The 144,179-nt window shown below is 40.9% G+C and overlaps 5 protein-coding genes, 1 long non-coding RNA gene and 1 other non-coding gene across 12 annotated transcripts; 4 read left to right on the top strand and 3 right to left on the bottom strand.

The window, feature by feature from the left end:
* Positions 1 to 7,376: 7,376 nt before the first annotated feature.
* LOC130201784 (uncharacterized) lies at positions 7,377 to 8,844 on the top strand. The gene is made up of 2 exons (XR_008833254.1): positions 7,377 to 7,905; positions 8,812 to 8,844. It is a non-coding gene; the product is annotated as an uncharacterized LOC130201784 (long non-coding RNA).
* A 13,608-nt stretch (positions 8,845 to 22,452) lies between these two features.
* On the top strand, positions 22,453 to 22,571 carry LOC130202059 (5S ribosomal RNA). The gene has a single exon (XR_008833285.1). It is a non-coding gene; the product is annotated as a 5S ribosomal RNA (ribosomal RNA).
* Positions 22,572 to 50,985: 28,414 nt separating this feature from the next.
* slirp (SRA stem-loop interacting RNA binding protein) lies at positions 50,986 to 52,994 on the bottom strand. The gene is made up of 4 exons (XM_056426920.1): positions 52,859 to 52,994; positions 52,356 to 52,414; positions 52,157 to 52,264; positions 50,986 to 51,389 (listed from the first exon to the last, which is right to left on the bottom strand). Exons 1-4 carry the CDS (start codon positions 52,923 to 52,925, stop codon positions 51,312 to 51,314), a joined length of 312 nt encoding a protein of 103 aa, XP_056282895.1. The 5' UTR covers positions 52,926 to 52,994; the 3' UTR covers positions 50,986 to 51,311.
* A 100-nt stretch (positions 52,995 to 53,094) lies between these two features.
* alkbh1 (alkB homolog 1, histone H2A dioxygenase) lies at positions 53,095 to 61,561 on the top strand. Its single transcript, XM_056426918.1, has 6 exons — positions 53,095 to 54,190; positions 55,082 to 55,190; positions 58,428 to 58,590; positions 59,437 to 59,527; positions 60,305 to 60,498; positions 60,643 to 61,561. The coding sequence occupies exons 1-6, from the start codon at positions 54,053 to 54,055 to the stop codon at positions 61,079 to 61,081; spliced, it is 1,134 nt and encodes a 377-aa protein (XP_056282893.1). The 5' UTR covers positions 53,095 to 54,052; the 3' UTR covers positions 61,082 to 61,561.
* Positions 61,562 to 62,800: 1,239 nt separating this feature from the next.
* Positions 62,801 to 67,142, bottom strand: ldah (lipid droplet associated hydrolase). The gene is given in 8 exon segments (XM_056426919.1): positions 62,801 to 64,299; positions 64,617 to 64,699; positions 65,409 to 65,649; positions 65,759 to 65,928; positions 66,156 to 66,244; positions 66,246 to 66,288; positions 66,427 to 66,573; positions 67,077 to 67,142. Coding segments are annotated over 7 exon segments (954 nt in total). The 5' UTR covers positions 66,566 to 66,573; positions 67,077 to 67,142; the 3' UTR covers positions 62,801 to 64,110.
* An 8,610-nt stretch (positions 67,143 to 75,752) lies between these two features.
* apoba (apolipoprotein Ba) lies at positions 75,753 to 118,099 on the bottom strand. Of its 4 annotated transcripts, XM_056426292.1 has the most exons (28): positions 118,022 to 118,099; positions 117,112 to 117,153; positions 116,390 to 116,502; positions 116,144 to 116,289; positions 111,542 to 111,689; positions 111,200 to 111,352; positions 109,540 to 109,664; positions 109,389 to 109,465; positions 108,834 to 109,290; positions 108,400 to 108,544; positions 108,148 to 108,294; positions 107,814 to 108,025; positions 106,778 to 106,985; positions 106,526 to 106,696; positions 106,167 to 106,370; positions 101,028 to 101,201; positions 100,709 to 100,914; positions 100,430 to 100,612; positions 89,815 to 89,945; positions 89,196 to 89,406; positions 88,866 to 89,038; positions 88,604 to 88,779; positions 87,856 to 87,977; positions 87,308 to 87,681; positions 79,439 to 87,007; positions 79,246 to 79,357; positions 77,087 to 77,273; positions 75,753 to 76,997 (listed from the first exon to the last, which is right to left on the bottom strand). In XM_056426292.1, exons 1-28 carry the CDS (start codon positions 118,077 to 118,079, stop codon positions 75,882 to 75,884), a joined length of 13,140 nt encoding a protein of 4,379 aa, XP_056282267.1. In that variant the 5' UTR covers positions 118,080 to 118,099; the 3' UTR covers positions 75,753 to 75,881. The 4 variants fall into 4 exon arrangements, with proteins under 4 accessions (XP_056282267.1, XP_056282268.1, XP_056282269.1 ...); XM_056426294.1 differs by lacking the exons at positions 75,753 to 76,997; positions 77,087 to 77,273 and having other exon boundaries at positions 79,268 to 79,357; positions 79,439 to 79,517; positions 86,525 to 87,007; XM_056426295.1 differs by lacking the exons at positions 75,753 to 76,997; positions 77,087 to 77,273 and having other exon boundaries at positions 79,268 to 79,357; positions 79,439 to 79,517.
* A 6,967-nt stretch (positions 118,100 to 125,066) lies between these two features.
* On the top strand, positions 125,067 to 138,899 carry adck1 (aarF domain containing kinase 1). 3 transcript variants are annotated; one of them, XR_008833196.1, is made up of 4 exons: positions 125,067 to 125,318; positions 129,063 to 129,202; positions 130,507 to 133,457; positions 138,215 to 138,899. XR_008833196.1 is itself a non-coding variant. In XM_056426566.1 (4 exons), exons 2-4 carry the CDS (start codon positions 129,071 to 129,073, stop codon positions 138,308 to 138,310), a joined length of 312 nt encoding a protein of 103 aa, XP_056282541.1. In that variant the 5' UTR covers positions 125,067 to 125,318; positions 129,063 to 129,070; the 3' UTR covers positions 138,311 to 138,899. The 3 variants fall into 3 exon arrangements, 2 of the variants coding, with proteins under 2 accessions (XP_056282541.1, XP_056282540.1); XM_056426566.1 differs by having other exon boundaries at positions 130,507 to 130,590; XM_056426565.1 differs by lacking the exon at positions 138,215 to 138,899 and adding an exon at positions 134,896 to 135,222 and having other exon boundaries at positions 130,507 to 130,590.
* Positions 138,900 to 144,179: the final 5,280 nt, after the last annotated feature.

The raw sequence follows: 144,179 nt of genomic DNA, 5'->3' as shown, positions 1-144,179 counted from the left end.
ACCTTGAGATTGAGGATGATACACTGAACCATATTTATGGGAAATCCCAAGTGAGGTCTCAACTTCTGCCAGCAGTTTGCTGTTGAAATGTGCTCCATTGTCTGATCTGATTACTCTGGGCACTCCGTACCTGGGTATGAGTTCATTTCTCAACCACTTTACCACGGAAAGCGAGTCTTCTTTTCTGGTCGGGATTGCCTCCACCCACTTGGAGAACCTGTCTACCATTACCAACAGATATCTCTTTCCTGCGACTACATTATCTGGTCCCATGTCTGTGTAGTCTATCATGATTTCTTGGAAGCCTGCTGAGGGAACAGGGTAGGATCCCATGGGGGACTGGAACGGCTTCTTTGCATTGTGGTTTCCACACACTGTACATTCATCACAATACAAATTTACCATACTCTCCATATGTGGATGCCACCATAGGTGATTGATATTCATCAATGTTCTCTTTTTTCCTTCATTTGTGAGGCCATGTGCATCTTTTAACAGAAGGGGCACGAGTTGGGCAGGAGCCACTATTCGGCCATCATGGCTTCTCCATAGTCCCTCTTTAGAGGTGGAGTCTCTAGTTGCCCCTTTTCTTTCCCATGACGACCACTCATAAGGTCCTGCTTTAACTTGTATTTCCACTAACTCGTTCTCGGTTAGTTCAGTCTGTTGTGGTAGTTCTGGTCTGCATATCATCTGTCTTGGCACATAGCCTCCTGCGGCTTTGGCTGCAGCGTCTGCTGCGTCATTTCCTTTGCTGACATTGTCGTTGGTATTTTTGTCATGTCCTTTACATTTCATCACGGCTACTTTTCTGGGCAGCTGTACTGCGTCTAGTAGCTGTTCCATCTGAGCTCTGTGTTTGATTGGTTGGTCACTCGAGGTGATGAAATGTCGTCTGACCCATGCAGGGCCGTCAATATGTACAGCTCCATGCGCATACGCAGAGTCTGTGTAAATATTGGCTGTCTTTCCTGTGGCCAGAGTCAGTGCTTGAGTCAGGGCGATTACTTCTGCAACCTGTGCTGATGCTGGTTGTGGTATTACGCCTTCTTTCCTGATCTCATATTCACCTTCTTCAGTCTGCTCTACCACTGCATATGATGCTTTATTCTTATTGGTTCAGCTGGCGTGCTTTCAGGTACACAAGGGGAAATGCGTACTCCTTCGGTAGTCAAATATATGCATACTTGCAACTTTTGTAACAAGTCTCGGCCCAGTAGGTTGGCAGGGCAGCTTGGGGCCAGCAGAAAGGAATGTTGCAGGCTCTTATCTCTCCAGGTTACTGATAAAGGGACAGAGAATCGTTGCATCTGTGTCTGGCCTGATACCCCTACAACCGCTATGGCCTTGTTTGAGGGAGGAAATGGTTGTTGTACACTAGAAAACGTGGCTCCTGAGTCAGCTAACATAACTATGTTTTGTCCATTTATGGTTAAGGTGACCAGTGGTTCCTTAGTGAACATCTCTTCCTCGTGGGCGTCTTCAGTACTGTCCCTGCCATCCCTGTAATGGGTTTGGCGGGTTGGCTTGTGAGGGAGGATATTGGTCATGCGGATATGGGAGCGGGTGCAGCTGCTGCTGTGGCTGCTGCAGGGAGGGGGGCTGTTGTGGGGAAGTTTGCTGCTGAGCTGGCTGCAAGAAGGGGGGCTGTTGTTGTTGTACAGGGGCTTCCTGGGGTCCATTGTAACCTCCAGGTCCTCCATAACTTCTTCCTCTGTATCTTCCTCTTCCTCCTCTTCCTCTGCCACCTTTTCCATAATAGTTACCTCTTGGCCTCTTACAGTCTCTGGCAAAGTGCCCTGGCTCCTCACATATGTAACAATTGTATGGGCCTGTTGTCCTGCCTCCTCTACCAGGTACATAGTTGGAGTCGTTATGGTGCCGTGTGTCGTCAGTCTGTCCGTACCATCCGTTATTCAACGGCTGGGGATTCGTCTGTGGGGACCATGTGGGTTGGGGAGGGTAGGAAGGAGGAAGGGGGGCTAATTGTTGTTGTACTGCTATTCTTGGATCCTCCTGCATGGATCCCAGCACACTCGCTAACTGTTCTTGTGTGGCTACCAGCTGCTTCTGTGCTTTGTCATCTTTGGCTATTTTAGTATTATCTGCTGCGATTTTCTTTTCATTCTGAATCTGTAGTCTCAGTAGCTCTAACTTTAGAGCTTCTGCATTAGTAGGCTCTGGGACCTCTGGAGCTACGCTTTCTAGGAAGTGCATTACATTCTCAGTCCACACTTCATGGGATGAATTTTTCAGTCCCACTACATTCTTTAGCTGAGCCTGCACGGTGTCTGGCAGTCCCTTAATGACCATGGCTCGATACATCTTTCTGGTTGGGGGTGTTTGTGTATGTTCCTCTCCAAATGCCTTTCTCCATATAGCTTCACTCCTTGCCATAAACGCAACTGGGGACTCTTTTGTGTTCCAGGAAAAATCCTCGACTGCGGTAGCTGTGTGTTTACTGGGGTATTTTCCTCGTAATGCTCTGTAGAGTGCTTCTTGGAATCTATTCTGACTTATGTTATGCGGGTGTTTCTCTGTAACCCCTATCTTCTCCCAAATTGTTTGTGCGGCTGCTGCACCCACACATCCTGCCAGAAAGCGGCGAAAGTCGCCTAGAGCCAAGTCTGTTCCAGTAGTGGCCACCTTAAGTGCTGCGATCCACTCATCAGCCCCGTTCATCAGGGTGGGTAATGTCGCCAGTACCGCTGTTGTGTCTACGGGTGAGTATGGAACATAATCCATGACCCCAGCGGCATGCCTGGGGGCTTGCACCAAAGGGAGTTGTGTGACAGGTGAAAGGTCAGAAAAAATGGGGTCCCTCCAGACAGGTGCGCCCTGTGAGCGTCTTCTTCCATACTGATGACCTGACCTGGTTCTGAGGGGGGAGGTGTCAGTGGGAGGGGAGAGTTCAAGTCTGCCGCACACATTGTAGCTGACAGCATTACCTAGTGGTGCGTCACCTGCTCTAGACCGGTCATCATGCTCTTCTGGCTCACTGTCTCCCTCTGCTGACCTAGTTTCGTCACTTTTGTTTATGTTACTATCTGATTTCTGCTGACTGTCTCTTTTTCCTCTGATTTCTCTCTCTCTTTCCTGTCTATCAAGTTCTTCTATCATTCCAGTCAGCATCTCTTCTGTGAGGCCTTGGCTTGGTTCAGGCTCCTCCCCTGAGCTGTGTCTCCTCTGGATGCGTTCTCTATTGTTCTTGGCCAGCTGTTCTCTCTCAACCTCGACTGCTGTTGGCGTGCTGGTGGGCTGTAAGACTGGGTGGCCTGTACCTGTTTGAAGGGGGGTTCTCTGTTCACGCTCACCTCGTGCTTGTTGGTTACTTAGTGTTTTTGCTGTATGTCCAGTCATGTCTTCCAGTCCTTCTGTTGTCCCTGACAAGTTGCTTAGTCTGTCTGTGTCACCTGTGGTTCTGGGTTTCAAGTCTGCATTCACCTGTCCCTGCACTGCATTAAGTGTTACTATTCCTGAGATGGAGGCCTTTAGTCCTCCGTCTGCCACTCTTATTACAGGCATCTGCATGAATGGGTTGCTTGAATGATATGAGGGAGGCGCTGTTGGGCCTGCTCTGCTGTCTATTTTTAGATCAGTGTTTTTTAGGTTTGGGTATAAACTGCTGTCCTGCTGCTGAGCTTTCTCTACCCTGCCGTCTCTTATTGATTTTGTTTTACGTTCCAGTTCCTCGAGGGCCCATTGTTTGACCTGCTCCTCTTCCTCAGCCTCTGTTATTTCTACTTTAGCCTTTCTACGGGTTGAAATTGTACTCACACCCTTTTTTATCTTGTTATATCTGTCTTTTGCATCTTCTACATCCTTGTCTATGCTTTTCCTCATGCTTTCTCTTTCTTCCTCATTGGGGAGAGAATTGTTTGGTCTTAACCATCCCCTTTGTATCCAACTTCCTTCTATTCGTTTGAATACTTTGCTTACTTCCGCCCAATTCAGGCCTGCTCTGTCCTTCACTCGTTCTTTCAACCAATCTCGCACTGTTATCTCCACTTTGGGTGGGCTCGTCATTATGTGTTGTTGTGTTCTTTTATCTTTATCTGGGTATCTGCAAATGTCCGTTTTCTGTTAATATTATTAAAATACGTACTTATTAAAAACTATGTTTCAGAAAGAAAGATGATGGTCCCACACTCTATCAATTAATAGTTATCTTCAAAAGGAATTCTTCCGTCACTGTCCTGCTCTGTTCTGCTCTCAACTTGGCTCGCTCTGGGTGCGCGCAGCTAAGTGGGTAGGGGAGGGGCTGCTCTGTTGTGTGAAAAGCGCGTGCTTTTCTCCACGGGGCCGTGCAGCCGCGCTCTGCTTGTCCCCCCTCCTTTCTGCTCTTGTATTTTTGCGTGTTAAGCGGAGTTACCTCTTTGTTTCTCAGTATCCTCCTCAATCTCAAACTCGTACCTGCTCTTAAACGTAGTACATAATCGCCATACAATGTGTTCTTTACTCGGCAGCGTGCCTTTCAGAACAATAAATCCTCATTTATCACTCGTGCAATTCAACAGACCAGAGCTTGCGTTGACACCGTGAGGTTTCGACTCTGCTCTGTTGATTCCACTTTGACAACTTTTATTCACCACCGGTATTCAACATTCATTCACAGTTTATGCATACACGTGTTCTGATGCGGGTCCGACCCGGCTTCGGTTCCTAACCGGCTCTCTGTAGAGACTTCTACGTGCGAGATCCGACTCGTCTTCGGTTCCGAACCGGCTCCCTCTGGAGTCTTATACGTGCGAGATCCGACTCGTCTTCGGTTCCGAACCGGCTCCCTCTGGAGTCTTATACGTGCGAGATCCGACTCGTCTTCGGTTCCGAACCAGCTCCCTCTGGAGTCTTATACGTGCGAGATCCGACTCGTCTTCGGTTCCGAACCGGCTCCCTCTGGAGTCTTATACGTGCGAGATCCGACTCGTCTTCGGTTCCGAACCGGCCTCCTGCGAGGTCTTTTAATGCGAGTCCGACTCGTCTTTCTGTCAAACTGTATCGTGATTTCCCTTTTTACGCTTTATTTTATTATTTAAATCAAGTCAAAAAATGTTTGCAGTTTCAATACTCACTTCCAATACTCCTGATCAAATTTAGAGTATTCAATTTGACTGATTTGAAAATAAACAGGTTCAGTCTTACCTTATCTTTTACACCGGTGTTTGATCAGTTTTTTGGAGTGGGCCTTGAAAGCAGTGGTCCGTCCGGGGGTCTCTCGTGCTCGTCCTCCTCAGGTCTCTGGACCGTCTTTCACAACCATCGCTCTGCTACCATTTGTTGGAGTTTGGACAGCGACACACACCACCTGGACAGGACTCACTGGAAGAAATAGCAACAGACTTTTACTTTAAATCTATAAAGCGTTTATTCAAAATCAAGATACAGATAAACAATCATGCGCATGGACCCAAATCCAAACCTGTTACCAATGGCTTCAGGGCTGGAGAAAGGATGCCGGTTCGGAGTGTTCGGCCATTTTAAATAACCGAACGGACCAGATCTGATTGGCCAGGAGATAAGGGGTGGGGTTTTCTCATTGGCCCTTGTTTCTCTGCTTCCGCCGTTGTTGCTCCTTCATTGGTTCTTGTGGTCTGCCAATGAGTGCACATGTTTATGAAAAGAAGTGAGAGAAGGGGAGATAGTTGATTTAATAGTCCCTCTCTTGTAAGAAGACTCCCTTCGGGGCCTTATCTCTTCAGGGATGAGGCCTGGATCTTCTCCGAAGGTCGTCCACACACCGGGGGGGCTTCTTCCCACGTGTGAGTGTGTGAGCGTGTGAGGGGGATCGGTGAAGGGGGGGTCAGTGAGGAGGGACAGTGAAGGGCCTAAAGTGTCTAAAAGGAGAATAATGGCCCCATCTGGACCCTTCGTTATCTATCTTCCTGGTGAGGTAAGGACTGTGATTGCTCTTTCTAAACAATGAATACAATGAGCTCTTTCTCTAGTCATCTTCTTGGATGAGTGCAGTGCAGAAGGGGGGTTACATCAAAATTCCTTAGGTGTCACTGTTATCTTTCTTTAGATCAGCTCAGATGCCAGAGTGCCCTGCCGAAGTATTCAACTCTCATTCAGTGTTTTTCCACCTTACACATAATCTATTTTCACACAACAAAGTTAAGGGACAAGCCAAGCAAAGTACATATCCTTTACAATCATACTGTAGTTGTTAATGTGCAGTATGTGTTAGGCTGTGGGTGTATAAATGAGACAATTCCTTAAGACTGAACCCTGCATTTGGTTTGCAACGTGCTGATTAAAGTGAGGGGGCCGGCCCCAAAGTTATTGCGACAACTTTGGGCCCAGTTTGCTTCAGATGATGCATTGTTTACATCCATGTTTACTAGCTAACAGTCGTCTGCATACTCCTCGACCAGTACTGTCTCAATTCAGTTTATTTGTATAGCCCATTTTCACAAATTTGTCTCAAAGTGCTTTAATCTGTACATATAGACATCCCTGTCCCAGAACCTCACATCGGATCAGGAAAAATCATGAGCGATGCCAGTCAAGGCCTGAACACATTCACATGAAGAAACAAGCACATTTCTTCCAGGAACACCTATTGATCACCTATTGAAAAGTAAAATAACCATAATTTATTCACTTTCACGATAGGCTTGCTTCTCTTAGTCGGTCAATCAGATCGGCTTCAAATTTGTAACACACAATCCAAACATTGTCATGATATCAGCCCACAAAGCATTTTACGTTCGGTGTTACACTATTGCCGTGCCAACCCATTCTTCGCATCAAACAATGAAGGGGCTTTGGAGGGACTAAACATGCTCCCTGTGAAAATACCCTTGGCAAACATATTAAGAATCAAAGATGTAGTTACCAGATAGGATTTTTATTCTTCAAAAATGGTAATTTGCTCCATAGCGCCACCTACAATATTCAATTAGGCAGCCCCGATGCTACGTTTGACCTACATGTATAACGCTGAGTAGCTATATGTAACACATGTAGACGGAAAGAAAAGTCTCTTGGCACCATGCTCTAAACTGTACCGGATGTCGCCAATATTGATTTATGTGTCACTGTGTCACATTTAGTCACTTCCACCTCCAGGCATCCACCTGCGTTTCATACTCCAGGCCAACAGGTGGCGGTAATGCACCAAATATATGGATGCAAACCGCTGTGAGTGCATCAAGAAGAAGAAGGAGACCCAGGCTGCAGGCCTCTTCTCTCTCTTCTCTCTTCTCTCTCCTCTCTCTCCCTCTCTCTACTCTAACATAACGAACGTCAGTAAACAGCTGGACGAGGCTTTTAAATCACGGATTTCGTGAGTTTTTGTTTATTTATTGGGATAGGAGGAGGGGGGGGCTCGTGAGCGCCGCGGAGCAGAGGGGACTTGATGACAGAAAGAGTAACTGGTGTTGTATATGTACATATATATTTTGTTGTTTTGTATTTTACTTTTATTTTACTTTGTATACTTCTATATCTTTCATGCCTGTTTCTTATATTTTGTGTTTTGTTTTTTATTCTTGTGTGTTTGGTTTATTGGTGCTGCTACTGTCACGACAAATTTCCCCTTGGGGATTAATAAAGTATATATCTATCTATCTATCTATCTATCCTGTGACCCAGAGACCTGTGTTCCATTCCACATTCACATGAATAAATGAATCTGCACACTCCGGGACAGTAGGTGGCGGTATGCACCTAGGCAAGTTGGTTGCGATCCGCCATTCAAATTTAAAGAAGAAGAAGAAGAGACTGCACGGCACTTTCTTAAGATCGTGGAACTGTGATGGTCGCGTTTTACACACACACACACACACACACACACACACACACACACACACACACACACACACACACACACACACACACACACACACACACTTGCGTGCAGAGAAAGAGAAACACTTGTGCCTGGACGACTTCTGCATTAAGGTAAGTGTTGAAACTTGTCCCACTGATTCCTAAAGCTAATGCTAGCGGGCCTCAGCAGGCCTCGTCGGCTCACGGTACAGACGCCCGTATGTATGGTGTTAGACACGCTGTACACGGGCTCACTGAGACACGGGCCCGCTGAGACACGGGCCCGCTGTATACGGCGCTGGTACACGGCGCGGCGACTGGTTTCAGTTCCAAGCTAAAAGTGAGGCGAAGCTAATAACAAACAGGCTAGGCTAACGCCTTTGACGCTAAGCTACAGGCTGAGCTTAGTTAGTAAAGCTACATAATTCGGTATACTCGGAAGAGATGTGTTTGGTGTTTGCGGTGGGAGATGTTTAGAATGCCGTCGTGTCATGTGGGAGCTTGTTCTACGAGGAGACACGTTCATGTGTTAAGCGTGCTGCCAAGTAGCTACACGATCATGGCTTAATGCGGTCAATGTTTTGGCTTGGTGGTCTTCACGTGTTAGAAGGGAAATGTTTCAGAAACATTTTCACTAATGCTTTTGAGTGTCTGTCGTCATGAAGACAACACATCACCAGAGACAAAACAAAATACTCTATTTAATTGAGCCCAATTTAACATTTAACAAAAATCCATCCTCCTGGGCTGAGATTGAATTAAAGCATGCTTGTGCTCAGTATTAATTATTAATATTATGACAATATTTGAATTTTATTTTAAGCAAATCTGTAACTTTCTTTTAAAAAATTACACTGCAGTCTTGTTATTGGTGACCTCAGCTAGGCCCAGAATTATTTTCATGAGATATCACCATGCGGATTTCGAATGAATTCAATTTAAAGTTAGCGAAAAATAAATATTATTAATATTATGACAATATTTGAATTTTATTTAAAGCAAATCCGTTACTTTCTTGTTTATTCTGTTTCTTTATAGGACGTGGCACTAAGGAGGATTGTCCAGCCGCAGGTTTGTTATGTTATTGTGCTTTGAAGTTTGTTAATCATACCAATGTTTGCTTTTAGACGAGATAAATTGACACCATTATTGTTCCTGCAAATTTGTTTTCCAGATGACTCTTAAGAACTGTTACATCCCGCTAACACCTGTGGAGAAACTTGTTTCGTTCCATCATCCAAGCCCTAAGGACTCCAAAACAGTTGTTCCACAAGTCACAAAGGTATGCATTGACATTTGATGGGTGGAGGCCTTATCTTAAAGTGGGTTCTTTCTCACATTAAAATGACGTACGCCTCCAAATAGTTACTTTATTGTTCTTCCTATAGAAACCGACTGTGGAACGTGGCCAGACGCCTGCTCCCTCCATGAAAAACCTGCCTAAACACCAGGTGAGTGTTTTGAGATCATTCAATATGACTTGTTTTAAATTTTTGTTGTACAGTTTGAGTGAACAGCAATGACCTGTTTGCAGTAATACTTAATTGTGACACTAGAAAGGATCATTGTTATTGTTTGTGTAGTGAATGCTTTTGCTCCTTTCTTCTTTTTTTCAATTTGGAGGTAGCAACACCACGTGCGGAGGGCTCTTCGGGATCGTCTTCCGTTGGTGTTGACAACGTGTCTGCGCGGCAAGAGGTTGGATGATGCACTGTGTGATCAATGCCCAACTAATCATACACGTGATGCCTTGAGAGGTCGGGGTCAGATTGTGAGTACTCCTCTGTTTTCCTGATCCGATGTGAGGTCAAAGGTCAGGGATGTCTATGTGTCCAGATTGTAAAGCACTCCGAGACAAATTTGTAAATTGTGAAAATGGGCTATACAAATAAACTGAATTGAATTGAGACGTCAGTGCACAACTCAAGACGACAAGCATTTATGCATTTTACATCGAATTTACATGACGTGGTCTATACTTCACGTAGGGACACACGACGCATGAATATGTTCACGTAGTTAAAGCGCCACCTAGTGGCTGAACTGGACTTTGTCGAATCCGCCCCAAACTTGTCGCGCTCGTTACAAGTCACGGCCCGAGTCGCTCCCCCGACCGGCGCGGGTGAGCGAGGACCCGTTCGACGCTGCTTGCAGCTTTAATTAGTTTTGTTTTTTTAACGCATTTAACGCATGCGCAGAATGAGCTTCCAATCCGTCTGTTGTTGGTCGTCTCGAACCAGCAGCATGTCATTCTGTCTCTACGTGTCGCGTAAACACGACTCTGATCTCCGTGCCGCAAAGCTCGGATGCCGGCGTGTGCGCGCACATCGGGACGAAAAAAAGTCACTTGCCCCCCCCCCGTCAACAACTCTTCTCTCGGCTCGCGCGGCAGAGCTCCGATGCTGGCGCGCGCACTGGTGAGCAAGTTATGTGCCCCCCTGTGTATAAATGCAGGGTTCTCAAGTGTCACGCATTGAGCGTGAGACTCACGCATTTCGGTCTTAGAAAGAAAAGTCACTAGCATCCCCCCCGTCAACAACTCTTCTCGGAGCTCTTGCCTGTCTTGAGAGCCCTGTAAGTGTATATATGTGATTAATCATGATTAATCCACAGAAACCTGTGATTAACCTGATTACAAATTGTAATCGTTTCACAGCCCTAATATATATACATATATATATATAAAAATATAAACCATTCACTTTCAATGTTGCATTAATCAAGGTACTGTCACAATTCATTGTGATTTGATAATTTTATTCAGCCTCACATTGTGTTAAATCTCGGCTGTACTGTTTTGGCGTCAGAGAGCGTTGTTACCGTAGTTAGCCGTTGGATCCCGATCTTTGTTCCAGTGACCATCCCAGTCTGCCCCCACTCCAGTGAGAATGGGGTCCTCTGGGTCGTCATTGTAGTCCTCAGATTGTTCCTTCAAACTGGCTCTATCCAGCTCATTCTCCAACTGCTCTGGATATTCCCAGAACAGTGGCCAGAATAGCTTCTTGTGGCTATTAGCCCATTCTGAGGATGACATGGACCAGTCATTACGCTGACCCTCCTTGACCAGGTCCATCTCCACCTCCATCTCAGTTTGTGTGTCGTTTACCACCTCGATGGACACCTGAAAGAAACACCAAATACTTAGAACAGTTAATACATGCAGTCATCGACAGTGTGTCAAAATGACATCATTAGAACTTGATGAAAGTTATTATTTTTCAGTACAATGTATTATAGACCTGGAATAGTAGCTCATCAACTTGCTTAACTCAAAGTTGACTTCTGTGACAAGCTGTCAAATAACATATGGTGATCGAGCAACATCGCTCACACATTGAAATACTGCTCTGTAGATCAGTGATAGTCAATTCCAAGAACACATAATGAAATATTCACCATGACTCAAGGTGCAAAATGCTGAGCATATCTATTCACTCCACACAGCTCTCAGCATGGAGCTGGCTTGGCCGGCAGCCTTTTGGTCATTTCATGTATGATACACTGGTTACCACTTAACTCTAAGATACATTTTCATTGGTTAATGCTAATTAGTCTTCTAGTGTTCATTTATTAAATTTCTCATTATTTTTTTGCACCCCACTTCAGAATGGGGCGACTGTGGCTCAGTGGTGAGCAGGGTCGTCCTTCAATCAGAGGATCGGCAGTTTGATCTCCGCTAGCATGTCGATGTGTCCTTGGGAAAGTTACTTAATCCCAAAATTTCTCTCGTAGCTGTGCCTACTGTGTGTTAGTTAGCCCTGATCCGATCAGTTTATGAATGAGTGAATGATGTCATTAGGTCTGCAACCAACGATTATTTTCATAATCGATTAATCGGTCAATTATTTTTTAGATTAATCGATTAATGGGAAAGAAAAAAAACAAGCATTAATTCGAACCATTTATTTTTTTAAAGAACAGAAGTGCAAAATATCTTTAGAAAGTGCACAAACAGGTTGCTCCTTGAACATTCCTGAGCTTTTAAAGTAATACAAATTTGTAAAAAATTAATATATATATATATATATTTAAACGGACTAACACAAAAAGCATACACATGTATGCATCAGCCAAATATATAGGCTTTAAAAAAATAAAGTGCACAAATATTTATATTTGTGTTTAAAGGGACCTGAGCTGTCAGAACAATAAATAAAGAAAAATACATATCAGAAAACTTAACAGGATTTGTTGGAACATCAGAACTTTTCCTCTTCACTAAACTCAAACTCTCACACTCAGACACACACACACACACACACACACACACACACACACTCACTCCCTTTGTTCAGCCACTTTGCGATGCAATGCAAAAATGTGAGCATGTCCACATGCTCCTGGCTCAGGCTCGCTCTTTTCTTGGAGGCTATGTTTCCTGCTGCAGAAAACAGCCATTCAGATTTGTGTTGAGGTGGCAGGGTAAGTAAGTAAGACTTGGCTAGCCTGGCCAACATGGGATATCGGTCATTGTTAGCCTTCCACCACAATAATGGGTTTTCTTCCTTGGCAAGGCTCTTTTCTCCAAAGTATGTGAGGACTTCGTTCCTCACTTGGACGTAAACATCCTCAGCTTCGCCTGCTCTATCCTCATCTTCATCATCAGAACCAAGGAGTGAGTAAAGTAGAGTGGCTGATTTAGTAGCTGTAGTATTCGTGACACTGCAACTGACCCATCTCCCTTCTCTCTTCAAGTGCCATTGTTTGCACTTTGGTCTGAACATGTAGGACTTCATCAGGTGAAAGACACTTCAGTTTCTTAAACCTTGGGTCAAGGACCATCGCTAGAATCACTGTGTTTGGTGCTCTGAGAAAGCAGTCTCCCATTTCCATCTCTCCTGCAACTGCTGCACAGCAGTGAGTTGGAAAGCCCCGAGCGGAGCTGACACGTAGGCAGCACTCTGGGTGGACTTCAACAGCCCCTTCAAAAGTGGAGGTATTGCAGATATTGTCGCATATTTCTGTCCACTCATGAACGCAGTGACACATTCAAAAGGCTTGAGAACTGTTGAAAGCTCTTCCAGCAGGCTCCACTGGTCTGGTTTCAAATCCAGGTACCTTTTGCCTCTGTGTGACAGAGCTGTCGGACAGTGTTGCCGTTACAGGCCACCTTTGTTCAAGAAGTCGGCTTATCATGTAGAATGTACTATTCCACCTTGTGCTTACGTCTTGAACAAGGCTGTGCTCAGTTGTGGCCATTTGTTTCTGTTTCTCTTTGAGCTTACTGCTGGCTAGCTCACTTTTCTTAAAATGTTCTACCAGACATCTTGCAGCCCCGACAGCTTTTTCAATGCCTGGACTCTTTAATGCCGCATTGATAACAAGTTGCAAAGTATGGCCAGTGCAAAGGACAGAGGACCACCCATGCTTCTCCTCCAGGAGATTCACCGCAGCCACAATATTGGCACCATTGTCATGCACTATGGCAATGATTTTGCTTGGAGAAATTTCATATCTGGCCACTACCTGCTCCAACCACTCAGCAATGTTAGATGCAGTATGTCTGTCCTGCAATGGCATGGTGGTGAGGCAGATTGACTGCATGTCCCAGTCATCTGTAATGTAGTGGCATGTAAAACCAAAGTAGGCTTCAGTTGCTACACTTGTCCACACATCAGTGGTGAGAGCAAGTTTGTTGGTGGTGGTGTTTATTGCACTCTTCACTTTCATGAATATCTCTTCATATTTTCTCTTTGTGAAGTGGGTCCTGGATGGCAGAGTGTAACCAGGGTTCAAGGTATGGATCATTTTAGTGAAGCCGTCATCTTCAACCATGGACAGAGGCCTCATGTCAGTGACGAGCATGTTGAGGATACTATCAGTCAAGACAGCGGCTCGCTGTGGTGTACATGGTGCATTTCCGATCAAGAAGCCTCTCATTGTTCGCTGTTTTTCTGGAATAAAAAACATAGTTTGAGTATGTGTACTAGCAATACATACATACTTATTGTTTTAGTTACTAGTTGTGTAGAGGTAGGCACACACACACACACACACACACTTTAAAATAAATATATTTAAAGGATAATGAAAAGAGCAGGGTTGTCTAATTTTGTTTGATTGTAAAAAATAATTTACAGTGAATAATTGGAGGAACATCATGAGCAAGAACAGCTGATGTGGTGACATCATCAAGTCAGCTGCTGTTCCAATTGCAGAATAACCATTCTCCCGTCCTCCTGTCCTTTGGAGTCTGGACTTGGGAAAGCAAGTCTGCACTCAGTGTACTTGGAATTGATAAATGCAGATAGTGTTAAATTTTTAACTTGAAATAAATGTGAATCATTAACCATTTCTGTAAATCAACTCCAGAAACCTTAACATGTCTTCCATAAAGCCAACCACACCAGGGTTTAGATTCACAGTCTTAACGTTTGACCTTTTATATTTGGCTCCCATATATTTTATATTTTCACTTTTCTCCTATTTTTTTGATTTTATTCTTTTACAAACCCTGCGTCTCAGGGCTCGTGGACAAGTTGGAGCGCCACACTGTTAAAGGTTCTACATACTGTAACTTGAAACTGGGTCCTGATTCAAACCAGCTGTATGGAGCGGAAGAGAGATAGATGCAGTTGAGAACAGAAAGTAAGCGAGGAAGACTCCCACCTCCTGTGTGTGATCACCGGTTTAATCTGGAACGCCTGCACATGATATGAACCATCCAATGATAACATTTGGACCACAACATTTAGACTTTTCACCCACATGCATATCGCCTACCCGGATGTTGGGGTTCTGTAAACCCATGTCTGCATTGGCCAGCTCTGGAAAGTTCCTCAGGTCCAGGATGAAGAGCTCAGGGTCCTCTTCAAGTTTAGGGAGGATACCCTGGTGACGGTGCTGAGAACAGCTGTGTCTGGAGGGAAGAATTTGCAGCAGGTTCTCCTGGAGAGTCTGATGACCTTTGCCATGACGAGGCTCCTGAGAGGGGAAAAAAGACAGTGATCATCCTGTCTACCATATAACATTAAATATTATGTGAAGTATAAGGAAATTGACATGTTTTACAATGAACATTTCCTTGTATTGTTTGGTCTACCAGCACCTTTGGTGTAACATCTAGGGGGAGTATAGGCTTTTTCCCACAACATTATAACAACCAATATATTGTAGGATGGAATGAATACAACATTCAATCGGGGTCAAGTGTCTTGCTCAACCAATAGACACCAATGGACTGGAAGGTGTTGTCAACCACACTTCGATCAAACTCTAAAATAAACTGCCATGTATGCAGGCAATCAGCTAAAAGTTGTCAAATAAGACTAAATAAATCAAACTCACCGAGCTGTTTGACCGCAAGGGCTGAATGGTGAGATCTAGGCCTACTTAATAGTTTGTGCACTGGTTGTTCCGTTGTCATTTAAGAAAATTTATTAAAGAGCACTTGATAAAACTATTACTAATGTCTGACTTTTTGATATTTATGTATGTGTATGTCTATGTGTGTATATATATATATATATATACACATAGACATACATAAATATCACATCCATTTTTTCAGTGGAAAAGACTACAAGGCCCCCACTTTTCAAAACAATGTTACTCTCTTAAACAGATTGGACATGAGCATGGTGAGTGACATACTTCCTGGCAACTGATGCAACCTAGAGCCAACACTGTACTGTCTGACATATGTATTGCAGATCTGAGTCTTCTTTTTCTTTTAGCATATACTGCTGCTGCCCTTGCACAGTAGGTGCCGTTTCATGCAGAATGTTTTCAATTAGGATAAACAACTTTGTCACAAACTTTGACCCACTTGCTCATACATCCACTGCAAAAGGATTGTGGGTCAGAATAGCAAGAGTTAGAGATGTACGGACCACCACGTAAACTTAAAGCATATACTGTATCTTCTGATCTACAGTTTCTACTTTACATCATCTTGGGTGCAGGACATTCGAGAGCTGTCCATCCGACAAAAAACACAAGTTAAACTTGAACTGGCTCAAGAATTTGACTCCCTCCACAAAATGTTTGGAGGGAGTGGAGAGGGATGATTATCCATCCAGAATTATTATTAAAGCAGTGGCACCTTCATGTCCCCTGTGATTGTGAGGCGACAGTGCAGTGATCAGCAGGGTTTTCCTTCTATCAGAGGTTGGCGGTTCTTCGGCTCTGCTCGTCCATGTGTCCTTGCCAAGACACTTAACCCAAAGTGAATGTTGTATGAATGTTAGTTAGTCCTGATGGGCATGTAGCATCTTGCATATTTCCCCAGCTATCAGTGTATGATTGGATGTGAATATTTTAGTGGTTGGAAGACTAGAAGAGTGCTATAAAAGATAACCAACTGTTCAGATTCATCGTCTAGATTTTGGTTAAGTCAAGGGGTTGTTTGCATCTAAAATCCAGATTGGCTCCCTGTGAGCAACATGTACCCAACTGCTAACTTTATTATAACACACAGAGAGCCACTTTACCCACCACTAACACTCACACACACTTTTGAGGGGAATAGCTAAAACAAAATATGATGTAGCAAGTATTGATTTTCTGACACGTACAAGTAAATCCTATATATCGTATATGTATTTATAATGCGTTATAAACACATTAACGTAGCAATCTATTAATGCGACCTAGATTTTTAACAGCATTTTTTTTAAATTGGGAGGTTAACGCTGCTGCACACATTAACCAAGAAAATGGAGAAAGGTACTTTTAAAATGGACATTTTCATTTAAAATCTCTTCCAGACGGCATAGTTGATAAAAGCAAAGCTATTTATAATTAATACAAACTGGAATAATCTCATCACCGGAGTACCACAAACATGAAGTACCACTCAAAGTCATTACATAGCATTGATGCCGGCCAACGAGCTACCCAAACAAATGCCTTGGACAAGTGGATAGCAACGGACTGCAGGCCGATTCCTGTAGTCGAAGATGTTGATCCTTGGATGAGCGTCCTTAGAATCGCAACGAATGACAATACGTGTGAGCCTCCCTCAAGATGCACCGTCGTCAGGAGAATACACAAGTGACAGTTACAACTTGCACCAACTGTTTCTCTCACTGGAGACGACTGGACATCGCATGGGTAACCACAGTTATCTGAGTCACAGTTCATTATATTGATGAACTGTGGGTGCTGCATTCCAATAAAGTCAGCACACTTAGCATGGATAGTGCATAAAACAATGATGTTGCTGTGAGACATCTGCCATTCGAACACGTGCATTGCGCACACTCTCCAGCGCTCTGTCACAGTATCTCTGCAGAACAGTGCATTTGACAAAGTCCTTGCCAAATGATGAAAGGTTGTGGGCCAGTTCGAATTCAGCAAGTGCTGCTGAATTAGAACAGCAACAAATTGAACATGGACAAAGGAATGGATAAAAAAAAGTTAATGTTAAAAGTAAATGTAGTCATTGTGTAACTTCTCAACCTGCATCACTGAAAATATGTTTCTTTCTTTCATTGACTGAGATTTTCCAGAGGGAATCCAGAGGCTTGACAGAATAAAAAGTTCCCTGCTCATTAGATTCCAGCTGTATACTTCTATTTGTGATAGATCACTTTAGCTCACTCCAACAAGGACCTACTACCATTACTACTGAATAGAGACTGTTTGTGCTATACCACCTCACTCTGATAACATTACTTTAAAATAAAAGCGTCCAATACACCAGTTTTGATTTAATTCTAGTTTAATTTTGCGCATTAATACGCTTAAATCGATGTTAATCACAGAAAAATCATGCGATTAAGCATTTACATTTGTTCAACTTTGCCCAGTACTAATTATATATATATATATATATATAGTACATAGGGGGTGTACTGAAGTCATTCTAGCAGTACTTTGTGTAGATTATTCATGAAAAGGCACCATCCTCTTAAGTTCTTCCAAGTCTGCTTATGTAACTACAAAAGGCTTCGAGTTGATATCCCTTTGTCAATTATTTGTTATCTTGGTACGCCAACTTACTTGGCACTTCTGTAAATAAAAAGCAATCCAAGAGTCAATACTGTCAAGAGCTGCTATCTTGCAACTCAACCAATGGAGTGCTCACAAACATTCTTTCACCAACTGTGCTAAGCCTTGCTCTATTCCAAAGAGTTTTTAGCAGTCATTGACAACCACCAATACAGGTCATCTGTTGCTCCAAAGTAATATCAGTGTACATTAGAGCAAATGGAGTGTGCCCATGGCAGAATCTGCTCACATAATGCAGCATGGCCCATTATCTGCTGTTAAAGCACCTTGAAGGAAAATGTGCCAACAGGCTGTATATTTAACTTCACGGACTGCATTTGTGCAGACCTAACTGCCCTTCCCACTCACTTACAGAAAGAAGATGAGTATACACAGGAAGTGATGTGAAAACATGCCATCTCAATCATGGAAAAATAAAGAGATAATGCACCATCTGTTGGTGATCAGTGAAATGCTCCCTGAGCACCCAGAGAAAACACTGCGGTCAAGCCAGCCGCCACTTCAGAAAACACAGTCATGCCAGCCCGCCCGATATTTTTCAGTCCACGTATACGTGAGGCATTACGGTACGAGCGTGTGAAAACTGTCTTCAAAATAAGAGCCAACTTCCGGTGAACGTGATATGACGAAACACGCCTTTAAATACAGATATAGTGATAGATTAAACTAATTGAAGAGATGAAAAATCACGAATTGAATGAATGATGAATACAATACATAAAAGAAGGTAATTATTCCAATATTGGATGTTCTGATTTAAAATTTCGAAATAAAAGATATAGAAAATCACATTCATGCGCAAATGTGTGTCAGATTTCAGAATAGATTTAGAACACAATGGTGCGTAGTTACAAAATACTTTCACTTCTGATTCATGGTAGAGTACCTCAAGGTGTCACCCAGAGATAATCAAGACATGCTGACGTTTGATTTCTAAATGAAAGCACTTCAAAAAGAAAATAATAGTAATGTATTTCCAATATTTGATATTTCTTTAAAGCAGATCCTTACATTTCATGAAAGAAATTACATGGCAGTCTTGTTATTCGTGACCTCTGCTAGCCCCATGATTATTTTTACGAGATATTACCGTGTGGATTGTGAATAAATGCAATTTAAAGTTAGTGAAAAATAAATAGTATTAATATGATGCCAATATTTGAATTTTATTTAAAGCAAATCCTTAACTTTCTTGAATAAAATTACACTGCAGTCTTGTTAGTGGTGACCTCTGCTAGGCCGAGGATTATTTTCATGAGATATTACTGTGCGGATTTTGAATGAATTCAATTTAAAGTTAGCGAAAAATAAATATTATAAATATTATGGCAAAATTTGAATTTTATTTTAAGCAAATCCGTAACTTTCTTGAAAGAAATTACACTGCAGTCTTGTTAGTGGTGACCTCTGCTAGGCCCATGATTATTTTCATGAGTTATCACTCTGCGGATTGGGAGAAAATTCAATTTAAAGTTAGCAAAAAATAAATATTATTAATGTAGGAGCCATTTCTGTATTTATTATACGTTATTTTAATGCTTGTATTTATTTATATTTTCTGAGAATTTGTGCCCTCTACAGGTCAAAAGGCCAATAAATAGGAGAGTGACCTGGGGGAGGTGCGGCTGACTGGGAGCACACAGCTTTTGACCTTGCTGTCTGATTATGTTGCGGGAGGATAGGCCTCGCTGCTTTTTTGTGCTCTGAAACTTTATTTATTGATTTATTTTCTACCCACAAGTTGTACCATCCATTTTGTTAATAAACCAACCACTTGGAACTGTACTTGGACCGCTTTGGATTTCATTTATTTCACAACACAAGCGTCAAAGAACCCCCAGTCAATGCCAACAACGTGACTAACAAATGGACACTCAGGATAAATGGTCACAACATTAGTCAAAAGCTAGCTATTGGATCTGGATAACCCTGTGGATTACAAGGATTGGAAATCGAAAACCACGCCAGGAACAGGCCGTAAAGGAAAAAAGGAAAGCCGACAAACAAAACCAGAAAATGCGGTAGGCCTCTATACTTTAAAAAGTTAAAGTTGTGCTTGGACAAAGAGCTCTAGGAGCCGAAGCTTGTATTAATTCGTTAGATAATATTTTTGTTCGAATTATGGATTGTCTTTGAATCAAGTTTGATCAGACTTGAAATTACTAGAAGAAAGTTTAAGCGCTTCTTGTTAATTGATGCGCGCCTTGCTGGATTAGCTTGATTGCAACGGAGCGTTGATATATTTTGGAAAGGATACTTTGATTTTTGCGAAGATTCTTCCCTTTTTGTTACAGAATGGCTGATGAAACCAGTAAACCCGAAGGCACAAAAGTGCAAACTGAGTTGGATGAAAATGAAACCGCAAAAGATTTGCGTAAATCCAGGAAGATAAAACTCGGAATGCTTACACGCAAGATGAATGTTATTAAAGAACTATTGACTGTCCCGTCAAATGTAAAACAAGTGATGGAAAGTGTAGCACGATATGATGACTTATTGGGTGAATTTAAATCTAGTCATTAAGAGTATCAGCATGTATTGTCGGAAAAGGAACGCAAATCTGATGATGCATTGTGGTACGAACCTAAAAGAAAGATTAATGAATCGTTCATGTGGGAAGCGAATGCATGCTAACTGAACACGAAAGGCGTGATGATGATGATGATGATGGAGAGGACATAAGTCCAGAGGACAGTGTTTCTGCAACTTATGCAAGGAAAGCAGACGACGGGGGATCAAAGGTCTCTTCAACCTCCTCCACGTTGAGCCGCACAGCAGCGGAGAAGGCTGCGCTACAAGTTAGATTGGCGGCTCTTAAAGAAAAGCACGCCATAGAAAGCGAGGAAGCAGATTTGGCTCAAAGACAAGCAGATTTGGCTCAAAGACAAGAAAAACTGAGAAAACAAAAGGAAACGTTAGATGTCCAAAGCGAATTAGATGCAGCTAATGCCAAACTCGATATATTGCCAATATTTGAATTTTATTTAAAGCAAATCCGTAACTTTCTTGAAAGAAATTACACTGCACTCTTGTTATTGATGACCTCTGCTAGGCCCAGGATTATTTTCATGAGATATCACTGTGCGGATTGGGAGAAAATTCAATTTAAAGTTAGCGAGAAAAAAAAAATATTATAAATATTATGCCAATATTTGAATTTTATTTAAAGAAAATCCTTAACTTTCTTGAAAGAAATTACACTACAGTCTTGTTATTGGTGACCTCTGCTAGGCCCAGGATTATTTTCATGAGATATCACCGTGCGGATTGTGAGAAAATTCAGTTTAAATTTAGCGAAAATAAATATTAATATTATGGCAATATTAGAATTTTATTAAAAGCAGATACTTACAAGTCTTGACTGAAATGACACTAAAGTCTTGTTATTGGTGACCTCTGCTACGCCCAAGATTATTTTCATGAGATATTACTCGACAGACTTTCAGGAAATTCAAGTTCAAGTCAGCTAAATAACAGGACCTCAAGTGGGAGCTGAACATCAGCTCCATCACTAAAAAGGCACGGCAGAGGACGTTCTTCCTGAGGTAGCTGAATTCAACCTGCCAAAGACCATGATGGTGCACTTCTACACTGCCATCATCGAGTCCATCCTCTGCTCCTCCATCACCGTCTGGTACGCTGCAGCCACTGCTAAGGACAGGGCCAGACTGCAGTGGATCATCCGCTCTGCTGAGAGAGTGATTGGCCACAATCTGCCATCCCTCCAGGACTTGTCTGCTTCCAGGACCCTAAAGCGAGCAAGGAAGATTGTAGCTGACTCCTCTCACCCGTGTCACACACTGTTCAAGTCCCTCCCCTCTGGCAAGAGACTGAGGTCCATCAGGACCAAGACCTTACGCCACACAAACAGTTTCTTCCCGTCGGCAGTTGGGCTCCTGAAATGCCCGGGTCCCCCACTGACTTACATCCCCAGGACAATTTCCTTCCGCGCACTTAATTATTCACTTAAATACACTGCATGCACTTAGGAAAAACTCCCAAGAATTAGAAAAAAACTCTTCCTTAGACTTTTTGTTGCTAACTGTTATAATTTTTTGTGAATGCTGGTAAAGTTCTTGCCATATGACTACTTACTTCATGAGTACATTTTGTTAATTATAACTGAATTGTTTCTGTGTTGGAATATTGTTGCATATGCTGTTGTTGTTTTTTTACTTAATGTCTCAATCACTTTGTTTGTCTTCTATCCAATTCATTTGACTTTTTGTCACTTACGTGCAGTACTTAAATACAGGTAATGCAGCCTAATTTGTTGAATTCAACACATACAAAGAAAATAAGAGACTTTATACTAGTGTTAGTTGTTACGAGATGTGTCGACGCTTCGAAGCGTGTGTCGAGTAATGGAGGGGGCGTTTCCTCGAAGCGCGGATCGAGGCATGCTTCATTTAGGGGAGGAGCCAAAAATGATGACGTCCGAAGCCTCGCTGCCCGGCTGTACCACGTGACTGCTTCGGGAAGTGGTTCAGATTTTGCCGGGAGGTTTGACAGCAATATAAACCCCTCAGGCTCCATTCAACATGTGGGTTGTTGGTTGAGAGTTTGGAGAGTTTAGAGCAGTGGTGCCAGGGTTACGGCCCTTGGGCCGGACTCGGCCCGACTGTACGTCACATCCGGCCCGCGGATGATAAGGGGAGAATTTTTTAATTTTTATACATTTTTGTCTCCAATTCTTCAAAAGGCTCATTTGCAGGCTCACTTTTCGCTTACGGCCATACCACCCTGAACACGCCCGATCTCGTCTGATCTCGGAAGCTAAGCAGGGTCGGGCCTGGTCAGTACTTGGATGGGAGACCGCCTGGGAATACCAGGTGCTGTAAGCTTTTTCCCACTCTTTCAAAAAAGCCACAGGCTTCATTTAGTTACTAAATGAAGCCTGTGGCTTTGTTGGTGCATTTCTATTTTATATATGTAGGCTACTTGCATGGATAGGAAAATGTTACGTTTTTAGAGGGTAACTGTCTCCTGCTTTAGGCTATGTAATTGTAGGCCTCATTGTGAAGCAATTTTGGTGCCAATGCAATTTCTTTCTTTTGGGAACATTTTCACACACAGAATACATTTAAAAAATATTGTATTATGCACATATGTGATAATTTATGTACAGAAATGATTTGGTCATACATTTTTGTAATTCAGTCATTCCCAACAGCCATAACAGACACAACAATTCAATGCATCACATTATGTGGTTCAGATACAGCTGCCTGTGATTATGCACTTGGCCAGTAGGTGGTGTCATGTGCACATGAAGCTTCGAGTAATGAACCCTTTCTCGAACCAATTGGCTGAAGTGGTTCGATGCCTCATGAGGCTTCATCTCACCATCACTACTTTATACTTCTATCAATACATATCCGGAAAAAATACATCAAGAAAAAAATCAATGAGATGGTCTTTCTGCTCCTACCAGCTGTATTAGGAACAAAACTAGCAGAAATAGATAAACTTAATCTTGAACGCTGGAGGGCTTGGGCTGGAGACCACAAGACAATTTGGCAGAGGGCAAGTGAGGGGACCTAAGTAGACAGGGACTAATGAGGGAATGGGCAACAGGTGAGACGGGCATGAGGACCAGGTGAAGGGAATGAGGGATTGACGAGGGAGTGATCAGAGGCAGGTGAGAGAACAGGTGAAGGGAGTTGGACTGAGGAGATGGGAAGCAGGATCTGGAATGACATGATAGTGAGTGAAACAGGCAGACAGGATGAAAACAACTTATAAAAGGAAGGTATGGAGCTAAATGTTACGGACTAGTGTGTAACTATGGGTTATTTCTAGAGCTGGGCAACGATTACATTTTTTAATCGCGATTAATCGCATGATTTCCCTGATTAATCACGATTAATCGCATTTGTATACGCAAAATCCAATAATTAATTCAAAAGTAGTGTATAGCGCACTTCTATTTTAAATGTTCTGCCATATGAATGAAAGTGCAATAACATTTGTTGTCCCTGTTAGAGTGAGACACCAGAAAACACTTTCAGTGCAGTTTGTCAATTCCTAAAACTTGACACTTATTTTAAATGTACTGCCATATTTTTTTTATTTTTTTTTTTTTAACCAGGAAATGCCTCATTGAGATTAAAAATCTCCTTTACAAGAGTGTCCTGGCCAAGACAGCAGCAGCAGCACGTCACACAAAGTTTATACAATACAACATAAAACATAAAACAGTGACAGACAATATATAAAACGAAAAACTAAATCACAGCATGAATAAAACCAAAACTAAGTCTCAAGCCAACACAACCCAGCTCACACAGGAGCACATACCGCCGTCATATAAAACATCGACAGCTAGATGAATTTCCCTCCAATATTTTCAATCTATTTTAAAAACACCTAAGGAGACCGGCCCGGAGACCCAGGTCTGTCTGCAGCAAATTCAAGCCGAGGAGCAGCAAACTTAAAACCTCTTTTCCCCATTTCCAAACGGACGTGAGGGACGGAGAGCAAGAGGAGGCCTTGAGCAGAGGTCACAGAGCGAAGATGGTAGCTTCCAGGGTTTTCAGCTGAATTAGCGTCCAAAGATACGATGGAAGTACGTGGAGAATAGCTTTATAAATAAGGACATGCCAATGATTTTGTCTCCGGATGGACAGAGGAGTCCAACCAACCCTCGCATACAGGGAGCAATGGTGAGTCAGAGCCTTAAGATTCGTGATGAACCTCAATGCTCCATGGTAGACAGTATCTAAGGAGTGGAGACATTGAGAAGATGCATGCATATATAAGACATCACCATAATCAATCACAGGCATAAAAGTAGCAGCAACAAGTCTCTTTTTAGCATTAAAAGAAAAGCAAGACTTATTTCGAAATAGAAACCCAGCCTCACTTTCAACTTCTTAACAAGTTGCTGAATATGAGGTTTAAAAGAGAGAGTCATCAATCAAGAATCCCAGGTATTTATATGATGATACAGACTCAATCACATTGCCCTGAAATGAAATCATAGCTGGAAGGTTTAATGGCTTTGTTTTTGAGTTTGTAAACATCATCAACTTCGTTTTATCAGGATTCAACAATAATTTCAACTCATTAAAAGAGTGTTGCACAGTATCGAAGGCTGTTTGTAAGTGTAAGAGAGCCTGATGCTGTGTAGGAGCAGAGCAGTAAATGACAGTATCGTCTGCATAAAAGTGAAAATTGGCATTTGGCACATTTTGACCGATACTGTTAATATAAATTGTGAATAAAAGTGGTCCAAGGACTGAACCCTGTGGCACACCTTTATTATATCAAGAGAACTCGAGGTGATGCCTTCAGCCTGTACACACTGTGATCGGTTTGATAAATAATTTTCAAACCAACAGACAGTATGTTTTGACAGTCCAATAGTAAGAAGTCTCTGCTTCATTACTGCATGATCGACAGTGTCGAAAGCCTTGGACAAATCAATAAAAAGGGCTGCACAGTGTTGTTTATTGTCCAAAGATTCAATAAAATCATTTACTACCTTTAACGCTGCTGTGGTTGTACTATTTTTTTCTAAAACCTGATTGATAGACAGATAAAATATTGTTTATGATTAAAAACTCCTTAAGTTGCTCACTCACAAGGGATTCTAGTGTCTTAGCTAAAACAGACAGTTTGGAGATAGGCCTGTAATTATTTAAAAGTGTGGGGTCTCCTCCTTTTAACAGGGGGAGAACAAAGGCAGACTTCCATATAAGGGGAATTTCGTTTGAAAGTAAGGAAAGATTAAAAATATATGTTAAAGGGGGTGCAATAAAATCAGCAGCTAACTTTAAAAAATATGGTTCTAGGTTATCCGGACCTGCCGGTTTTCTTGTGTCTAAAAGTTTAAGGGCTTTGTGCACTTCAGTAACAGTAACAGGCTTAAAACTGAAAGACTCACCAACAGTTTCCTGGCAACCCAAACAAGCAGAGGATTTCTCATGAGGATGGTTTAGAGTGTCAAACAGGGAACCAGAGGCAATGAAGTGCTCATTAAAACAGTCCAGCATGATGGCTTTGTCAGAGATGTCATTAGAGTCCTTGACAATGCAAGCGGGAAGCTCAATACCATTTCTACTTCCAGATAAAGATTTTATTGTCCTCCAAAACAGTCTTGGATTGTTGAGGTTGTTTGACGTTTCACTTAAAAAATGCTCAGCTTTAGCTTTTTTAATTGCAACTGTACAAGCATTGCGCAGTTGCCTAAAAAGCAGCCAATCTGACTCCAGACCAGAACCCCTTGCCTTGGCCCAAGCCACATTCCGCTCATGTAGCATCTTGGATAAATCTGAACTGAACCATGGAGTATCACGGCCTTTTATCCTGCACTTTTTGAAAGGAGCATGCTTGTCAACAATTCCAATAAAACCATCATAAAAGAATTTCCATGCACTTTCAACATCACCAATGGGTTAATTCGTTCCCAGTCAGAGAAAAAGAGATCATGAAGAAACCCTTGTTCCACAAAATGATTCATATTTCGCTTTATGATGATACGTGGCTTAGTTTTTGGAATTTTTGTACATCTAACTGTGGCAATAACACAATGATCGCTAATGTCATTTGTGAAAATACTGGCAGGAGAATATTTATGGGGGACATTAGTTATAATAAGATCGATCAAAGAAGATTTTTCAGGACATTTAAGATTTGGTCTAGTGGGCATGTCAACAATCTGGAAAAGATTTAGTGAATCACATTGTGCCCTAAAATGAGCAGACACTGGTTTTAACCAGTTCCAATTGAAGTCACCAATCAAAACAATTTCATTAAAATGTAATCCTGATATGAGTTGCATTAAAGAGGGAAGAGCTTCACTGACTGCTGATGGTGTCCTATAGCAACCAACCACAGTAATATGAAGCCTTTTAGATACCTCCAGATCAAGAGCCAACATTTCAAATTGTTTGCTCACTGATTTAGAGAGTAGCACCTTTACATAAAACTTACTTTTATAAAAATAGCAATTCCACCTCCCCTATTAGGTCGATCAGTTCTATAAACAGTATACCCATCAATATTGACATCCTTGTCCATAACAGATTTACTCAACCAAGATTCAGATATAACAATAACATCTGCATCAGTTGAGCTTGCCCAAATGCGGATAATATCAAGTTTGGCAATTAAGCTGCGTACATTCAAATGAATAAAACCTAGACCAGCCCTTGCTTTAAAATCAGCAGGAGTGTTAAAACATGAAGCTTCCTTGCTATTACATTGTGTAATATCAACAGGGCCAGGATTAGGCTGGACATTTCCTGAAATCAATAATAACAGAACAATCAAGAATCTCTGCTTTGTCAAATTGCCAGGCACCTCCTCACTTGATTTTTTCAAGTTAACAAAATCAACGAGTGAGACGTCAGAGCATTTAAAACATCTTTTCAGCACAGAAAGGCAGAGAAGACGGACCAACTTCACTGAATCAGAAAAGTCCGCCTGAAAGTGTCTCGGCTTCTGCCCGAAGGATTCATGGGGAAACGCGCTGGTACCCGCGCAGGGCATTATCACTGGAGAGTGCACCTTCCTCGGTACACTCCCCCAACGAGTGCCGCTTTGCTCAAAGTTCCAGAGAAGCAGTGCTAGAAGCAAGACTTTCATTGTCAGTGCTGAAGTTCAGTTCCCAAAACTAAAATACGGCTTTTCGACACACCTGAAACACAGGATCGCTGCAAAGGCAGCGCAGCAGGCCGGCTGAAGCAGGCAGCAGGCGCAGCAGGCACACCAGGAGCAGGTAGCAGTGCAGGTAGCAGCAGACAGCTCACAGGCTGGCGGAAACGCAGGTCGAAACGAAGCGATAGACCCAGCAGCAGCACCGGATGCAGCGCAGCAGGCAGGCCGGCTGAAGCAGGCAGCAGGCACACCAGGAGCAGGTAGCAGTGCAGGGGAAACGCAGGTCGAAACAAAGCGATAGACCCAGCAGCAGGCACGGGAGGCAGCCAGCAGTCAGGCAGGTGAGCGTCCGGGTGGGTGAGCGGAGCCGAGTCGGGCAACAAAGGCTCACACGGAACTAAAGTGCCATAAAATCTGTCAGGACATTGTCAAACGCACTGTTATGCAGAGATACTGTGACTGAGATTAAACATCTCTCTTGTTCTGCCTGTTTTGTGATATACATGCCTAAAAGGTGCCTAATATTTCTAGACTGAAATAATATCGGCATTATAATTATTATAACTATGAGGAATTTTTAGTTGCCAATTTTGTGGAGCTCCTTCAGGACTTGGTGTCCTACGCACAGCGCGTAGTGCGCTATGGGAGCGGCGGCGCTGGGAGGAGTTTATAGCACAAACAACAATGAACTAGTGGAAGCGGCAAGGTGCTCAGTGTTGCCAGATTGGAGATGGTGAAGTATCGTACCAAAGGCTCAAAATGGTTGTATTTGGAGGATAATTATCGTGTATCTGGCAACCCTGAGATCGGTCGACCAATGACTGTTCTCTATTCTGTCAGCTCACGCAAGAAGGTGGAACGTAAGGGAGATACCATTTCCAAAACTTGGAAGGGGTAAATACTAGTTTATGAAAACCCAGAGAAACACAAATATCCGACGAAGCAAAATCCCGGACGTTTTTGGAATCCCTGCCGGACGCATTTTTTAGGTCTCAAAAGCAGGACATGTCCGGGGAAAACCGGACGTCTGGTAACCCTATGTCCAGTAGTCCCCAGTGAGAGCAACAGGGTGCACGTTGTAAAGCTGTCGCTTTTGCAGTCCTCTCCTTTTCATACAACTCGTGTATTCTCCGTGTGATGTGTGTCTTGAGGGCGTCTCATACCTGCCGTCATTTGTTGAGATTCTCCATGTTTGTTAAACCGCGAATGACTTTCTTTTCCGGTTCCGCAGCAATCAGTAGCAGACTTTTACAAAATAAAAGCCTGTGAGCAACACACTTTTACAATCATAAAATAAATAATAAAACCTGCGTTAACGCGCGATAAAATAATTGTCGGCGTTAATTAATTGATGCGTTAACGCAAGATTAACGCGTTAACGTGCCCAGCCCTAGTTATTTCCTTTCTAATCTAAAGTTAGACATAACCAACTAGAACAGGCACTCGGTAGAGCGCATACCTTCGCCGCAGACACTTTTTTGGTACTTGGCATGAGAGTGTGGGGAACTGTAAATTGATGTAACTTGATACCGGATATTGTGGTAAACATCACAAAAGAATTATGTATGAACATTTGACTATGGTAAAAAGAAGATTTTGACCTTTTCATGACCTTGACCTTTGACCCGATCGATCCCAAAATCTAATCAAATGGTCCCCGGATAATACCCAATGATCCCACCAAATTTCATGCGATTCGGTTTAATACTTTTTGAGTTATGCGAATAACACACAAATACACACACACAGATCAAAACATAACCTTCCGCAGAATGCGAAGGTAACTAGAATGCAGTGCCATTTTTGATGTGCTTTAAATAAAATTCAAAGGTTGGAAATATATAAACATTATTTATTTTTCGCTGACTTTAAATTGAATTTTCTCACAATCCCCACAGTAATATCTCATGAAAATAATCATGGGCCTAGCTGAGGTCACCACTAACAAGACTGCAGTGTAATTTCTTTCAAGAAAGTTAGGGATTTGCTTTAAATCAAATTCAAATATTGGCATAATATTAATAATATTTATTTTTCGCTAACTTTAAATTTAATTATTCAAAATCCGCACAGTAATATCTCATGAAAATAATCATGGGCCTAGCAGAAGTCACCACTAACAAGATTGCAGTGTAATTTTTTTCAAGAAAGTTACGGATTTGCTTAAAATAAAATTCAAATATTGGCATAATATTAATAATATTTATTTTTTGCTAACTTTAAATTGAATTTTCTCCCAATCCGCACAGTGATATCTCATGACAATAATCCTGCGCCGAGCTGAGGTCACCAATAACAAGACTGCAGTGTAATTTCTTTCAAGAAAGTTACGGATTTGCTTTAAATAAAATTCAAATATTGCCATAATATTAATAATATTTATTTCCCGCTAACTTTAACTTAAATTCCCTGTCAATTTGTAAAGTAATATCTCATGAAAATAATAATTGGCCTAGCAGAGTTCACCGTTAACAAGAATGCAGTGTCATTTTTGTCAAGACTTGTAATGATCTGCTTTAACCCTTGTGTTGCCTTCGGGTCATTTTGACCCGAATCAATATTACACCCTCCCCCCACCTTCGGATTAATTTGACCCCATTCAATGTTTAATGTCGGTGTTCTTTCGGTAGTCAGGGTTAGGGTTAGGGTTAGGGTTTTCCGAAGTGGCGGCTGGCTTGACCGCAGTGAGAAATCTCGGGTTAGCTGTAGCTTTTTAAAGCCAAATATATATTTTTTTGGATCGAACATAATGTATTTTGTATAAACATTACTGAACGTGATGTGAGGCATGTGTACACTATTAAGTGCCATGATTTCCGTAAATTAAAACAGATATTTTAAATGTGTTGGGGGAAATGTGGGCAGAACTCCACAACAGCTATAAGTAACAGCTGAAGTTGATATAGCAATCAATAAACATTAAAGCAATGTATTGTGTGTTTACACATCCATTAGACTTACAACAGCTTATGCTTGAACACTATGTTGACGGATGCATCTTTTGTAGGCCTAATTGAAAACATTAAAGTAAAGTATTTGAGTAAATCTTAAAGGATTTTAATTCCATCTTGCTAACTTCAAACAATAGCCCGTTTACAGGACCTGTTCTTGTCTGCACTCAAGTTAGTGTTTGAAAGGATAAGAAATTAAGCCAATGTAATTGACAAAGAAAGAAAAAACAAACTAATTTAAAAAGCTCAATGTTAAGGTGAGTGTAGTTCTAATATTTTCAACATCTAAGATTGAAAAACTGAAATCAGAATTAGAAACACACAAAAAATGCTTTCAAGATTTAAAGTGTAGACATGAGTTACAAATGCAATGCAATACAACTGTCACACTCGCTTGACTGTCGCATTGTATTTCAACGGCTTGCAGCTTTAAGTCCAGGCAGCATGGAGTTGAGTAGAACAGTACCTCAGTGGTATTCGTGTCTCTAGCTGGAGTCCTCTTAAAGTGCGTGGGAAGTCCGCGGACCGACACCGACACCACGGTGAGGATCAGCAGCCACAGATGGGACGCTGCCCCGCGTGTCATCTTTACCTTTTAAAAGCTGTGCTGATCGAGATGCACGATCCCTCGGCCTGTATCATCAGATATAAAATAAAATATATAAAATAAGTTTTCAGAACACATAATCACACATAACACATAAAAACGAAAATGCCACACGTGAATGTTGTCCGTGCAACTCCTCAGTGCTGCTGCAAGGCGTTAAGTTGCTCCACTAATGTTAAAGAAAATCCCTGACATCCGCTTTCCTAACGTTGGTAATATGTGTTAATTGTATGCATACGAATACAATTAAAATTGACCTTTAATGCGCCGAGCTAAAACATTTCTCAGTAGTCAACTGCAGCTTGAAGAGTAAACCATGTCCTGCTCTCTGCTGAGGCAGGGTTGCCAGGTCTGTGTGACAAAACCAGCCCAATGGCCAATCAAAACCAGCCCAATGGCCAATAAAACCAGCCCAAAAACCAGCCCAATATCAGAACTCAAAATATGCCCGTGCCAAACCATATACACTGCTTTTAAAGTCCATGTCCATGTGTGTACGTGCTGATCTGGAGTCAGTTTGGTAGGATTTGGGTATAAATAAATTATTTCATTTAAAATATGGATTTTTATTTCAAGATATTCATGTAATTTGCATGCAAAATAGGTCTACCCGAACCAGCGGACAAAAATGTCAACCCGCGGCAACGCTTCAAAAGTAGCCCAATTCTGCGGGAAAACCACGGACCTGGCAACACTGTGCTGAGGTAACACAGCATTGGCTTTAAAGGAGCAACCCACCTCCGCCCCGGATGATCAAACGGAGGGAGGATTACCGCTACGGCACATAGTTTAATGAGGCACAGGACAGAAAACATCCTAAGGAATGATCCACCATAGTATCATTAAACTGTAACAATGGTTTTGTATTGTAATCACCTATAATACTCTGCAAACACCATATACTAGTTTATATTGGGAATAAACTTGATTATATTAATTGATTACAACAATGTAACTGTAACTCCTCCACCTCGAGCTAATCACTCGAAATCCAGACTGTTTGCTGTCCTGGCTCCTCAGTGGTGGAATGAGCTCCCCACTGACATCAGGACAGCAGAAAGTCTCTACATCTTCCGCCGGAGACTGAAAACACACCTTTTCCGACTATATCTGGATTAAAACACAGATTTGCACTTCAGTGGCACTTAAATAGCACTTACTTATGGTACTTTTGTAGTTCGACTATGTTGAGGAAATGTTACTTCCTGTATTCTTGTTGTTCTTAGTTTGTACTCTAGGTTGAAATGCACTTATTGTTAGTCTCTTTGGATCAAAGCGTCTGCTAAATGACATGTAATGTAATGTAATGTAACAACAATTGGATCATTCCTCCGTAAAAAAAAGAATGCGTTAAATCTCAGGTGAGTGTGTAAAATGTATTGGCATCTAGTGGTGAAGTTGCAGATTATCACACATTTTACAACTGAATGCAGGGTGTCTACAGGAATAAACAAGTTACATTTAAGACTTTTTAAAACTTTTTAAGACCACGTCTAAATAAAATGTAAGACCTAACTTACGATGAAAATACAAATCAAAAGTGGAAATATACATTAATCTAAATTAATTAATTAAAAGTAAACACACTGATGTCTGTTCAAAATGAACAGTATGGTGTAATGCGAAAGGATAACACAAAAATGGCATTGCTGTTCTAAATTTTATTTATTAATACAACAATTTCAGAACATTTAGGTCCCATGAACAAATGCTTATAAAATCAAGTAAATATATATTTTTTAAATACAGGCAACATATTAGTTCCTTTTGAACAAAAAAAATCTATAAAATAACATAAATAACAATTCTAGCTGCTTTTAAAATGCAAAAACATTTACATAATAGAATGTGTGAGTGAGTGAGTGAGTGAGTGAGTGAGTGAGTGAGAGTGTGTGTGATCGCATGTCTCTATGTGTGTACAAGTTTATACGTCTACTCCTGAGCTTTTGTGAATATACTAGGAAAACGATCCTTTTTTATACTGTATGAATAAAAAAAACTTCCAGTTGACATTTTGTCCATTGAGATATAATTCATATGTCTGAGGTCAAGCTGCTGCACACACTCCTGAAAAAGAAGAAGAAAAACAAACGCAGACATTAGCCATACAACAGTCAACACATCTCTTTGTGACACCACCACTTGTCAGACTGGATAAATATGAATGAATACCATTTCAAAAATTAAGCAACGTGAGCCATCCCTATAGCCTAGTGCAGGGGTACTCAACTTCGGAGGCCAAGAGGGCCACATTTAAACCACAACAGGTGCAAAGGGCCACAAATTATTATTAACATATATTTGTACCATTATATTCACTGTATTTATTACTACCTAATTTTCACACGATTTTGGTTGGCTAATTATAATTCAGGGATTTTCCTGGGTCAAAATGGGTCTTCGGTGCTCCCAAAAAAATGTGTCTGTTCATGCAGGTCGGGCTGTTGAGTGATCAGCAACTGGCCGCTCGGTCCATTCGTGCACCTCACAGTTGCGTATTGATCAGACAAGAAGACACGCTTATCAACTCCAGTGTTTCCCCTACCATTAGAACAGGGTGAAATCTCCACGTCAACAATTCTCGGCTCACGCGACAGAGCGATGCGCGCGCCGGCATCGAAGCTCTGCCGTGATGCGCGCACACGGGTGAGCACACTCTCACTCCCCCCCGTCAACAACTCATCTCGGCTCGTGCGCGCCAGAGCTCCGATGCCGGCGCGCGCCCTAGTCCCGCCCCCCTGAAGCTGTAAACCTAGGGGAAACACTGAACTCGATTACGATTGATCAAAACAGAACGAGGGTTCGGTTGTAGCCTCCTTGAAACATACTATTGAGAACATATTCGCTGACATGCACCTGATGAACACAGTTTTTGTTTGTTTTTTTCCATCGCAGACTTTTTTTTGCCTTAGGCGCTCGGGATTTGTCATAGGCGCTCGGGAAAACGGCTTAGGCGCGCGCCCAAATGTTCTCTATGCAGGAAAAACCCTGATAATTATTATGCATTTATAACCAGGCATGTCGGGGGCCACAAAATAAGCGTCCGCGGGCCGCCTGTTGAGTAAGTCTGGCCTAGTGTATACTATTTAGACATATTGACAGGTAAACACCACTCTACTTCCTACCATTCTAAAACTAAATTCACTTGACAAATCAGTCAAGCTTAAGTATATGATACACTAACATATACTGCTGCTCCTGAACGCATCATCTCACTCTTCCGGTAAGCTCCGGTTGCCAGCTCAGCAGCGAGCATGATTTCTTCTTCTCTCCCTCCCGGTCCCTCTTGCTCAGTGTGTCTCATGTATAGTTATCCCTCTGCCTCCCTTAATGATAACGATATATGCAACAAGTGTAGTTTATTTGCTAGGTTGGAGGCAGGTCTAAGTGGGTTAGATGCACGGCTCCGCGCCATCGAAGCTCAGACAGCTATGCTAGTTAGCCCGCCTTCTCCCGTAGCGGAGCTACAGTCAGCTGTTAGCTGTTCCCCGGTGGTGCCCAAACAGCCGGGATCGTGGGTACTCGCAGGAGTAGTAAGTCTATACAGAAGCTCGCTGTGCACCAACCACTTCACGTTTCCAACCAGTTTTCCCTGCTCAGCGACACACCCGCTGAGGAACACACCCTGGTTATCGGGAGCTCGATAGTCAGGACCGTGAAAATAGCAAAGCTACGGACCACGGTCGTGTGCCTCCCGGGGGCCAGAGCGGGCGACGTGGAGTCTTGTTTGAAACTGCTGGATAAGGACAAGCGGAGATACAGTCAGATTGTAATACACGCCGGTGGTAATGACGCCCGAGCCCGCCGCTCGGAAGTCACTCAAATTAATGTGGAATCCGTGTGTGCTTATGCCAAGACATTGTCGGACACCGTCGTTTTCTCTGGCCCTCTCCCAAATTTGCAGACAGATGAATTGTATAGCCGAATGTCGTCTTTCAACCGCTGGCTGTCGAGGTGGTGCCCAGCGAATAATGTGGGTTACGTAGACAACTGGAAGACTTTCTGGGGAAAGCCTGATCTGATGAAGAGAGACGGCATCCATCCCACGTTGGACGGAGCGCGTCTCGTTTCTGCAAACATAACCAAGTTGATCAACGGACAGCCATATCTGTGACAACGCAGGGTTAATGTCATAAAGCAGAAACAGAGTAGCCCCACGCCCCTGTCATCCCTGTCACCCAGTGTCCCCCAAAGCACATCCCTCCCCCGGGGCATCCGCCCCCTCTCACCCAGTCCCTCCCAGAGCTCCATAGAGACTGTGTCTGTCCCACGGCCACTTAAACTTAAATTAATTCTATCTTTCAGCAGTGCAACAAAACAGGACTATTAAATGTGGTCTCCTAAATATTAGATCTCTGTCATCTAAAGCTGTGTTACAAAATGATTTAATATCAGATAATCACATTGATTTATGTTGTCTAACTGAAACCTGGCTGAGCCATGAAGAATATGTCTGCCTAAATGAATCGACTCCTCCAAGTCATATTAATACTCACATTCCTCGAGGCACCGGTCGAGGAGGTGGAGTAGCAGCCATCTTTGAATCGAGCCTATTAATTAATCCTAAACCTAAATTACACTACACCTCATTTGAAAGCCTTGTTCTTAGTCTTTCACATCCAAACTGGAAAACACTACAGCCAATTCTATTTGTGATTCTGTACCGGCCACCAGGTCCATATTCAGAGTTTATATCTGAATTCTCAGAATTTATATCAAGTTTGGTTCTTAAAACTGATTAAGTTATTATTGTAGGAGATTTTAATATCCATGTGGATGTTGATAATGATTGCCTTAGTGCTGCATTCATCTCATTGTTGGACTCGATTGGCTTCTGCCAGAGAGTACAGAAACCCACTCACAGCTTTGGCCACACGCTTGATCTTGTTCTTACCTATGGCGTTGACATTGAGCATTAGAAGGTCTTCCCACAGAATCCTCTTCTGTCAGACCACAACCTCATAACTTTTGAATTTATAGTACCGGAGTGTACTCCGTTAGTCAAAAGTTTCTACACCAGATGTCTAACTGACAGTGCTGTAGCTGCATTTGATTCGATACCACGTCTCAATATAACAGAGGACTCCTGGTCTAACTTTAGTCCGTCCCAGATTGATCATCTTGTTGACAGTGCCACAGGCTCTCTGAGAATGACACTGGACTCGATAGCCCCTCTGAAGAAGAAGACAGTGAGGAAGAGGAGGTTTGCTCCCTGGTATAACCCTCAGACCCGCAAACTAAAGCAAACGTCACGAAAGCTTGAAAGCATATGGCGTTCAACTAATCTGGAAGAATCCCGCTTAGTTTGGCGAGATGGTCTTAAAACTTATAAGAAGGCCCTCCGTAATGCCAGAGCAGCCTATTACTCATCAGTAATAGAGAAAAAGAAGAACAACCCCAGGTTTCTCTTCAGCACTGTAGCCAGGCTGACAGAGTCACAGCTCTGTGGAGCCGAGTATTCCTATAGACCTCAGTGGTAATGACTTTATGAACTTCTTTAATGAAAAGATTTTAACTATTAGGGACAAGATTAATAATCTCTTGCCCTTAGCCAGTGCCAATCTGTCCTCAAGTGGAATGGCCTTGGAAACCGCTGTATGCCCTGGTGTATATTTGGAGGGCTTTTCTCCCATCAACCATGACCAATTATCTTCAACGGTTTCTACTTCGAACACATCTACCTGTCTCTTGGACCCCATCCCGACGAGGCTGCTTAAAGACGTTTTGCCTTTAATTGGCAGCTCTCTATTAGATATTATCAATGTGTCTCTGCTAACAGGCCACGTACCACACTTGTTGGTGTTGAACAGCAACACACCACCTGGACGGCACTCACTGGAAGAAACAGCGGTAGACTTTTACTTTAAATCTATAAAGCGTTTATTCAAAATCAGGATACAAGTAGACATCATGCATGGACCCCCCTTCCGGCTGGTACCCCTAGGGGGGCACATAAAACTTCCCCAAGTGTAACACTGTCATCCTCCCCAGATCAGTCAGGCGCCAGAGCCTCTAACCCTCATCCAGTCTTTGCCATCTTCCACATAATATTTATGCAAACAATACTAGGCTATGCTAAGCTATAATATATATTCTTTCCACACTCCTTCAAAGTGGCTGTTATTAAACCTCTCCTGAAGAAGCCCACTCTAGATCCAGAGGTGTTGGCTAACTACAGACCGATCTCTAACCTCCCTTTCCTCTCCAAGATCCTTGAGAAAGTGGTCGCAAATCAGTTGTGTGACTTTCTACATCATAATTGTTTATTTGAGGAGTTTCAGTCAGGATTTAGAAAACACCACAGCACCGAGACAGCACTGGTGAAAATTACAAATGACCTCTTAATGGCAGCAGATAAAGGACTCATCTCTGTACTGGTCTTGTTAGACCTTAGTGCTGCATTCGACACCATTGACCATGACATCCTATTACAGAGACTGGATCAGTCGATTGGCATTTCAGGCACCGCACTAAGTTGGTTTAAATCCTATTTATCAGATCGATCTCAGTTTGTATTTGTAAACGATGAAGCCTCGAAAACCACCAAAGTTAGTCACGGAGTTCCACACGGTTCTGTGCTTGGACCAATTTTATTTACCTTATACATGCTTCCTCTGGGCAATATTATCAGGGAACACTCCATAAACTTTCATTGTTATGCAGATGACACCACTCAACTATATCTATCGATAAAACCAGAGGAGACCAACCAACTCAGTAAAATTCAAGCATGTCTTAAAGACATAAAAACATGGATGACCTGCAACTTCTTGATGTTAAACTCAGACAAAACCGAAGAAATTTTACTCGGCCCTGAGCACCTCAGAGATCAATTATCTGGTGATGTGGTTTCTGTAGATGGCATTGCTCTAGCATCCAACACCACTGTAAAGAATCTCGGCGTTATCTTTGATCGGGACTTGTCCTTTAACTCCCACGTAAAGCAAATCTCAAGGACTGCATTCTTTCATCTACGTAATATTTAAAAAATCAGGCACATCTTGTCTCAAAAAGATGCAGAAAAATTGGTTCACGCGTTCGTTACTTCGAGACTGGATTACTGCAACTCCTTATTCTCAGGCTGCTCTAATAAGTCTCTTAGGTCCCTCCAGTTGATCCAGAATGCTGCAGCTCGTGTTCTCACTAAAACTAAGAAAAGAGATCACATCACTCCTGCACTAGCTGCTGGCTACCCATAAAATCAAGAATCACTTTTAAAATTATTCTCTTAACCTACAAAGCCTTGATTGGTGATGCACCATTAAGGAGCTTGTAGTACCATATTGCCCCACTAGAGAGCTACGCTCACTAAATGCGGGACTACTTGTAGTTCCTAGAGTCTTAAAAAGTAGAATGGGAGCCAAAGCCTTTAGTTATCAAGCTCCTCTTCTATGGAACCAGCTTCCACCTTCAGTCCGGGAGGCAGACACAGTCACCTCGTTTAAGAGTCGACTTAAGACTTTCCTCTTTGACAGAGCTTATAGTTAGGGCTGAATCAGGTTTGCCCTGGTCCAGCCCCTTGATATGCTGCTATAGGCTTATAGCTGCCGGGGGACGTTTTAGGATGCACTGAGTACCTATCTCCTCTTTTTTCTCTCCTTAACAACCACTTAAGCCCCATTGCACCACCTGTGGTGCATATTTGATATTGTGTTCTAAACTGTCTATAATATTATAATAAACATGAGCAAATATATTGATGTTGTACATCAAATTAAAGAAGACAACTGGGGCTACAAGTATCAGTGAGCCATTTAAACACAACTCAAACACCAACTGAAATAAAAATACAAATATCATAATCATAATTTTGTCAGGTGTCGGCCCACTCCGAACGTTTCCGTAGCTAGCGACATGTAGCTTTGTGCAATCATAAAAGAAGACATGTTCGAAAGCAAGAGGTCTTCACACAGATTCTAAATATCTTTACAGAATCCTTCTGCACCAAAGTATCACGGAGATATAAGCCAAAGAACACAGAAATATTTATCGCTTCATAGCTTTACATTCAGCAAATTCAACATACTTTTGTTCTTGAGAAGAAGAAAAAACGTTTCTCTCCCCTGCATTCCATCTGGCATGGCTTTAGTATGGAAGCCCGTTTCCGCCACTGTGATAAAAAAATTAAGATCCTGTAAGTCATAATTATGAGATACTATCTCATTATTATGACTTAACTATCTCATAATTTCGACTTACTATCTCATTATTATGAGATACTATCTCATTATTTCGACTTACTATCTCATAATTATGAGATACTATCTCATTATTTCGACTTACTATCTCATAATTATGAGATACTATCTCATTATTTCGACTTAGATACTGACTGAGGGTGGGGCGTAACAAAGCAGAGCAGGGAAGCTGTGTTGAAGAAACAGTGAACCAGGTGAATTAAAGATAAGGTTTGAGCTAACAGCAACTACCTTGTCACTGTACCTGCAATACAACCTTCGCAGGTAAAAGCCAATGAGAGGAGGCGAACGGCCGCTCAACAACTTGTAGAATCGCGTTATTTTCCGCTATTTTGACCGCGGTGTCTCAGTAAGTTTTACTTCACCACAGCGCTGGTTAAGCTAGCAGCAAATCGTTGTAAAATAAGCTAAAGCTGTCTGTATGTGACCTACCTGTTCAGCTAACAGTTTGTATCTTAAAAAATGGCAAATTATTGTAAACTCAGCTACCGGCTGAGACGGCAGCCCCTCTCTCTGCCTCCGGTACCTGCACGCAGGTAGCCTACATGAAACATGAAACGAAACTCTGTGTTTTGATGTCAGTGATTTGTTATTGTATTGACATTTTAAGTTTGTGTCCGGCAATATATTAGCCTACTACGTTTATGTATAGACTTTGAGGTAAACATTTCTGTTATGTTTAAAATAGTCTTCAGTTCTCATCCTCTTTTGCATGTATTCTTTTAATGAATATATTTTTATAAAAGCGCTTCCCCAAATGAAAAAGAGAGGTTTAGGAGAGGATGGTTCATGTTGTTTTTTAATTGAAAGGTGAAAGTTATCCTGACAAAACTACACTTACACTATACATAGGGTACTTCATAGGTCATACTACACCGTATGATTGCATTTCCAAATGTTGGCATGCACCAAGATTAAGAAAAATGTATTTGACCAAGACTTCACTTCAACCTTCGCAGGTAAAAGCCAATGAAAGGAGGCGAACGGCCGCTCAACAACTTGAAGAATAGCGTTATTTTCCGCTATTTTGACCGCGGTGTCTCGGTAAGTTTTACTTCACCACAGCGCTGGTTAAGCTAGCAGCAAATGACATCTCATAATATTGAGAAACGTTTCACAGGCATGTGTGTTGTTTCCTCATATGCGCCAAAGCAACAGAAGCAAGTGGATGAGACCAAGCTTACCAGAACCAAATGGATACCATCATTGAAGACTACTTCAGACGTGGATTCACAAATCGTGAAATTTTAGTCGTTTTGGAGGAATCACATGATATCAAACTAAGCCTCCGGACCCTAGAAAGAAAGCTACAAAAGAACCAACTTTGGCGGAGACGAAATAAGACAGATGAAGCTGAGGTAGCATCCTTCATTCACCAACAACTACAAACGTCTGGCAAACAGCATGGCTACAGATGGATGCACCAGAAATGTTGGATGGCCGGGATTATTACAGACAGAGAAACTGTGCGTCAATTGGTACGACTGATGGACGGAATGGGGTAGATATGCGTGCTCGCAACCGTTTGAGACGGCGTATGTATGTCAGCCGTGGACCAAACTATGTATGGCATATAGATGGGTACGCCAAATTAAAGCCTTATGGAATATGTATCAGTGGTTGCATTGATGGCTTTTTGAGAAAAATGATATGGCTAGAAGCATACAAAACCAACAATAACCCTCGTATAATCGCAGGTTACGTCATCGATGCTGTGACAGAACACAATGGATGTCCGCCAAAAGTCAGGTTAGATCACGGGACTGAGAATACCCACCTTGCAATAATGCAAAGGTTTTTGCACACCAGTGAGGATGAGAATGGCACTGAGTGTGTCACTTTAGGTCCAAGTACTGGCAATCAAAGGATTGAACGTTGGTGGTGCACTTTGAGAAGTGAATGCGCCCAGTTTTGGATGGACCATTTCGACCAGCTGAAAGCAGATGGCTATTTTGTTGGCAACTTCATTGACAAATCACTGATCCAGTTTTGCTTCCAAAATACCATACAGGTACAGTATTCTAAAATCCTGTTGATTACTGTATTAACACAGAGACTGAGGACGATTGTAACACTTTTTGTCCAAGCTCTGTAACTCGTAGGTCATCCCTTATTGGTGAAAGTGTTGTTGTTAAAACCATCCCTGGTCTCCCATAAGAGATAAGGGCATAAAACACAAATTATTTTCTAAAAATGTTTTTCACTCTTTCTGTCCATATATAGGAGGAACTTGATGACGTTGTAACTGCCTGGAATGACCATCGCATAAGAAGATCAAACAATCCTCGGGCTCCTAATGGTCGACCCTCCATAATGTATGCGGTTCCCAACCTTTATGGGGCTCAGAATTTCTTGCAGTCAGCTGATCAAATGAAAATAGAAATATGCCGAGAGGACTGTCGTTTTAAAGATCCTTGTGATGAGGATGTGTTTCACTTATGTATGGAACTTATGGCTGAGCACAATCTGGCAATGTCCGATGATCTGTATGAAATTACGGACTTGTATCTAAGACTTCGTGGGCTGGGGGAATGAAATATGTGGTATGAGAAACTGTCAGCTAGACTGCTATGATGTCAATATAGCTATCAAGGTTTGCTACAGTTTCAATGTATATCTGTAGAATATATCACAGAAGTGAAATAAAAAAGATATATAATGTATTAATACTTCCTGTATCCATTTCAAATTAAAAGCCCTCGAGCGTTTCTGTGGATGGAATCCCGTCATTTGTTAAAAATGCTTTTATTGATGGCTATTATCCAAGACAAACTCGATGAAAGATTGGGCTGGCAGCAGCAGCGCTGTCTGTGTGAACACCACACGCGCGTGCAAGCCGCAGCAGTTCAGCGAGGTAGCTGACGCACAGTTAGAAGTGCAGTGTGGCTCAGGTGTGCATCAGCACCATGGACAGTGTAGTGCACAGGGACGTGCACTCTGTTCCATTTATCATTTTTTTCGGAATTCCGCAAAAATGTTTAATTAGGCAAAGTGTTGCTTTTGATTGAGCGCCAATCTAGTTATTGTTATTACTCTTAACTGTGACTTTTTCTTTTTTTTGCTGATGAAGCCATTTTGTAAAACAGACTAGCTGTGTGAATATGTAGCCTATAGGTGAATTGGACACCCACGGATGAAAAACAAAACGTTTCAACTTCTTTTCCAAATGTGATTTTGAAATTCTTGCAACGCTGACATGTAAGGACATTTTTTTTAGGAAAAGTAAACGAAGGTGGATGATGTAACTTGTTACGAACAAAATGTAATTCATTTGTAAATATGACTAGATTTGCCTATCGGCGGTGTTAAATTAAACTAAATTAATAAAATCAAAGTACACCAGCAATTCTATTCCAAACGCACTTCAGGTGTCTTGCGCAGGCCGCTGTCCATGGTGCTGAATGATTTACACCTCAGGCTCTTCCGAAGTTGTATTACCTGACCTGTCCTCTGTCCATGGTGTTGCCGATTGTGTAGACAGTGATGGTGCATTCATAGGCAGGATGGATAATTGCTCAGGGCAAAAGGAAAGCATTGGTCAGCGCTGTTCATGAGTGGAAGTGCACCTGGCAACGTAGGCCTATAGTTTTTTTTTTTTGCTGGTTACTCGCCATCCTTGCGGATGGTCAGCTGTTATAAATATTCATGTTAGTGTTAGTAGTATCCTGGTCTTAAATAGGTGACAACAATATGAGACGTTGTACTCGGTGAAATGCGCATATATTTGCGCACTGCTCGTTTTCTTGCGCAGACCGACGGATTGCCTTCCGCATGCCCTGTATGTAAATGTGCAGATTAAGGTAGACACAGTTTATGAATTTCATCAAATCCTGTTGGGTTCGTATCTCTGTGTAATTTGGGGTGTGTATGTGTTCAGCATAGCTACCTGTGTGCTCGTGCACACGTGTTCTAATTATTTCCAACTGACAAAAACAGAGAGCCAAGCAGACACACAGCAGCGATGATGATTTTGTGACTTTTGATATATTTGACCAGATTAAAATTAAACACCTGAGACCCAGTGCTGCTTCCTGCTTAATTGAAAACGCCAAGATCACAAAGAAGAGCATTATAGGCGTAACCCAGCCAGCTACATATAGATGCATCTGTAAAACCATATGGTAACAATACAGTACTACAGTTTTCCAAACTTTGCCAATAAAAGAAAATGACAACATAGTACTGGCTACATATAGATGCATCTGTAAAAGTGTGCACCATGCATATGGTAACAGTAAATACATTTTTCAAAACGTTGTCAATAAAAGAACATGACACAGTACTGGCTACATAAAGTTGGCACCATATACACTGTAACAGTAATACATTTGTCAAAACTTTGACAGCAAAATATTTTTTTGTAAAGATTCTTCCACATATTCATATCTTCCCTTTATGTGCAAATAACAAAAAACATTGTTCGGTATCTGAACTGTGTAAGAACAAATGTACTATATACACAAATGAGAAAAGTATGATGATGCTGTAGATGTGTGGATATGTCTGAGGATTTAACCAATAGATTCCTCGACAAAATGTTTTTTGAGTGACTAATCCTGAGAGTTGAATAGATAAGCAAGTGATTGGTGCCACAGTGCTCTTTTCATCACACATTACTTACATTCTCACAGAGCAAGAGAACACTGAGCAATCACTAATTCTTCTATTTTGATATTAGATGTTTACACTCCTTACTTTAGGCATATTAGTTGAAATAAATCTTACAATGGTCAGTCTGCCAACGATGTCCTTCACAATGGGATTGAGCCTTACACTTAAGTGACTTTAACTGATGCCAGCCAAAATGTTACTTTTGTATTAATGCCTTTACATAACAAGTGCTTAACTAAAAAACAAACTGAAAACTAAAAGCATAGTTTTCAAAGACCCTGATACTTAAAAGTGGCAACAAAAGTTACTTAAACGTACATTTTAGCCCTCCTTGATCTCCACTGGCGTGATGCTATTATGTTCTCTGTTATGCTAACAAATGATCTCGGTAAGGAACAGGAAAGTTTGTCTTTCGAGCTATCTTTTGAACTATTTCAATCTTATGCATGGTTTTACATGAGGACGCTTGGTCACTGACATTATACAAGGAAACAAGCAAACAAGTTTGCATTGAAATGTGTATGAATACCATAAACACACACACACTCCCTGGACTAGATTAGATTATGTCCATTACCCACACATTAGATTCCAACACCTTGTTCATCTCGGAGCTGAAGTCAGGGGCGCTGTCATAATGGACTGACAGCTTCAGCACACAGCCACAAGTATGGTCCACAGGTCTTCTCTGAAAGCCTTGAATCTGAGTAAAGTCAATAATAATGTCTTTCCCCAGGAATAGATCTGACCCTGTGCAGAACCTGAGGAACAAACACAGATGCTGCATATCAGCATTCCTCAAATATGTGGTGAGGTACTTCTGAATGTCCTTCTGGTGGACATTCATTGTCTCTGGGAAGGAGAGAGACTTCACAACCTTTCTCACAGTTGGTTGCAGGGTTTCGTATACAGTTGTGAGGTCCTGAAGGCTGTGTCCGGCGGTGCTGAGTATTTTTGCCCATTGCTCAATGACATAGGCAGGCTCTTGAACAAGCCTTTTGTGGGCGAGCTCCTGGAGGATTTCATTGACATTGTTGGCTGTTGGTAACCTTCTGCAGCTGTGGTTGTCTAGGATCTCAATTAATTCTTCTTGGTCGACGCTGTTAAAATCTGATCTCCATGATTCAAACACTGTACGCTCAGACTCAGGCATGTATTTGAGGAAATTCTCCACTACATCGCTCTTCGCATATCCAAAAGCAGCTTGCTCTAATATGACAGGTGCGATCTTCACAGGAAGATATTTCTCCCTCGCCCATCCAAAAGCAATGATTCGACCAACACTCTCCCACTGCTGCTGTCCAAAATCATGCCTTAGAAAAGGCACTTTAAGAGCATTTCCCGTTGCACATTGGTCGTAGAATTCACTCCAGAATTCTGAGAGACAATCTCTCACAACTCCGCCATCATCATACCCCATCTCAAGTGTTCCATCTGGAAGAACAAGCTGGATTTTGATGTCAACATCTTGAAGTCCATCATCGCAGAAATGTGCCATGAGCTCTCGCAGTACCTGCCCTCTGTGAACAACTAATATTCTCTTCACCCTCTCACTGGATGATATGGTTTGTGGTGAAACAGGCAGTGTATCATCCAAATTCTGTTGCTCATTTTCAGAAAAGTCTCCTCCAAAAACAACGTTGCTGCTCTCAAAAACATCCTCACTCCCATCCTGTGTGGAATACAGTGCAAAGTCATAATTGTCATCGCTTGAAGTGCTTCCAAGGAATATCACTTCAGGGTTGACCGTTTCAAATGTAGCAGATGGCGGCGCTGTAGCAACACTGAGAGAAGAACGGGAAGACGGATTCTGAGAGCTCACCTGTCTCTCCAAAGATGGAGCTAAACCTGCTGTGACTGTGTGGACTGTCCATTATTTTCTTCTGTGTGGTCAAATAAAACCTAAGAAGAGGGAGCTTTGTGTCAATGTACAATTGTCCAACTGTAATTACATTGTCAACCGTCACCTCTTGGTAATCTTTGAGATCTAACTCAAAATCTGTTAAGGACCCCAGACTATTTATATTGTCTGGAAAGAACAGGCCAATTGCTTCTTGAATCAAATCCCTTTTCTGAGCATCCTTTGAAACATCGACTTTTCTTGTTCCACCTCCTCGTCTGGCTCTCACTTGCTTGAAAACCTCTTTTTCATTATCATAATGCATCCATCCTATTTCTATTTTTCTCATTGTCTTCAGAGCATTTCTTTTCTGAGATGGATGTGAGTGCTCCCCTTCGCTCGTGCTGCTGCCTCCTTCGTCAAAAGGTTTTCTTTTGGCCAATTTTTGTTTCAGGCTGTCATCAGCTGTATGGTGCTTGCATCAATCTAAACATGGAAACTTTGTTTAAAAAAGAGCAATCCTGATTAGATAACCAAATCATTTTGATAATATTTTGTTCATTCATTTAGAAGCAATACAAAGTGTCTATGCAAGTACAGTTGTTGGACTCAAATACTCTGCTTTTGCAGTTATATACCTTCTCGTGCTCCAGGGTCTCTATTGTTTCCTCAGGAACATTTCTCTGTCTCAAGAAGTCACTTAGATTATCCATCCTGTGAGCAAGGAAAGTTATTGGATGATATCATCATACATACATCATATATACACAACAAGAGTCTTGGGCTACAGATGAGTTATTTTGTGAGAGAAGTGGCATTGTAACTTTGCATTTGTACAGGTTTTTTTTCAAATCTGTGACACCACTACTGTGTTCTGCAATGCACCATGGCTAATATTTATATAAATGTGAAAGGCATTGAATCATACAGGTTGTATACTGTAAATGTAGCTTATATAAAAGGCGAGTCACTAAATATTGTTTTGAGGTCTGAGGCACTCGCTCTAAGTTTCAGGACAGACTGCTGCTGTAACTGCAGTGAAGTCTTGGTCAAATACATTTTTCTTAATCTTGGTGCATGCCAACATTTGGAAATGCAATCATACGGTGTAGTATGACCTATGAAGTACCCTATGTATAGTGTAAGTGTAGTTTTGTCAGGATAACTTTCACCTTTCAATTAAAAAACAACATGAACCATCCTCTCCTAAACCTCTCTTTTTCATTTGGGGAAGCGCTTTTATAAAAAATATATTCATTAAAAAGAATACATGCAAAAGAGGATGAGAACTGAAGACTATTTTAAACATAACAGAAATGTTTACCTCAAAGTCTATACATAAACGTAGTAGGCTAATATATTGCCGGACACAAACTTAAAATGTCAATACAATAACAAATCACTGACATCAAAACACAGAGTTGCGTTTCATGTTTCATGTAGGCTACCTGCGTGCAGGTACCGGAGGCAGAGAGAGGGGCTGCCGTCTCAGCCGGTAGCTGAGTTTACAATAATTTGCCATTTTTTAAGATACAAACTGTTAGCTGAACAGGTAGGTCACATACAGACAGCTTTAGCTTATTTTACAACGATTTGCTGCTAGCTTAACCAGCGCTGTGGTGAAGTAAAACTTACTGAGACACCGCGGTCAAAATAGCGGAAAATAACGCTATTCTACAAGTTGTTGAGCGGCCGTTCGCCTCCTCTCATTGGCTTTTACCTGCGAAGGTTGTATTGCAGGTACAGTGACAAGGTAGTTGCTGTTAGCTCAAACCTTATCTTTAATTCACCTGGTTCACTGTTTCTTCAACACAGCTTCCCTGCTCTGCTTTGTTATGTCCCACCCTCAGTCAGTATCTAAGTCGAAATAATGAGATAGTATCTCATAATTATGAGATAGTAAGTCGAAATAATGAGATAGTATCTCATAATTATGAGATAGTAAGTCGAAATAATGAGATAGTAAGTCGAAATAATGAGATAGTATCTCATAATTATGAGATAGTAAGTCGAAATAATGAGATAGTATCTCATAATTATGAGATAGTAAATCGAAATTATGAGATAGTTAAGTCATAATAATGAGATAGTATCTCATAATTATGACTTAGCATCTCATAATTATGAGATAGTAAGTCGAAATAATGAGATAGTAGGCTATCTCATAATTATGAGATAGTAAGTCGAAATTATGAGATAGTTAAGTCATAATTATGAGATACTATCTCATGAGATAGTATCTCATAATTATGACTTACAGGATCTTAATTTTTTTATCACAGTGGCGGAAACGGGCTTCCATACTTTAGTGTGTGTGTAGGTCCCTTTAAAAACCAGGCGGACTTTTGGGGAAGCGTCATAGTCAGCTGTCAGGAACTTCAATTTCAGCGAATCGGATTTCACATTTCAAATATGGCGACGCCTTTCTGTCTCCTATTGGCTCACAGTGCTGTCAATCTTGTCTTTCTTGGTACCAATCGATTCTATTGGCTCTAAGTATTCCAATGACGTATCGTTCTTTAAAATCCGCCCTTCCCCGGCGGAGATATCTGCGCGCGCAACAGCTGCGCTGTGACAGATCCAAAAACCGGCTTGCACAGCACGCACGCGCACAGCACCACTTTGTTTGATCGTTTTTTTTATCTTTGATTTACTGTTTTAAAGCCACATAATGATGTATTTGCATGTATTGAACACCACAAGTAAAAGTGAAAGTGAAATAAATGGTTTGGTACATGAGAAAAGTCAAATGGCACAGATGGTGCTTCAATGTGCCCAAATGCAAATTTTAGAGACCTCGCCTAAATTCTCTTTACTAAAAAGTCTCCAACTATTGTTCTGCTTCATTTTTTCTGAGTCAAACTTTGCAGAGAGTCTGTTCACAAGTTGTATTATTATCTGGGTGATTTTAGGCCTTTGCTGTGCATCCATCCAGGATATATTCATCCTGAAAGTGCTTTTTTTTCTAATCGAACCTGAAACTTCTATGAAAATAGAAGATTCATCTTTATTTACTCTTAACCAGTAACATATATGCTAATATTTACACATCTGAACAAAAGCTCACGTGTTCCCTTTATTATAACACCAACATTATTCAAATAGCTTGTGTGGTTGCAGAGCTACACCCTTTTTAGTTTGGGTATGTCATTTCGAGCAGAAACCTAAAAAACCGGGTGGGGGTCAAGAGGTTAAGGATGAATTTTCATCTCTCATTCACACGTTACTAACTCTGCTTTCTCCCCGGAGTCCTTTTGACTTCACGTCTCATGGGGTCATCGCACCCTATGAGATGGCATACTGTATACATACATCTACTGATGCCTAATCTGGATCATATCTGCCTGATGGATCATCGAGGTCTGGGTCGTGGAATTCCTGCTCCTGACTACGCCACTGTCCTGTTGAGACTCCGCCCACTGCTGAGACTCCGCCCACTCCTCCTCCCCACCGCCATCTGCCTGATGGATCGTGGAGGTCTCCATCGTGGAATATGCCTACTATGAACTATTCATACACTCTGTCACATTCATTGAATGTATTTTAACTCTAAATCTGTCCTTCTGTACACATTACATCTATTGCATCTGTCCATCCTGGAGAGGGATCCTCCTCTGTTGCTCTCCTGGAGGTTTCTTCCATTTTTTCCCCCTGAAGGGTTACTTCTTTTTTGGCTCTCTTCGAAGGCGGTCGCATTTTTCTCTCCCTCTCCTCCCCATGACCTTCCCTTCCCTGCTTGGCTCCTATCGTCATGTCTTGTCTTGTTTTATACTTGAGAGACTCTCTCCGCATCGCTCTTCGAACTAAAAACCATGGACCTGATCAACTGGTCTCTTAACGCAATTGACACCATCTTCTCGACGAGAAGCTCGGGTTCGGGGGAACCTGCCTGTCCTGCCGGGGCGTGTGTTGCTGGTTACACGATGGACGCGTGGGGGAAGTGGCATTTATTTATTTATTCTTGTATTTATTCATGCATTCATTTATTTATTTATTTATACTTAAGTCATTTTAAGTCCTCCATAGTCTTGTGCCTAGCAGCCCTTTCCGTGGAGGACGTAGAAGACATCTACCTATTCGGAACTATGATTACAGGATTTCTGCTGTTTGGATTTGGCGCTGTCCTGGCTTATCGGAAAATTAAGGAAACGGTGACAGCTGTTAAAAGCCCCCTAAGGCTGCCCGACATGATTGACGCGTTGGGTAGAGTTGTGAAGCTGACGGCTCTGCAAATGAAATTGGATCGATTTGAAATCCTATTGGGAAATGGGAGGAAAATGGAGGAATAGTAGTTGCGCAAATTGAAATGCAGCTACTGGAAGACCAAACAATCCCAATCTTATCTGCTTTCGGCTCCCTCTACCAGGACGGGCCTTGGCCAAGGCCGCTATTGGAACAACAACTCCTCTGAAGATCACTGAAGCGAGACTCTCTCATTCCCTTCCCCCTATCCACAGACACCTGTGGTTGTTTTCTCCCTAGGACCCTTCAAGGCTATCTCCATGGCAACGACCATCTTGCGGTCTGAGAACTCTGTCTGTTGTGGCCTGGGGGAGGACGACATACCAGGCCACTCACACACGAGCGTTCAACACACTGATATGCATTCACTACCCACCCCCCCCATCCCACGCCTTCGTCTGCTTCGTCCCCCCAGTGTGACAGGACGGGGTCTGTGGCTGGCGCTGTAATGGCTGACGGACCAGGCTGGCTGCTTGTCGGTGCTGGTTACCTTCTGCCCCCAATGGCTGGGCTTACCTCCCCTCCCCCCTTCCTACTCGTTGCAAGTCATGTTTAAGATGTATGTGCTTATGTGCTTAGGTGTTTTTTCCTGCTCCCACACTGTACCCCTCTAGGGTATAGTCGGGGGGTTGTTTTTTTCTCGCCTCTCTTCCCTCATGTTATGCTGTAATCTTCCATCCACCCTTTCTTTGCAATTTCGTTGCTTTTGTACCTGTACTCTAGTCAATGACAATAAAACCGAATACCATACCAATACCATTTGGGAGTTTTTCCTGATCCGATGTGAGGTTTTGGGGCAGGGATGTCTATGTGTACAGATTGTAAAGCACTCCGAGACAAATTTGTAATTTGTGAAATTGGGCGATACAAATAAAGTGAATAGAATATATATATATACACACACAAACAAATATATATACACATACATACTTATCATCACTGCTCAACTACATTGACTTTTTCCTGGAAAATTTTAGTTATGTTTTAATTACGATTGTAAATATTTTTTTCTGGTGAATTATGCTTTACAATGCGTTTTGTTTGTTTGTTGTGCACTTAGATTAATAGTATTCTAATCTAATTTTGAGTAAAACCATGACATAAAATACTACAGTAAAAGTGTTTCCCTAACAAACATAACACACAATGGATCCCCAAACTGTTTTATTGCTTTACACTGGAGATGAATAAATGATCAGGGAATGATAACGTTCGCATTAACCTTCTATTTATTGTTCATGTGTGGCATGATGCTTACAGGAAGTACAATACTATCACAGACAATAATGACTACTACTGCACAGTGCAATAAAACAGTGGCAATCATGGTCAGGCCCAAAGCCACTTAAGGTGTCCCAAAAGGAAAAACACACTTGGGTCATACTTCAGAATGGAAATATATACACCAACCCTGGTATAATGGTCTAAATCTCCCACAAATATCAAGGAGCTGAGGAAGCAGAAGCAAACGGTCTCAGTAAACTAGGGCCGGACAATACCAATAGCACGTCAGTCTCATCCACACAGCAGTATCACAGCGCTTCAGTCATGTTCACCGTCTCCATTTGACCTTTGCCTGCAAATGGACGTATGTTCCTCTGAACCTGCAGCTGAAAACAAACAGGGGAATCCAAAAGGATAATATGAATATTTTCAGAGCTGGCTCATAAACATTTTAGAATGTCTTAAAAACAAAATTAAAAAACCTCATATGCTTATATTTGCAGATATGTGGCTGAATTTTGAATCATGATCATTGCGGAAAGCTATTATATAACGTTTGGTGTGGGGAGTGGTAGCTGGAGGGGTGCCAGTTCATAGTCAAGGCATTGCCGGTTTGTCCTTGAGTGGGGCACTGAGTCTTTCCAGAGCAAATATCAACAGAGGAAAATACTATGGAAAGATCCACACCCCTTTTTTCAAGTGAACATAAACTGGTTTAAACATAACTGACTATTCATGTGATGAGAGGGGGCGGGGCTTATCTTTGTAGTTTGTCTCTGTAAAAGCAGTTGTAATTTCTACCATCCACCATGGAACTAACCACTCGTTCTGCTTTATACTTGTTGTGGACATCCCACAAACGTCAGAAAATCGAACGCACTCGTGTTTGGGTTCATAACATTATCATATATATATCACGTCAAAGGCACTGCTCAACGAAAATTAACGTCAATCGCAACCATTCGTGTCTGTACATCGGCAGTGCATTGGATCTTCTCGCACAAACAATTCGCAACGCTTTTGGTGTGAACGCAGCATAAATGGTCATGGTACTATGTGAAATTATGTCGATAACTCAGCTTCTATTGTGTTCTGTAAACGAGGACTTCGATATCCACCAAACTTTGCTTGGTGATGACCATCATTTGTTTACCTTTGCGCCCTCCAGCATGTGTGGGTCTTTCTGAAGCGCATTGTTTAGTCCTTCCTCTGTTGTGAAGCCCACCCAGCAGAAGCCTCGATGGAAGCCGGTCTCTTTATCCTGGTGCAACACGCAAACACAAGCAATGTAAGCACCATAGTTCAGCTTTGGCAAAAAGAGTAATTTAGTCATTCCAATGCTGACAACTTACAAATGGAAGAAGACATTTCCTCACTGCTCCAAACTGCCCAAAGTACTCCCTCATCTCCTCTGTAAAACAGACAGGGAAAGATCATGTTTCACTCCAACTTCTGATTCAACAAATGACAGTGCTTCAACTCCAAGGAGTCTGCAGCAGAATGCCCGGGTGTTCGTCCTGAGGTGTATTCGTAGTAGGCCTCCACTTAAGTGACTATCACAGTCCTCTGGCATGCCTTACCACGATGAAGGTTACACCGTGATGTTCTAACACAGCTGCTGAAGTACTTTTAGAATGCACGTAATAACCCGGAAATGCATTTCGAATTGAAAACCGGCTCTTTGATTCTAGAAAGACTCTAGTAACTTTAATTTGTTTCACATTATGCAATCCATTCCTGTCTCATGCGGAGCTTTTAGCTAGTTCAGGTGACAGCATCATGGACACAAAGTGGCTGGAATATCGCGCTACCACTAAATAGTCATTCTTATTTTTTAACCATGTCATAGACTTACTGCCGGCTGTAGTCCATGGTATTTTAGACACGAAGACCTCGAACACTTTCTTAGAGGGCGCCGCCATGTTTCGTCGTCGCCGTCTTCTTCTTCTTCTTTCACTAAATAGTGGGGCCACAAAGCAACGTTAAAGGTGAATGTCGCCACCTACTGTACGGAGTGAGAAACTTCTTCTTCTTCTTCTTCTTCTTCTTCTTCTTCTTCTTCTTCTTCTTCTTCGGCATTATGGCGCATGGCATCCAACAAAAGGTGCATTACCGCCACTTACTGTATTGGGTTGTGGACCAGTTAAAAAACATATATATAATAAAAACCCACATTCTCCACAGTGTTTTCTATATTGCAGTGCTCACATAGTCCTGTTGGGTGTTTATTTATTATTTGCATTGTTTTGCTCAGCCTTGTGTGTCCAATCCTCAGTCTGGTTAATGTATTTTATTCTGCAGTGCTTCCTTTGGTTATCCTCCTTTTGTCAACGTCCTTCTGAATAGCATAAATATATATTTCCGTGTCTAAACTGTGCTACTATTCCTTAAAAAAAATTCTTTTGATAATTGATTTAGCTTTTGCTTTCAAATACAATGTCTGTCATGTTCTGACATTCGAATGCTTACTTTGCTAATTTGTCTGGCGCTTCATTTCCCTTTACCCCTCTATGTGCCGGCACCCACATGAATGATAACAAAGTACCCAAATAATTTAGTAGGAACAGTGTTTGGTATATTTCATATCGGATAGGATATTACTTTATTTATCCCCAGGGGGAAATTTAGTGAAGCAGCAGCAAATATGTTTACAAATATATCCTTTTCCCATCATAGAAAAGAAAGCTTTTGTTAAAGTAGAATAAAGGATAGAAGCCCATTTCCTCTACTGTAATAATAGAATAAAGATCCTGTAAGTCATTATAATGAGAAACTTTCTAAAAATATATGACATATCATCTCATAATTATGACTTAGTATATCAACTCACAATAATGACTATCTCATAGTATCTTATAATTATGACTTGGCATGTATGTCTTAGCATCTCATAATTATTATGACTGTCTTCTCCTCCGCTCTGTGTCGGTTTGACCGAAGACTGAGAGATATATTTCCCACACACGCTATACCAGTGGGTGGCAGTAATTCGCCATAGCGTTGTTGACTAACAGTCATAATACACCAAAAAGAAGAACAAGACTACGTCATGGCCAAGATGGCTGCCTCCGTGGTGGAGAGTGGTGAGGATGCGTTTAGAAAAATATTCAAGTTTTACAAAAGAAGAAACCCTCCGCCAGATTTCAGAGACGTCATTGACTTTTCCAGAAGTGTACCAGGTGACCAGGTGAGCGAACGTCGGCTCAATGCGCGATAAAAAAATCGGATTTTAGATAACTGAAATCATTAATTAAAAACATTGGATTTTCTTGCGGCTTTGCCATTGGTGGAAGAAGCTTGTTAGGAAAAGATAGCAGCAAACTGAATAGAGTCCCAGTAAACTTATGTTCACTGTGTTTGTGTATTTTAACGACACGGTGTTTCAAACCTACTGGTTTTCGTGCGCGCGCGTGCGTTGTGTTCACTTACCAGCTGCAGCGGTTGCCTGTCTCCGTCACCAGATTCGTCAAACATATTGCTGGAAGAAATAGATTTTCTAAACTTGAGTAATATGTAAATAAAGTTTATCAATATTATTTTTGTATTATGATAGTCTGAATATTATTCATAAAAGCATCGCTAAATATGTTTGGAAGTGTTTTAATATCCACCAAAGGTAACCAGTTGTTTCAGATCACCTAACGTTAGAGTCTAGGACCTAGACCAAACTGTTTCCTGGACACAGAAGAGATGTGACATAATGGATGAATATCTAAATGACTTGCGTTGACACTAACAACAGGTGGAGTAGCGCATAGACTGGACGTGATGTATTGCTCACTTATACAATCATAATTGCCCGAATGGATATGAAATGTGGCTTGAGATCTTCAGCAATATGTTTGTGAATGTGTAACGAATATGGTGACGAGACAGACCAGTAGGTTTGAAAACTAGTTGGGGTGTAATAACGGTTATAAATAGAAGTGAGAAAAAAGCAATTGAATATGCCTCCTAATGTTGTTTTAATGCAACACATCATCACTTCAGATTAATCAATGAACATCCCCGAGACAGACGGGTTTAGCAGCAGAGCCAATGATTGTTCCTTTTTAGTGATTGTCTGTGTGATTGATAGGTAATCCCGGCTATATTGGACCCTGGTCGGGTGAGTGACGTGGAAGCTGCCAAGGTCGGATTACAGCCTGTCAGAGACTGGAGAGCCTTTGGCCTGAAGGGCTACCCAGGTAAACGCAGGACAGATGGAGAGACAGGCAGTTATTTACCAAAATACCATGAGTTCAACACACTCTTCGACCAAAACTAAACAGGGGCCGTGAGGGACATTATTCAGAATACCCTCTCACACACACAACTGAAATGCTCTCACACACACTACTGAAATGCTCTCACACACACTACTGAAATGCTCTCACACACACTACTGAAATGCTCTCACACACACTAGTGAAATGCTCTCACACACACTAGTGAAATGCTCACACACACACACACTAGTGAAATGCTCTCACACACACTAGTGAAATGCTCTCACACACACTAGTGAAATGCTCTCACACACACTACTGAAATGCTCTCACACACACTACTGAAAAACTATATGCTCACACACACAACTGAAAATCTCTCACACATACTAGTGAAAAGCTCTCACACACACACATGATATAAAAAGCTCACATATGAAAATTTCACTTGAAACGGAAGGCATTTCACTTGCAACGGAAGGCATTTCACTTGCAACGGAAGGTGCAGTGTTGCCAGGTCCGCGGTTTTCCCGCGGCATTGGGCAACTTTTGAAGTGTTGCCGCGGGTTGAATTTTGTGTCCGCTGGTTCGGGTAGACCTATTTTGCATGCAAATTACATGAATATCTTTCAATAAAAATCCATATTTTAAATGAAATTATCTATTTATACCCAAATCCTACCATAAACTGCTTTTAATGCTGGCATACTAAACATTTGGTGTTACTTTGTAGATGTTACAATACATTTGGCAATGATAGCAATGCTGTTGGACTTTAAAAGCAGTGTATATGGTTTGGCACGGGCATATTTTGAGTTCTGATATTGGGCTGGTTTTATTGGCCATTGGGCTGGTTTTGTCACACAGACCTGGCAACCCTGGGAAGGTGTTTCAGTTGAAATGGAAGGTGATCAAGGATGGCAGATCAACAATGTGCTCAACAGCCCTTCAGCAACGGCGTTACTAAACAACATATTGGCCTCAGCGGAGACAATCAGAACACTGTCTAATGCCTCAACTGTTCGGCAGCAGCCGGTGTTACACCCCTACTGGTTTTCAAACCTACTGGTTTCCCTACGCGTGCCTGCGTTGTGTTCTCTTAACATCTACAGCGGGGCTCTGTCGCTCACCAGATTCGTCACACATTCACAAACATATTGCTGGAGATCTTCAAGCCACCGTTCATATCCATTTCGGCGATTACGATAGTATAAGTGAGCAGTGCATCACAGCCACGGATGAAGAAATACATTTTAGAAAAAATAAAAATAAAAAGATCGCCCGACCTGGTTTCGATCTCTTTCACGCAAAAGGAGACTGCACTCAAAGACACGCAGTCTGTGCGCTGCGCCACCAGATATTAGTTTCAAGTCAAGTAATTTATATATTGATCCATTAAGTCACATATTGATCCATTAAGTCACCTCGTTTAAGAGTAGACTTAAGACCTTCCTCTTTGACAGAGCTTATAGTTAGGGCTGAATCAGGTTTGCCCTGGTCCAGCCCCTTGATATGCTGCTATAGGCTTATAGCTGCCGGGGGACGTTTTAGGATGCACTGAGTACCTATCTCCTCTTTTTTCTCTCCTTAAGGATGAATTTTCATCTCTCAATCACACGTTACTAACTCTGCTTTCTCCCCGGAAGTCCTTTTGACTTTACGTCTCATGGGGTCATCGGACCCTATGAGACGGCATAGATCCCATCTGCCTGATGGATCGCCTGGGTCGTGGAACTGCTGCTCATGACTACGGCACTGTCCTGTTGAGATTCCGCCCTCCTCCTCCCCACCGCCATCTGCCTGATGGATCGTGGAGGTCTCCATCGTGGAATATGCCTACTATGAACTATTCATACACTCTGTCATATTCATTGAATGTATTTTAACTCTAAATCTGTCCTTCTGTACACATTACATCTATTGCATCTGTCCATCCTAGGAGAGGGATCCTCCTCTGTTGCTCTCCTGCAGGTTTCTTCCCTTTTTTTCCCCCCTGAAGGGTTATTTGGGAGTTTTTCCTGGTCCGATGTGAGGTTTTGGGGCAGGGATGTCTATGTGTACAGATTGTAAAGCACTCCGAGACAACTTTGTAATTTGTGAAATTGGGCTATACAAATAAACTGAATTGAATTGAATTAAGTCAAAGGGATCTGAAACAACTGGTTACATTGAGCGGATATGTACACTTTGAAACATTAAGTCACATTTCTTATGTTGCGAACAAGCATCGCTAAACATGTTTCAAAGTGTACATATCCGCTCAAGGTAACCAGTTGTTTCAGATCCCTTCGACTTAATGGATCAATATATAAATTACTTGACTTGAAACTAAAATCTGGTGGCGCAGGCCAATATGTTGTTTAGTAACGCCGTTGCTTAAGGGCTGTTGAGCACATTGTTGATCTGCCATCCTTGATCACCTTCCGTTTCAACTGAAACACCTTCCCAGGGTTGCCAGGTCTGTGTGACAAAACCAGCCCAATGGCCAATAAAACCAGCCCAAAAACCAGCCCAATATCAGAACTCAAAATATGCCCGTGCCAAACCATATACACTGCCTTTAAAGTCCAACAGCATTGCTATCATTGCCAAATGTATTGTAATATCTACAAAGTAACACCAAATGTTTAGTATGCCAGCATTAAAAGCAGTTTATGGTAGGATTTGGGTATAAATAAATTATTTCATTTAAAATATGGATTTTTATTGAAAGATATTCATGTAATTTGCATGCAAAATAGGTCTACCCGAACCAGCGGACACAAAGAGTGTGTGAGAGCATTTCACTAGTGTGTGTGAGAGCATTTCACTAGTGTGTGTGAGAGCATTTCACTAGTGTGTGTGTGTGTGAGAGCATTTCACTAGTGTGTGTGAGAGCATTTCACTAGTGTGTGTGTATGAGAGCATTTCAGTTGTGTGTGTGAGAGGGTATTCTGAATAATGTCCCTCACGGCCCCTCATAGTATTGTCTTGGATAAAAATACAGATTCAAAGGAAATGCAACATGCAGTGTGATTTTAGTTTCACTTTGAGCCCCCAGTTATTTCACGCGTCACCGGACTCTGTGTCAGATCATCTTTATTCATTATGGTATACTACTGCACAGCCCTGTGTCCCACCACAGTGCTCTAGTGAGACAATATGTATGATGATGAGTTTAATCTTGTTCTAAAATGTTCACTTTGACCCAATACTGTACTGTTGTGTGTTGGTCAGGGTTCATGTTCATCTCCAACCCATTCCTACTGGGCTCCAAACCCTTCTGGGTCAGACAGTGTCTGAAGACCTATCCTCAGAAGCCCAATGTCTGCAACCTGGACATGCACATGTGTCCCTCTGACACCCAGGACATTTGGGACAAGAGTGTTCATGGCCTCAGGTGAGCTATTTCTGACTGAACCTGTCTGACCTGAAGCCTAGGCCAGTTAACTGTTGTTGTGCCAGGTCTTTAATGATTTCAGGTTGAAGCAGGGAGGAAGTGCTTTCATAACTCAGGCCTATTTCTTCTCTTTTGATCCAGCTGGACTATCAGTTTCCCTCTGCTTCCCGGTTTTGTTCTAAGTTGATATCTTCAGTACACGGAGATGTATGTAGAAATGAAACGAGCAGGAGGAAATCTGCTTGATGTAAAATTATTATGATGTATGCCTTGGTACAGCTCTAGTTCCTACAGCTAATCTGCTGCTGTTTCATTATCAGCCTGCTGGTGAACCTGCAGCCATCATGGTCACAGGTGTATTGGCATCGGCAAATGTGTCACCCGTCATCTCAGTCAATTGTCTTAACTTTGTTTTAGTTTCGTGGAGCAACAGACCAATGCAAAGCTTTTATATATTAAAGCTTTAATAAATACGGACACACGCTTTTTGTATGTTCAGTGCAGAACAAAGAGACACAAATTGTTCATGCACAAATGCTAGGCTTTAGCTACTGTTACTGCAGATAATGTTGTATTGAAAGGGAACTCCACCGATGTACCCCTCAAAGACTGTAGACGGGTGTGCGAATGCATACACACATAGTGGAAGCCTTCTGTGTCTTCAAAAAGAGCTGTGTAAAGTCTGATTTTTAACAAGGACAGGGAATGCATGGAATAGGACAGAAGATATGTTTTGTTGTGTTGCAATAATAATGTATATCACATGGCAGACAATGTCAGTTTCAAGGCTCAGTGACAGGGAGTGGCAGCCTGCCTTTGTAAATGTGCCGTGTTTGATCCCTACAGTAGTCCTCGCTCTGGAAAGACACAACCAAAGACTCTGCTTGACAGGCTACGCTGGGTCACTCTAGGATATCATTACAACTGGGATACCAAGGTAATTAATTCGACCTGCTTCATGAGAGGACCCTGAAGGGAGGATTTGATTAATGTGGACCAATATTCGCATCACAAACATACAGGTTTTCAGCATATTTTTTTTACATCTATCACAATTGTAATTAATTTGGGTCTCAAACAGTTGCTTTATTTTATTTTCATCAGAACGTGAGGCTATGCCATTCTTTCGAGTGAACGATTGAAGACTACTGCAAAAGAAAGTGACCGTTGAGATGTCGTCAGTGCTCTGTGGATATAAATGAAATCCCCCTCCACCTTCCTATATGTTAATACAGTGTTCATGGCTTCTACATCAAGGGGACTAGCTGCCCTTAACAAAGTGGTTAAGATGGTGACCATGACCCAGGAATTTTGTTGCATTTCTCTCATTCTTCTTTCTTTTTCTCATTTGTTTTTAAAACTGTCTTTCAGAATAAAAGCAGAGCAGAGACTGACATGGAATGAAATAAGGGCTATTAAATTCAGTTCTATCCTGTACAGTGGTGCTGTCCTCTTTAATTTGTAATACATATTGTCAAAAAGGGTATGTGATTAAGGCCACTAGGAGTATCCAGACTCATAAACTGTGGCACGTTTTAGGATGTTTTTGTCCGACACTTTTGAGATGATTTTATTTAAAAAAAATATTTGACCAAAAGTCTTGTAGTTGTTGCAAATAGGGACAAATTGACCACAAGATGATGAAAGACAATGGTCCCAGTCTGTTAAAACATTTGTCATTGTGCTTTTCCATTTCCTTTGTTGTTCCATTCAGATGTATTCTGCAAACAACTACACTCCTTTTCCAGCTGATCTCCAATCGCTGTCCTTCCAAATAACATCAGCCTGTGGGTTCCCGGGCTTCAACGCAGAGGCTGGAATCCTCAACTACTACCGATCAGACTCATCTCTGGGAATCCATGTTGATGAATCGGAACTAGATCACAGCCGCCCGCTGCTGTCCTTCAGGTGAGAACATTGAGGATTTTAGAATGCCGAGCACTGTTTTTTTAATGTGTTTTTATTGCCACATTAGTTCAGGATGTTGCAATATGGGACACAAATATATACTCTAAACACCCTCACTGGGCATCTTGTTGTCTTTTCTGATAGTTTTGGGCAGTCAGCTATCTTCCTGTTGGGAGGCACCCGCAGACAGGACCCCCCCACTGCTATGTACATGCACGGTGGAGACGTGATGGTGATGTCGGGACAGAGCCGCCTTCTTTACCATGCTGTCCCACGCATCGTTGCGGCACCCCAGGGCCATCCAGCATTAGAGATGGAGGGTTGCAGCTTGGCCTCGTCCCGACGCAACTGCTCTGTGGTGGAGCCGCTGTCGGAGCAAGACTGGGCCGTGTGCTCCAGGTACACCCAGAGCGCCAGGGTGAATGTGACTGTCAGACAGGTGCTGGGGCCTGGACAGAGCTTCTCAGAAACACCCTCTTCTCACCAAAAGACTGATGCAGACCAGACAGAGGGGCCCCATGACCATCCAGCAGATGAGTGTGGGAAGAGGAGGAGGGTTAGCTCTGATACTGTGGAGACATAACACAGACCACCTGTTGTGGGACATTTGCATCCAACACCAGTCTTAATTTGCAGTGATATTTTATTACATGGCACCTTGCTAAGAAGCACTTCAGATGTGCTCTTCAATCTGTTTGCTTACTTGCATACATAAAGGAAAATGTCATGAAGTGACTTCAGTCCAACTGATTTGTGTTTCACTGCTGAGGACCAGACTGCGTAACATGCCTGTCAGTAAGAGCACCAACATGCATGTGGTCATAGACTTTACACAGTTCTTGTTAACAAAGGATTCCTCACCAAATATGTAGCACAGTAATTAGATTTAGAACCGTTGGCTCCATTGACAGTGTGCAGATGTCATTGGGAAAGCTGGGTTCTGCGAAATGTACTTGCAACAATTTACAAATTAAAAAAAGATAAAGATTGCTTTCTGTTCAGACCCTGTTTTTGAATTTCCTGTTTTGAAGTGTGATTCTCCATAAAGTTTGATACTCCTGTATGATTCTTCTCCATTACTATCTCAGCTGCTCATGCCTAGACAGCTGACACTGAATAGGATGAGCGGATAGTCAAGATGTATAGTGGAATGTCTAAATTCATGCATTATCAGTTTTGATATATTACATCTGTTAAAATAAGTTAAGTGAGTATAAAGATGGAAGGAAGTAAAGCTTTATTTACAAAATATCTTTTGGAATATGAAACCTGACAGAAGAGACCAAACATGACAGGGATGAGATGTATAGAAATAAAGACAGGTTTAGAGTAGACCGTCTAAAGTCTCGTAAGAATATGATGGTTTTGACTGGGCAAGACTATTCCAGAGGGTTGGTGCTAAAACAGTAAAGGGCTGATCACCTATCATCTTGTACACATTACATCTATTGCACCTGTCCATCCTGGAGAGGGATCCTCCTCTGTTGCTCTCCTGAAGGTTTCTTCCCTTTTTCCCCCCCTGAAGGGTTATTTGGGAGTTTTTCCTGATCCGATGTGAGGTTTTGGGGCAGGGATGTCTATATGTACAGATTGTAAAGCACTCCGAGACAAATTTGTAATTTGTGAAATTGGGCTATACAAATAAACTGAATTCAATTGACTTGAATCTTCACGGGTGGAAAAAAGCTGAGATGTAAAGTTATGAGTGGTCATGAGGGACGAGGACATCAGAAATGTAACTTGGGGCAAGGTCATGCAAAGCCTTTTTTATGGAATCAACAGGATAATGTCCGGATTCTAAATCCGACAGGCCAATCGAGGGAATCTAGTCAAGTCGAGACTAGTTTACGTAACCTTTGTGTTTAACATGCTGGAAACATTTTATGTTGTTTGTTTTAATTACGGTATGTATTTATTCAGATTTTGTAAGTCTGAAGTTAACATTTGTTTTAGTAATTAAATGTTTAATACATCTTGAAACAAAAGTATTTGAAAGTCAGGTAATCCTGACTAGAAGAACCTGATAAGAATAAAACACTAATAGCAAATAAATGCAATGTGTTTATTTGTAATACTTAATATAGATGCACCAATACCGATGGCAGGCCAATACTGACCCGAATAGCGGCATCATGTTTTAGTGACAACAGGGGATGATTTATTCAATTTACATACCAGAATGTTAACTTCAAGTATGTAACATAGTTTACCATTTTGTTGCTGCATTAAATAAGTTTACATTTGTAATTCCTGCTAATTTAGAACAATGTATTCTTAAAATAGTAAATAACAATGCAGTTCATCTATGTCCATGTATTTATTTGTTTTACAATGTTAGGAAAGCAATGTTTGAGTTATTACAGAATGATCGCAGTCTCTTCCAATCAGAGGCATACAGCTGATTGGTGTCTGATCAGTACTTATTTATTGGTTGACACCGAAAGCCCAGGGGTCGCTATCGGGACTGAAAAAGAAGGAGCGGTGAAATTACAGCTCAACTATTTCCCATCTTAACTTTTCAACTGATTGCTCATAGTAAAACAATCTAGTTTATTTAGAGTATCATAATCTGAAAAAATAAAAACAGAAGTCCATTTGTTGATAATAGTCCGAAGGACAGGAAGTGAAACCCCATTGACAAAAGATAATTGTGTATTAAATGTATGCAAGTGTAAAGAGTCACAGCTTTGAGGACAAGCTGTTCAAAAGGGAAGAAAAAAAAGTCTGATTTTCATACTTTGTTATTAATCCCAGCCAGTTCTCATTCCCAGTGTCTGCTGTCCCAGTCACCAAGTGTTGCCAAAGTTATTTAGAAGTTAAGTTAGACATGTTTGTGACATGTTTTCTGCACTTATGTTGCATTCTTACTTAGATTTTGTAGATAGGGCAAACCCAACCATGCTGGTTGTCCTAAACTTGACTAAAAACCTCAGCATGTAGTTTGAATTCACAGCGTTAATTACGTGTTGACTGACTAGTGGAGTGTCAGTTTGAAATGCTAGGCTACCCAGTATGTTAAAATGTGACCCGAGGGTCCTGACCAAGCACCAGCATGTTGAACTGAGAGCGTGTGGCAGTGTTTTTATGCCTGGAACTTTGTGCTTGGAGCCCTTTGTGGCTAAATGGTTAATCACATTCTCAATCAGATTCCATTACAATCTGATGAGGTTTCACAGCATAGTAGCATTGACACAACACAGCCACCACAAAGATGAATATGAACCTCAGTACATCATTATATACAGACACACACTGTAATTATTGTACTTCTGTCGATCCCAATAGAGGGATCCTCCTCTATTGCGCTCGCAAAAGGTTTCTTCCCCCTTTCTCCCAGTTTTTGGGGGAGTTTTTTCTGTTTGAGGTCCCAGGACAGAGGACATCGTATGTATACAAATTGTAAATTAATTTGTAATTGGTGATTTGGGGCAGTAGAAAATAAACATAATACAATTATATGAATGAAAATAAAACATTTAATAATATTTGACATTCCTTAAGAACCGAGCATGCATTCTCAGTTTGAATTCCATCATCTCTGTTGATCAGAAAGCTATCCATGGGAGTCCATGTCAGACAGGCCGAGAAGCAGAGAAAAAGACAACAATAAACTCATGTCCTCAAACTTCCACTGATCCATTCAAATACCATTCTGGCAACTTCTTTTCCTGCATCCAGGACAAAGGCGTGGCGGAACCCGTTCTCACACAGTCTGAAATGTCCATGTGGGAAGTCCATCTTTATGTCATGATAATACTGAACAGGGCACCAGTGGTCTGAAGCTCCATAATAAAATATGAGCTGGAAATAGGAACACAGATACTTTACTGCTGATGTTGATTTCTATATTTAATACACAACAGCTAAAAATAATGTCACAATATAATATACATATAATCAATATATAGATTTGATACACAACCGCTAAAAATAATGTCACTATATATATTATTAATACATACATATATATTATTAATACATACATATATATATCATTAACTGATCATTGGAGCCAGAATGCTGTCTTTATCTGGTTTTCATGTTATCAAATATTCACTTAGTACTATGAAGTACAGATAAATGCTATCATGTGATTATATGTCGACGCCTTTTCCTACCTTTTCAAGGTTTTTCTTGATGGTGATGTTGTCTCTTTCCAGAACTTTCCTCATTTCTTGACCCCCCATGTACATAGCATTAACTAAAAAAGAGAAACAAATTACCCTAGTTTTAGCATTTCTTTACATCAGACATTCTAGAAGTATGAAATGACACACAGGCTTATTGAATGAATAAATATGATTTACAGAGTATCGACTTTGTATCGATATAGCAGATTCCTATTCCTGACAAAATTGTGTGTGGGGTTTAAAATTGATTGGTGGATATTAAACTGTGTTTTAGCCAAACATTTATCTGACAAAAAAATATGCATCTTAAGCAAAGTGGAGCATTACATCACAAGCAAAATATAACATGCAATATTTGGTCAAATGGCTATATATAATTTTGATGAAACATTTGACCATGTAGATTATAAATTATGTATAATATATATATATATGCACCACAAGTGCATTTATTAAACTGGACTATTAATTATTATTGATTCAGTTTACATTAGGTTAGCAACTGCACCTTTCTGTTGTTTACCATCACTGACTTGCTCTGTTTTTGAAGTCATGTTATGCCCCTCCATGAATTACCAGCCCATACTGTATTCATAATGGCAAGTTAGATGATAATAGTAGGAGGGAACTGCTGCCTACAAATGTTAGAATGTTTGGAATGAAAACCACGTTATCATTTTGTTTCTGAACAATGGTCAAATCACTGAAGTGTAAGCTACCTGGAGGTCCAGCACTGAGTACTAGAAGCATCACAAGAGTAAAGAGCAAATAACAGCCAACCTGCACAGTCTCCATCGAGTAGACCTACAGTAGGTTGGACTACAGTGTGGTCCAGAGACCGGATGCTGCCAAACACCAGTTTGATCAGGCAGGCTTTGAGACCCTCGGGCAGCAGAGAGAGCAGGAAGAGAGGCAGGTAGGCCAAATAACGCATTTGACACAGCACAGGGGTCATGACTTTCCCCTGAGGAGTCTCAGCCATACGCTCGATAGTGGGAAACAGCATGATGGCTTTGATAATCTGCATAAAAAAAACAGCATCTGACAAAATGCTCTGTTTAACACCGTTCTAGCCACAGGTGTTAACACATTATTCTTTTTAAGGAGCCACCATGGCTATTGCAACTAACCTTAAGTTCAGGATTTCTTTTCATGATGTCCAGAATAATGTAGCAGCCAATGGAGTGTCCCACCAGCACCAGGCTGGTTTCACTGGGAACATGTCTCCTGATGAAGGCCAGCTTGTGTTCAATCTGCCCATTCAGACCAAAAACATCACGCTCTGCTGCTGAGGAGACATCTGTATAAAATAAGTAAAAATATCTCAACTTGACTATCTCAGAAACTTTCAAATATCTCTATACTTACTTTGTTGTCCATTTGGAACTCACCTGAATTTCTTATTAAAACCAATTACATATTTCTAAATATGTGATGAACAACTAGGAAGGAAGGAAGCAACGAACGAAAGGTATGCAGGCAAGGAGGCAAGGAAGGAAGGACGGAAGGAAGGAAAATATTTCGAACCTTCTACCATGTCCATGGAGTCTGGTGTTACACAGTGGCCAGCGTGGCTTACAGCCCACACTGGGTAGTGGTATTCAAACATACTGTGAAGTTTGTATAAAGGTTCTGTAGAAGCCCACTAGACCTGGGTTACCTGTATGGAAGACAACAAAAGATCAAAATTAGCTGACAATCACATATGACATCATATCAAAAGAGTAAATGTTAAAAAATTAAATTCTGAGTGGAGACAGACATATAAATACTTGTTGAACTTCCTGAATATACTCGCCTGGAATGATTAGAAAAAGCACCTTGTGTCCAGAGTGTAACTGACAAGAGCCACATTTTAGAACCTCAGTGATGGCTCCATCACAGTAGATGAAGTCGGTCTGTGGTTCGTCCCTCCTGTCCTTCACTATGTTGTCCATCTCATTAGCTTTGAGGAAAGAAGGGGAGGATATGAATACCTTTTTCAACTTACCACTTTACTTCATAGGTTCCATTGAGGCACCCTTTGAGCACTTCCAAGCTGATGGCTAATACATAACGTCTGCTGGTACTGCTTGTTTGTCAGCAAGGTCCAAAGGTGACGCGATTCTTCGACGTCAAAAGGTCAAAAGGAGAGTATGTGATGCCGTAATGTCGTCAGATACAATTGTTACTGATTGAACAGACGTTGATACATGTAATATCACATTTCTATTGATCGGTACATACAGTACATACGGTACATGCACCTCGCCCCAACAATATGAAGGCGTATTGAATTAACAGGATTTAGCCAGTGGTTTGGTCTGAAATGAGTTCATGTGAACGCTAAATGGTGACAATCTACTGAATGACGTTCAAGTATAATCCGAGTGGCTGCTTTTCCAACGCTAACAGACAGGTGTAATGTGTAGCCAACATATATATTTTACCGGAAAATAATATAATTACATCCTCCTAGAGATGGGCAAACGATACCAGAGCTCCGAAGCTTGAGTCTAGTCCCCTGAACTGCCGTGTGTCGACTCCAAGTGTCGGAACTTGTAGCACAAAACAACAGTCACGTGACCGATGACGTCACATGTGCTTTACGAAGCGTTTCATTGGTTTGACACGTGTGATGGCTTGAACGTGTTGGCGCCTACCTCTGCTACATATGATGCCTGAGTGTCAATCAATAATGTGGGGTTTAAGAGAGGAGATTGACATGTTCATAAGCACGTCCCACTTCTATGACATATTGCCTCACTAATATGAGATATAAAGAACAAACACTGGATATAAACATATCTAGTTCGGTTAACACACACGCATGATAAACGTTTTCCTTCTGAGTGGGGTGGATCGAATCCCATCACAAACACGTTCCATAATATTGACCAGCATTTCATTTGATTGAAATGTAAAATAAATTAATATCGAGAACAGTTGTATATAACATCAAATCATTGACTGAACACGCAGCTTTAATGGACTTTTACTGCAGAAATGTGAGATTGAAACATTAAAGCAACACTATGTAACTTTTCCCTTTTTTTTAGGTATTTAGGTATCGATTTCAGTGTCGTAAATACCCAGTGACGATAGATGCAGCCTCGCATACACTTGTATTGAGTTGGGGGGGGGGTGCGCGTGCGGTCATTTACTTTTGTTTTGGGGGACTGCAAATGTGGAGTACGTGTGATCGAATACAATATTGTTGACAACACCAAAAAGCTACATAAAAAAGCTACCCTTATACTGTAGCTGCGAGCGTGGAGTGGCACTTTATGACATTGCGTAATCACTGCCAGAAAGCAGGTCGAGTACATCCGCCGGATGTACCGGGCGGCTCCAGAATCTTACATAGCGGAGTTATTTCCCCACAGACCCCCGTTGGCAATAGTGGAGACGCAAATCGTCATATTAAAAGTCATTGTAGCGGCACAATTTTTTTCAAGCTGTTATTTTAAGGTCCAAAAGTTACATAGTGTTGCTTTAAGGTGTCGTGCTCATGCTTCGACACACTGTTAAACGGCTGCTTTCATTTCAGTCTGCCACCAGATGTCGCTGTTCTTCATCAAAGTGAAACCCCGAAGCTTCGAATCCTTTTCGGTATAAATAGGAATAAAGCCGCAATGCCTATAGCAGTGCAGTGTAGATGAAAGAAATAAGGTAATGGACGAATTGTGGTATTTTTCATGAATGTACCAGTGAAAAAGAATGTATGATAATAACTATATTAACTCTTTCAGAACAAGTAGACACTATATAAGTGTATATACATGTGTGTGGAGATGAACATATATAACTAGGAGTTTGAATATGTGTGTAAATATGTGTATGGACAGATCAGTATGTATTGTAGCGATCCCGTAAAGTGGCTTTGTGTTGTTGGAGATATAAGCCTGAATCACGGTGTGGCAGTGTGCCTGCTGGTCGAGGGGCGTGCCTGTGATTGGCGGAGCAGAGTGAAGGTAGGGTTAATCTATTGGGGAACTTGACGTTAAGTGTGTTTGACTGGATGAGCTGATGATAAGAGTTCTCCGTTTATGTTGGTGGATGCTTAAAAAAAGTAGCCCTTGATAACGTCATCATGTCTCCGTGCCATAAGTGAGACATATGTACGAGACGTTACAGTATGCATGTATTATTCATAATCAAAAATCAAATCAATGGAAGCAGTCAAAATAAGCCTCTGCTGGAGCAGGTTATATTTTTGGATGTGTTGCTATGGTGATTTTGACAAACTTTTATTGTGGAACCGAAAAGCCTGATTTATGTAATCTTATCCTGAAAATTATCCAACTATGTTAGCCAGATACGAGGAATAGGGCCCTGGTGGTGCTGGGGCCAAATAAAGGCCTTGACCAGCTTTTATACTAAATATTAGTTGGACTGCTTCACTATTGTTCTTGTAATCTTTAAGAAACTTCTTCTTCTTCTTCTTCTTCTTCTATTTCTTCCGTACGTATTTTGGACCTTTTCTCCTCAGCTACAGAAACTGTTCAAATATTAAAATATTCAGCTTCTTCAGCTCATGATTGCTATGACTTTTCACATTTCTAACTCTTCAACTGTTCATATTATAAATATAGTATGGTTATTAATTTGAATGGGATCACAATGGAGAAAGTCTTCAAAAGACTTTAAAAGCTTCTAAGATCTTCATACTTTCAGCTAATTCAATCATTTATTTTTTTAAATGTTGACATAACCTTAAACTTTTCCTGTATATTTTCAGATATTTTTTATCTTTCCACAGTATCAAATGATTAATATTTTTATGGAATAAATAATGAATGGTTTCCTATGAAGCAAACCTTCAAATGCGCTTAAACTTTTTCAACTTTAAAAGCTTACAATGTCGGCGTACGTCTAGCTACAGACACCATTTTACCTTTAAAATGTTTACAAATTTGTCTCGGAGTGCTTTACAATCTGTACACATTGACATCCCTGTCCGAAAACCTCACATCAGATCAGAAAAAACTCCCAAATAACCCTTCAGGGGGGAAAAGGGAAGAAACCTTCAGGAGAGCAACAGAGGATGATGTAATGTGTATACAGAAGGACAGATTTAGAGTTAAAATACATTCAATGAAGATGACAGAGTGTATGTATAGTTCATCGTAGGCATATTCCACGATGGAGACCTCCATCGTGCACGATCCATCAAGCAGATGGAGGTAGAGAGGAGGAGTGGGCGGAGTCTCAACAGTGGGCGGAGTCTCAACAGTGGGCGGAGTCTCAACAGGGCAGTGGCGTAGTTGGTAGCAGGAATTCCACGATCCAGACCTCGATGATCCATCAGGCAGATAGGATCTATGCGAGACGTGAAGTCAAAAGGATTCCGGGGAGAAAACAGAGTTAGTAATGTGTGATGGAGAGATGAAAATTCATCCATAAGGAGAGAGAAAAGAGGAGATAGGTCAGTGCATCCTAAAACGTCCCCCAGCAGCTATAATCCTATAGCAGCATATCCAGGGGCTGGAACAGGGCAAACCTGATTCAGCCCTAACGATAAGCTCTGTCAAAGAGGAAAGTCTTAAGTCTACCCTTAAATGAGGTGACTGTGTCTGCCTCCCAGACTGAAATTGGAAGCTGGTTCCATAAAAGAGGAGCTTGATAACTAAAGGCTCTGGCTCCCATTCTACTTTTTAAGACTCTAGGAACTACAAGTAGTCCCGCATTTAGTGAGCGTAGCTCTCTAGTGGGGCAATATGGTACTACAAGCTCCTTAAGATATGATGGTGCATCACCAATCAAGGCTTTGTAGGTTAAGAGAAGAATTTTAAAAGTGATTCTTGATTTTACGGGTAGCCAGTGCAGAGCAGCTAGTGCAGGAGTGATGTGATCTCTTTTCTTAGTTTTAGTGAGAACACGAGCTGCAGCATTCTGGTCAACTGGAGGGACCTAAGAGACTTATTAGAGCAGCCTGCTAATATGGAGTTGCAGTAATCCAGTCTCGAAGTAACGAACGCGTGAACCAATTTTCTGCATCTTTTTGAAACACGATGTGCCTGATTTTTGAAATATTACGTAGATGAAAGAATGCAGTCCTTGAGATTTGCTTTTACGTGGGAGTTAAAGGACAAGTCCCGATCAAAGATAACGCCGAGATTCTTTACAGTGGTGTTGCCATCTACAGAAACCACATCACCAGATAATTGATCTCTGAGGTGCTCAGGGCCGAGTAAAATTTCTTCGGTTTTGTCTGAGTTTAACATCAAGAAGTTGCAGGTCATCCATGTTTTTATGTCTTTAAGACATGCTTGAATTTTACTGAGTTGGTTGGTCTCCTCTGGTTTTATCGATAGATATATTTGAGTATCATCTGCATAACAATGAAAGTTTATGGAGTGTTTCCTGATAATATTGCCCAGAGGAAGCATGTATAAGGTAAATAAAATTGGTCCAAGCACAGAACCGTGTGGAACTCCGTGACTAACTTTTGTGGTTTTCGAGGCTTCATCGTTTACAAATACAAACTGTAAGAGCCAAATGTTTTGTAGGTGCATGTATGTTTATGTATACACTGGGTGGCGCTGTTGCTGTTATTTTGTTGGCCTACATTAATCACCAGGTAATTGGCGACGGCAGGTGTTTTGACCCCGGAACGGGGAAATAGGTTTTGACCGCATCACGGTGAGCTGGGAAACTGTTTGTACCGGACTTCACTAAATTAAAACCCTATTAACAACATTCAGAGTCTCGGAGGCAAGTTATTTGAAATGAACAGCAAGCAGCAGAACCACAGAGCGCGTCAACCATCTAGCCGGAGGAACCAAAATGCCTCAGTAGCCCATGTGAAGGACAGGGCTCCTTTAACACAAACTGAGATCGATCTGATAAATAGGATTTAAACCAACTTAGTGCGGTGCCTGAAATGCCAATCGACTGATCCAGTCTCTGTAATAGGATGTCATGGTCAATGGTGTCGAATGCAGCACTAAGGTCTAACAAGACCAGTACAGAGATGAGTCCTTTATCTGCTGCCATTAAGAGATCATTTGTAATTTTCACCAGTGCTGTCTCGGTGCTGTGGTGTTTTCTAAATCCTGACTGAAACTCCTCAAATAAACTATTATGATGTAGAAAGTCACACAACTGATTTGCGACCACTTTCTCAAGGATCTTGGAGAGGAAGGGGAGGTTAGAGATCGGTCTGTAGTTAGCCCAACACCTCTGGATCCAGAGTGGGCTTCTTCAGGAGAGGTATAATGACAGCTATTTTGAAGGAATGTGGTACGTGGCCTGTTAACAAAGACACATTGATAATATCTAATAGAGAGCTGCCAATTAAAGGCAAAATGTCTTTAAGCAGTCTCGTCGGGATGGGGTCCAAGAGACAGGTAGACGTGTTAGAAGTAGAAACCGTTGAAGATAATTGGTCACGGTTGATGGGAGAAAAGCCATCTAAATATACACCAGGGCATACAGCGGTTTCCAAGGCCATTCCACTTGAGGACAGATTGGCACTGGTTAAGGGCAAGAGATTATTAATCTTGTCCCTAATAGTTAAAATCTTTTCATTAAAGAAGTTCATAAAGTCATTACTACTGAGGTTTTTAGGAATACTCGGCTCCACAGAGCTGTGACTCTCTGTCAGCCTGGCTACAGTGCTAAAGAGAAACCTGTGGTTGTTCTTATTTTTCTCTATTACTGATGAGTAATAGGCTGCTCTGGCATTACGGAGGGCCTTCTTTTAAGTTTTAAGACTATCTCACCAAACCAAGCGGGATTCTTCCAGATTAGTTGAACGCCATATGCTTTCAAGCTTTCGTGACGTTTGCTTTCGTTTGTGGGTCTGAGGGTTATACCATGGAGCAAACCTCCTCTGCCTCACTGTCTTCTTCTTCTTCAGAGGGGCTTATCGAGTCCAGTGTCATTCTCAGTGAGCCTGTGGCACTATCAACAAGATCAGTGGTCCCCAAACTACGGCCCGCGGGCCGGATCCGGCCCGCCTCCACATTTGGACCGGCCCCCTGAACAATACCAGAGACGCGTTCCGATTTTTTTTTTCCACCCTGCCCGCTGCCGTTGAGATTGCAGTGAGACGCGGAGAAAATGTGGAGTGGTACTCTTCGCAATAAAACATCTTTGATGGGACGTGTCGCGTCTCGGCCAATCAGCGTTCAGATGTCCACAGCGTGCTAGTGCTCACCAGCACTAGCACCCCCCAGCCCCCCCCCCCTCCCCCGCTGGCCCTCCAGCAGACAAGGGAAACGTTATGTGGCCCTCTCAGGAAAAAGTTTGGTGACCCCTGAACTAGATGATCAATCTGGGACGGACTAAAGTTAGACCAGGAGTCCTCTGTTATATTGAGACGTGGTATTGAATCAAATGCAGAAGGAATCACTTCTTTAAATCTAGCTACAGCACTGTCACTTAGACATCTGGTGTAGAAACTTTTGACTAACGTTGTACACTCCGGTAGTATGAACGCAAAAGTTATAAGGTTGTGGTCTGACAGAAGAGGATTATGTGGGAAGACCTTCAAATGCTCAATGTCAATGCCGTATGTAAGAACAAGATCAAGCATGTGGCCAAAGCTGTGAGTGGTTTTCTGTATTCTCTGACAGAAGCCGATCAAGTCCAACAATGAGATGAATGCAGCACTAAGGCAATCATTATCAACATCCACATGAATATTAAAATCTCCTACAATAATAACTTTATCAGTTTTAAGAACCAGACTTGATATAAATTCTGAAAATTCAGATATAAACTCTGAATATGGACCTGGTGGCCGGTATAGAATCAGAAATATAATTGGCTGTAGTGTTTTCCAGGTTGGATGTGAAAGACTAAGAACAAGGCTTTCAATTGAGTTGTAGTTTAATTTAGGTTTAGGATTTATTAATAGGCTCGAGTCAAAGATGGCTGCAACTTCACCTCCTCGACCGGTGCCTCGAGGAATCTGAGTATTAATATGACTTGGAGGAGTCGATTCATTTAGGCAGACATATTCTTCATGACTAAGCCAGGTTTCAGTTAGACAACATAAATCAATGTGATTATCTGATATTAAATCATTTAGTAACACAGCTTTAGATGACAGAGATCTAATATTTAGGAGACCACATTTAATAGTCATGTTTTGTTGCACTGCTGAAATAATGGTGTTAACTTGTATACGGTTATTTTGTACGACTCCTCTTCTGCTTATTTTTGATTTATTTAATTGAAGTGGCCGTGGGACAGACACAGTCTCTACTCTAGAGTTGTGGGTGGGTAACTGCTCGAATGGAACAGCAGAGAAGGGTGTAAGACTACAACTCTGCTCCCGGTTCCTAATCTGAACCCTGGGTTGTCATGGATTAAGTCCGGTGATCAATTTGGTCATGTTCGCATAAATGAGATGCGCTCCATCCAAAGTGGGATGGATGCCGTCTCTCCTTATCAGATCAGGTTTTCCCCAGAAAGTCTTCCAGTTATCTACGTAGCCCACATTATTCGCTGGGCACCACCTCGACAGCCAGCGGTTCGAGCGGAAATTATTTTTGTATATCGTCACTACGGCCACAATTCTTACTCTTGAGGCATTCTTTTCTGCTAAAGTAGTAGGGAATATTGTGCTTGTCGTAGACATGTAACTATGGAATCCAACAGTTTCCCAGATCTTTCCAGAGAAGCCATAACAAGGGAGGAAGTCCACCTTTCTGCTCAGTCATCTCCATTGAAAACCTGACGAAATTTTTTACAGCAAGCAGGAAAACTTTCTGAACTGCGATTAAACTCTCATTTCTAAACTTAAAAAAACATTTAAGGACATGTAAACGTTCACAAAAGCCTTGAGCATCTCCTAATGTAGAAACTGTTAGCATCAGAGTTATGGTTCTCTTTCAAATCCAAAGGTTTTGACAGGTTGCTTTCTTCAGATTCTGAGCTGTCTGTCTCTCACTCACACAGGTGTTTCATGTGAGGCTAATCAGTGGCGGATCTCACACACTCTCTTGTTTATCATACATTGTGAACCATAAAACAGACCAACAGTGTGTTCACGAGTGTGTGGCCACGTGCGCGCGCGTGTCTTTAAATGGAGAGATATTAGAGGAGAACCAGCTTCAGAATTTCTCAGGTCACATTTAAGCCACAAAAATAACAAACATATCGACACGTTCGGCTGAATCTTTCCTCTCTATTAATTCTACTAATTTGGTGATTTGATCATGTTTTTTTGACAGGGTTTAACAAATGCTTTGTAGAAAATCCAATCAGTGTTTAGATCTTGTCTATCTTTCACCGCATGGTTTCTCCCTCTGTATTTTTTTAATTTATCTTTCTCCTGTCTCTCACTTTATTTATTTCTCTCTCTGGCTCTCACGTCTGACTTTTCCCCCTCTCTCTCATTTCTTGGGTTGTGATTCATATCTTTAAATATTGAGATGATAAAGTGGTGCTTATCTTTTCCAGTTATACATTTCCACTCAATATTTGTGTGCGTCAACACTTTCAGCATGAAGTTTCCCTTTTTTCATATGTTCAGTTGTTTTAAGCTATTTTCAGCCTATTTCAGATGTTGGCAGCTATTTTCAGCTATTCTTTTCATATTTAGTTGTATATATTTTCAAATACTTATTTAAATTTATTTAAATATGACTCCAAACTCATTCAGATTAAAGAGTTGTAATTAACTACAAGATAACACAAGTTTTCCGTAAAAAATGTACAAAAATTGGCCTCAAATTTGAATGCTCATTGTTTTTCTGTGATGTGTAGACTTATTGTACAATACATTGTTTAGTCGGGTCTAAATCAACACCTGGCAAGGACTATAATGGTGCAATTTAGTTCTAGTTTACTTTCCAAGTGACTTATGATGTGGTAAAAGCAGAACAGACACAACTTAGGGCCATTTGCTAATGATCTAATTTACTTATGCAGGTCATATAGAGGCATCAGTATTTAGTTTTAGTATAGGTTCCTGACAGTACTTGAAGCAAAATCTCCCTCTGCTACTGATAGTTTTGTCATAGACATCCAAAGGTTCCTGCTCTGTATAAGAACATGTTGGGAATAGTATGACAAACACAAACATCTGTATTCAGTATTGGTTAATAGAACACCATTATTTACTTGTGTACAAAACACGAGAAGGTCATAATTACCTAAATTGTCAAATTTAAAGAAATCTCAAAGAAGAAGAATCTGTATTATTTTAATGTTAGTTAAAACACCTCCAAACACATTTTTATTGACATCAAACAAAGTACATTTTTCACACACTTAAATTCAGTTAATCATAACGAAATCTATTAAGAGAGCCATAGCTCACTGACTGTATTGAGGCCATTCGCTGAAAGACTTCCAAAGAAAGGGTAAAAGAATTTCCATCTTTTTATTGCTCACGGAAGAGGTTAGAGGTATGCTTCCATTAAGTCCGCTATAGAGATTTGACTGCAAAATACTGATAAACTCCTGGGTATTGTTATTTACCCGCTCAATACTTAAAGCATTATGAGCCTCTTGAATCATCAGTTTGGCATTGTCTTTATACTCAGCCACATATCTCTTTGCCTCCTCAGTATGTTGGTTTGAGTACTGCAGAACATCTGCATAGATGGCGTCAAGTTGATAAGCAATTTCAATGTTTTTATCTTTTAAGTAGGTGATCAGATCCTCCGCTTTTTCAGCAATTACCTGGAAAAGGTCATGAACTGTTTTGTGAAAGAAATCGAACCCCCTGGCCACTGAATTTCTGAACTGATCATATACAGATTTCATGGAAGACATCAGGTTATCCATTATCTCATTTCCATCTATAACATCAGTTCCAGGTATGGTGAACCGTATTCCTTTGATGTATCTAGAAATATTCTCCACGATGCCGGAAAATCTTTGGATTGCTCTGTCGGTGGCTCTTGATACAGACCGACGAGCTCGTTGGACCATCTCCATGCTCGAGAGCTTCTCCTCAGATTCAGGCAATGTCAAATGTATGTCACTCAATAACTGAGTGACTGCATCTAGCAATACATAAATCTTGTCTTCACTGATTTTCAAGACTTTTCTAATCATGTGAGCCAACCTGTCAACAACACCCTGCAAACTCATGGACATGTCTTTTCCTTGATCACTGAGGTGTTTGATTGAATTTAGCTGTGTGTTAAAAGACAAAGGTACCTCATGATAGGCTCTCTCTATAACATTGGAAACTGTGTTTTTCAGCTTAATGCCGCCCTGGTTGAGATCAAAACCAAAGTGAGCCACGTGGTACTTGTTAATGAACTTAAGCACAGCATCAGTCATAGATGGAATCCTGTCTTTGGTACCCTCAATCACTTTATGGAGGAAATCTGAATTCCATGACGTCTGTAAGATTAACTTCTGAGAGTTTCTCAGGGTGGCTTTGGCAGTGAAAACATCAGTATCCTTTTCAGGAGTAGACTGCAATTGATGGAAAAAATTAACAACAATAATAATTAAAACAGTGTTAATTGCCCTACATATAACGTGAATCCATATATAGATCTTACCAGGTAGCGACTAAACAGTTTTCCATACAACTGTGATGGAGACTTCCGCTGAAACTGCATTCCAAGGAAACCAAATGATGGACAAGACATAGATGCAGTGATGCCATCTTTGCGTGAGGCAAAGCGGAAGCTTGCGTCCACAAATGTTCGGCTAGTGATGTCAACATTGAGAGTATGATGAGAATCCCTTTAAAAAAGAGAAACAGTTGTTTGTAAGAGTATTTTCGAGTGCATTTGGTCAACCTGTGAATGGACTGTACTTGTATAACCTTTTTCTTGTATGTCTTCGGACCACTCAAAGCTCTATAACACTACATGTCATCAATCACCCATTCATACACTGATGACAGGAGCTACCATGTAAAGTGCCACCTGTCTATCAGGACTATCTAAACATTCATTGCCCAAGGATACATTGGCTAGCAGGCAAGTGCGATCGAACCGTCGATTCTTGGATTTGAAGGATGACCCTGCTCTACCACTGAGCTACAGTCGCCCCCTTGTACGAGAAAACATTTGAGAACTGTTCAAATATGTTAAAAAATGACACAGCCTTGGGTAAAAACTAGTGCTGTGAAAAATAACACGTTAACTCAGTTAATTAAATTACAGGATTAATTAGTTTTGTTTCTTTAACGCATTTAACGCATGCGCAGAATGAGCTTCCAATCCGTCTGTTGTTGGTCGTCTCGAACCAGCAGCATGTTATTCTGTCTCTACGTGTCGTGTTAACACGACTCCGATCTCCGTCTCGCGCGCCGCAGAGCTCGGATGCCGGCGTGTGCGCGCACATCGGGACGAAAAAAAGTCACTTGCACCCCCCCCATCAACAACTCTTCTCTCGGCTCGCGCGGCAGAGCTCCGATGCTGGCGCGCGCACAGGTGAGCAAGTTATGTGCCCCCCTGTGTATAAATGCAGGGCTTTCAAGTGTCTGCGCGCATCGGGACGGAGCAAAGAAAAGTCACTAGCACCCCCCCCCCCCCCCCGTCAACAACTCTTCTCGGAGCTCTTGCTCTTGAGAGCCCTGTAAATGTATATATGTGATTAATCATGATTAATCCACAGAAACCTGTGATTAACCTGATTAAAAATGTTAATCGTGTCACAGCCCTAGTAAATACACATTACATCAAATCAGCCAAATGTATTTGGAGCTTTATCCTAAGAAAAAAGACGTATTTATATTACAGTTACATCTGAATAGATTCTGATTTTGATTTTAATTTGTCTTGAATGTATTTTGTAAGGGAGAGCTATCCAATCTGGTCAAGACACATGTAACTAATACTCTCTTTACACCTTGCATTTACAATATGTTTTTGGTGATCAGATTGCAATTGGATAGTGAACATGTGAAAATGCCCCCAAAATGCATTGAGGTCAGATTTAGATTTCTTTTCTTCTGTTTTTTGGGGAGTTTTTCCTGATCTGATGTGAGGTCCCGGGACAGGGATGGCGTATGTGTACAGATTGTAAAGCCCATTGAGGCAAATTTGTCACTTGTGATTCTGGGCTATGCAAAATAAACTGAATTGAATTGATCGGACTGACCAAACCACTGCGCATTGTCTCTTAATCACACACACACACACACACACACACACACACACACACACACACACACACACACACACACACACACACACACACACACACACACACACACACACACACACACACACACACACACACACACACACACACACACACACACACTTACTTTCTTCTGTCTTTGATTCACTTTTCATGTTTTAGGAAAGATCCTAAAACATGAAAAGTAAATCATGAAAAATATATTCTTATATCAATGGGCAATTAAAAAATCATAAATCAATAAATTTTTTAATGAAATTCAATTAATTGTGTATAGCCCCAAATAACAAATTTGCCTCAGATGGTGTTACAATCTGTACACATACAAAAAAAACACTGGGGGAGGAACAGAGAACAATTCCTATATCAGGTTGGACAGAAGTACAATATATGTCATGTGTACAGAATGAACATCATAACAGAGACAACAAATATTCATGTAAGGATTAAACTTTTTTTTTCTTCTATTTTTTACTGGGCTTTCATTGAGATCAATGTACGCAAATAAATCTAGATTTCTAATAAAATCATAAATTGAAGGAAAAAGTATAGTCCATACACTTACCTCAGGTGTTGTGCTAAAACATGTTGCCAGTCCACATTTACATCACTGTGAATCAAGTTGCACTTCCCATTTAGATTTACTGCTCCATTTTCAAATCCAATGGTTGCAGTGGCTAAAGGGACATCAAATATTATATATATTGCAATGTCTTTGATCAAGTAATTAAATTGAGTAGAGTGTGTCTATGTCTTACCATTGAGATCATATTCCAAGAAGATCATGTTAGAAGTACAGATGGAATTCAGCGAAGTTACAAGGCTAGAGTCCTTTTTCTCAAGGTTGGCAGTTGTTGACATGTTATAAATAGGGGAGGAAACGTTCAGAGTGGCACTGATGGCTCCAAAAGCTGGAATAAACACACTTGAAGGCAAATGTAAGGCAATGGCAGGGATTTCAATTGTTTGCTTTGGGATGACGATGGTTGGAAGTTCAAAGTTTGAAATCTGGGTTGTGATTTCATCAAGGCTGATACTGTGCTCTCCAATGTTAAAGGATTTCAGTAAAGTGAAAGATGAAACAGTGATTCCATATTGTGGCATTTTAAATGAAAGTAATGACATTTTCCCCTGTAGATACTTTGTTTCAATATCGTAACTGGGCACTGATATTATTGGCAAGCCTGGCAGTATGATTTCAAAGGCTGTAGTGGTGATCACCTTTGGGATGTTAAGGTGCTTAGGATCAATTGTTAAGGGCTCTACATGCAAGTTGGTAAATGGAACATCAAAGGCTGGAACCAAGATTGCAAAGGGAAGAGTGAGATTATCAGGGACGTCCAGTTTTTCAAATCGCATGTCTATGTTTCTTATGGAGTGTGGAATTTCTTTTACCCAAGAAGGCATTGCAATATTAATCTCAGGGATGCTTAAAGTGATGCCGTTTTCAAATAGTTTAAATGGTATTGTATACTCCTGGCCATCCATGGTCTTTGTGTACACAATGCTGGAAGAGATGTTAAGGAATTGTAACTCGTCCATAATTGTGACCTGATCATACTCCAGAACATCCCAGATGGTCTTATGATATACAGGAATCCTAACTTTGTTCAAGAAAGCTAGGTGACCTTCCACTGATCCAGTCATGTCCATGCGTACTTCAGATTCATCATTAAACATAAGTAAATCCCAAGCATGGATGAGAGATGCCAGTTGTTCCTTAACACTCAAAGTGAAAGACTGCTTCTCTGCGCTGATTGCAAGGTTGATACTCTGAATAAGTCCAGCATCACCCAAACTATTTGGCTGACTTGCATCAATGTTCAGTGTAGTCTTGAAAGTTGTTAAAGCAATACATTCGAGTTCTCCTTTAACATTGTGCTTTCCATTAGTGTTGAAATATGCAGATTCAACATTATTATTGCTGGTGTATTCAGCTGTTGCAAAGATTCTCCTCAAAGAGACCTCGAGAGCCAAGTTGTTGGTCACGTCATAATGGAAGATGTTATCGTTTAAGCTGCGTTTGTGTTTCCCTTGTTTGTCAATGTTTGAATTGAAGACAGTCCTGGAAGTTGAACGCAGGCTATTGGAATTAAGGTAGAAACTGGCCTCATTTTCTAGATCTCCATTAAAGTTACAACTGTCTAGTATCGTTATGTCTGATTTTCCTCGGGTAGACGTCTCAAGTGACACATGGGCAGAAAGTCCTTCCAGTGCCCAGTTCATATCAAGGATTCCTTTGCCTGTAGTCTCAATCAAAGGAATGTTAAACATGTATTTTAGTTTTTTTTTGGAAGCAACATGTGGCGTGGTAATGGTATTTCCTCTGAGTTCTTGATTCAATTCAAGGTTGAGGAAGGATAGATTGATTTTTGCAGTGTTGGCTACAGACGCTTCCATACTCCTTTTGGTGAGACGAATAGCACATTCATGGTTTGCTTCCATATTGTTATGCTCTATCAAAACACTCGTGGCCAGTTTTAGTCCTCTCTTTTTTGACAGACTGGTGGTGCCATCAATTTTTCCATTAAAAATATCAAACACAGATGTTGATAAAGTGCTAAACTGAGCAACAATGTCAGACTGGTTGTAAAGACCAGCATTAGCACTTAAGGTAATCACAGTGGATTTGAAGGAGAAGTCACAAGTTATGTTACCAAGGGCTGGGATCAAAATGTTGTTCTGAAGGACTGGTAGTGTGAAAGTGGGCAGCTTTATTTCACTTAATGTTTCTGGAACATGGACAACAGGTAATTCCATAGATGGTAGTATGACGGTATAGGATGGCACAGAGAAACCCAGTGCTGGAACTTTAAAGCGTGGTGTACTGACCTCCTTGGGAACAAAGAAGCCAAAGGCTGGCATCTCAGCCCTGAAATCTGAAACCTCAATTTTTAATAATGGTATTTTGTATCCAGGGACAGTGAAGATTCTAGGAGGCAGACAAGAGGTGTCAATTCTGTGTTTAATAAAATGGGCCTTTGCTTGGTTGTAAGAATCTTTGAGAAGTGTAACTACTTTGTCTCTAGAGTGTTCAAATTTAGCCTGGATGATGTTGCGGTTGTCAATAATTGTATTATAAATTGGTTCAAGGTGTAATTCAAAACTGTGTGTTTCAGGGTTCTTGTGGTAATGAAGCTTCAGGTTTATATCGAATGACTGTTGAGGATTTGTGAGCAAGGTTTCGAATCCAGCATTTTCCCACAGAGACAGGTCTCTGACCTCCGGGGTTTTAATGTCAAGATAAGGCACTGTTATTGCCGGGATAGATAAAGGAACAGTCAAAAAGTCCAGATTTGCCTCTCCATAAGCTGATGATTGAAAGAAGGTGTTCATGTCATTGTTTACTGCTGTAAAGTTGTGATTGTAGTTGTACTGGTTGAATCTTGCCAAAGTAAACCAACAAGCACGCTGATTCTCAGAGTTTAGTATGATACCATAATCATGCTGCAGATCGATCTTGCCAGTAAGTTTCAATGGGAACAACATCTTTGAGTTTACTCTATTCTTAACATCAAGCACAATTTCAAATGGATGGGCCATGATTTCCAGCGAGTTTGCCATGAATCCAGTCACACCTCCAGCGAATTCAGCATCATGAGAGGCTGTCACTGCAACTTTCAAGTCCCCAATATTAGCCTCTCCATTTAAAATCATAACACTCTTCTTGACAGATGGAAATTCATTTTCACATCTAGCTTCAACAGTGATATGGCTTAAGATCACAGACTCAGCAGTCAGTGTTTGCTTCGATTTCATGTCCTTACAGTCGGTTTCTCCTGCTAAAGTTAACTTGGCAGTGCCACAATTTATGCTGAATTCTAAATTGCTTGAGTGTGTACCTTCATCAGAGTAGTTTTGAATGGACCACTTTCCATTACCAGTAGTTTCCCCGGTCACAGTTACTCTGCCTGAGTCCATGGTGGCTGCTATATTCTGTTTCACTGATGCCTGACTTGAAGTTTCAATTGATGGGATATCTACCTTGTGGTTGTAGTTTGTGTCTATGGCTGCAGAGAGCCCTTTCTTCAATGTGAGTGTCATATTGTTGACCAAATATGCCATGTAGATTTGACTTGTGGCCTTGGTAGTGGTCTTAGCAGAAGCCTCAGCAGAAATGCCAGTGAGTGTCAAAGATCCCTCATGATCAATGGAGAAGGCCATATGTGTAGCTTTAACAGTTTCTGTGAATAGCAACTTCTTCATTCTGGGAGCTTCCAAGTGAGCAGTGGCTTGAAAGGTGTATTCAAGGGGTTCAATAGATGATTTGGCATGAGAAGTAATAGTGGCTGTAAACTGTGGGTTTTTTGGTGTGGATGTTGAGTTCTCAATCTTGCCTATAGTTTCCAGAGTGTACTTTGGGGAGCTTACTCTAAATTCACAATGGAGTTTGCCAAAAACTGGCATACAAATGTCACTGGGAACCTCAGGTAATGTAATCTCTGGAATTGGAAGCTTTGTAATTTTAAAGTCCTTCAGATTTAACTTGGGGATTTTGATGACTGGAAATGTTATTTCTTTCAGAGTTATTTCTGGGAAGGTGAGATCTGATATTTTAAAAAGATAAAGAACTTTTAGGTCACCAAAAATGTCCTCAGGGTCAGGCATTTTTATCTCAAATCTTATGATATCGTCTATGAGTTTTACTATATGTGCTTTGATCTCATCAAAGTCTATGGTAAAGGCAGGCATTATGTAGGAGTTGAGGATCTTTACTTCAGGGAAAGACATTTGAGCTGGAATGCTAATCTCCTGCAGTTTATTCAGGTTTATTTTAAATGCTGAAATGATAAGGTCAGTAAAAGGTACAGTAAAAGTTGGAACTTCAATCTCAGCTTTTTTCAGTGCACCCATAATTCCATCTGCAGTTTGCTTAATCTGGGTGATGATCTTGTTGTCATTGGTAATTTTTTTGACCTTCTCTATCAGTTGGTTAAACTGTGCAGAAATGTAGGTAACGACATTGCTGTAAGATTCACTTGCTCTTTCGAGATACATGTACATTTCATTTCTGATATCCATGTCATGGATTCTTTGACGCAGGTCCTCAAGTATATCCTGCACTTTCAACTTGACGTCATTGTAAAATGTAGTGTAAATCAATTTTTTCAGTTTCTTTATAGCGTTAGCCACCTTTGTGTTTTTGAGTTTGTCCAAATATGTGAAGATGGAACTTTGGATCCCTCTGAAAAATTCCCGTATTGCCTCAAATTTCTGTACAATCTCATATATTTTAATCTGCTCGTTGATATAGTTTGTTGATTCAGCAATTTTTTTGTTGATCTCATCAACAAATGCACTGTAGTCAAATTCCTTTAAAGAGGTAACCATTGAAGAAATATGTTCATTAAGGCCATCAATGTTTTCCCTAAAGTCAATTGCTCTGGCTTGTCTTATTACACTATACAGAAGTTGCATAATTTTATCATGAAAAAATTCAAAGTGGATTGAATTTAGAGCATCGACCATTGACTGCACAGTCTCTTCGATTTTGAATTCCTTGATGAGAATCACTAACTGATCCATTAATTCTTTAACTGTATCATCAAAATTGTATTTTAAAAAGGTATCCCTACTGTAAGAATACACGGCATTGATTTTGTTAGGGATTTCATATTCGTCAATCCAGTTGACAATAACATCATTGATAGATTCCAACACTTTTGCAATCTCTGAAGATGGGATTTTATAAGACAGCTTTTCAACATAAATGGCGAAATCAATTGAGAGAAGGTAATCCTTTACATCTTGGAAAAACACATTGATGTCAAAGTTCTCAATGGCCGGTTTAATTTCGGACAGTTTGTCTTTTATTTTCTCCAATATTTTATATTTAGAATCAAGTTCACGTAGCCATGCAGTACTGCTTTCTGTGAGCTTCTGTAAATCTATCTGGCTGATGATGTCCTCGATGGTATCGAGTGATTTGACGAGTGACTGCTTGATTTCATATTGCTCATTAATGGTCCGAAGTTGATTTACAATTTGTAAAAGTAGATTTGTTATCTTTTTTGCAAAGTGGCCGGCCTTGACATAGTCTTTGATTGCTAGATTGATGTCACTAATTTGGTTGACAATGTCCATTATCATATTTTCCATGCTCTCTCTCAAGTTGTTTATCGCAACCTCCATGTCATCCATTGTTACAGCAAACTCATTGATCAAATAATCAAGTTTTGCTTTTACTTGATTCACTTTGTTTTCCAAGTTTATTTTGTTTATGAAGTCACTTAATTGCATAGGTAGATTATCTAACTTGGCTCTAAAGTCAATGATTAGCTGATTGATATCTAAATTGTTGATGAACTGCTGAATCGATTCTAAGGCTTGTACAAGTGTGTTCTTGAGCTGCTCAAAAGCAACAGGAAAGCTTTTAATTAATGGGATATCAACAATATGACATTCACTGTTCTTGTCATACTTGAGGGAACCAGCAATACTAAATTCTTGAATATCTGATCTCTTGTCTTTGCTTAATTTGCTGAAAATGTCTGTTAATATTACTCCAGAAAACTCAAATCCAACCTTCTCAGGATTATGGAAAGCACCAATGTCCTGGTTATAAGTATTGTTGTTTATCTTAGATCTTATTTTCCAGGTCAGATATTGGTCCCTTGGTGTCATGAGGCCATCACATTTGTTGTATAAATTAATGGACAACTTCTCACTTGGAAACATATGTGTTGTTGATACCCGGCTGTCATGTGAGTATACAAGAGCTAGGGGCTCGGCTCTAACTAACAACTTGCTATTCAGCTCACCGGTTTGCTTCCCATATAGATTAATTTGTCCATCACTGTTGACAAGAGCATCAACAGTGAGACTGAAAGGCATTGCCATTGTGCGAATGGTGGTGTCAAAACGTAGAGACTCAGAATCTATTTGTGCCTCACAGTTTGACTTAGAGGAAAGTCCAGCAAACTCCAGTTCACAGTTGTGACTTAGCTGGGCGTCCATTACATTTACGGATGTGTTGTATTTCATTGTTCCAGCCATATCATCATAATTGAGTTGATAGGTATGTTTAATATTGTGTTCTTCTCCATAAGCTCCCTTCATACTTCCACTCAGATCCATCTTAATTGGCTCAAGCTTCATGTGGCCTTCATTGTTCCATGTAACATCAAAAAACTTGAGGTCATTTCTCATATCAAGGGATGTAACAAATGGCTTCATATGAACCTTGGTGTCTTGCTTGTAGTAAATATCTTTACAAATGAAGTTGCTAGTCTTAGAGTGGAGTGCTAGGGTCCACATAGTGAGGGTCAGTGTGTGGCTATTTTCAGTATTCATCTGCTTCAATGTTCCCATGGAACTGCTAGTAAAGGTAAGAGCCCTACGGTTCAGTACAATATCCATGATGTTTCTTGTGGTTGCATCGTATGCATGGGCTTTGAGGACACCATTCAAAGAGGCTTCTGCGGCTGTTATTTTACTCTCAACATTCAGCTCTCCTCTGCTTTTCTCAGCCATCGCTTTTGTCCTGGTGGACAGGGATGCTCCATTGTTGTCTATGGCAACACTGAATATATTATCCACCATCACAGGACTGCACTGAATGCTGTTAGTTCCACTTGAGGTCAGACCATTTCTGCCAACAATAACAGAAGCTTTGTGCAATCCTTGACCTGTGTTAAAGGTGATGGAACCTTCAGAGTTTATCTGAAGCATATTTGAATCCAGGGATCCTTCTATAAGTGAGTATGCCCTATTTGTGTCATCATATGCCTGTGACTCAATTCTGAGGATGGCGTTCTGGCTGGACACACCAAACTCAACTTTGTTATTGAGTGATTGGCCTATGGCAGTAGCAACGATGTTAGACTTTAGGGTCAGTTGAGCACCTTTATACTTGAGCTCTGCTATATGCTTGAGGGCGTCCTTCTGGGCATTGGTTTTGGACACGATCTTCAACTCAGAGTTTGCGTAAACGCCATGGATCATGTTGTGAACATCAAAGAATGGCGATTTAAAGTGCAGAGTGGACTCTCCTCTTCCTTCTCCATCTTTTGGATGTAGGTTGTAGCTGTGGGTGTAGGAGGTATTGGTATAGAATGAGCCTATTTCAAGTGATCCATCCATGGTGCCGTCTCCTGAGACTTGATCTGAATCTAGAGTTGAAGTTGACTGAGCAGAGTAATAGAGGAAGGCTTGCAAGCCCACTGGACTAGAGGCTACAATTTTATAGTTGGCTCTTGCATTCAATTTGTTCGTTATCCTTAATGTTTCTAACACACTGATGCTTGTGTCAATGAGGCTATGGCTGAAAGAACTATTCAGAAGATACTTCACATTATCATCAGCATTTCCTGACATCATACCAGTTCCTTGAAACAGACAGACAGAAAAGATAGTATTATCAGTATCTGTAACAGCACAATGTAGAATAAGTTTCATTGAATACATTGCTCTATGTTGGATAGAATGTAAGTTGCTGCACCTATTAAGAGCTCAATAACATTTTGCTCCAGATCTTACACATAGAAGAACCTCAGTTTCACAAAAATATTTAAAAAAAAAAAATTTAAAATGATATACTTCATGCCACATTCTCAAAGTGAATAGGACAAAAGCCCACACCATCAATATTTGACTATTAAGAATTAGCATTTGAAGAAGGTGTTTACCTTCAAGCTTGTATGACAGTAGGTTGAACGGTGATTGGGCCATAGCCTTGTACTGTACAATGTAGCTTGGGACATCAACAGTGTTGTTACCCCCAGAAATGGAGCATTCCCAGCCGTAGAAGTTGCTGTTGATCTTAGTGGATGCTTCAGCCAGACCGAGAAGAGGAACAGTAAAATCCAAAGAAGGTGGTATAGTAAATGATGGCAGTGGATAGTTTTTGGCAGGGATGTATAGACCTATCTCTGGTAAATCTATAAGGGGAATAGACAGAGTGGTTGGGATATTCAGTTCATGTGACTTTTTGCCTCCATGTTGAAGAGGAAGCGAGATAGCCATATTCTCCTTGTTGAACTGGTATCTGAAAAAGCTGTCACTGTTGAGGTAAAAGAAAATGATACATCAATATTGTTCCATTTTTGATTAAACTGCACATCGATAGGGCACCATAAGACAAAACAACTAGTACAGCTCAACTGTTGAGTTAGGGGTTATGCCAAGTAATACCTGAAAACCAGTGATATTCTTAAACTTGATAGTAAACACTTACGACTGCAGGAACAGCTTCTCAGGCAGGGCTGCCAGGGTGAGATCTGAAATGCTTCTTTTATTTCGCAGGTTTGCAAGATAGGGCATGCGTGCTGTCAATTTATCTAACCATATATCACCTGCCTTAAGGGTGACATGAAGATAAATTACATTTCATTTACAACAACAACTGTATAGTGAGAAAGCACTAAAGAAAACGTTTCAGAAGAAGATGAAATCTTTGTTTCTGCAGTACTAAATCAGAGTACCCTTTTGAATTTGATGCACAATGTGAAGTTTCATAACATGGTAGCACGATCCACACCAAAAACTAGTCAGTATGTTATACGTCCATGGGTACATGAACTGTACTTGTATCACATTTTTCTAGTCTTCCGACCACTCAAAGCTCTTTAACCTTTGTTGCACTGGGTGTGAATGGGTGTTAATTCATACCCAGTGCAGTGACACTGATGGCTACCATGCAAGGTGAAACATGCCCATCAGGACAATCTTACATTCTTACAACATTCACAAACCGTAGGTACAACTACAAGGGAAAATCAGGGTTAAGTGTCTCGCCGAAGGACACATTGACATGGACTATCGGAGCCAGGATCGACCTGCCGATCCTCTGATTGAAGAATTACCCTATCACTGAGTCAACAGTAACCTGATGAGCTAGTTTCTCATCCCCATAATAAACTATCAGAATAACAAAATGGGATTAAATAAGGTAATACTTATAGTGTAAAATGTCAAAGTACTACCTCAATTCCTTTAGTGATGATGTGACGCAGTTTCATATCAGTCTTTGCCACTCTTTGATCCAGAATATGATCAATGAGTTTTTGCAGCCACCTGTGATGATCTTCGCCATTTAGGATCAGTTTCTGAATCTCAGAATTCAGATCTGATTTTAGATCCACTTCAAACCTGTCAACATCTGTAAAGAGAAAATGTATCCACAAATGAATGAGCGCTCTACATCTGTCTTCTGTGCTAAAGGTGTGAGTTATGGCAGACAGCAACTGTATTTGAGGGAAGCTTTCTGTTGATAGGATGTCTCAGGGAGGTTGATGACTGTCTCTAAGTCCATGATCACATTCTCATCCATCTTTAGGGTTGTAGTGACAGCGACATCCGTTTTCAAAGAGGGAATAACCATCTGGAGTTGCAGCATGGAACCCTTCATCTTGTCAAATCTACATTTAAAACAAAGGGCATATAGATTGGTAAGACTGCAACTCCTGGGTTCCTCATCCACTGATAACCTTCTAAAAAATAGTCTAAAAAAACAAAAGCGAACACAGCTTTAACGTACACATTATATAAGGAAGGATTGTTTATAGAACTATGTACCTTGCGTTTCCAACGATAGTCAGCTGTGGGATGTTCTTGTTGGTGACATCAACGGTTATACCTTTCATCCTGGGTCCTTTGGTATCACTGTCAGTTAGAGCCAGCTTGATGCCTGCTTCCACATTAAAATCAGGAATGACAACCTCAGTGGTGAGAGTGTTCTTGTTGCGGTTATATTTCAGAGATGCAGTGACCTCTGATAAATCGTCCCCTAGTAGCAGAAGAAATTCAACTCAATCAACTTCTCTCTCTCGGAACTGTGGCAAATGGTGTCTTCATAATATAGTACAACACTGCCCATATAAATGTTAAAAGTGATAGTTACATAGAAAAGAATGAAGTGACTAATAAGGGCCTAATCTTATGGCACACATTCACTCATTCTGGACCATTATAGTTCAATAACAAACTCTCATAACATTTGGCATATATGAAATTAAATATACTATTATATTATTACAGTTAGACAACTACAACCCTTGACGTTATTTCTGGGTGTGTCACATGAAAGTAAGACTACCCAATTACTCTCTTAATTAGCACTCAACGTTGGCACTGGATGTAAGTTATGATGTGTGGAATACGCACACACATATAGACACAATATTTTTAACATTACCTTCTGCTCTTAGAGTTAGCTTCAATGAGTGCACTTTATGCCGACCCTTTTTACCCTCTCTGAGCATTTCATTAGTGATGGTGGCAGTGTACTCTGAAACTTCCCCTGTCGGCTGGATTTCAACTGCAAACCTGAAAAAATACAGGTTTCATGAAATACTCTGGTTAAGTCTTTTAACTAACTGGTTAGTTAAAATCATAGAGTTCTGCATTAAATCATCAGCCAATTACAGTAACTATCTATATATTAGCTACACAAATAGAAGATACAGTCTAGGCAAGGGGTCGCCAACCCATGGCTCCGGAACCACATGCGGCTCAATATTTTTTTAACTAAAATATGCGTGACATTGTATTACGTCGCTGTCAAGCACCTTTTCCTGCAGCTAGCTAATCATGATTTGCAAAGCCTGATCCTAGGTAAACTATCAATGTAAAGATAAATAAAAAAGAAGAAAAATAAGAGTTTAGTTCTGTGGGGACGTATTCATTTGCTTTTACTGCCAACAATGTTGGCTGACCGTTATGCTTGATATGTGTCGAGAAATTGGGGCAACTGTGGGTCAGTGGTTAGCACTGATCCACCCTGTCGATGTGTCCTTGAGCAAGACCTTTAATCCTGAATTGCTCCCTGTAGCTGTGTCTACGGTGTATGAATGTAATATAATCATATTACATTCCAAAGCGACTTCCAACCGTAAGTCGCTTTGGATAAAAGTTTCAGCTAAATGAAATCTAATGTAAAAATTAGCAAACAACACCAAATGTAATGTTTAAGGACACAGTATTCGCTGAAAAGTATTTAGCTTTAGACAAGCGATAATGATTTCTGAACTACAAACTCAGCAAAGTATATATACTTTCTCAAATTGGATCAAGTCTCCAAACTCGAGTCACGTGACCAGCTGGACGGAGATGGCAGCATAAAGCTCAGCTCCTAGCCCAACCTTGTCAAATAGTTGTTTAATTGGTTCCAACCTCGATATTTTATACTTTTTTGTTTGATAAAGATAGTTAAAGTAGAATGGCAGGCAAAGGTAGATCTCAACGCAACGATACTGATGCCATTGCAGAGCCAGTGCTGGAGAAACAGAAAAGCTACTTCGAGCCACGCTTTGCTCGGATCCAACAGGTGGGGATCGACAACGACGAGAAGCTAACTGCTATCCATGCACAGCTAGCATCTCTCACTGCGAGCCTTGGCTCTATCAGGTCTGAGGTGGACAGCCTAAGAACTACGGTGGAAAGTAACTCAAGCGTTCTTGAAAGCCATGACCATGCTTTTGAAGAGCTGGAAGTGAAGCGAGCAGATATGGAGGACAGAAACCGAATGTGCAATATTCGTGTCATTGCTTTGAAAGAGGGGCTAGAAGGCTCTAGCGCAGGCCTATTCAACTAGCGGCCCGCGGGCCGCATGCGGCCCGTTTGAGTTTAACTCTGGCCCGCAAGACTGCCTGCAAATCACTATAGCTTGGTAAGAAAAAATAAAACTGACGGACACGCCTCTTTTATACATTGAGACATCTAACCCAGAGCCATTGAGTTTCACTGTTGCCTCAACCAAACCTGTAGGTTACGTTACGCACCCTCGTTGCTTGCCGTAACCCACTCCTCACTTGCGCTCTGGTCTGGCTGACCACTGAAACACCTGCGCTAGCTGACGCTACCATTAAGCTGCAAAATGTCTCTCTCAAAGCCGAAGCGTCGGAAAGTTGTCTGTGAAAACCGCCAATTCCAAAGTGAATGGACTGAAAAGTATTTATTTACTTTGCCAGCCGTAATGAGCAACAAACCAATGTGTTTATTGTGCAGCGAATCCATTGCTGTGATGAAAGAATATAATGTGAAGAGGCACTACAAGTCGAATCATGGCTCATTTTCGAACAGTTTTCCCGAGGGCTCTGATGAACGGAGGAGGAAAGTAAACGGACTGTTAGCATGTTTTCAACGAGGGCAGTCTACCCTTAGTCGCTTTTGCACAGAACAAGAGAGAGCCATGATAGCATCTCTACGCGTAGCCTGGATACTAGCCAGACAGAAGAGGCCCTTTACCGAGTCGGAGACTGTTAAAGACTGCATGCTTGCAGTTATTGATGAAATGATTGTTGACGAAAAAGTGAAGGCAAGCGTCACTTCGTCCATTAAAAAAGTGCCTCTCTCGGACACATCAACTCTCTGCAGACTGGAGCTACTGGCAACGGATGTCGAAGGGAAGCTTTTGGAAAACCTTCGAAAAGCCGAGTTTATGTCTAACGCTGTGGATGAATCGACTGACTGTACCGACATGGCCCAGCTGTGCATATATGTGAGGTTTTATGATGGAGTGCGCGTTCGGGAGGAACTACTGGGGCTCGTTCCGCTGGAGGGACACACTACAGGTGAAGTGATTTTTCAAAAGATTGTCACGTTTTTTAATGAGCATGAACTGGATTTACAAAAAGTCTGCTTGTTGGTTACGGATGGAGCTCCTGCTATGACCGGTAGAGTGAAAGGGCTGGTGGCCAGGTTGGCAGCCGTAGTCCCGCATATGCAGTTTTTACACTGCATCATTCATCAGGCTGTAGGCCTACTGTGCGCAAAGCTCAGCGGCGATCTGAAGAACAACATGGACACTGTTATGAACATTGTGAATTTCATCCGCTCAACCTCCAGCCTTCAACATCGCCTCTTCCGTATGTTGCTTGCTGACGCATCTGCAGAGCACACTGACTTGCTAGTTCATAGTGATGTCAGGTGGCTCAGCAAAGGAAAGGTTTTGGAACGTTTCTGTGAACTCCGCCAGGAGATTTTGTCTTTCCTTCGCACGTGTAAACACAAACGGGCAGCACACTTCTTGGAGCGCATGTTGGATGAACAGTTTATGGCAGAAGTCCACTTTCTTTGTGACATTTTTGGACACTTGAACACTTTGAATCTGGAAGTTCAGGGGCGGGAAAAGTCTATCGCTGATTTGGTTGAGAGGCTGTGCGCCTTCAAAACAAAGTTAACGATTTTCACGTCAGACCTAATGTCAGGAAGGTTGCTGCACTTCTCACAACTCTGTGCATTCATGAGTGCAGCACCTGGGGCACACGTAACGCCAGTCATGACATACTTTATGAGAAATCTGACTGATAACTTCACTGAGAGATTCCAAGGCTTCAGTATTCCTATTGAGGTACTGCAGTTTGCTCGTGACCCATTCTCCATCAAACCTGAGGCAGACTTCTGTGTAAAAGCAAAAGAGGTAATGTCTTGCATTGATGAGAGCCTTCTTCAGATGGAAATGGTTGATGTCCAGTCCTCATTTGCTTTAAAGCAGCACTTGCTGTCTGAGGGTGCAGTGAATTTTTGGTGTAACCATGTTAGCCAATACCAGTACCCAACAATCAGGAAAGTGGCGCTGCTAATACTAACAATGTTTGGATCCACCTACACATGTGAGTCTAGCTTTTCTCACATGAATGCAATCAAAACAAGGGCACGTTGCTCCATGACCAATGAAAAGCTACACGAGTGTCTCAGGGTTGCCCTTATTACTTATGAGCCCAACTATGTTGAAATTGCCAAATCAAGGCAATGCAATTTTTCTCACTGAGTCAAACAGGCTCAAAACCACATAGGTCTGATAATTAAGGTAGTTGTGTAGTAGTAAAATACCCTGACTGAAGCATGTGATGCTATCAAACTGAAAATGCACAGAATACAAATCTGTTTTATGGTTCAGCAGGCTCCCTTTTGGTTTGTCTGGAGTTTTAGTTTTTACCTTTAACAAATATGGACATGAACCTGCTATAGGCACCTTATTTTTGGCTTGTTTGTGATAATATCATGAGTCGCCCCATTTTTTGTTTATCTGGTGGATGCTGTTTTACCAGAATTATCTGGCTATTTGTGTTTATGGATATGAACCTGCAAAGCACCTTATTTCTGCTTGGAAATGTTGTTGAAGGCTTATTTACTATTATTGTGATGGATACTATTTCAAGATGTTCAGTTTACATTATGCATTTTGGGATATGGACCTGCTGTAACTACCTAATTTCTGCTTGGAATTGTTTTTGATAGTTTCCTGAACAGGCTCATTTATTGTTAATCTGATATCTGAATACTATTATACTATTTTCAAATTGTTTTCTACATTTGTGGGTATGGACATGTCAGAAAAACAATGTCTCATTTTTTGTTTATGTTTTTTATGTAACTTTTGCACTTCTGTATCAAAGCTTGATAGCCTTCCTGTGTTTTGGAATGGAATTACAGTCTGAAACTGATTATATAAAGTGGAAGAAAAGAGATGCGTGTGTGACTGTTTACCTGTGGAAATATACATTACTGTTTTTCATTTTTAGCCATTATTTGATCAATATTCTGTGCGGCCCTCACACCCCCCGTGATTTTCTTATTCGGCCCACTTGCTACTGAAGTTGAATAGCCCTGCTCTAGCGCAACCCAATATCTCTCGCGCTCCCTGTCTGAGTGGTTCCCACAACTGGCAGATCTGCAGATCGATATTATGAGAGCTTACCGAATCTACAGTGAACGGAAGAATAATGTCACAACTAATCGCACGTTGATTTTCAACATGCTTCGCTACACAACCAGGCAGGCGATTCTTCGGGCTGCGCGGAAATCGCCTCCCACCATCGATGGTCGGAAAATTCGCTTCTCCCCGGATTACAGCAACTACACAGTCAAACGCCGCCAAGCTTTTCGTCAAGCTATGGATTCAGCTCGCACCAAGGCTCTTGACTTTTTCCTGCCCTATCCGGCAACCCTGAAGATCGAGGAAGGCGCCCAGTATAGAGCATTCACCTCCGCTGAAGATGCTGAGAAGTACGTGAGTCGAGCTCCCTCTCGCCCGCATACTGCAACGGAGACGACCGACGGACCGGCTGCTAACAGGAACGACGAGAACGCATTGGAAGAAGTGCAGGATTAAACTGTCTGCCTGACGAGAATGGACCCTCGGTTTGTCTCAATATCCCAGTTCTAGTGTTATTACATTGTTGTCTGCTTTATAGAGACGGAATGCCATATTGAACCGTCTTCCTATAGCCTAGCCTGCTCGCTAGGCTTGTTAGGCTAAAATAAGTTAACTACTAGGCCATTACGCCTTCGTTTTTTCTGCTTATTACTGTTGACGAGGAATCTGTTTATTTTACGTTAATTTAATGTGGAACCAATTACTGTTGTAAACCAGGTACATATGGGCTATGTGTTCCTTTTTACTGCCCCTTATCCACTCTGGATCACAGACCTATTTTGAGTGTTAGCTTTCTAGCTATGTTTCCCCCGCCTCCCCCTTTGTTTCATTGTCATGTCCGTCCGTGTTCCCCGTCTTGCGTGATTTGTGTTGTGAGGGACCCAGCTTTGGATGCAATATTGTTTGGATTCAATGAGGTGAAGGGCGGTAGCAATATGCTTCTCCACGTGTGCCTACACTTAGAGCGCAGCCTTTTTGATAATGGGTGATCTTACATTTTTAGTTTGGAATTGTGGTGGACTGAATGCCCCTCATAAACGAACCAGCTCTTTAGGCTTACTAAAAAAGAGAAACGTTGACATTGCATTATTACAGGAGACTCATTTGCTGCAGGCTGATACCGGCCGTTTAGCCAATAGATTCTATCACACAATTGCGTCTTCCTCAGAGAGCACAAAAACGAAAGGAGTAGCCATTGTTGCAAAATGAAATCTCCCACTTAAAGTGCTGTCCTCTTGGTCAGATGATACAGGCAGGATTGTGATCTCCGTGATAGAATTCAATACTCGGAAGATTGCTCTAGTGTCAGTTTATGCGCCGAATGTTTTTGATGGAAACTTCTATAATACGCTCACCAAACAAATGCTGGAGTTAACGGACTGTTCCTTCATTGTTGGTGCGGATTTCAATGCTGTTTGGGACCCACATATTGATCGGTCGAATGCAAAGGCCACAGGGGTACAGGCTCAGGCCACAAATGCTCTGAAGTCATGGGCCAACAGTTTAGGGCTTATAGATACCTGGCGCGCAGTGAACCCCACCTGTAAGGATTACTCCTTCTTCTCAGGTAGACATAAATCTTTTTCCAGAATAGATTTTCTTTTTGCATCCCCTCATTTATTCAACTCAATTGATAAAGCGGTGTTACTTCCAATGGCACTATCTGACCATAAAGGGGTCTTTTGCTCCACCACCCTAGGCCGACTGTCTCAACGTGCTGCTAGATGGCATTTCAATACCTCTTTATTAAATAATGAATCCTATGTCACACAATTTATTGCAGAATTCCAGACGTTTGCAGAAATTAATGTTGGCTCTGTAGAAGACCCAATGATTCTGTGGGACGCAATGAAAGGTTTTATTAGGAGCAATACCATTCTATTCTGCTCTAACGCACGCAAAGCTAGGACACTCCAACTGCAAAACCTTGAATCTGAATTCACCAGATTAGACTCATTGATGCAAACAAACTTTACTGACCAAATAGCTTTAAAACGATCACTAGTTAAGAAGGAAATAAACAACATTCTGAAACGCAAATCTGAATTCCTAATTCATAGAACGCGACAGCGCTATTACTTCCAGGGTGCTAGACCGAGTCATTTACTTGCCATGAGAATCAGGTCAAGTGACCATTTTTCAGATATTCCGGCTGTTAAATCTTCAGATGGCAATATCAGAACTGACCCTGTTGAAATAAATAAATCTTTTCAGACATTTTATTCTAATTTGTATCAATCAGAGGTTACTTTGGATAAAATCCACTGTGACGGATGGTTAAATCAGCTTAACTTGCCCAAGTTATCAGTAGAGGAATCAGCTGACAGACAATTTGGTCACTAGAGACGAACTAAAAATGGCAGTACAGAATATGCAAAGGAACAAATCACCAGGTTTTGATGGGATCCCCCCTGAATTTTATGTTACTTTTTGGGAACAGTTGGGTCCATTCCTTCTTGACATGATTAACTTCTCTATTGGAAAGGGTGGATTCTCAAGGGATGTTAACACAGCTCTGATATCCTTACTCTTGAAAAAGGATAAGGATCCTACAGAGTGCTCAAGCTATCGTCCTCTTAGCCTGTTAAATTCTGACTTTAAAATATTTGCTAAACTCCTAGCCCGTCGTCTGGAGTCTCATATGTCAAAATTAATAAACTCTGACCAAACAGGATTCATAAAAATGAGATTGGCGGCAGATAATGTTCGACGCCTTCTTCACATTATTGATGCTGCAGAAGACAGTAAGACACCAATGTCACTTCTCTCTCTTGACGCAATGAAAGCTTTTGATAGACTTGAGTGGCCATTCTTATGGTCAGTCTTATAGGTGATGGGCTTTGGTAACACATTCATTGGCATGATTAAAGTCATGTATTCTAACCCTTCAGCCCAAGTCTTAACAGGACGCACCTTCTCCTCTTTGTTCCCCGTTTCCAGATCTTCACGCCAAGGTTGCCCCCTGAGTCCTGCACTATTTGTCCTCTCTCTTGAGCCTCTGGCTCAAGCCATTCGCCAATCTGTCGTGGTGTCACCAATATGCATTCGAAATACGCAGCATCACCTCTCATTGTTTGCGGATGATGTGATGGTCTTTTTGGAAAATGCCTCTCAGTCTCTTCCACATCTTCTATCCTTATGCGAGGAGTATGGAAGCTTATCAGGCTTCAAAATTAACTGGTCAAAGTCTGCTTTACTCCATCTAAACCACTGTGCATGCAATTCAATCATCTTTGCCAACATCCCCATTGTTAAACAGTTTAAATACTTGGGTGTTGATGTTTTTCCTTGTTTAAATAAGATTATTAAGCATAACTACTCTATTGCTCTGAACAACATATTGAAAGATATGGAAAAATGGATGAGTCTTCCTATGTCTATTCAAGCCCGTGTCTCTGTGGTTAAAATGAACATCTTACCCAGGATTCATTTTGTGAGCTCTATGCTACCTCTTTCTCCTCCTTCTGACTACTGGCATAAATTAGAGGCAGCAGTATCGAAATTCATTTGGAAAGGCAAGCGGCCACGACTTAAAAAGTCTACTCTACAGAGGAGAAAGGAGAATGGTGGTCTTTCAGTTCCCAACTTTAAACTTTATTTTTGGTCTTTTGTCTTAAGGCCTCTTCTTACATGGTTTGACCCAGATTCCTCAGTGTGCTGGCGTGCTTTAGAAAGTGCTATGACAAACCATGGTCACTTCATGACGTTCTTTTTGCCAATATCTCTAACAAACAGTGCCAGCTGCGCTTTGGCCCCATTGTCTCTCATCTTATCAAAACCTGGAGATTGGTTGAAACATATTGCCATGTACCATGCAATTGGCATACACTTTCTCCACTATTCAACAATAAAGCACTCGTGATTGGTGGGAGGCCTATAACAGCTCCGCATTGGGAACAGAGGGGGGTTCATGATCTAAAAGACATTTTTAATGAGACTGGCTTGTTATCTTTTACTGACTTACAAAATGCATTCAGTCTACCACGTTCCTCATTTTTCTTTTACCTTCAATTAAGATCAGCACTCAAGGCATATGATGTCCCCTGGCAGAGAGCTTTGCCCATCCATCCTATCCGGAAATTATTTACAATGCAGGCAAAAACCAGCGGTATGGTATCTAAGCTCTATCAGTTTTTGGTGACACCTGGCCGCCTCAGCCTTCCTATTGAGAGGGTCTGGGAACGTGATTGCCCAGACTTGGTCACTGATTTTGACTGGCATGATGTATGGTCTAATATCTCAGAAGTATCACGCAATCCAGACCATCAGCAAATTCACTACAATTTCATTCATAGGACGTATCTCACCCCTGTGAAAATGCATCACATGAAAATAATTACCAGTCCTTTATGCACTTTCTGCCCACTAAACACTCAAGGAACATATCTTCACATGTTCTGGGATTGCTCCCCTGTTTGTCAGTTTTGGAACAATATTGCATCCAAGTTATCTGTCTTGATTAATGTTACTGTGCCTGTCACTCTGTGTTTTGATTCTAAATGTTTTTGATTCAGACTTTCAGCTCTCTAAAATCCAAATGCGTGTTGCATTTGCTGGACTTACAGCTGCTAAGAGAATGATTGCAACCCGTTGGAAACCACCTCATGACTTGTCTGTTCGAACATGGATGCTTTCCTTTTTGGATGTTGTATATATGGAGATCTCTACAGCTCGCATCAATGGAGCATCAGAAAAGACTTTGGACACTTGGGTCAACATTGCTGACTCTTTGAAAAATATGCTGTAGATGTGTGCTATCGCCCCTTACTTCTAATTGAACATGTCCTTGGTCCCTATCAATGTTATTTGTCTGTCTGTCTGTCTCTTGTGTTGTGTGTATATTTATGTCCCCCCCCCCCCTCTTTCCTCTCTGCTTTATGGTTCTGAGAGACTCCTTTGGTCTCAGCATATTGTTTGTAATTTGAAAGGGCACCATGTGTTGGTGTTCCGCCATCCTGTGTGATTATGCTAAATAAAAACATTTGATCGCAAAAAAAGTCTCCAAACTCAACTACTGCTGCTGGTTCTGTGGAAGCTCGTGAGATATTAAGGCGTCCGTTAGTAAAAATGTGTCCGTCCTCGGGAGAGTTTCCAAACTCCTCTGTCCTCGGTACTTTCGTTTAAAACTCAGTGTAAACCGAGCAAAAGATGAGTTTTAAAATGGAAACGTAGTAGCGTGGACATGGATAATTTCAAGGAGTTATTTTTATTTAAATAATAGGTTATTGCATTTAAACCATCCTTAGCCTTCTAGGAGCTGTGGGCTGCTGTTAAACGCCTGGGGAGCAACTGGGGGTTCAGTGTCTTGTTAAAGGTCTGTGTGGAGGACGGGTATCAAACCTGCTACCTTGGACTCTACACCATGAGCCACAAATATGGGGAGGGGTCAAGACCTGCATTCTTGTGTGTTCAAATTAACTCTGGAGGGCAGTATTTCTCAAACTGTGGGGCGCAAGGGGAAATGGAGAATTCTTTGAGAACTTCAAATATTAGGAAACATTTTTTATATATATATATATTATATGACTATATATAAAACTTTAAAAGCTATCATATCAAATAGCTTTTACGGCTCCAGACACATTTTATTTGGTGAAACAGGGCAAAATGGCTGCTACCCTTTTCTGTATATCCTTCCGTTTACATTGATCGTGGTTATATCTAAACCCTGGTCCTAACCCTACTATTATCATTAGTATTAGTAGTTTCATTGCTATTATAATTACTATTACCAATACAATTATGGCTTTTATTATCATTAGTATTCTATTACATCCACTGTTGCTGCTATTGTTGGTTGTAACTTTTTCATCATGCATACTACTCATATGAATAAACTGTCATATTCATTGAATGGGTTGTAACTCTGTTATGTTGTATATTCTGTACACATGACGTATATTGCATATCTGTCCATCCTGATGAAAGGATCCTCATCTCTTGCTTTCCCCTGAAGGTTTTTCCCCTTTTCTCTTCTCGAAAGGATTATTCCGGGGGAGTTTTTCGTGAACCGATCATGTTATATCCCGGGACAGAGGATGTCGAATGTGTATAGATTGTAAAGCCTCCTGAGGCAAATTTGTAATTGTGATTTTGGGCTATACTATAAATAAATACAAAAAAAGTCAAATTTGCTGTGGCTTACTCTTACCTGCTTTCTCCAGTCAGGGGGAAATATGGAACCTGATCTATTGAAGTAGTATTGGAGAAACTCACTATTGAGCACAATCTCAGACCACTCAAAAGGGACTGGCAGTCCGTTGAGTCAGTCATCTCCTCCAACAGGGATGGCACTATTTTTGTTTGACTAGAGGACACTGACAGCAACGTGTTGCTGTATTTTAAAAAGAGAGACAAGTAGTGACAAAGAACAACATTACATTAGTAACCACTGGATTGTGTTGTTTCATTTGGCACATGTGTCACTGACCTAATGGTGAACAACTGTGTGTTCGACTTGGGAGCAGGTATAGACAATCTCATCTGGTTTCTGCTCATGGTCGCCTTAGCATTGAGGGAACTCTCGTGGTACATATTAGTGTGCATCTCAAGCCCAGCCTCTACATAGTCTGAAATGTGCACACCCATTTGGGTGATGAATTCTAGCCCAACTGAAGGCTTGAAGGATAAGTCACTCTGCAAGGTGAAGAATACAACAGAGTAGCTGTAAACAGAAATTTAAATGGGTCACAGGCAAAGGTATGATTGTAATTTAACATATTATCTACAAAGAAGATAAGCTAACTTACCGTTGTGCTAGCTGGTGAGTGAGTCAGGCCTCCCTTGGCACCAGGAGCAAACACACCAGCCAAAGAAAACTTCAGAGGAAAGCCAGCAGCAGTGGGTAAAGAGAAGGCATTCTCCATGAAGATGTAGTGGGCAAATACTTCATTTTCAGTGCTAGATGTCAATGACATAATGGCCTGTTGGAAAGTAAACAAACAGGCTACATATTAACTCTAGCTTAGGAGTAGGTTGCCCAAAGCTAAAGGAGATATACACCGTAAAATTGACTGTCAATTTAACACTTTGAGTACATTTTAACACTCAGCCAGTGAACATAAATATGGTCCCTTATCTTAAGAGTGTTAAAGTAACACTGAACATAGTGTTAACATTTCAGAATTAACGCAAATCTGGTGAGAGTTATAATTTTACTCTACACTACACTGAGAAGTGTTCATTTTGATTAACTAGCCTGAGTGTCAAATGTAAATAACACTTGTAATGTTATTTCTACACTTCTCAGTGTAGAATAATAACTCTTACCAGAGTTGTGTTAACTCTGAAATTATATCACTATGTTAAGTGTTAATTTACATAACATTGCATTTAGCATACTCTTTTATCCAAAGCGAATTATAATCATGTTATATTCATACACCATATACAAAGAGACAGGGAGCAATTCAGGGTAGAGCTTGAATCACCAACCCCCTGATTGAAGAAGGACCTGCTAACCAATGACCCACAGTGGCTCTTTAACACTCTATATATAGGACCATATGTTTACTGGCTTTGTGTTAATGTTCTCTTTAATTTTACCGTGCAGCTTTTGACTGTCACGTTAGCCCTCTGCAATTCGGTATTTCAAGACACAAAAACAGCTTGAGTGTTAGTTGAACTCAGTATAGAGTTATTCTAAAATTGTGATTCTGCTAATATATCAACATTTGATGTAAAAAGTGATTTAGAGAAAACACGCGTGATGAAACTCAATTTGAATGGAGGAGGGAGGGCGGAGCTTTCCAGAGTGACAGTAAACATTGTCATCAACATGGGGGTTTTACTCTGGCATTAGTTGTAATGACTGACAGAGTCAATTCACTTCAACACTGTATATTTAACACAAACATGTCTAACTCTGAATATTTACACCAACACTGGGGGCTATTTACTCTTGCTAATGTTGTAATAACTCTAAAAGAGTCAATATACTTCAATAATGAAATAATATTATTATATGATATATAAATCATATATTAATATACTGATCTACTAAATTGTATAAATAAGATGTCCTTATTATGTCAATTCAATTCAATTCAATTCAATTCAGTTTATTTAATTCAATTACAAACAAATTTGTTTTTTGTTTTACACCATGTACAACACACACACATCCTACAAAAAAACCCATCAACTCGACAAAACAGGAAAAACAAACAAAAAGGAAGGAAGGAAAAAAGAAAAAAAAGGGGAGGAAAGGAAGAGGATCCCTCCCAGGATGGATAGATGTAATAGATGTGATGTCAGACAGGACAGGTTAATATAAAAAACAAAAAATGAATATGGACACAGATAGAATATATATTTCATGAAGTATTACATACCGATGGGATCTCTCAGGCGGATAGGAGGTGGGGAGGAGTGGGGAGGGGAGGAGGAAGGAGACACAACAGGGTGGGGAGGAGGTGGCAGGAATTCCACCACCCAGACGGCACATCACAGGCAGAGGATTAGCTGCAGTCATGATCCATGTCGATGACCCCACGGGAAAAAAAGTCAAGGACTTCGAAAAGAGAGAGTTAGTAGAGAGTTGATGAGAGAGAAAATTCATCATAAGAGAAAAAAAAGAAGAATAGAGGAGTCATTGCATCCTAAAGCGTCCCCAGGGCCTAGCTAAGCCGGCAGCATAATAAGGGCTGGGACCAGAGCAAACAGATCAGCCCCTAACTATAAAAAAGTCAAATCAAAGAAGGAGTCTTACTCTCACTCTTAGAGGTGACTGTCCTCTGCCTCCGGACTGAAGCTTGTTTCAATAAAGATAAAAGAATAGCTAAATAAAAGGAAGGCTCTCATTCTACTTTTACTGGCTAAGACTCTGTTAGTCCCCGGTTTTAGTGAAGTAGCTCTCTAGTTAGTGAGGTAAAGTACACAAGCTCCTTAAGATATGATGGAGCATCACCAATCAAATCTTAAGATATGTTAGAAAATTTTAAAAAGAATTGAATTTTAAACTGGGAGCCAGTGCAGGCAGCTAGTGTGCAGAGCAGCTGGTCTCTTTCTTAGTTTTAGTGAGAACTTGAGCTGCAGCGGATGAACTGGAGAAGCTGAGGGGGACTGGATCATTTATTAGAGCTAACTTTAGAGATGCATGCAGTAATGCAGAAGTAAGTAGTGCAGAGTTTTTTTTTAATTTTTTGCATCTTTTTTGACTGATTTTTTAAAAGATGTGAGTGATTGAAATTGAGAATGAGAGAAGAATGCAGTTGGGAGTTAAAGGGTAGTGGGAGTTAAATCAAAAAGATCAAGAAGAGTGGTGTTGGATGCCAGGGATGCAGGTCTACAGGATGCCAGGGCAAACAACATGATCATCCAATTGATCATTGATCTAAAGGTGCTACTTGGATTAAAATTAGTTTAACATAAGTTGCAGGTCATCCATGTTTTTATGTGTTCATGTTTTTTTGTCTTTTTTTACTTGTTTGCTTACTCCTTTGGTTGCTTTGCTCTGCTCTGGTTTGAGTGTCATGCATATACAATGAAAAGTGAAAGGGTTGTTTGATAATAATGCCCAAAGATAATAAATAAAAAAGGTAAATAAAATAAAAAAAATAAAAATTGGTTGTGGAACTCCGGAATAATGGTGGGGTGTGGTTGGTGGTGGTTGGTCATCGTACAAACTACAAAACGAGATCGATCTGATGATTAGGAAAAACCAAATTAGTGCTGTGCCTGAAATGCGACTGCTCCAGTCTCTGTAACAGGATGTCATGTCATGGTCAATGTCGAATGCAGCACTAAGGTCTCTAAAGACAGGACAGAGGAGAGAGGCTTTATCTGCCATTAAGAGAGGAGGTCATTTTTTTTTTTCATGCCGTCTCCGGTGCTGTGTGTTTTCTAAATCCTGATTGAAATGTAGTTAGATCTAGGATCTGGGGAGGGTGAGAGGTTTCAGGGGAGAGGTTTAATACTTCCAGAGAGTGGGGATAGAGAGGAGGTGTGGCCTGTTAGCAGCCTTGGAGGTGTGGTAAGTGGGCCAGTAGCAGTAATGGAGTAATAGATAAGCAGCGAGAAATTAATTAAAAGCCAAGAGACAGGAAGGGGATGGGGATGGGGTCCAAGAGAGAGAATACAGCCAGCGAGAAGAAGCAGAAAAAAATAATTGGTCATACACCATATAAATAAAACGGTCCAAATATACACCAGGACAGGCCATTCCCAGGGCACCATATCACTTGAGGACAGAATGGGCAAGAATTACATTAATCTTATGGTTAAGTAAAAAGAGATTATTAATCTCTTTGAAGTAATTAAATCAGTTCAATAAAGGTTTAGTTTGCTCCCTCTCACTGGAGCTGTCTAGGAACTGGCTACCACAGAGTGCTGACTCTCTGTCAAAATTTTTTTTTTTTTTTTATTTTATCCTGGGTGATATTTATTTTTTCATTTATGGCCTTCTTATGCCTGCTTATATGTTTTAAGGTACTCTCGCGGGATTCTTAGATGATTTGTTTTGACTATTCGTTCAAGCTTTTGATGTTGTTGCTTTGATTGGGCTTTTATCGGCGGGTCTGGTCCTCCTCTTTCTCCTCCTCTTCTTCTTCTCTCTCTTTCTTCTTCTTCTGTCATTCTCAGTCAGAGTCAAGATCAGACACAAGATGATCAGTCTCAACAGGAAGATCATCAAGAGACCGGACTAAGAAGTTATTATAGGAGTCCTGTGGTATCGAAAGAAAGGGTATCGAATCAAATACAGAAGGAATCGCTTTAACTTTAGTTTAGCTACAGCACTATCAGTCTTGACTTTAGTGTAATAAGACAGTCCAGTATATAAATTCAGTATAAATGAGGTTGTGGTTCTGTGGGAAAGCGTTCAAATGCTGTGGGTCAATGCCAATCAATCAACAAATGGAGTAAGAACAAAAGAACAAGTGTGCCTGTACTGTGAGTGGGTTTCTCTGACAGAGAAGCCAAGAGTCCAACAAGGAGATGAATGCAGCACTAAGGCAATCATTATCATTATCCACACATGGATATTAAAAATAATAATAATAATTTAATAACTTTTTTTGAAATAAAAATGATATAAATTCTGAGAGAATTGAGATATGAACTATGATGGGGTGAATGGCGGTACAGAAAAATAAATTGAATTGTTGGGTTGTTAGTGTCTGACTTGGAAAGAAGAAGGCTTTCAAAATGAGGTGTAGTGTAATTTGTGTTGAGGATTAATAGGATTAATTAAAGATGGCTATTTAGATCTGCTCCTACTCTGCCTCCTCCTCTCGAGGAATGAGGAAATGTAATGACTTGGAGGATGATTCATTCAGGCTATTCAGGCAGACATATTCTTCAGGGCATTCATAGCATAAATCATCAATATTAAATAATGTGATTATCTTCATTTAATCACACAGCTTTAGATGCAGAGATTGACAGATTAGAGACCACATTTACCAGACCTATTTTTTTTTTTTTTGCTGCTGCTGAAATAATTGTGTTAACTTGTATTATTGTATTGTACTCCTCTCTTCTCTACTTTTTTTTATTTTAATTGAAGTGGCCGTGGGACAGACACAGTCTCTACTCTAAAGTCAAGGGTGGGTAACTGCTCCATTCAATTTCAATTCAGTTTAGCACAAATTACGAATTTGCCTCAGAGGGCTTTACAATCTGCACACATACAACATTCCTGTCCCAGGAAAAACACCCAAGAAATACATTTCTAAATAAGTAGAAATATTTGATAATTTTTTTGCATTGAATCATACTGGGATGTTTGTTGAAATTGATTGGATGGCCCTACCAAAAACAAATTCCACCAGCCACCACTAATGGCCAGTACAGGCCAGTTTTGTGTTCATACAAATGTGTAGGTTTGTTTCTTTTTTTTATGTTGCCAAATTCATGTCAGGAAACAACATATAAACAGCATATCTGACCTTGGCAGGTAGCACCCTGATGAAAACATTGTAGTACATGAACAGAGTTTCAGACATCTTTCTCATGTCACTGGTCTTCATGTATCCTATCTCAGCTCCCAGAAACCGAAGATAGGCAATAGCTTCAGGGGCTGGAGAGAAACGCACGTCATTCATGAGCTTCTGCACATTTGTTGTGATATCTTTCAGGAGATCCTTTGGGACCTGGAGATATATTACAAGCATATGTTTACGTTTTTGGCCATGCATGCTAAATGAAGCTTCCAAACTAATTAAAATACAGCTGGAAAGGCAATGTTGTATTCAAGTAGTTGTGCAGACAAGCACAATATGCATTTTGTGTCCCAAAATCATTTTACCTGTCTCTTCGTTTTATCTCTTTTTGGAGCAATTCTATCCAAAACCTCCCTGAGCATCCTGGCTTTGTCATCTGCCCAGTACATGACTTTGGAGATGGAGTCAGGGAAGAAACCCTGTTCTCCGAAGAGAGCATCAATTGTTGGTTCAAATCCTGTTCCATCAATGCCAACCTTGAATGTGGGAGAAATGTTTACAAAACTAGTTTGTGTGTTCTTACCACATATATAACAAATATGCTATTGAAAACATACCTCAAAGATGTCATAGTTGACATTAAAAACCTTTAAAGTAGTCTCCAGCATCAACTCCTTAGGCAAGGTGTCAGTGGTATCAAATATGATGTTACTCTGCACTGAACCCAAGAGAGAGTCTATTTTGCAGTTTCTTGACATGCGGTCAAATACTTTGTTTGTGGGTGGTAACTGGTCTCTCAATGCCAACTCAATGTGCCCCTTAAGTCTTTAGGAGAAAAACAAGGACAAACATGTTTATATTTTGTCTTTCAGATCAAGAAGCTGTTGACAAAAAATGTCTGTACCCTACATTGTCCATGCCTTATCATGTTTGAAACACCATTAGCTTAATCCACTGTACATGTTTATGCTGGCTTAAATTTAAATACCTTAAATTAAACAAAAACAGGTTAGCAATAGCTATCCTGGGCACATCACTACAGCCCACTGCTCCTTAATAACTAAGGATGGGTTAAATGCAGAGAATACATTTCATTGCCTGTGTACCTGTACTCTGTGCAATGACAATAGATTGAATCCAATCCAATCCAATGCATTGCCTAGTGCTAGCAGAAACATAGCGACATAAGCATTCCCTTATTGTTGTGGCCACCTAAAACATTTAACATTCACTTAACATTTAGCTTTCTTTCAATCTTCACCAAATTCTGAGAAAGATATCTGGCTCTCTACCTGCTAGTTGTTGAAATTTCTCCACCAGACATTGTCTGTCTGTGGTTTGCTGCTAAGTAAGTAGCATAGTGCTAAGAAGCTATTGTAAATGGACTACTTGTAGAACCCTTTGTTGTCTTTCAAGCACTCAAAGCGCTTTAACACTACATGTAATCATTGCCCATCTGGACTATTAAAACATTCATAGCAATTTTGGGGTTAAGGGTTTTGCCGAAAGGAAAATCAACAAGGGCTAACGGAGCCGTTGATCAAACCGCTAATTCTTAGATTCAAGGACGACACTGCTCTTCCACGAAGACAGTCGCTATAAATATGAATGCATAGTTGTTTAACTAGCTACTATTGCTGGCCAAATACTCACTGATGCATTTGTGTCTCGCCGGAGTTGAGGATGTTTTTCAGATGAGAGACGACAAAGCTCTTGAGCTGCTCGTCCCTTACATTCTCCAATCTTTTCAGAATGTCTCTTACCAGGCCTTGGTCTGGGTTCTTCATCAGCATCAGGTAGGTTGCTATACGTTTTTCAACAGGGCTCTGAGCATCCTGGAAAATCTCCAAGAAAATATTTCTAACCTGTGTGCCCACATCTAAAATTACAACATCCATACTGTACAAAACAGCACAACATAATCTGTGGTCATCATCACCTTGCAATGACAATTTGTAATACATGTGTTAGTATGATCTAGTTGTACCTCATTATTAATATCCATCAACCGGAAGGCCTGTATAGCTGCCTTTTGGTTCGATAAGGGAATGTCTGTTTTGTTAGCACACCGCAAGATGGAAGAAATCAGACTAGGGCTCACAGCTTGCATGGCTTGACCCATGACACCAACAACCTGGAGATGAGTACAAATACATCTTAATTTGAGGGCAGTCCTAAGTCTGACAATAGCTGACTCAATCCAAAAATATAGTCAGTTAGATTCTTAAATTATTAGTACCTTCAGTACAAGGAAGGGAATCTCTTTGGGATCAGCAGGAAATTCAGAATCTTCATCAAGGGTTTCTCCCGAGCAGTCATTTAATAGTGTTTCCATGAATTTTGACACATCTGTGACCACTGGAGAAACATCTACTTTATGGAACCTGTGGACCAGAGACAGGAATGATTATGTATGCTAAGCAAATGCTCAGGTTTGGGTCAAAATGTTGTTAACAGTTCCATGATAGAGCGTTCCCTCTTGTGGTCACCTGTAGCATTTCAAAAGTTTACCAAAGTGAAACAAAATACAAGTTCATGTCCTGCTTGGCTTTATTGAAATTTAACATACTTTCTACACTTTAAATATATAAACCTCAATATAGTATTATTGAAAAAAGGATTTTGTGCTGCTACTATTAGTTTTATGAAGGCTAGAAACAATATTTGACTTACTTTTTGACTGTGTTGGCTAGAGCATACATGATCACCCTGTTCTGTTTGTACTGAGCCATGCTGAGCATATCTCGGACACGTGTGGCATCAGGGTTAGCCTGTAGACTCAATCCATAGACTAGAGCGTCCACTTCTGGTGTCAACCCATCAATGGTCCTGATAGCCTGGAAAATGGCGCTGGTGCACTCTGTGGTTCCACACTGCAACAGAGCCTGCCAGGTGAGCCAGCCTGACACATCCAACATCTCAGTGACCGTCTGGCTCAGGGTCTTGTTCCTCAAGATGCGCAGGCTAGACACCAGTTTATGGAAAAGACTGGTCCTCTTCTGACCCTGGTCTGTGCCTGCCAAAGCAACAAGTTCCCGTAGAGTGCTCCGAGCAATGTCTTTAGTCTGGACTGGAGCTTTATCGTCAGAGTCTTCAAAGTGGAGTGGCTTGCTCTGGCTGGGGTTCACATCTGTGTCCACACATATTATAAATTAATTTCCCAAAAAGAGATGTGAACTACAATTAAGCATATTAGGCACAGCTGACATACCTGAAATGATTACTTACCAAATACTTTGTTGTTGATCTTTTTGGAGCTTTGAAAGCTGAGATTCTGGGTCACCTCTGACAATATTCCATTGTCCCTGAAAGGCAGATTAGAAGGTGATGCAAAAGCAGTGCACACATACAGTATATCTGCACTCAGATGATGACTTACGCATTTAAAAATGGCTGGTAGATGTGTTTTTCTTTGCACATGGCTGCTATGATGTGCTTTCCCTTGTTATCAAACTGGTAGTTGCAGTTTTGAGTGCTTGTAATCAGTTTTGACAAGGGGCGATGCTGTAAAAAATATAAAGTGTGTGGTTTATTGTTCATATATACTTTCAAAGAACATTTTGCCTTGAAAAGACTTAATATAATTATTGGCAACTTGTCAACACAAAAATATTTTAAAGTATTTTGACATAATCTAAACCACTTTATGTACAATGATCGGTAGGGATGGAACCAGTTATTTTTCATTTTACAATAATGCCAAATTCCATACTGGTGCATCCATCTTAACCCTTGTGTTGCCTTCGGGTCATTTTGACCCGAATCAATATTACACCCTCCCCCCGCCTTCGGATTAATTTGACCCCATTCAATGTTTAATGTCGGTGTTCTTTCGGTAGTCAACAAACAAACATAAAGTGCCTCACACTTAAACTTGGAAAACAATATTAATTCTAATAATTTTCTGGAGGTTTTAATTGCTGGCGTCAAATTGAACCCAAAGGGTAAAATATGTTAGTAAATATAAAGGTAACAGGAGGGTGAAACATTGAATCGGATCAAAATGACCCATAAGCGGGGGGAGGGTGTAATATTGATTCGGGTCAAAATGACCCGAAGGCAACACAAGGGTTAAAGGAATACTTCACCCACAACAGTACTATTCATATACCAATTACCCAGTGTTAGCTTGTGTGATATGTGACTTGTGGTGACTAAATACTGCACAATTATTGCACAACTATATACACACTTTAATACTGCTCCTAAAGTCGCTCTAATGTTTGTTTATCATATTATATTGTAAGTTTATATATTTTCTATTTCAACTATTAAGCCAAATTGCTTATATGTGTAACATTCTTGACAATAAACCATTACTGATTCTGATTCAGTTTTTAAACGGATGCTTTGGTAGTTTGGCTGTTGTTAGATGCAGCCCCAAATTAGAAAGATAATTCAATGTAACATAGGGGAGTAACTGATCAGATTTTAATTGTGGGTGTGAATATTCCTATATCAAAAGTGTAATAGTTGAGTTGACTTTACTTAATAACTATTATAACAGATCTTTTCTTAGTGATCTCATAGAACCGGAACAAAAGTAAAACATTCAACACAGCATACAAATATTTAAATCAAACACAGTAAAATAGAGACGTAAAAAGACAAGAAAAAAATGAAAAGGCCTAAGGTTTACAATGTAAGAGCCAATTTACCTAAAGATATTTAAAGGTACTAAATGAGGTTCTGCAAAAAAAAGTATGGTCACTGATGAGCCAATTTAAGATTGAATGACATTGCTTTCCAATTTAAGGTTGGCAAAAGATTTAAGTTCCAAGAAAGTTAAACTCATTCATATTTTATCATCATCTATTGAAGTCTCAGGACTTCTGACCTATAGGAGAAAGCTAAGAGAATGACCCTTTGATCTGAGTTCTACAAAGACATGATATATAATTGGTTTAAATTCATGTCTTTGTAGAATTCTTTTTCCAAAACACCTTTTTTATAATCAGGCATGATATTTATCACACAATACAGTGATATGAAAGAAATTAACCCGTCAGTAGCTATAAAGACAAGTATTAACATCCCACCAGTTTTTGCAGCAGTGCCAGGGGGCTGTTGACAAGGTCCCGTCTGTAGAACTGGTCACACTGGGACAGATCTCTGGACAGTGTCACGTCTGTGGCGATATCCCTTCTGGCATTCACCAAGAAATCTGTAAAACACTCCCCGTGCACTGTGCTCTGAAAAAGAAAGGAACGCTTTCATGTTTCATGTACTTTTTGCTCATTTGCTAATGCAACAAAAAGGGATTATGCTATTCACATCAAACATAATGTGTTTTCATCTACATATCTAAATGCAATAGTCTTGTTGTGCTCTTTCTGGTAATTTCTTAGAGAAGCCAATTTAGGTTGTGAGAAGATACCAACCATGAGGCTAATCCGTTCATCCTCCATGACAGGCACCATGAGAGCTGAAACGATTCCTCTTTTAATGTTGAGGATGTGGACTGGCTCTTCTGTCTCGGGGTAAAGGTGGACACTGGTAACTTTCTCCACAGTGAACTTCAGAGGGTTCCTGGGTCAAGAACACACACAAACTCAGTTTAAGCTAACACTATGTTCATACCACAAGGATTTATGTTCAGTTCAAATATTGCCAGTCAGAGACCTTGACCGGACTGGTTGCCCAAAGCCTGTGACAACCCGTGACACATGTAGAGAATTTGTGTCGCTCGTATTTTTATATGATGATTATTTTCTATATGTGATGTAACCAGCCCAATCATTTTAGTCTTTAATGTAATTCTAATAAATGTATTTCTGTTAATTAAACCATGTAAATCACAGCAGTTTAACCTAGATAAGGTTCACATTTGTCATTTGGGAAATGCAGATTCCAATTGGAGAACGGAAAATAAGTCCACACTTCCTCCCAGAAAGAAGTTTTGATGTACAAATGAGTTCAGCTGATACGAGTGATAACAGTTAAAATGTTAGAGACACATTTGTGCGTTGTGAGACTGCATACATGCAACGTGAACAAAGTGATTCAGAGATCTTTGCCAGGAGTTACAACTGTTGGTGAGTTTTGCTGAGTTAAACTAGCATGCTAACTGTATTAGCCACGTGTCTGTCAAGTAAGTAAGTAAGTAAAAGTTTATTTATATAGCGCCCTTCGCAGTACGAATACACAGAGTGCTTTACAATAAAAACAATAAAAACAGTACAACATCATCAATATCATCATGTTAAGCATAGCAGCAAGGTGCAGAAGCCAGTGCTACATTACAAATTGCGGGTGCATTACCTCCAGTACACAAGGAAGAGTATTAGACAAGAGCAGCAGCAGGTGGCGTTGACAAACTACTGCGGTCAAGTCGGTCTGTTTTTAGCTGCTATATCCTGTGTTCACACCAAGTTTGAGTTTACTCACTCAAGATTTATTTGCGTCAATCTCTTCATTCGTGTCATTCGCGTCTTAGATGGGCGTGGCTTATTCCCATGGCTTTACTCTGTGGAAAACGTTATCATTTCCGCCATCCACCACAGAACAACTAACCACTATTTCTGCTTTATACTTTTTGTGGATATCCCACAAATGTCGGAACATCTAACGACCCTATGTTTGGGTTTATAACATTAATATCATATATTTATATATGTTTATACTAGTGCTGTGAAAAATAACGCGTTAACTCAGTTAATTCAATTACAGGTTTAACTAGTTATTTATTTTTAACGCATTTAACGCATGCGCAGAATGAGCTTCCAATCCGTCTGTTGTTGGTCGTCGGAACGAAAAAAAAGTCACTTGCAAAATGAGCTTCCAAAACACCACTTCAATCTGAACTCTGTCCGCTCTCATGCAGACGGTCTGTTCATCGGTAATGATCCTTCCGCAGGTTCACCTCCGGAAACCTTGTTAGGCCTACGACTTTTACTTCCTGTAGATCAGGGTCTCAACACGTCGATCGCGACCTGCCAGTCGATCGCGGCGTAGTGTCGGTAGATCGCATGACATTAAAAAGATTGGCCCGCCCCCTGACATGTTCTCTATAGCACGTCTTTGTTCTTTTATTACGCGTTGCGTTAACACTTATCGATCTCCGTCTCGCTCGTCACAGAGCTCCGTGCGCGCGCATCGGGACCGAGCAAAAAAAATGTCACTTGTCAATCTGTCCACCTGTCCGGGCCGGTGAGGTTTCCGCTTTGCAGCGGTGTCCCCGCCGTCCCTTTCATCACGGCCCAGTTCATGAAGAAAACCCACACAGTCAGTTTACCTCAGCAGCTGCTAGAGGAAGACTAGAGGCCTTTAGATTGTATCATGGTGGAGTTAATGGTTGACAAACAAGAGAAACATGTTCTGTTTAACCCTCCTGTTACCTTTACATTTACTAACATATTTTACCCTCGGGGTCAATTTGACCCCAGCAATTAAAACCTCCAGAAAATTATTAGAATTAATATTGCTTCCCAAGTTTAAGTGTGAGGTACTTTATGTTTGTTTGTTGACTACCTAAATAGCCCTTTAAATAAATAAAAAAGTTGATATTTCTTATATGTTTGACACAGTGAAAAACAGCCTGGGGTCAAATTGACCCCAAAGAACACCGACATTAAACATTGAATGGGGTCAAATTGACCCGAAAGGTAACAGGAGGGTTAAACATTCTGTTTAGGATGAAGATGTATTAATGTTCCATATGGAAGAAAACTGCTAAATAACTGCTGAGTTGCAGCACCATTGTATAGAAGAATATATAAATGTATATATCCGTCTTTTGTCATAAATCTCTATGTTCTCACAAAATATACCGAGAATATCGGTAATATGTGATTAATCATGATTAATCCACAAAAACCTGTGATTAACCCGATTAAAAATTTTAATCGTTTCACAGCCCTAGTTTATACACAACATCACCCGTAGGCTCACACAGCTCGGTGAATTTCACCGACTACGTCTGGATAACTGCCGCTTCCAGCGCTACTCGAGTAGCAGCAGCCAGTTTGATTCAACAATGGCACAGCATCAGTGATGACTAGCGGAGCATCTCGATGCTGATTGGTTTTTACAACTCAGCATCGGGCACATTTTTCTGCTAAATTTAAATATTTCAACTTTGCCGAATGACGCCAATTTTTTGCTTCGCTCAATTAGCGTCATTCGCGCAGCATGGCCAAAATTTCCATCAATCGTCAAAAAGTCACAAAAAATGTACCTCTTATTAGGTCTCATCTTTAGGCTAAACGCATATAAATAAATAAATATTTATGTAGAAATGTGTCTCGCTGCATTCTTTATTCTTGTAATGTCTGCATGTGAAACATTATGCTGCTTGTTCATGTGTGATACAAATAATCTTTATTATTATCAATCACACAATATATGTCTTGAGATTAAACATGAGGCCAGCAATCGAGCGTTAAGTATTACAACTACACAGAAAAGAAGGATTTCCTACAACACATGTTAGTTGTCAAATGTAAAAGCCAATTAGGGCCCTATTTCTTGTACGTGGTTCAACAAAGTCGAACAAATGTTTTTGGGAGTTTTTCCTGATCCGACTTGAGGTCCTGGGAAAGGGATGTCATATGTGTACAGATTGTAAAGCCCTCTGAGGCAAATTTGAAATATTTGATATTGGGCTATACAAAATAAACTGAATTGAATCACCCGTAGGCTCACAGAGCTCGGTAACTTTCACCAACGACTACGTTTGAATAACTGGATGAAAATCCTCTTTTATCTCATCAATTCTCGTCTGTGGATTCATGAATCTGCTCTCAAGGCGTTTGGTGTGAACACAGCATCAGTGTTAGGAAAATGTATCTGGTCATTTTAAGTGCCTTATCACCCCAAATAATCAGATTATATTTCTTTAAATATTCCTGCTGGCAGCCGGCTTAATGGCTCAACTCTTCCAGAACAAGTAGATAATATATATGTGTATATACATGCATGTGGAGATGACCATGTAAAATAGGAGTTTGAATATGTGTGTGTGAATCTGTGTATGGGCCAGGGAACATAATGAACACATCCAGAAGTTTCTCAAGCGCTAAATAAACTTCAACAGCTCGGCATACAGCCGCTTTCCTGATGTTCTGAGTCGCCGACACTGTACAGCAATGTACCACAGTGTACAACAATGTACCACAGTGTACAACAATGTACCACAGTGTACAACAATGTACAACAGTGTACAACACTGTACAACAATGTACCACTTGCAAAAAAACACGCGGTTCTGCAAACAGTCCATGTGTCAAGAATATAAAGTACGTTTAAAAGAACTACTGACTATCTGCATTGAGATTATCTTAAAACATGAATGTGAAGTCGGTACAATTATTATTGTGTTCATTGTTTTAAAAAGTGAAACACGTAATGTTCAAACCATTAAATAGCTCAAAAGAATTTCTAATTTGTTAAAGGAGACAACGTTTCATTGTGTTGCTGTGTTTTCATTTTGAGAATTTCTTGCAACATTCAGGCTTTCTTCATTTATGTATTTCTCATCACCTTAGTGCACCAGTGTGGTAGGATTAAGAAAGCAATACATCTTATTATTGACTCATCCCTTTTGATTTTGGAACTGAAACTGACTTGACTATTTGAACAGGCTTAAACTGAAGAAGAAGAAAAACTTAAGGTACACTGAACCAACTCAGAGGTACTTTTACCATTTCAATTGAAATGTTTTGGATAAGATGTGTGTTGTGCAAGATGTCACTTTTCACAAGGTTCAATATTATCCTTTAAATCAAACCATTCAGTGGCACCAGTTCCTTTGTGTTTCTATACCTCTTTTCTAACCTCTCCCTATGAACCAAGCACCGATACCATAACAGCACAAATGGATCAATTCAAATCAAAGGGGCCATTTTCCAAAGTGTGTGCGTGCTTTGGTAACGGGTGTTTGACTTAATTTTTCATGCATTATAAAAGAAAATTGTACATGTTACCTCTCAGACTCTGTAGTATTGCATGTGTAACAGAACCCATAAATAATGTTTTGCACGAACTTTTCCATGGCAGCCTGGAACTCATCAGAGCGAGGATTCTGCGTGTAGACCGGTTGGCCCTGGGAATCCATGAAATGGAACTCACTGAGAGCACAGTCTCTGGTGTGCATGACAAATCTGCACATCTGGGGGACTTCGATCTCTACCTAAAAGATATGTGACAGCGGACACAGGGTCAATGGAGTGCCACGAGGGAGCTCAGATAAGAACATTTTGTTATCAAGCGACACATAAACACGTTTGTACCTGACAGGAGACTTGAAGGCCGTTTTTCAGTTTGCCAGTGCCCACGGGACTATTTCTGCTCTCTGTGGTGTACTGGTACACATATTTCTTATAGGTCTTAAATCTGGATGCCACTGCAATAAGATAATGGTATCACAATAAAGGACAATTGACTCTTAAGATATATGTGCTGATCAAATAATTTCACGCCATCATTCTTATTTTACACCTATAGGACCATTCTGTTCACAATCAAGGTTCCATATGGTAACAATCTTTTGTACCCAGTAGCAGCTAAATTATTTTTCCAACTGTGAACAACTGCTACTGCAGTGAATCATAAACAGCACAGGAGCAAGAGTCCAGAGCTCCGGCTTATATCTCCAGAAAACGTATCATATGTTTACACAGCGACCATCGATCTGCTACCAGGTCAATGTTTCTGTTTGTGACAAGATACCACTTACCCCCTTTATCAACCCTAAGCACGTGTACACGCACTGTCAAGCCCCTCACAAGAACTGACCAGTCCAGAGTGTTAAAATTACATATATGTGGGGCCTTACTAAGCTTTCATTTAACACGTAAACTTTTTCCATCACTTATTTTTCTGATGTATTAAAATACTCCAGGATAGCTATCTCTGCATACAATTATTTTTAAGGTTTTGTTGATTGAGTAATGTAAATTGAATGTGATTACAGTAATAGTAAATAAGATAAGTAGTGTAGATAAAAACTTACACAGACACGTTGAGGTTAGTTCATCACTGCCGTTGCCTTCCTCTGGAAAACAAAAAGTGTGAAAGGTCATAAAGTATCAGCATAAGTTGAGTACATTATTTATTCCAATCGGATAGCTAGTCAGGGTGTGAAGTGAACAAAATGTTTAATTGCCTTCTAAAGATAAGGGTGTATATATATTTGGTGTCAAGTCCCTTTCAATCATCTACAGTGGCAAGGAAAGCCAATTGAGCAAAATTAGATGGTTATTACAAACTACTTTAGCTCCTTGTGACTTTTTTTTCTTTATTTTCCCCTATTTTCTCTTGCTATTTGTTATTCTAAACTGTTCAATAAAAACATTTGTTTGAACAAATACAAATATCTATACATTGTCACATACTGTCTGCTTTTTTAACGAAGGACTTTATTTATGTATGTACATTATTATTATTATTATCATTATTATTATTACTATTATTATTATATGTATTATATGACAGTGTTATGTAATAGTAAATGAAAATGTAACTAAAAGATTAAGTAAAAGATATTTGTAGTTGACTTATCATAGCAGGAAAATCAAAGGCGTTACACTAATAAAGGTTCGTTTCTATTTACATGGCACAGTAAACTCTCATACCTATATAGGCCTGGTAAACGTCAGACATTTCAATCTGAAAAGCACAGGTGTAGATAATAAACAATGGCTTAATTAGTTTCAGGGTCCTGGTTATTGCTTGACTGTTAGTTCACTGTCCTGATTTACTTGAACAAAGTCATCATTACTAACACCTATTCTATGGTGACAGGTCAACATGTCTGCTGAACTACAAAGTAATAGTTTCTAAATGTCAATTTATACACAAAATGCTAGAATATTTTGTACAAATTGTATTGTTATTTTGAATACAAATGGATTACTACTTACGAGCCAATGTGTAGGTGCTCAGCAGTAGTAACAGACACAGCTTGCTGTAACCCATCATGGGCTAAAGAAAAGGGGTTCTTCTATGTTGTCAGCCCTCAGTCTTGACTAACAAGGCAACACCTCTATCCAGGTCTTTTATATGGGGCCTTTTCCCTGTCCCCCCTTAAACCAACCCTGTTGATTACCAGAGGTACACATGTACAGAAAAACCTGGGTGGTCGTTTCAAAGTACAATCTCTGACTAGCACAGAAGATTATTGTTAGGTTAGGTAATAGCCAATACTCATTTAAATGTCTTCAGACACCAGACCCATACGGTCTTGTTCATGACAATACATGATTGCATAATGAAATGCAGTTGTAATCAATTAGCCAGACTGGTGCTTTAACAAACAACTGAACCAAATCATCACATATGATACAACTTATTGACTGCTTTGGTTTACTATATCAAGGTATATTTTCTAATACCTAATATTTAACTTTCAACATTTTAATTAAAATAACAGAGATCAAAAGAGGGATCTATTATACTATCTTCCTGTGAAGTGTGTCTACTTCACGTAGAGAAACATGATGCATGTGATATGATCACATTGTCATTGCCGCCATCTACTGGCAAAAGGAAATGACACGTTTTATACTGACATTACTCATACAGCATCGCCATAGAGACCTCACAGGAAGAATGGGCCTAAGGAGAGTCAAGAGGAGAAGTCTTCAACCTAATCATCAGGAATTGAGTTTTTACTTCCCTTGCCAGCACCTGCTTCCATGCCCCCTATACTCCACCCAGGTCCCTGTCCTCTCTATTCTCCCCCTCCTCTCCCCACTTGTAGTTCATAAACCACAAGAAAAAGCTGGTCACTGCTGGAACCAAATGCACTCCCCGCCACACTCCCATTTCCCCTCCTAAAATGTCTCAAGCTCGACCTCCACCCCGGCTCCAAGTCCTCAGTCAGTTACATAATCAGAAAAGTTAAAGCGCTCTGCCCCTCTCCCGCCCCCACAACCATCCTCCATCTCCCCTGCCCGATAAAGGCCTTAATTGATAACTTTTGGGTCCAGACTACAAGGCTAATAACACTCCAGGAACAGTCAGCCCCTGTCTGAAGCAAGCCTACTCAATTCCTGTCCTGATTTAGAGAAAAGGAAATTTGAAGCTGTGAAGAAACATTAGTAAATCTGCTAATTTAACATTAATTGCCTGTCCAATACATTGTGCAATTAGAGCTTTAAACACTGTTGGAGCTATTTATTTGATATTAGTATTTAGTTATTTAATTGATAAGTAATATTGTAGTAAATCTCAACGACTGCATTTTTCCATCTAGGTAATATTTCAAAAAACAGGCACATCATTTCTCAAACCGATGCAGAAGAACTGGTTCACACGTTCGTTACTTCTAGATTAGATTACTCCAACTCGTTATTATCAGGCTGCTCTACTAAGAAAAGAGATCACATTACTCCTGTATTAGCTGCTCTGCACTGGCTACCCGTAAAATCAAGAAACACATTTAAAATTCTCCTCCTCACCTACAAAGCCTTGATTGGTGATGCGCCATCCTATCTTCATGAGCTTGTAGTACCATAGTGCCCCACTAAAGAGCTGCACTCGCTAAATGCGGGGCTACTTGTGGTTCCTAGAGTCTTAAATAATAGGATGGGAGCCAGTGTCAGCTTATTGTCACGGGGTGAGGCTCAAGTGCAGAGAAACAAGCTGGACTCAATATGAATAACAAAAAGGCGCTCTTTAATGAGGCAAAAGTTACAAAAAAACAACAAGGTCCAAAAAGGGGCAGGCAGGGTCAAACAGTCAGAATCAGGAATACAGACAGGACGACGGGATAAGGACACAGAACTAAAGACGACAATCCAACAGGAGACAAGGGAAAGACTGACACAATATATAGGGGGTGGGGGGGAGAAACAGGTGTACAACATCAGACAGTAACGAAACAAGAGTGGCTGAGGGCAGGTGCAGGGAATTAAACAATTAAGACAGAGAAGACACAGAGGAGACATAGGAGACACAGGAGAAACAGAACAGGGTGTTACAGCCAGAGCCTTCAGTTATCAAGCTCCTCTTTTATGGAACCAGCTTCCACCTTCAGTCCGGGAGGCAGACACAGTCACCTCATTTAAGAGTAGACTGAAGACTTTCCTTTTTAATAGTCTTATAGTTAGGGCTGAATCAGGTTTGCTCTGGTCCAGCCCCTAGATATGCTGCTATAGGCTTATATGCTGCTGGGGGATGTTTTATGATACACTGAGGACCTATCTCCTCTTCTGTCTCTACTTATGGATGAATTAATCTCTCCATTCTCCATTATTAACTCTGCTTCCCCTCTGGAGTCCTTGTGACTTCACGTCTCATAGGGTCCATTGGACCTGGCTGGGTCTGATGCCATGGCCCTGTTGATGTGCCGCCCACTCCTCCTCTCTACCTCCATCTGCCTGATAGATCATGGAGGTCTGGATTGTGGTCCATGCCTACTACCAACTATTATACACTCTGTCATACTCATTGAATGTGTTTTAACTCTGTAGTGTGTCTTTCTGTACACATGACATATATTGCACCTGTCCATCCTGGAAAGGGATCCTCCTCTGATGCTCTCCTGAAGGTTTCTTCCCTTTTTTCACTGTGAAAGAGTTTTTTCTATGTCTTATGTGTACAGATTGTACTTTTTGTGATACAAAATAAACTGAATTGAAATTTAATTATTGTTTAATCATTCAGGTTTTTTGCTTATTTATGTTAGATGTTTTGATATATTAGAACATCATTTATTGTTATATAGATTAAAGTTTAGTTTAATTCGTTGTCGTTGTCTAGATATATTTAGTCCTTTGATTGTTCATTTGTTCGCTAATTGGGTAACACTGTGGTTATTGCAGTAGGCAGGTACAGAACCAGCATGCAGCTGGGTAGGCCTATGTTCTTTTTTACCAGCACAGGAGAGCAGCATAAGGAGTTCCTTTGTTCTTTTGTTTATTTGCTTTTTTTTGTTGAGTTAAATAATTTATCAGAAAAACAGAACCCTGAATGGACAATGCTTTCTTTTCGCTACGTAAACCACAAACTCATGATGCATCGGTGGAAATTTGATTCATGTTTGTTTTTGATCTATTGGACAAATGGCCACACAAACACATTAAACTTAGCTTTAATAAATGTCTGGTCTCTTTCCTGAGAAACCTTTCGAATCAATGATTTCATTGTGAGGGACAAACTTTATTTTTTATTTTTTAACCAAAAAGTGGTTAGATCAAGATAACAGTGCATCTGTTCTCATTGAATTAACACCTCCCAACTTCAGTTTCATGAGTGAAACAAGAACGCATAAGAAAGGAGGTGGAGTTGCTATTTTATTTAATGATTATCTTCAATGCAAGCCTTCCTTTTAATATGGCTCTGAATTCAACTCAAGTTTTATTCCTCAACGTTTACAGATCACCGACTGTGCAACCTTTTTTGATGAATTTACTAAAGTGCTGTCTATAATCTTTATTTATTTTATTGTGTTGTCATTCTTGGTGATTTTAATATCCATGTTGATAATCGTCTGGGGCCAGTATTTCAAAAATGATCCACAAGGATTAATCATGCTGGATTAATCAGGGGCCGGTATTTCAAAACTTGAAATCCAGATCAGAATGATCCGGATAACCAAATCCCCCTGTCCTCAGTCACGGATCAACCTGATCTATGCCGGTATTTCAAAACTTTGCGCGATTGGATCAGAGTGATCCTGATACCGGCAGATTGGGATTTCCAAATGAGGCCCCGCCCACTGGATCACAAACAGGTAACAGGAAGTGGAACATTTTACGGAAAAAAGGAGAAGCTGGCACAACGATCGTCTCTAAATTCAATTCAATTCAATTCAGTTTATTTGTATAGCCCAATTTCACAAATTACAAATTTGTCTCGGAGTGCTTTACAATCTGTACACATAGACATCCCTGCCCCAAAACCTCACATCGGACCAGGAAAAACTCCCAAATAACCCTTCAGGGGGAAAAAAAGGGAAGAAACCTGGAGGAGAGCAACAGAGGAGGATCCCTCTCCAGGATGGACAGATGCAATAGATGTATAGTATTGGTCAGTGTTGATGCATCCTAAAATGAGATGAAAGGCAATCACTATAGTAAGTTAACAAATTACGTAAATCCGCACAAAGTTGAAAGGAGAGCACGGCGAAGTCAAATAAAGCCGAGTTCGCGCTAACGCGAGCTAACGCTGCTCCATTGACTTCTGTGTTAAGGAGCTAACAAGCTAGTAAAGAGGCTAGCGTCTGTTCGTCGCGGTCCACATTTTAATGCATTTACTCGCAATGCATTGGGTGTAGATTTTAAAATGTGTTGTACATATCTACGATGTGAGATCCTCGGACAGGGATGTCTATGTGTACAGTTTGTAAAGCCCTCTGAGGCAAATTTGTAATTTCTGATAATGGGCTATACAAAATAAACTCAATTAAGTTGCATTTTTAGGAAACAGTTGTCAACAAAAGAGATACAACCTTAATATGTGTTCTCTTTAACCCTTGTGTTGCCTTAGGGTCATTTTGACCCGAATCAATATTACACCCTCCCCCCGCTTTAGGATTAATTTGACCCCATTCAATGTTTAATGTCGGTGTTCTTTCGGTAGTCAACAAACAAACATAAAGTGCCTCACACTTAAACTTGGAAAACAATATTAATTCTAATAATTTTCTGGAGGTTTTAATTGCTGGCGTCAAATTGAACCCAAAGGGTAAAATATGTTAGTAAATATAAAGGTAACAGGAGGGTGAAACATTGAATCGGGTCAAAATGACCCAAAGGCGGGGGGAGGGTGTAATATTGATTCGGGTCAAAATGACCCTAAGGCAACACAAGGGTTAAAGATGTTTGTGGAAAGAGAAGACAGCCAGTTAACACAGAGCTGCTCCAAATGCCATAACCGTTTAAGCTTTGGCTATGAAAATTAAGTGTGTGTGCTGAATGCATGTTAATAAATACATTTGACTGATTTTCAACGAATACGTTGTATTTTTTTTCCACTGTTTTCTGAAAAAGGAAGGAACATGCAAAGAAAATAAACATTGATCAAACTATATCTGTATCAAACAATGAACTTTGGGAGCAGTTACACTTTGGCTGGTCCAACCTTTTCATGTAATCTCCCTCAAATCCACCTCTGAGGTGGGATCAGGGTAATCCTGATTTTTTAGGATCAAACTGATCCAGATTTTCCACTAAAGTTTTGAAATACTCAACAGCAGTGTTTAATCCGGATAAAAGGCAGGATTGGATTACCAAATCCGAATCTGAATCTTCAGGATCAGATTTGCTTTGAAATACCCATTTTTGGGATCTGATCAGGATTTAATCCAATCCAGGAGGATTAATCCTGGTGGATCATTTTGAAATACCGGCCCCAGGTTATCCGGATCATTCTGATCTGGATGACAAGTTTTGAAATGCCAGCCCCTGGGGGCAGTATTTCAAAATGATCCACCAGGATTAATCCTCCTGGATTGAATTAAATCAGGGGATTGATACCACCCCATTAAAGTGGACTTCGGAAAAGATAGAGGAGCTATGGACTCAATTATTTGCTTAGAGAAAGAAATTAAAAAAGACCGGGTAAATAAGGAGTCAGTGATGGCTGTGTTTTTTGATGTAGAGAAGGCATATGATATGGTTCGGAAGGAGGGGTTGATGATTAAATTAAATATGATGGAATAGGGGGCGGAGTATACAATTGGATTAAATACTTTTTTACTTAACAAAACAGAGTTATCCAAGTTAGAGTTGGGAAGGCACAATCAAGAAGATACCCGGTGGAGAACGGTATACCTCGGGGTAGTGTAATTAGTCCAATACTGTCCTTCATCCTGATAAATGAAGTGTTCCTTCAAGTTCAGTGTGATATTGGAGAATCCCTATTTGCTGATGATGTAGCATTGTGGAAGATGGGGAAAAACATAGAGTAGACCATATTAAAGAGAAAGTAATAGAGGCGGTGAATGAAGTAGAAAGACTGTCTTATGCATGAGGATTCAGAAATTGAAAAGATGCATTCACCTTGGGGGCAGGAAAGGTACTGCAATATTTGAAAGAAACAGGATTGACCAAGCAGATTTATTACATATGTTTTGGGCGTGTCCTAAACGTGGTCATTTCTGGTGCTATGTTTTTAATATTCTGACTATAGTTTTGCATGGGGATCGAGGTAAAACCGTGCCCCCTACTAGCAATCTTTGGAATCCCAGCTAAACCCATCCTATATAGTACTAATGACATAGATATTATTGCCTTTACCACTCTTCTGGCACGTCGTATAATACTTCTTGCTTGGAAATCTCCAAGTTCACCATCCCAGTCTGCCTGGATTAAGGATGTGATGTTTTTCTTGAGTCTTGAAAAAATTAAATATGCACTTCGAGGCTGTAATGACAACTTTACCAAGAAATGGCAACCTTTCATTTCATATCTTTTTAATCTGCCAGTCTTGCCAGACACATATTGTAATTTATATGTATCTGATCCTCTGTCCTTAGCCGTCTGACTTGCTGTAACTAAACCTAAATACCTAACTTTAGTTTTAAAATAGTGTACTACGCAAACTGTGAAAGAATATGAAGGCCATTGGTGGGGTGGGTCCGTGGGTGGGTCTGTGGGTGGGTGTTTCATTACTCATTATCATAACAATTTGTTATTCTGTCTTGCCTTTGTTATTTTTATTTATTTATTTTTCCTCTTTACAATTGTAATCTGAAACATAAACACAAAAAATGAACATACTTGTTATTTGATCACTGTATATCACACTGTGCATTATCAATAAAGTATATTAAAAAGAAAAAGAAAACAAGAAACAGGATTGAGGGGAAGGCTATACATTTTTTTTTTTAAGGGTAGATAACTCTAGTCCACACCCCAATACAGTAGGTGGCGGTATTGCACCTTGTGTTGGATGCCATCCGCCATAAACCCGAAAAGAAGAAGAAGAAAGTAGAGTCCCATTATCTAAACAACGCGGCTATCTTTTCCTTACTCCTCATGCATTCTCCTTCCCATTTTCCCTAGACCCCGTGACATTTTCCACAGAGGTCAAGGAAAGGTGTTTAGGAACAGACGTTAGGAGGACATTTTTGAACTATTCGACCGCTGCTGCTGCTGCTCATCTGAGAACCCACCGCCAGAATCCATTGTTTGTGACGCGTTTAGAAAACATCATTGCGGACAGTGGACGACCGGAGTGTAGTTTTCATCTATCATAACGGCGACAATCAAGGTAAATATTGACACTATATCACTGCACACAGCCTGGCCGTATGGGCAACATGAAGGCGGCCTCTCTAGATGTCAAAGTATCGAGCGAGTGTCAGGAGCGAATTCGAATATAGTAGCCTTCATCTCTTGTGGCACTACGTTAACCAGAATCCTTCGCTCTCAGGTCATAAACTCTGAGGTAAAACAGGAGAACCTACGCTGGCAATAGGACATTTACAAGTTGTTTCTCATGAAGTTGTTGTATGTGGGACATTCTGACTGGTAGTTGTGTCCACTTCACCACACTGAGCATGTCATGTTGTTTTGTATCACATGAACGCATCTTCTCAAAATGAGCTGCACGTGAGACTACTTCCGGTACTAAAACCTGCACCTGCTAGCCTTCTGTCTTCTTCATTCACGGGTTTCTTTGGAAGCTGAGGTGAAGAGGGGGTTCTGGTGATGTCTAAAAACATTATGTTCAATTTAAGAACATACAGTTGTATCTTTACAAATAAGAATACTTTTTATCGTCAAATCTATGAATATCTAATATGGTTAATTGTGTGACTGTGGGTCAGTGGGTAGCAAGTCCGTCTTTCAACCAAGGGGTTGGAGGTTCAATCCCCACCCTAGTCGATGTGTCCTTGAGCAAGACACCTAACCCTAAATTGCTCCCTGTCGCTGTGTCTACGGTGTATGATTGTAACAGTTTTGTAAATCGCTTTGGATAAAAGCGTCAGCTAAGTGACATGTAATGTGAACTTATTTTAAAAGGGTCATTCCACCAGTCAGGATTTGTTTTGATATTTTTTCTCATCCTTGTCTCCCAAATTTAAGGAAATTAACTCTTTAATTACATGGGTTAATACATGTGTCATAATATATGTTACTTCTTTCTAAACATTATATGAAACTTGATGTTTCCGAAAATTAACCGGCCGACATGGCATACTACATATTCACCATAGATAGGCCTACTTTGAACTAGCAAACAGTTGGTAACTGTTTCTTATTAACAGCCGACACTGAACCAGCCACTCAAAAGTTGTGTCATTCCATGACTGCTGTTTTTAAACCTTGTGTGGGTGGCGTGCACACTCTGTCTGCCTCTACTCCTTTCCTCATCCCACTGTTTGTGCGAATGTAGACATACCTCAGGGTTCCGTTTGTGTGCTCTTCCCCCAAATGGTGGTGTTCTCATGCTACGTTCACACCAAAAGCGTTCACTTCATCCACCTCAAGTTGGTGAAAAATCCGCCTGACACCGAGTTGCGAAAGCCAATCAGCGTTGAGATGCTCCGCCGTTGTTGAATCTAACTGGCTGCTGCTGCTCTAATGGTGCTGGAAGCAGCAGTCATTAAAACGTACTCTGTGAAAGTCACCAAGCTCTGTGAGCCTACGGGTGATGTTATGAACCCAAACACAAGGGCGGTAGATGTTCCGACGTTTGTGGGATGTCCTCAACAAGTATAAAGTGGAACTAGTGGCTAGTTCTTACGCAATGGATGGCGGAAATATTAACTGTTTTTACGGAGACAAGCCACAAGCCCTGCACCCTCTAAGGCACGAGTGAAGCGAATCACGGGAAAAAGCCACATATGGTCAAGTGAGTAAACTCACGCGATTAAAGCATTGTAAATATTTGCAACGTGAGTCAAGCATTGCAAATTTTAACGCAGCATCAACCAGCACCTCTTGTAGGAATTGGCAGGTCGGTGGTACCAGAGTGCAGGGTTTTTCCTGGGTCAAAATGGGTCTTCGGTGCTCCCAAAAATGTATTACCATATCACCGTAATTAGCAGACATCTATGTATTTTTTTTGCTTTTCCCCCCATAAATAAGCGAGGCAATGCTTGAGGAAATCATTTTGCTAAAATAGATAGGCTAATAGATTGACAATTAGAGATGCACCGATCAGGTTTTTTGGTGCCGATCACCGATCACTGAAATCAGTATCTGCCGATCCGATAATACCGATCACGGTGTTGATTGAAGCATTCTATTTATTGTGTAGCATTATTGCCTAGGACTATGAGGAAATACATATAAAAAGCACCTCAAACATTAAAGAAATTACAGATTTCTTTAAACATTTAGGACTTTTACTCTGAAAAATTTCCTAATTGATACATTGAAATTGTTTGATTGCTATTATAGGGGATTTCAGATATGTATGGAATACATCTGCATTATTCATTTCCTGGAACTCTTGGGGAAATCTATATACAGGACTTTTTTTAACATACAAAAGTCTGACTTATTTTTATAAACTCTTCCTTGGTACAGTAATTTTTTTTAATGTTAGCATAATTTAAGCTAAATCTCAAACGATCTCTAAAGATACAAAATCAGTTCATTGTTTACTTTTATATGTTAGTGTATGATTTGTCGACATCTTATTTTGATAAACGGATGTTGTTTCACGTGGTTCTTTCCGCTAACTTTGCAAAACCGGATGTTGTCACATAAATCCTTCCGCTAACTTCATCAAAACCCTTGCGCGCTCCCGATCGAATGCGTTTACCGTGAACATCAGTCTATAGGGGCAGACATGTGAGAGTCGGCTGAGTTGACGCAGAGATTCAACTCGGGGGACAGGGACGCCGCTCGGTGCGTGAGGATCCCCTCGTGGACCTCTGACCTCTGCCGGCCCTCGCCGGGCACATCGTCTCCGTTGCGATGCGCCACGATTGAAACGTCTCTGATAGTTCTCGCAGATTTTATGTCATCTGATCGGCCAAATTTGATCGGCCGTTTTGAGAACGCCGATCAAAACCGATAATGGGAATATCGGCCGATCAGATCGGTGCATCCCTATTGACAATAGTCCAGGTGTATTCGTGCACGTCGGGCTGTTAAGTGAGTGATCAGCAGCTGGCCGCTCTGTCCATTCGCGCACCTCACAGTTGCATATTGATCAGACAAGAAGACACGCTTATCAACTCGATTACTATTGATCAAAACAGAACGAGGGTTCGGCTGTAGCCTACTTGAAACATACTATTGAGAACATATTCGCTGACATGCACGTGATGAACACAGTTTTTTTTTTTTTTTTTTTCCATCGCAGACTTTTTTTGCCTTAGGCGCTCGGGATTTGTCATAGGCGTTCGGGAAAACGGCTTAGGCGCTCGCCCAAATTTTCTCTATGCAGGAAAAACCCTGCCAGAGTGTGATACCAATCTAGGGAATAGCAGGTGGGGCTGAACCACAGTGGCATACCATCGACCACGACTTTACAGTGCGAGATGGCAAGGCTTGGATAAAGCTAAAAGAGGCTACTCTAAAAGCGTCCGATATTTTCTTTCTAATCAAGATGAAGACATGGCTCACCCTAATCTGCCTCTGATTGGCTTACCTTGATATTCTTACTATAACCAATCACCTCAAGCCTAGACCTAACCAATTCAACCGTCAAAGGCAACGAGTACTAGCCAGTCAGAGATAAAATGAGGAATGTCTTCCTGGATAGGGTTTTTATGCAACATTTAGAACATAATGTTATTGCGCAGTTAAAAGAACAATGAGTAGGATTTGTCAGTCGCAGTTTGTAAATGCAACTTTCAATGTTGTGCCCCTAGGCTCAGCGAGGGCTGGGTGAACTTTGTTGGGATAAAAGAATACAGTGTGCTGCTAGGTCTGAGTGAATGTTGATACATTCTCATCTGCTATCACATGTTTTGGCACATTTACCCTTTTTCCTATCTTGTATCTTGTATCTTTGTGAACAGTTGTGTGAGGATGTTAATTTTTCTTCCCATAGTTGCTCCGATGGCTGGTAACCTCCTCAAAGTCTCCTCTCTAGCCGCGGCAGTGTTTGCCTCCTCTGGGTTTTACCTGTACAACAGACCGCTAAACCTCAATGACCTGAGTGTCATTCGCTTTGGACGAGCCGCAGCCACAGTGAGTTACTGCATACCGCTGCCCTGAGCGGCTTTATTTGGTGTTCGATGATTTCATGTTTTTCTCATGATGTGTTTGACACAAAGCATCATCACAAAGCAAGATTAGTGGGGTAAGCCACTAATTTTCGTCTAAGGTTTTCAAACTGTGGGGCCGCAAGGGTAAATGCCGATTTTTTTTCTTTTCTTTTTTTCCAAGACCTTTATTGAGAACCTCACATATTACAAGGTACACAGACATAAAATAAATAAAGAGTGAAATGCCTGTAGCTTCGTGTCAATGCTTACGTTACGGTGTTAACAGGTTACGCTTGTGCATGAATGACGGCCGAGATTCTTGGCAACTCGCCACATCCTACCTCTGAGATCGGTTTTCCTGCTGTTGCCCTTCAAAACAAGAGCGCAACATTGAGCATGAATTGAGAGTGGCCGTTTCTTGCACAGCAGCGCTCTCATTTTAATGTTGAGCGTCTGATTGTATTTAGGAACACACCCAATGAATGGCGAGAACGAATGGCGAGAACCCTGCGCGGGTTAGCCGTGCAGAACAAGACCTGCTACAGAGATAGTTGCTTTTAGAAGATCAGATCAGCCGACTATCGACCAATGTGATCATTAGAAAAATCCATCAAAAGTTGCAGATTGATTGATGGATGGATGTCATGATGTTATTGGTAAAAACTGATTGGTCCTAACTTATAGAAGCATATGTCATATTTTAGTTTTACAAGAGGAAAAGGGTGTTGGATTACATTTTTTGTTGTTGTAATTTAGCTTTAATTTGATATGTGTTTCTATAGCTTCAGACTTTATTCTACTCATGTGACTATTGTATCGGTTTCACCTTGCTGTAAATCCTTTTTTTACTGTCACAATAACCTAATGTCCCCACTGTCATCACTGTTTCCGCACTTATTATATTTAGTACATCTCCTCATTCTGTAAACTACCACCGTTCAACAGTTTCCAAATACACCATGTTGATGGATGATTCTTGAAAGTGTGTCCAAGTCTCACTGAGCTCCGCTGCAGCTGAGGTTTGAAACTGCTTCCGATAGCTGACTAGACATTTCAATAAACAGCATTCTGTTAAGTTGCACTGCTTTAGCTTGGTGGTTCATTTTCCTCCATCCTGTCATTCAGCCTTGAAGTTGTTACTTTATATATATCCTATATCTGATAATGTCAGTATTATTCCAAACTTAAATTTGCTTTTGCTAATTTCCTCAATTTTATTGGTTTTCAAAGATAAGTATACCTGTAGACTCCTCAGTTATTTACATGTCACTACTCTGTTGTCTGCAGACGGTGGTCATCAGTTTGGACTATCTGACGGCTTTCAAACATGTGGAACACGACACAGAGGAGTACTGGGCACTCAGGTCCAAGGTAGGAGAACCCTTTGGCATAGAGGTGGGGACATTTGTCCATAGCAGAGCAAGGTGAAAGGAGATGTGCTGGACTGCACAAACTCCAGCTCAAACATTAAAGAAATTACAGATTTCTTCAAACATTTCGGACTTTTACTTTGAAAAATGTCCTAATTGATACATTAAAATTGTTTGATTGCTATTGTAGGGGATTTCAGATATGTATGGAACACATCTGCATTATTCATTTCCTGGAACTCTTGGGGAAATCTATTTACAGGACTTTTTTTAACATACAAAAGTCTGACTTATTTTTATAAACTCTTCCTTGGTACAGTAAACATGTTTTAATGTTAGCATAATTTAAGCTAAATCTCAGAAAAGATCTATAAAGATACAAAATCAGTTCATTGTTTACTTTTATATGTTCGTGTATGATTTGTCGACATCTTATTTTGATAAACGGATGTTGTTTCACGTGGTTCTTTCCGCTAACTTTGCAAAACCGGATGTTGTCACATAAATCCTTCCGCTAACTTTATCAAAACCCTCGCGCGCTCCCGATCGAATGCATTTACCGTGAACATCAGTCTATAGAGCGTATTCACGTGACGTCAGAATCTCAATCGCGCCATCTTGGGGTCCACTTATTAAATGTCAGAAGAAGTTGACCTGGCTATCGTGTCCGCTGTTTGATTATGTGAGAGCCCAGCAACCTCATGTCCTTCTGCATTACCAAAGAAAGATTTCAGCAGTTGGAATTGAATATTCGCAACGCTTTTTTACCTGATTGTACTCGCTCAACACTTTGTGGTTAATTCGCTAGTTACCCCTAGTTACCAGCACATAGCCCGGTCACATTCCTGTAAAACAGTTTTCATTTCCGCTATCGACCATGGGACATTAACAACTATTTCTGCGTTATACTTGTTGTAGAAATACCACATCAAGCGCCCCGTGTCTGGGTTCATACTATGATCCGTAGTCGCACAGCTCCGCCTCCAGGACGAGTGTCTGGATGAAGCCGCTTCCAGCTCCTTCAGGACCAGCAGTGCCTGGCTGGCTGTGCTGAGTGCTGTTCCCATGGAGCCAGTGTTTTATTTTACCTTGAAATGAATCACAGAGTAAAGGCAGACATCGCCCGACGGAGTTGCCATGTTCATGGCTTCCTCCCAAGTTTCCATCCACAGTTCCTTTTGCGCAAGTGAAAGACATTGACTTTCGCTCGGCGAAAAAGCAAAGAGATTATTGACGAGAGTGTGTCAATGGAAACGTGCCCACAACCCGATGTGTCAACAGAAACACATGAGAACAGTCTTAACGCTCATACGCCGAGTGAAGCCGAAGTAGATGCATGACAAGTTGAAGTAATAGCCTGTCTTGTTGAGCTGATAAACCCATATTCTGAATCATTAGTCCCACATCCAACAGTGAGGCACAGTACCATAATCACAAGGCACACCGTTTTGAACTGCAATTGTGTCTCCTTCAGGATATAATGGTCATTTCTAAGGGAAGAGCGGCATACAAACAAGCAAAACAATGCCGTGGAGGGACCCCAACATGGCCGCCAGAGTTTGTTGTGGTCACGTGAGTGAATACGCTCTATAGGGGCTCAGACATGTGAGTGTCGGCTGAGTTGACCCAGTGATTCAACTCGGGGGACAGAGACGCCGCTCGGTGCGTGAGGATCCCCTCGTGGACCTCTCACTCTGCGGCCCTCGCCGGGCGCATCGTCTCCGTTGCGATGCGCAGCGATTGAAATGTCTGATAGTTCTCGCATATGTTACGTCATCTGATCAGCCCTTTTGAGAACGCCGATCAAAACCGATAATGGGAATATCGGCCGATATGGATCGGCGCCGATCAGATCGGTGCATCCCAAGTCTTTAGCACAGCCACACATGTAGCATCCGGATGTGTTGTTTGGTTTTAGCTCTTGACTATGAAATAGATGTGGCTAATAAAGCTCACTGTCCAATTATGTGGGTTATCAGTGATGTGTATGAACTACAATGCAGCTTGAAGTCTCTTTTCAGAAAAAAACTGAGTAACGGCCGACTCATGAACTGTTCCTCAATGGGTTGACTGCATCAGCAAGTCTGCGTTATACACATTTTGTATATATATAATGTATATGATAATCTGCTCATGGGGCATATCTCTCACTCCCACTGATTCTTAATAGCGAGATTCTTGATTACGCTAATTGTATTCATTTATTCACAAACCAATGTTTTCATAGACGGTGCAACATATGTTGCACTCTAAAGCCCTGTATTTAGAGCTTGTTTAAATATCAAATTGCATTATCGATTATAGTTAAATTCGCTAGATGGGATCATATTTGTAGGGGAAATCCCATTAGTAAGATGAAGGTAATAGCAGTAAATGTCAGCTGGTGTGCACTCGAGTGATTTGTGCTGGCGTGTGTTAAAAGGCCACAGCTCCGTTGGGTTCACTCAGGAGACTGCTGCTGAAAGGTCAGAGACCACCTGCACCCACGAAGAGCACACAGAGATCGCCTCTCCAGCAAGAGAGCTGCAGTGAACCTTGAAGAGCAGGGCATGGCTGGCCTCGTGTTTGTTTGTGTGTGTGTTTGTGTGTGACGCACACACACTCGCACAGACACTCTGTGCGGCCCTGGAGCCCTGCTGGTCAAGCCTGGCTACACACACTGATTTAGAATGCATGGCGTGGATTTAATCCAGAGAGGAGGCTCTCTTCCTAATTATTAGGAAGTTCTTGAGGTTATTATGAAGTCCTAGAGGTGAGGCAGCTCCACACTTGTTTTGGGATTTTTTTCCTGTTTCTGTCTGAACAGAGGAGAGAGGTTTATGTGTTTGTGCCCAGTTCTTTTCATTTGATGGAAGCTGTGATATAGAGGTACGTATTATGCTATAGTATATGGAGGACTTAAATAAATCAATACAGGAATAAATCAATATAAGTTGTACCTAAACAAGACATCATTAAATAAATCTGCCTTGCACATGTTGTTGAAGTTGGCTCGCTCAGCTAACAGCTTTTTTACTTCAGCCGTTTATCAATTCCAAGTACACCGAGTACAGACCCGTGTTCTTTATGAGTCTGGTCTTGGGAGTCCAGACTCTCGAAGACGCAGGACGGTCTTTCTGTTCTTGTGACGTCACCACATCAACTGTTTTTGCTCATGAATTTACTCCAATTAGTCACTGTAAAATACTTTACAGTGGAGTAGAATGTGTTGCGGTGTTCACTGTTGTTTGGCGTAGGCTACGAATAAACGGAAATAACTATACAACGTCTCGTAGCTTTCCTGACCCAGGGTCGCTACAATATGAAGTTATGAATCTTAACCCTCAGTCAAACTGATGTAACGTTATCTGTGAATAAATAATAAACTCTTTGTGCTCGTTAGATCCTCCAAAACCTAAATATATCTCATGTTTAACCTCTACGGAGACGTCAGAGCCAGCGGAGCATTTAAAAAAGTCCTGCCGAGATCAAGCTGCTGTCGACGGCCACACAGCGCGCTGACCGCCCGGCGCTGCGGAGCTCACTGAGCGAGCAGAACCTCAAATCTACGGCGCAGATCTTTATTAGGCTGAATCAAAACAAACCGACCACAGATTTGATTTTTAAACTACTAACTTCTTGCCTGAAAACATCGTAAAATTACATTCCGTGACTCAACAACAGTCGTATTTATAAAAAGTCAACTGTCAGTAGTTTATTTTCTCCTCCGCTACTGTTTCCGGTTGCTGGTGAAATGCATTCTGGGATATCGGCTGGCTAGAGTACGCACAAGTCTCCTCTGATGCATCCTCCGGAAAGTGAGAGGATCAAGTCACATCCGGGTATTTTGACCGTGCTTTGCGAGAAGCGAACTTTGAATTGGAACATGTACTTGGGCTGAGACTGATGACGTTTCACGAGTCCACGAGAACACAAGTAGAGAAAAGTACGGACAAGAACGCATATTGAGAAACGCCGGCTCTGACGCTTATCAGAATACACATATGTGATTGGCTGAGTAGCATCACGTGATGTGATTTGCAGCGCATGTAATTAATCAGTGTGTTTGTGGACCGCTGAACGAGTGCTGCGAAGGCTGGAAAAGCTGCGGTGGTTATATAATATTATATTATAGAAGTGCTCTGTCAACATTTAATAAGTATCAATCAGTTAGTATTTGTGTGTGTGTATGCATTTTGTATTTAGCAAAAGATAAGCTTAACTCTGGCAGAAAAGCCGCTACACAAAACAATACATAAGTATTCTCAGTTTTCTTCTGGTGTTTTTCATCTTGTCTGCTCCTGCCCTTTGTTGTCCTTCATGCCAGCTCCCCATGATGGGTTGTAGTCTGCTGCAACCACTGGGAGGGGATATATCTCCCATTGATGACACTTCCTCTCATGACATCACATTTCCCCCTCCACTGGTTTGAGGCTTCCGGGGACCAGAAATATCCCAAAGGCAGTGATGTGTTAAGTACCCATAAGCCATACTTGAGTAAAAGTAAAGATACCTTACTGGAAAATGACTCCTGTGAAGGTCACCAATTAGAATACTGCTTGAGTAAAAGTCTTAAAGTATCTGATATTTACTGTACTTAAGTATTGAAAGTAAGAGTACGAATAAATGTTGTTAATAAAAAAATAATAAATATTTTGAGAATTATGAAGTTTATTTTAAGTGGTGTGGCCACCATGACCAAGGACAAGGGGTTGCGTTGAAAATAAATGGGTTGGCTGTGATCCATCCAGGAGCAACAATGTCCAACATAATATTTTGTACATGCGTATACTTTTGCATCTACTATGGCCGAAAAGCAATATGACACTATACATATATTGTAATAGTGCGTTTATAAGTATGCTCATTCCAACAAGAGGATGTAGAGTGTAAATGCATAATTTTGTGTTGAGCAAAAATATCAACTAAATGCATAAGATCAGTGTTTTGAGAAATGAAACCTGCCTTGTAAACTCCTATGGGCCTGATTTGAACACAGAGTGTTGCTCAAACTGCAATTGGGCTACAATCATAACTCAATCTGATCATCCACAAAATGACTAAAATATCAAAACATGATAAATAGTAAAGCAGCTCCGAAAGTAACAACCCAGTCATTACTTGAAACTGAAGAATTTCCTATTCATCTTCAAAAGTACCGTAGTTGGTTTTTAAAATTGAGAGAATTCAGTCTCGCTCTTGTTGGGCTGAAGACTAGTCCTGCGATGCTAAATAGCCTTTCACAGGTACATGTGTGTTCAGCTTCACAGACAGCTGTATGCGCACAGCTTGTGCACTCCAACGTGGTTAAAATCTCGGCTCCTGTCAATCCTATGATGTGGTGGCTAGCTAACGTTAAGTTAACTAGTCAACAACTAGCCGCAATGATTATAACTAAAATGACTCGAATCAACAAAATCTCTCAACTGTCAACTTCCTCAGCTGACTAACTCGCTAGCTGTCTGTCTACTTCACTAATTATCTCATTTGACTTACTGTATGGTAGCTAGTGAACGTTAGCTTAACATACACCATGTATAGCTAAATTAGAAGATCAGACACCTGTCTCCCCCTTCCACTGCTATAGATATACTCCAATCCGTAGGGAAACACATTAATGTGATTAACCAATGATTTAATTTACAAGCTAGGACCACTGATTCACCAAACCTACTTGTTTGTAGTCTGTGTTCCTCCACAGTGCCCTACATTGGTCTCATGATTATCTTTTTTCTCATGATGCTGTATTTCTTCATTTATTTATATCTCTATTCATGTGTCCACACGTATTTCTTCATTTATTTATGTGTGACATTTATGTGTCCGTATATTCAAATGAGCTGTGGTGGTCCGAACCTCATTGTTAAACAGGATTGGTCAAGTCGGGGAGCAAGACAGAAGCAATCGATCCCTCGCACTTGGACCTGTAGACGAACAGTGTTTATTATGCATTCTTGTCTGTACATTCTAAATACTACTGTTGTTGAGTCACGGAATGTAATTTAAGGATGTTTTCAGCCGAGAAGTTAGTTGTTTAAGCATCAAATCTGTGGTCGGTTTATCGAGATTCAGTCTAATAAGGATATATGACGGAGATTTGAGGTCCTGCTCGCGGGACCAGTGAGCTCCGGGCGCTCGGCACGCTGTGTGGCCGCCGAGAGCAGCCTGATCTCGGCAGGACTTTTTGAAATGCTCCGCTGGCTCTGACGTCTCCGTAGCGGCTAAACATGAGATATAATTAGGTTTTGGAGGATCTAAAGAGCACAAAGAGTTTATTATTTATTAAAAGATAACGTTACGTCAATTTGACTGAGGTTTAAGATTCATAATTTCATATTGTAGCGACCCTGGGTCAGGAAAGCTACGAGACGTATAGTTATTACCGTTTATTCGTAGCCTACGCCAAACAACAGTGAACACCGCAACACATTCTACTCCACTGTAAAGTATTTTACAGTGAATAATTGGAGTAAATTCATGAGCAAGAACAGTTGATGTGGTGACGTCACAAGACCAGAAAAATCGTCCTGCGTCCTCGAGAGTCTGGACTCCCAAGACCAGACTCATAAAGAACACGGGTCTGTACTCGGTGTACTTGGAATTGATAAACGGCTGAAGTAAAAAAGCTGTCTAGGCTAACTTCTGCTAACAGTGAGCTGAGCGAGCCAACTTCAGCATCATGTGCCAGGCAGAAATAGTCGAGCATAACACACCAGGTGCATTACACTCCTGTGACCAATCATGCTTTAGAGAGAGGTTCGGACCGCCCCAGCTCATTTGAATATACGGACACGTAAATGTCACACATAAATAAATAAAGAAATACGTGTGGCCACATAAATAGAGAAATAAATAAATGAAGAAATACAGAAATGTAGAAATATATTTATTTAATCATGTCCTGTTGATTTATAACTTATATTTATTCATTCCTGTATTTATTTATGTATTCATACATTTATTTAAGCATTTATGTATTTATTTATACATTTATTTAAGCATTTATATATACATTTATTTAAGCATTTATTTATTCCTATATTTATTCATGCATTTATTTATGTATTTATTTATACTTAAGTCATTTAGAGTCCTCCATATATCTGTGCACATGCCTGTGTGTATATATATATATATATATATAACACACACACACACACTTTCAACAGTTATAAAGTTATAATAATATTTGCAAAAGTTGCCTGCAGTGTTCCATAATACAGCAGCAATGCCCCTAGTGGAAAACATTTATAAAGCATGGATTTGCGCCGTTGCTCCTTTTAATTTACAGCAAAAAAGAAAAGATGACTAAAACAAACGGTGTAACTGGGTGATTTGTGAATAGTTTTATTTAATGTGGTAATGATGACACAGATGATTGAGCCTGATAAGGGATATTTAAGGCCAATATTATTACTTGAAAACAAGGTCCGGGAGCCCTTTATACTTTGAGTAGTGGACAAAATCAACCGTCATATAATTTATATATATAATGCGTATGTTATACATCAGACGCTGTTTTGTTTGTTTTTTCCACGGTGATGCCGGCATATTTCTGAAATCACAGGCTGGGGCAGCAATATGCTGATGTGTTTGTTTGTGTCAACCATCAAATCCAACGCAACTGTGGATCTTCTTTTCGACAGTATTCCGGTGTGAAGGGGCCTTTTGTCTTTCCAGATGTCCTCTACAGTCCGGTGCTGATGTGGCAGATTAAAAGACAAAAGAATGAGAGAAAATGATATGCACATAAATAAAAGCCAAACAAGTGCAAAAACATCAGCGAGTGCTGGGTGATGGAGGTAGGTCCTTATCTCTGTATTGATCATGCAATCCTAAACACCTCCCATCTATCTTGCCTATTTTTCTCCCTCTCCCCCTTTCAGGGAGTTTAAGCTTCCCCACTATTAAGTTAACATCTCATTATAAGCCTTGCCAACAGATGATTTGGAAATTAAATGTAGCTTTCTTGGCTCGCATGAATAATGCATGTTGGCCCCGGCTGAAGCCTTCTGGCAAGGTTAGGAGATGGGTGTTTGAGGGTTGTGTGCTGCAAATATAGAGATTTAAAATGCGACAATCTAACTATCTAAATTCAATAACAAGCGTGTCAATTCGGTCTCCCATTAATTCAGACAGAACCCTTCCTGTCCCTTCCCATGGGTCTCCATTCCTGTTCATCATTTACAGTACATCTCAGGGTCATGCCATCTGCAGAACTTCTCTGATTGCCTCTGCAGTGGTCGGGTGTATTAGGGATGGACAGGAAGTGTTGTACAGGCCAGTCGTGGATGACTTTGTGGGGTGGGCCGATCTGTAGTCTAACTGTTGATAGCCGAAGCAGCCAGGAGACCTCTGTTCTTAATTATTTGTAATCTTCACTCGGAAGTGTTATATTTTAGACACTAAGAGCCTAAAAAATGAAAGAATTTGTGAATAATTTAATTCTAAACATATTTGTTGTATAGATATTGATGGTGATGACACAGCAAATAAAGTCATTCCCACAGAGCATGCTAAGACCGGGTCTGTGTTTCAAGACTGGGGCCGACTGCATTATGTAACTCTGGCGGGCTGCCACAGTAATTAATGGGAGTCATTGAAAGAGATAACGGATCAAGTGGTCAAAATGAGTCCTTCTGTAGAGTGGCTGGGCTCACACATGAAGACAAGGTAGTCAGATAGCTTGGTGACCGAGTCAAAAGAAGCCATTTCAGATGGTTCGGGCATCTGACCGGGAACAGGTCTTAGCTTTTTGGGGGGTTTTGTTGGGACCAAATCATGCAACAAATGCCCTGGGATAGATATTATTGGACTATATGGGTATTACATAAGTGTATTTTTAGATCATTATTCCTGCTGCAGATGTTTAAGGTGGAGTTCATTTTAACTCCTTTTATACAGTTTTGTTCAGTTTGGGTAGTAAGGTAGGGTTTAACATTTTTTGCAACAGAGCTAGTTTCTAAAGCTGCCAGACAAATGTAGTGGAGTAAATATTTCCCTCTGACATATGAGTGGAAGTACAAAGTTGAATACAATGTAAATACTGAACGACTATCTTGAATTTGTACTATTTATACTTACTTAGCTACATTCCTGATCATGACATTTACTCTTGCCAATCGCAGCTTTATGACAATGATAACATTTACTGCTTTTTATAAAGATAATATTGAGCAAGATTGAGTTCAGTCTATTGGTCCGACGTTCGACAACAGTTACTTTCTCATGTGGCACCTTGGGAAAAATAATTGCCTGCCCCTGGTGTCCTTACACAGCCACTAACTGAAGGTGAGGTCCCTTTCCCTCTAACGTTAGCGGCAACGTTTTGCGAGATCTGTCAAATTGACATCTTTATTCTTATAATTTTTTTTCAACCTTATGATTCTTATTTCCTCCTTGTTCCTTATGTACCCTATCTACATGGTTCAGCTACCTTTTTCCATTATCTCTCTCAGGTGTGTGAACCTAACCAAACATTCAACACGCCCTCGTCATCCCCACTCAAAAAGGGTGTAGCTAATAACTTTGTATCACCACCAGCCAGGAGGACCATAAACACCTCCCAATATCTGGGGACAGCTGGAGGACTGTAAAGAGAGGCACGAGTGGTAGTAGTAAAGGCACTTGTTTTGCACATGTAAATTACACACCAGTTATTTGTAATGTGCTGAAGTGAATTCTAACATGCTCAACAATTTTCAAGGATCTTTTACACTCGGATGCACTTCATCTTTCCACCAGCAGATGCCACTATTGACCACATCCTTGTGCAGTACATCAACACTGGCAGTGTACTCCGCTCAGTGCCCACACTCCTCCGGCCCCAGCTCTTCTGAGGGACCCGCTATGTAAATACTGGGGTGGGGCTAAATAACTGCTGACCTTGACAAGCTCCTGGCAGCTTATCAGCCAAACTGATCTGAAGGGGGACGTGGAGAGCAAGGAGGGTTTAACATTTGCTTCCCAGCTGCCTGCTGGAGTTAGATCATCGCTGACGAGCTGATCACCAACAGCAGCAGCACTCCTTCATTTGTCACTGCGATTGTCATTGTGTAACAAAGAAGTTGGCCCAGAGCCTCAGAGCCTGCCGTTTGAGTGTTGTGCGTTGTACTAAAAAATGATAAGTAACAAAAAGAAAACAGCAGTTTTTATTTTTCAGTCTTCAACTTTTACATTATCACATTACAAGTCCATTCAACATGTTTAGCTGTCTGATTGCTTTTTAGACTCTTTTTCTGAGTCCCTGAATGCAGCGTAGATCACATAGAACAGAGGTGAATTTACCAATAAATACAGCCAGACAAACTGAGTGGGGATGTGTAGTATCTGGGATGTATGAGCACTTTGAGTCGCATCATATTGTGGACCGGAAATCTCCAAAACCACATCTCGGCACCTCAGTCATACATTTGGGTCCAGCCCTGGTCTCTACATGACTGTAGTGAATGTAAACATACACACACTAAACAAAAATACAAATGCACAACACTAATCATGTTTATCATATCTTATCTGTATTGATGACACAACCTCGGTGCTGTGAAATTAGGACATTGTTTAAGTGCTGTTCTTCGAATGGCCACTCAAGACTGACTTGAAAAACAAGTCAATCATCATAAACATGTTTACAGTTGGGTACAAAAAACATTGTTGGTCTCTATAGCTAATATCAATGTTTTTATGACAACTTTATACCAGTTTATATTATATTAAGAAAGGGGACATGGAAAGACCTAAGCCTAGACCGGGATAAACAGTGCACTGATCATGAACGAATATTAAAGTGGTGTAATTGACGGCGCGTTCTGAGTGACAGGTGGGTGTCGTCTCAGGTCACTAGCAGTCTACTCTGCTGCATCACCAGCCGTAGCTCCATCTACGATCCACCGATACGTCTGGAGTCGCCCACTTTGAGCTTCACTAGGGCTCTTCAAAAATCTACAAGTGATGTCACAGAAATGAAGTCCATATTTTAAATGGTCTACGGTCACGCCCCGATGCACAAGACACCATTCAGTGTAGCTGAGGGTCCACTGGCTCGTTCATGTCATGCTGAAGCACAATTACTTAAGCGTTACAGTAAAATGCAGACCATGAAATTATACACACACACAGACACACACAGACACACACACAGAGTTCTGTCATCCCTTGATTTCTTTACCACATTTGACATGGAGTTCCACCTCTTCTTCTTCCTTCCGCTTGCTCAGCACCATTTCAGAAGTACAGTGAGAGCTTACGTGAATGCTTGGCTGTAAAATTTGAACAAATAGCTTGTATTTTTCCCAACTTGTAGTGCTGTTTTGAAATAAATTACAATTTAAATACACAAAGCATCAGAGAGGACCAAGCTGAGCCTCAGTGTATTTAGATACAATACCTTGTGAATAGTTGTAATGAATGCTGGAGGCTTTCTTTTGAATGGCTTTGTTAACTCCTCAGGCTGCACTGCTGTTATACTCATTGACCAGTCCTATTGACAACACAGGCTTAAATATGCACACACAGCCCCCCCCTCCCCGGTGACAGCCGGCTAGATGAGCCTCAGTGAGCTGAGTAACGAGCTAATCATGACCATCCCAGTAATAAATAGGCCTTGTTCATAGTCCACTAATCCCAGTCATTTAACCCTGGTGTGGCAGCAGAAATCAATTACTGCAGCTGGGCTCCCAGTATAGGACCCTACTCTCGGCTGTCCAGCTGCATACACCGTTGATTCCTGTTCAACAATAACACATAATTATCTTCCAAAGTCAGTCTTTTAAATACAATAATGTCCTGCGTTTTGTTACTGTCTCTGCACTGTACTTCAACAAGAATATACTCTCTACTTTTCTAATTCCATTAATGTGTTGTTCACATGGAATCAGGCAGACTGTAAATGGCAAACCAGATATTCAATTCAATTCAATTCAGTTTATTTGTATAGCCCAATTTCACAAATTAGTCTCGGAGTGCTTTACAATCTGTACACATAGACATCCCTGCTCCAAAACCTTGCATCGGATCAGGAAAAACTCCCAAATAACCCTTCAGGGGGGAAAAAAGGGAAGAAACCTTCAGAAGAGCAACAGAGGAGGATCCCTCTCCAGGATGGACAGGTGCAATAGATGTAATGTGTACAGAAGGACAGATTTAGAGTTAAAATACATTCAATGAATATGACAGAGTGTATGAATAGTTCATAGTAGGCATATTCCACGATGGAGACCTCCACGATCCATCAGGCAGATGGTGGTGGGGAGGAGGAGTGGGCGGAGTATCAACAGTGGGCGGAGTCTCAACAGGGCAGTGGCGTGGTCGGTAGCAGGAATTCCACGACCCAGACCTCGATGATCCATCAGCAGATATGATCTATGTCATCTCATAGGGTCCGATGACCCCATGAGATGTGAAGTCAAAAGGACTCCGGGGAGAAAGCAGAGTTAGGAACGTGTGATTGAGAGATGAAAATTCATCCCTAAGGAGAGAAAATAAAAAAGAGGAGTAAGGTGCTCAGTGCATCCTAAAACGTCCCCCAGCAGCTATAAGCCTATAGCAGCATATCCAGGGGCTGGACCAGGTGAACCTGATTCAGCCCTAACTATAAGCTCTGTCAAAGAGGAAAGTCTTAAGTCTACTCTTAAATGAGGTGACTGTGTCTGCCTCCCGGACTGAAATTGGAAGCTGGTTCCATAAAAGAGGAGCTTGATAACTAAAGGCTCTGGCTCCCATTCTACTTTTTAAGATTCTAGGAACTACAAGTAGTCCCGCATTTAGTGAGCGTAGCTCTAGTGGGGCAATATGGTACTACAAGCTCCTTAAGATATGATGGTGCATCACCAATCAAGGCTTTGTATGTTAAGAGAAGAATTTTAAAAGTGATTCTTGATTTTACTGGGAGCCAGTGCAGAGCAGCTAGTGCAGGAGTGATGTGATCTCTTTTCTTAGTTTTAGTGAGAATACGAGCTGCAGCATTCTGGATCAACTGGAGGGACCTAAGAGACTTATTAGACCAGCCTGATAATAAGGAGTTGCAGTAATCCAGTCTCGAAGTAACGAACGCGTGAACCAATTTTTCTGCATCTTTTTGAGACAAGATGTGCCTGATTTTTGAAATATTACGTAGATGAAAGAATGCAGTCCTTGAGATTTGCTTTACGTGGGAGTTAAAGGACAAGTCCCGATCAAAGATAACGCCGAGATTCTTTACAGTGGTGTTGGATGCCAGGGCAATGCCGTCTACAGAAACCACATCACCAGATAATTGTTCTCTGAGGTGCTCAGGGCCGAGTAAAATTACTTCGGTATTGTCTGAGTTTAACATCAAGAAGTTGCAGGTCATCCATGTTTTTATGTTTTTAAGACATGCTTGAATTTTACTGAGTTGGTTGGTTTCCTCTGGTTTTATCGATAGATATAGTTGAGTATCATCTGCATAGCAATGAAAGTTTATGGAGTGTTTCCTGATAATATTGCCCAAAGGAAGCATGTATAAGGTAAATAAAATTGGTCCAAACACAGAACCTTGTGGAACTCCGTGACTAACGTTGGTGGTTATCGAGGCGTCATCGTTTACAAATCGATCTGATAAATAGGATTTAAACCAACTTAGTGCCGTGCCTG

This window comes from Pseudoliparis swirei, chromosome 11, assembly GCF_029220125.1.
Source record: "Pseudoliparis swirei isolate HS2019 ecotype Mariana Trench chromosome 11, NWPU_hadal_v1, whole genome shotgun sequence".
Classification (NCBI taxonomy): Eukaryota; Metazoa; Chordata; class Actinopteri; order Perciformes; family Liparidae; genus Pseudoliparis; species Pseudoliparis swirei.
The sequence above is the reverse complement of the archived record's forward strand: the minus strand, read 5'-3'. Positions and strand labels throughout refer to the sequence as shown.

Excerpts from the sequence above, each read along its gene's own strand:
- slirp (XM_056426920.1), bottom strand. The coding sequence starts at position 52,925 with ATGGCGGCGCCCTCTAAGAAAGTGTTCGAGGTCTTCGTGTCTAAAATA. Across the intron at positions 52,265-52,355 it reads GGAAATGTCTTCTTCCATTT|GATAAAGAGACCGGCTTCCA; the intron begins GTAAGTTGTCAG and ends GTGTTGCACCAG. Across the intron at positions 51,390-52,156 it reads ACATGCTGGAGGGCGCAAAG|CTGCAGGTTCAGAGGAACAT; the intron begins GTAAACAAATGA and ends GTTTGTTTTCAG.
- alkbh1 (XM_056426918.1), top strand. The coding sequence starts at position 54,053 with ATGGCCAAGATGGCTGCCTCCGTGGTGGAGAGTGGTGAGGATGCGTTT. Across the intron at positions 58,591-59,436 it reads AAGAGTGTTCATGGCCTCAG|TAGTCCTCGCTCTGGAAAGA; the intron begins GTGAGCTATTTC and ends TGATCCCTACAG. Across the intron at positions 59,528-60,304 it reads ATTACAACTGGGATACCAAG|ATGTATTCTGCAAACAACTA; the intron begins GTAATTAATTCG and ends TGTTCCATTCAG.
- apoba (XM_056426292.1), bottom strand. The coding sequence starts at position 118,079 with ATGATGGGTTACAGCAAGCTGTGTCTGTTACTACTGCTGAGCACCTAC. Across the intron at positions 109,466-109,539 it reads TACCAGCCATTTTTAAATGC|GGACAATGGAATATTGTCAG; the intron begins GTAAGTCATCAT and ends TCTGCCTTTCAG. Across the intron at positions 77,274-79,245 it reads GTTTTAGCACAACACCTGAG|GGATTCTCATCATACTCTCA; the intron begins GTAAGTGTATGG and ends TCTTTTTTAAAG.
- adck1 (XM_056426565.1), top strand. The coding sequence starts at position 129,071 with ATGGCTGGTAACCTCCTCAAAGTCTCCTCTCTAGCCGCGGCAGTGTTT. Across the intron at positions 129,203-130,506 it reads TTGGACGAGCCGCAGCCACA|ACGGTGGTCATCAGTTTGGA; the intron begins GTGAGTTACTGC and ends TGTTGTCTGCAG. Across the intron at positions 130,591-134,895 it reads ACTGGGCACTCAGGTCCAAG|CTCCCCATGATGGGTTGTAG; the intron begins GTAGGAGAACCC and ends CCTTCATGCCAG.